Source organism: Telopea speciosissima, chromosome 2 (assembly GCF_018873765.1).
Source record: "Telopea speciosissima isolate NSW1024214 ecotype Mountain lineage chromosome 2, Tspe_v1, whole genome shotgun sequence".
Lineage (NCBI taxonomy): Eukaryota > Viridiplantae > Streptophyta > Magnoliopsida > Proteales > Proteaceae > Telopea > Telopea speciosissima.
In genome coordinates this window covers 77,006,768-77,139,951 of record NC_057917.1, presented here as the reverse complement: position 1 = coordinate 77,139,951, position 133,184 = coordinate 77,006,768, and the positions used below count along the sequence as shown (strand labels likewise).

The window sequence follows — 133,184 nt, the reverse complement described above, 5'->3', positions numbered from 1 at the left end:
CCAATGTGAAACTTATTAAAAAATAAATCCAAACTTGATTTTGGTATTGGAGTTTCATATGCTTCTTAGGGTTTTGAGGGTTTCTAAAAGAAACACACAGCCCCAAATCAACATCCGCACCATATAAGGCACTTTGTCTTCCATGTGATTCTGTAGCATCTCTAGGCCTAGTACCTATAAGTTGAAAAAAAAAAGTGCTACAGTTCTTGAACCCTAAAGGTAATTTTAATGGTGGTTGTGAATTATAATTGTGTTCATACATGATTTCCACCCCCCACATATAGGTTTGAAAGGTTAAAATAAATCCACTAATATCTGCTTATAAACTAAATTAATTAAATAAATGACATAATTTATTAAAGGGTTATGTCTATTCAAACAAAAAATTAGAAGGTCAGAAAATGACATTATTCTAATCAAGAAAACATGTTTAGGTCTTAAAAGGGTATGTGAGTAAAGAATCATTCCATTTGGTCAATATCACTAGAAGAACTCCACCAATCTCCAATCAATTGTGGAGAAGTATGCTATGGGTTCTTGTAGAATGTTAACAACTCAGCTAGGGAGGGTTGTAACTTGGCCTGGCCACTAGTCCACTACATTGTCACTGAAGCTGGTTCAATCGGACCAACTCAAAACCATACAAAAATCTTAGTTTCTAGGAGACAATAAAAAAATGATATAGAAGCACAAAATTCAAAAAAAAAAAAAAGTTATAAAACCTATGTCTTTCCACAGTCCACAAGAAAACCATTAAATTTTAATTATATAAATCCTAACACAAGTGGCCAACACTTCTTGGATTTCTTGGGTCTATATATATGTATTTTGAATGGTTAAGAAAATTTCAAAAAAAAAATCAAGCGTTGAGAGATGAGAACCTGAGGAACACGTATTAGTGTCAGCAATTTCCAAAGCCAAATCTGCCTTATTAGTTGTTGCAAGGTACAAACCCTTCTCTTGCACGAAACCATTTGTAAACGCACGCCTTTGTCCATATCAAATCCCGGAGATAACACGCAAAGAGAGAGCGAGAGAGAGAAAGAGGTTATTCCCTTCTGTGAATTGGGTTAGTGTTTGTTTTATGTGGAAATTATTCTCTTTTGTGAATTGGGTTAGTGTTTGTTTACTTTGAAAAGTGATAAAGAGATGATATAGAATACATTAATTCTTGGAATGTATAAATTAGTGTTTGATTTTAAAACTTTGAATTAAGATTCTACTCCCAAGTCCCAACACGCAATGAAGTTAGGTTTGCTTGAAATACCATTGATTAGTCTCTTTAGTTGAAATAGAAGATTATATTTGATCAAAGAATGAATGTCCACAAATACTCTTTTCAAGCCTTTCAATATTAAACATAAAAAGGGTCTTCTGTTCACTTCCTTCAAGTGGCTGCTGCTTCAGAGAGCAAGTCATGATCTTATTGTTGTGCCACGAAATTTAATTCCACATCGATTGTGCCTTGGCCATCGAATGTCCAAGTGGCGATCAACTTTTACATAATATGATGCATTTTAAAATCGAACATTAACCAAAACAAACAGTATCATGGCATATGGGATCCGACTATGGCACTTCACTCATGACTTAAGGCTTAATGACTTTTCGATATCTAGAAAAGAAGCTTTTCATCCCTTCTAATGGGTTTTCAATTCAAAAGTTGATGATGTGGTATTCCATGAGAAACATAAGATAGCAATAAAAGCCTAACAGAGTAGTTCTTTATGAGACATTAGATTCCGCATATCATTACAAAGGAATAGCACTTTTGGCTCAATCAGGTGAAAGGGAAAAGCATATTGCACAATAAACTTGGTTAGCTGCATTTCTCAAAACAATCTTTGATGCCTTTTGCTTAAACTTGATTGACCATAAGGTCAACAGCAGTCATAAGATCAATGGTTACTGTAACTGGACCATCATTGACTGATTGACATACAAGATCTATAAAGCAAAACCATTAGACAAAAACTTGGATTAGTTAAGACCATTTTCAAACTCTAGGAGATATGGTTGCCTAACTTTTTAAGAAAAATATAGCTCCACTTTGGCAAATTCAAGGCTCAAAGTATATTTATTTTTTTCTTCCAACCTTGTAATTTGTTTAATAACTAAACTAACTGATCAATCAGAGAACCAACTTGCCTTAGTCATAATCAAATACCAAACAAAGTCAGATTTCCGTGCTCTCTACACAATTAGATGAGATTATAGATCCTCTTTCCCGTATGACTTTTGTGCGGCAAAAATGTATATCTGTCTGCTTCATTTGATGCTTAAATACAATTTAGTGTGAACTGAATTTTTATTAAAGACACAGTTTTAAACATAATGGTCCATGCAACCAATATTTAGTGTTAATTGCCAGTGTTTTTGGTTGCTATAAACCTAATAACCAGGTACCCCTTCACTGCCTGTTTCATTTTTTTTTTTTTGAGTCATTTGCCCTGATTTTCATTCAGAAGAGCAGCAACTCAGAGTAAAATCCTCTTTATTGTCTAAAAGTGAGAAGAAGCAGAGGACAAGGGCAAAATTGTCATTTTCTTCCAAAATTAATAGAATTAATACTCAGGGGTACAAAAGTAATTTTTGAAATTCCAGGGGTAGTAGACGTAATAGACTCAAACTACAGGGGTGGTAGACATAAATTTCCCTATTTTAAATGATAAATAACACAATTTAATTAGTACAAATAAGGGAGCCCACCAGAACAAAAATATACAACCAACAGTATACAGTATACAGTATACAACATATGGAAACTAGAAAACCGAACCACCCTAAGGAAAATCTAATTACAGTTCTAGCTCTTGTCTGCAACGGATAGGCAACAGCATAAGCAGTTACCCTTCTGGCCCCTGCTTTTGCCAGTTCATCTGCTGTTCAATTGCTTAACCTCAGGATCCACGTGAAAGATGTGTTCATCAGCGATGCCGAGGACCTAGCTCCCAAATCTTCATAGCTTTCATTTTCTTTCTCATGAATAAAATGGATAGAATCATTTAGATGGAAAGCCAAACATTACCACCTAGTAGAACATAAAATTACAGCATTCACTAAATACAGGGAATATATTCTTTTCATAAAATATAAACCTATTTGGATTTTACAATATGTAGGTGGATGGCTTAACGTGTTAGGTCTAGCTGGACACAGCCTCAGATGGTTTTTTTATCAGATCTTGCAACCCACAGACCATATTGGCAGGGACCGCCACATCTATCATCTTGGGATATGCGAGATTCAAATCTGCGAAAGAAGCATTTATTCTTGTAAGTTGGCAGTTGTACCAAACATTATCTGATTGCAGTCGACAGTAACATACTAACATAAAACCATTTTCATATCAGATTCATACTATCAAAGCTTTTACTTACTTTCCATGATGTTCTTGAATGTTTCCTGCCAGAAATAAATCCATACTTGAAATGATTAGAAGAACAGTTGAAGAATTCAAAGAAAACAGTAAAAAGGGGCAAGCAAAAAGAAAAAGAGTTTTCTACATGAAAATAACAAGAAATAGTTCCCACTATGATTTTATCATTGAAAATCATCCTAGAAAACAAAGGTGGTTTAAATTCGTACTATCATTTTCCCTTTCACAAGTCCATTTGCATCTAGGCAAGAAGATGACCATTCCTCATACAACAAGAGGGGAACCATGAAAAGGAATATCATCCCATTGAAAGAAAGTATTAAAAAAGAAGCCTATACTGATATACAACAACTCAGCCTCATCCCTTCTAAATGGGGTCGGCTACATGGATCCTTGCCCTCCAATCAGCTCTATTCAAGGTCATACTTGATACAAGGTCTAAGCTATGCATGTCTTTCCTCGCTCTAAACTCCTCCACTAGTGTTTTCTGCCAGTCCCAAGCCCGGATAGAGGAGGTTTGGTGTGTCAGGTCGGCAGCCGGCACCCCAAAAAAAAAAAAAACCAACCCTTGCACATGGATTCTACAACCATATATTATATGAAACGTTATACTGATCTATTTATTAAATCAAAACAGGGAAGTAGCCTTCTCTGAGTTAGGGAGATGCTTGAACTTCAATTAATCCACATGCTTTTGAAAAAGATCATACTGACCAATACAGGTAAGGGGATAACAATGGATAATAATATTAGTTGATCCCTCAAATAAATTTAAGCTGTTAAAAAGGAAGGAAAAAGGACAGCAGCACAACAGGGACAGAATATTACCTCATCCTTTGATAGACGAGGATTATAGACCATCTCCTCTCCCACAGTAGAAACCTGGAAGAAAATAACGTGTGGTATAAGTAGCAAATAATTGATATTTGATACTCTTACCTAACATATAATAAATATGAGATTTTCGTTACTGTGAATCCTCTGTAGTCATGAGCAGGATAAACCAACGTATCTTTGGGCAAAGTGAATATCTGAAGTCATCAAAAGAAAGGGTTGGAATGTAAGTGAAACTCTTTCTACTTTTCTTTCATTCATTACTAAAGAATGCACTACACAGCTCATGCCTACCTGTGAATGAACTGAATTGTAGAGCTGGTTTGAGCTTCCACCCTGCACATAAAATGTTGACATTAAACTCAAAACATTTATACCAAGTGTTGGACATATATTACGATGATGATGATTGTAAAAAAGGTATGCCCTTAGTTATAGATTCCAACTCTTAGTCTTTGCTGGATATCAAATATTTTTATATTTTCTGTCAGCTCATAAATGAACTCCTAAGACAATTTAGTTAATCTGTACAATATTCTTCACAAGTAAAATTTCCACAAAATTTTACGTCCAACCAAAGTTGGAAAGTGATCCTCTGTATTCATGCAATGCTCAATTTTCCTGAAGAAAATCCTATTAAGAATAAATCTTTCCATCAAGTATTAGAACATACTTTGAAGATGTAAGACCTACCTGAAAATCTGTCCTCCCACATCCACGTATCATTAAGGCATCGCCAGTGAAAGCCATCCTAGGTTGAGGCTGATCAGGCCCATCACCAGTAACATAAGTAACACAACCAAATGTATGACCTGGTGTAGCACGGACCTGTTGAGAATACATTGTTCATTTATGTTTGTGCATAATTTGTTACCAACACTTGAAAAGAAATCATGGTAACTCGTGTTAATGTGCTATATCACAGTTAAGACCCAAGAATCCATTAGCCATCTCTTATTCTATGTGAGGTGATCATACATGTAACCATATCATGAATTTTGCATATGAATGGGCTATGCATGTAATGATATGTGGGTACCTTAGCTCCCCGGACTATAATGGGACAGTTATAAATGCAATCTTGGTCTGATGATTGGCTGAAATTCCATATCCAATGAAGTAGAAGCCCTTGATCTTCTTCATGGCTTAAAATTGACCAATAGGCAGTTGCTCGGAAGCAAGGTTAGTAACTGAAGGTGATCCTATGAAAGTGTTCAGTAGGGTGTCAGACCAAACATAGGTACTAAAGGATTGTTTATGTTATTAAATATATCGGTTTTGGTCTCCATTGACACTGTTGAATCCCAATACACAGGATAGCATGTGCACAGTTGAATCTATACATAAATCTTTTCTTATTTATGACATAAGACATCAACTTTGCCAATCAAAAGAAATAAAAAAACATAAAGTACTTAAGAAAGATGTTAGTGTGGCTAATTCTCTGTACTGAAAGAAACGGCACACAATGTAGTATCTTACATGGTATGGAAACTTGATCAGCTACAATCCGACCCATTTGTGTACAGGCCTTATTTTGCATAGATTACTAAAGAAATAAACCTTGATATAAACCACATTGAGTTGGATAAAATAAGGTGAGGGCTAAAATAATGTGAACTAATATTGTCAAGAACGCCCTTATCATTATGTCATGATGCTAAACCATCAAAAGGGCCAAGTTTACTTTGTGGAACCAAAGAAGAACTAGAAATCTAGACAAGTCGTAGCTAGCATTCAAGTTCATATCATTATATTAATGAAAACGTAAACCAAAATTATCAGTCTGCATCCCTACCTCCAGAAAAAGATTGCCGAAGTATATTTTATCACCATGTTCAATCAGAAGATCAGCTTTCGAATTGCTTGCTTTTGAAATAATTGATTTCACCCCTGGAGCTTTACCCTGAAAGAAACAATTGAAACAGTTTCACATGCCAAAGGAATGAAAAATAATTACAACTACCATTGTATGGTCTCAGATCCAGAGTTGTCATCGCCCCAAGGTGAGCCACAACAGCAGCCGGATGCCTTGACACCTTGGTTGCCTGGGGGTGGCCAAGGCATGAAGCATGCCATATGTTTTATCCAAGGCCATATTTTTGACATATTTTTCAACATAAATGTAAAGACATACATTATGTAAGATTCCAAAGGTCCAAACTATAGAACACAAGGGGGTAAAAGAGAGATTGCAGAAACATATAGGGGTAAAAATGAGAAAATTTTGAAATTTATAACATGTAGTAGGCAAGGTCATCAGGCTTTTGGTCCAGTCAATATTGGAACATAAGGCAACTGGAGCTTTGGACCTCAAGGGACGGCTAGTTGTGTAGACAATGCATTGACAACTATGATCAGATATAATTACGATTGGCTCTAATGCATATCCCTTAAATAAGTGAAAACAATAATACAAAAGAATTCACTAACCTTGATAAGGCCAGTTCCTGTGACATGATCAGCATGAACATGGGTATTCATAGCATAAATGAGCTTCAATCCCAACTCCTTAACAAGAGTCAGGTCTCTGTCCACTGTTTTGTCTACTGGGTCAATCAACTATAGAAATTTAATTCAGTCAGTATATACTCCACATTTGATCAACGACGAACAGGGTAAAGGTACTCCTCCTCCCCTACCCCCCCCCCCCCACTTCCCGAGATAGGAAATTCAGAAACAATGAGATTCAAGAAGACGCTAACTGAAAATAGAGAAAAGGAAGTACAATATGCATGTGCAGGAATTGATTCACACACCAAAAAAAAAAACTAGAAAAGGAAGGAAGGACTGTCAAGCATAGAAGTCAAGAAACACAAAAAAGCTAGAAGAAGGAGGAAGGACTGTCAAGCATAGAAGTCAAGAAATTCAAAAACAAAGGAATATGAATGTACGAGAAATACATAAAATACAGCTTTCTAAGAATCTTAACCAGACAAACAATGGCTTCTCCTATTTTAATTTCAATGTTGACTCGGTAACTAAATCAAAACGTTGAATCATCAAAGAATGATAAAGGATAAAGGAAAATTCAACAACAGATCGACAAGAATTCATCTACAAGAAGTTCTTAAGAATAAGGAAAGAAAAACATGAATCCAAGGAGTAAGCAGATTTGACTTATTGGGGGAGAAAAGGTAAAATAAGTCATTTCTTTCATTTTTGGAGAAAGTCCAATTACAGTACTACTCTGCAAATCAAACAAATCTACAAAAAATCTTTGCAGCGACTAACGTGAACTTTTGGGGAGAATAGATAACATAAATCCACAAGACTCGGACATCCTAGAAACACAAAAAGGAAAATCATAATAAAAATTCGTGAATGCAAAATCCACAAAGGTAAAGCAAATTTCCCACACATCGAACAATTCAAATCAAATATTGGATCACATAATTCCGGAGTGAAACTAAATACATTTTAAAAAGAAATGCTTTGAACAGAGCTAAAGAAACGAACCCCCAAAAAGAGAAGAGAAGTTCGAGATTTCAAGGTTGAAATCCTCACCAGAGCAGGTTTTTCAGGATGGGCGACATCGGCGAGCAAGTAAGTAAACGTGGAAGATTCCTTCTCAAAGAGCTGACGAAACAAAAGCTTGGAGGATTCAGAGCCAGAGGAGGCGCTGAAACCCCTCACCTGCAATCTCACATTGGTATTCAATTTCTTTGATGCCAATAGAAAAGGAAATGCTGGGTTTTTGATAGATTGAACGAAGAGATTGGGCGGAGATACAGAGAAGAGTCGAAGCATTTCTATATAAAAAATTTGGGAAAATTCAAATAGAGGATGGATGATCGAATGGTCTTCTTCACTGTTCGTTCGCAACTAAAACCAGAATTCTACCCAAAAAAAAACTAAAACCAGAATATCGCCAGTTCTTGTTCTTTGTCTCAATAGCATTGGAGGAAGATTTTAGATTTCTTAATTGCAGTAATTGCTTGCTTCGACGTGTGTTTGCACTTTTTGCTTATCGCTTGTTTCTGGCGCTGGGAACTGGAATGACTAAAATACCCTTGTTATTTTAGGTGTTTGACTTGGGAACCTTGTCATGTTCTTGTATTGAGAAGAGTATAGGAGGGTTTGGATGCCAATGTAGCGCAGTGGTGGGCCCCGGCTAGCCCCTTTGTGCGTCACTGTGGCCCAATTGTGAGTCTCGTAGGAAATTAAAAAAAAAAATTAATCCTTTTTTTAACCTATTTATCAGTTTTTTAAGACAATGATAGCTTCCTAAATCTATTATATATTTTGGATTTTTTTTGGGATTAATATTATATATTTTTGGATCTTGCTCTTATGGTTGGTCACATGTAGATAAGGAGTGGCAATAATTGTATTAAACTAAAATCATAATTAAATTTTCATTATTGTACAACACAGTCAGATTCCATAATAATCCATCTTATGACAAAGGCTACATTTCATGGGAGATGAACAAAATTTTATGGGGAAAGAATGATGTCTGTCACAGGGTCGCATAAAATGACTGTTGTACCCCATAGAAAAGAGAAAATACCTAAGGGTGTGGTGATCATTTTGCATAGTCTTGTGTCTAGGTAGAGCTGTAAATGGATCGGATTTGGCTCGGATAGTGTTATATCCGCATCCGCATTCAATTAGCTATCGGACGGGTTCGGATAGTGCTAAATGGATACGAACATGGATACAAATCGGATATTTTATCTGTTTACATATAAATATAGCTTTTTGGATAACTATAGCCTATCCGTATCCGCATCCGTTTAGCTTTCGGACGGATTCGGATAGTGCTAAACAAATATGGACACGGATACGAAAACGGATTTTGACTATTTATTTACACCCCTATGTCTAGGTGTAGGGCTACATGTTGCACACGATATTTATATAGATTCCATATATAAGGGTAGACATATTATATTTCTTTGTTTTATGTATTGGACTGTCTAAATGATACATCTACTTTCTGTGAATTGTTTGTTATCTTATTATCAAAAGTTCTTTAAATTATAATTTAAAGATAATTTATAAAATAATTTAAAAATAATTTATCATCATATCATTCTTTATAGCTGTTAATGTTTCACGCACTTTTAAAATACAAATGTAATATTACTCTTCCTCAAAGAAAAAGTGTATTATACTAAAGAAACAAAAAAAAAAAAAGTTTCCAATTATTTGATACTAATAAGAGTTACTAAGAAGAAAATCGTTATAAGTGATGTTTGATGTGTCTGGCATATCGTGGGAACTTCCTTTATTTTGGTGATAGAAATTTGCACAAAAAATAAAAAATAGCTGGTTATAGAAATTGTCGCTTTCATGGCACTAAGAAGCAGATTAGACTATAACCATCCAACTGAGCCAAGTGGGTGGTGATCACACACGTTAAGCAAATGAGACAGGAGTGGTGCGTTAATGTCATGGATCCACACAAGTTTGTCATATATAGTAAGCAATTGTCATTTGGTAATGGGTTTTACCGCACCAATTCTGGTGTCAATTAAATAAATTCATTTTATATATTTTAAGGGGAAAAAAAAAGCCATCGGTGTGAAAATCATTATTGTTACACCTGCGCACTGATCATAATTAATTATTATTTCTTCCCGTGACGTGTAGTTCATCACACGTATCTTTGAAATGTTTCACCGCTGGTCAAACCCAGCTACAAAATTATCAATTACGCACATTTTACCTGTGGAGGAAACTATTCGGGTCATGGACAAACCATGACAAGGAAATAATAAGTTCAGCCTTAAGTTTATTTATTTATCCTTTCCTCGATGCCCTCGAAGTGCGGGTCAAGATTTGGACAGCCCGGCTATTTTAGTTGAGTTGGGAATATTCCATTTGTGGGTCCCACTTATTTAAGGGAGCGTGTGATGGGCTTATAATCCCATGGTGGATGGACCCATCCCAAGTGGGTTCTTTTCATTTGAAACCTATGGGCAGGCCCATTTAGTTAAGAAGGCCCATTTGACTCTATTTGACCCATCTAACTTAGAGTATCCATTTAACTTGGGTGACCCATTTAACTTAAACTACCCATTTAGCCTAATGACCCATTTAACTTGGATCCACCCATTTAACTCTTGACCCATTTAACTTAAACTATCCATTTAGCTATTTGACCCATTTAACTTAGAGGATCCAAGGTCCATTTTCTTTAAATAAGACAAAGGGGGAAAGCATTCATTTCATTTCTTCTCCCATCTAACCTAAATCGTGGAGGAGAGAAAGAGGAGAGAAAGGAGAAAGAAGAAAGAAGAAAGAAGGAAGAAGGAAGGAGAGAAGGAGGAAGAAGGGTGGAGAAACTTGGTTGGAGGTTGGAAGAGCACTTCTTGGAGCCTCAACATGGAGCCTTCTATATTGGGGGTAGGTAAGTCATTCAAACCCACATCTCTTCATCTATTTTGATTTTTGAGGTTTGGGAAATGGGAGAAATTCAACCTAGGGTTCTCTTGGAACCCAAGGAATCGATGGAACCTCTAAACCTAGACTATGGTGGAGTTATTTCACTCCATTACAAGCCCTAAGCCTAAGTAATCTCTTTCCATTTAAGAAATTTAAGGTTTCTACCATATTATGTCCTAATTTAGGTTCTCTTTGTTTTCTCTTAAATCCATGGGATTACATGGACCTAATGAGGTCTTAGAACCCTAATGGACCTAGGAGGAAGCTTTCTTGAAGCCTCCCTACCTTTAAACCCCTTGGAAAATGAATCCCTAGTGAGAAACCCTTCAATTTTCGGTTCTGCGGTATGTGGTTTTACACTCGGATTCGGTTTTAAAACCACACCGCAACCGACCTTGACTAAAACTATCCTAAGCCCCTGGTTAGCTAGGATTTACATGTGGTTTCGGACCGCAAGAAACCACCTAAATTACCTTCCCGAGAAGGATTCGTGAAGGTCGGATTTACACTTCGGATTCGATTTTTAAAACCACATCCGCATCCGACCTTGACAAAAATTGTCCCGAGCCCCGTGAAGCTTCGGATTTACACTGGATTCGATTTTAAAACCACATCCGCATCCGACCTTGACTAAAGCTGTCCCGAACCCCGGTTTCCTAGGATTTACATGTGGTTGCGAGAATTTGGGCATGAAACCACACCCGCAACCACTTCACTTCGAAACCTTATACTTAAATGATTAATGGGAGACCTTTTGGGGATCCGTCCCTTTACTTAATTAATCCTGTTTGCACTCTTTATTTAGGTTTAAAGTTTTCATCTTGTGACGTGTTACTTGATTGCGCGACACTCATAACATCGGGACATAACACAAATAGTGAGTGGGTTTGGTTGTTTGGGCTTGATATTATTATTGCATTGTATATTATGTCATCATTATAAATTATTAAGCATGCTTGCGCATATTGCATATTTTTATATGTGAATGTTATGATGTTGATTGGTAATGTTGTACCTTGATGGGTCTCGGTGCGGTGGGTACGGTCAGAACCCCGAACACTATATACATTTATGAAGAAATTATGTTGAATGTCATGTTGAAGCTGTATGTGCTTGCCGTCTTGTAACCGCACTAAACCGGATGAAAAGTTGATGCGCCGGATTACCTCTCGGGACGATAGGACTTGCATGTAGTTGTGGCTAGGATTTTACACCCTTATGCTCGACCCTTACCAACAGGGTTTAGGTGTTGGGTGTCGATATCCGGATTCGTGGAGGTGGGAGAGGCCGATCATGGTAGTATTGGTTATCGTGGGTGCCCGAGTGGTCTTGGAGGCTTCGATCGGCGTAGGTCCCAGGTGACAATTGAGGTTTCATTGTGGCGATAAGTTAAGTGACCCACGAGTGTCTCCGAGTTGTCACGATAGCATATGCCATTGACTTAGTTGTGATGTTAGGTGGAAAATTTACTTAACATATGCATGCATCATTGGACTATGTGAATTGTGTGTTTGTGCATCCCCATCCCCTCACCGCTCAGTGGAGAGCTAACCCCTCGTGTACACAATTTTTAGATTATGATGCAGTGCGGAGGAGGAAGGCGTGTTAGAGGAACATGGCAACGGTGTCCTTGTGACGATTGCGCCTACGGTGTGAGAACTCTAGGGACTTGTTTCCCTTTTGTTTATTTTAGGCGTAGGCCCATGTAAAAACATTTATTGTTATACCCTTGTTAATCATTATTAGATGGTAATGAAAAATGGATTAACTACGGTATTTATCATCTAGGCTTTGATCATCTTGTAATTATTGATTTTATACGCTTAGAAAACTACGATCATTTGGAATGTAATATTTCCCTTTCCGCACTCGATATTATATTGTTTTAATATTAGTTATGACGTATGCGTTGGACACGTGTCGATGATCCTGGCGGCTTAGTAGGATGACAAGCGTTGTCCTAGTCACCCCTTATAATGTATTTTATCCCTTGTTGGGATGGGCGTGACAGTGGTATCGAGCTATGATGCTCGCACCGACCACGATCTCGCGGACTCTTGATTTACTCTCCACAATTAGGTTCTAAACTAAAAATCTTCAAGAACATAAATGATTGTGTGCGAGACATAGGAGAAGACTGATTGTGGTGAAACAAGAACTTAGAAGATAATAGGTAACATGGAACTTAGGACTTGAACCATAATAAAAGCTACAACTATATAATTGCTTTTGAGCCTTAAGTAGGTCATAAATGGGTAACTATATGTTATAATTCATAAACAATAATGAATCAATCATAACCAAGCACAATTATCAACAATGATTTAAATAAGAGAGAATTAAGCAAATACATAGAGATACATATAAGATTAATTACAAATATTCAATTATTCCAAATCTTCTTGGGAGGCAATCATATCCTTCCCATTTCAACATTCATGATTTTATCTATTCCAACAAAAACATACGATTCTATCCCGCTCAATCAAAAGATACTAATCTAAACACCATGATTGTTCCAGATTCTCTGCTTCGGCATAATGTGTCTTTCTCAACTCGAAATGCAAGATCTCATCTGTTCCAACTCAAAACATTTGATTCTGTTCATCTCGGATTAAATATACAAGTCTACCATTTCTAAAGTTCCCAAATTGGTCATCCTAAGATAAGAACTAGAAGAACTGATCCGGGATAACTTCAATTTGTTGAGAGAAAGCGGGCTAGTCATTTGCACCACCGCCACCACCGCGACCAAGAAAGGTGTCGATGTCATCTACCCCTCTCTCGATACCCTCTAGGCGCCAAGTCCGATTGGAGAGTTGCTTCGTGACCTCATCGAAGCCATCCACCACTCGCGTGAGTTCACCGCTGATGGCCATCGAATGTCAATACCTCCCACTTGATTAAGGTATAGGGATTCCTTCTAAGTGAACAATAGGTCCTTGCTCCTCCAATGGACACGTTGATAACGCCTGCCAACCGTCTTAATGAAGGCTATAGGCACCCCCTTGACACATGAAACAACTGATAGTTTTGTGTGTCCAGGTTCTCGGTGTCGATTTGTATAGAATGGTAAATGAGTTGTAGGTAGTATGGTTCGAGAAGGTTGAGAATGTTGGTCCACCCCAATGCCTCGAATCTCTGCCCCACCATGGAAGCTTTGAGATCATCCAACACTACATCCCGCCCTTCCACTATATTTTTTTAAAGCGGAAGTAGTCCTGGTAAAGCTCGGGTCCTCTATCTTTTGAAACCATAGTGGATCTAGGACGGTTGGTGCAACTTGTTCAACGCATGTACGCCGTGCTCATGGGGCCATTAATTGTTTTAACTGCAGGCAAAAGCCAAGATTGATAGCAAATTTGTACCTTGAATGCTAAGGCCTAAGTAGATGATCAATGTAAGGTTGTGAAGTTCAAAACCTAGTCCTTGATTTTCCTTCCAAAGCAAATTAAATTTCAGCAGGATTCTTAGGCTAGAAAATTTTGATTTTATCCAATTGTGATCTAAGAAGTTAGGAAAAAAAAAAGGCATGACCATTATGTGAATGACATGATAAATAATGAAGATTCATGGTCATATTATGCCTAGGACATGATATTTTATACAAAGTAGTAAGTTCAAACAAGAAGTAGACTTGTTCAATCATGGAGCATGCCTTGAGCTTCAAAAAAAAATTCAGATTTTGTGATTGGAAGTTTGAATCTTGAGAAACAAGTAAACTTGGCTTGTGACAACTCAAAGGATGTAAACTAAGCCCTATCTAGTAAGACCGATTCATACATGGCAAAAGAGAAGAGGAAAATTCGAGTAGGTTTTGGTTTTTCCAAAATCCAACCTAAATCCTTGAGTTAGATGCCAAGATTGTATGCAAGCCCTTGTATAGGTTGCTTATGATGAGAAAATGGTTAAGATTAGGTTGTGAGTAACCTACCAAGCAAAAGGAAACAAAAACCCCAAGTTTTATAAACCTGAAATCGATTTTGGGGTTTCTCCTTGAGAGAAATCAATGGGAGAGAGAGAGATCTTACCGAATGCGATTGGATGTTGTTGAGGAGTAATTGGGAGCACTAAAATCCACCGAGGGAAGAGAGAGCAAGAACGATCACGACTTTTGGTTCTTCAAATGTATTAGGATTGTGTTTCAAGGAGGGAAATAAACCCCTAAGTTGCGGGTTTTAAAATTTTAATTTTTGGGCCATGCGGTTTCACCATGATTCAATTTTGTGAAACCCATTGAGAATCCACGAATTTACGAGAACAAAATTGGTTTTGTAAAGCTCGGATTTACATGTGGTTGCAACTTAAAACCACACCTAAAACCGCCAAGCCGAGAAAGGATTTTCTTGCCTGTCTTGATGAACCAACCTATGTTAGGCTTTTATTACCTCTATTTGATGTTTCCATCGCCCCTCTTGTGGCATATCTTACCCGTAACTTAAACTTTATGCTTGACAAATAAAAGTATAGAAATGAAATATATACAAGATGTGAAAATGGTATTGTGACAAGATCATATAAGGAAAATGAGACATGATAACCATAGGAAGATGTTTGGAGTGAAGAGAAATGAATAAGATCAATGCACATGTAAAATTCATGTGACATTCCTAATGTGTGGATGTGAATAATGAGATCAATGTGAACAACATGTACTTTTGGCTACTTACATTCCAACCAATGCCAACCAAGCAAATTGTTGGATGAAAATACCTCAACAAGAGACAAGAATTATTTATTTGAGGAAAAGAGGAAAGATTTTAAGGATTTTATCAACAATCATGTGTACAAGAGAATATGCTTGAAGATAAGACAATGTGATAATTTTCTATGAGAATTTTATGGCATGTAAAAGAATTAGATTTGAACTTGGAGAGTTTTCCCAAAATCTGTGAATTGAGGACTTTACTACAACCAAAACTTGAACATAATCCAAGTAAAATTCAACTATATATGATAAACCTAGCAACAATCTCTAAAATACTTGCAAAGACTTGAAATTTATAAAAGGTGCAATAATCAAACAAGGATCCAACAACTTAGTGCCATCGATCAAATAGGACTTGATTACACCCAAAAACCCTAGTTTCGCCAATCAATTTTGGTATGGATTTGGTGTACATGGCTATGGGATTACAAGCAAAATCAAGACATGATCACAACTTAAGATGATTCATCCCAAATCTAAGAAAAGAGAAAGTAGAAATGGAAAGAAAGCCATATCTTGAACAAGTGAGAGTTAAACCTTGAGGCTTAAGATTACAAGAAAACCACTCGAGGGAAGCTTGAGCGGAAGTCCTGTAGAGCTTTTTCTCCTGCTGGTTATGTTCCTTTCTTTGGAGCCAAAAGTGAGTTTTAAAACTCGCGGCTCTGTTATGTTAAATTTACGCAAATGAGCGAGCGAGCGAATCCACTTATCGTGAATCCGCCGCATAAAACTTGAAATTATCATTATAAATCGTGCGGATCAACGAACGGATCCACACTCATGCATCCGTCCGTAAATCCGTTTGACTTAAACCCTCTCGGCCATTGAGACTTTTGAGATTGGACAAGCGAGCGGATTCGCATTCCACATCCGCCCGTTAGTCCACTCTCCCTATTTTCGCGGAGGGGCCATGAATGCACCGAGTCTGCGCGTCGCTCGTGAGTCCACCCGATTTCTTTTAGGATTTTTAGCTGGTTTTGGAGACCTTTGACTACACTTATATGTGATGATTATGTGCCTATACCCTAGATCGGACACCCGTTGTGTGACCCATTTGTGGGAACCACCTAAGTCTAGTCAATACCTTGAATTGAAAGAGGTTAGGACTTGTACCCGATTGGGCGGCTAATAAAAAGTAGCGAGCATTGGTAACATTGTGACTCCTCTCTTACATAAAGGAAGAAGAGTTACCTTTGAGGATGAAGACCTTGATCCTATGAATTTAAGGACCCAAACCTTATGGGTAGGTACTAAGAAAGGAAAGTAATAGGCTGGTTTGGGCTGGTCTATGTGATTGAGCCATGAAGGTCACGTGTATTTGGAAGTCATTCATAACACCTCAAGCTAGTGACGACTCTATTTGAACTTTACTTGGTTTATCCAAACCTTGTTTAGACTCATAGAGAAAGTCCTACACGTGATTTGACTTTCCAAAAAAAAAAAAAAAAGACTTAGTGAACTGCACTGAGAACTTCTTGTTCTTGTGGATTGACCTAGATGATGAGATATGTCCATAGGGATTTGAATGTAATTATTGAATCTATGCCTACATATTGGTGTGACAAATATATATAGATATCCCTTAGAACCCTGGACTTGTGTGACTAGAGTGATTCTCTGGTACTACAAGTATGACTTACCTCGACCTTGCTGTGAAACTAGTTGGAGCCCTGACCTTGGTTGACCAAACCTTAGGGAAATGAATAATGAATTTAATGATCGAGTAGGTTAAATTATTGAGACATGCTTGAAGAGTTGACTTGGACCAAAACTAGTAAAGGTTGTTGGTTCTCGAAAGAGGACTGATGTGGACTCTTTCCTGTGGGATAACTGTAGTAGGTTTAAAGGTTGTGAAAGCTAAAACTGAAGGATGTAACAAAACCTTCTCCAACGACAGATATGAATGGGGTAATGGATCACCAAATGCGTTCCCTCCGTACTGGGAGTGAACAATAGGAGATTCCATCAATATTCCAAATCATTCTAAAGTTGGGTTAGGTAATGAGACAACCGGATGTGAAAGCCTTGAGAATGTGAACCCTATGTTGGGGCATGGAAGGGTTAAGTCCTGTAACCCAAGAATGACCAGGAGTAGTGAAGGCTAGAATGGTATCACCGATCTGGAAGATTTAGGGAACTCTGTTCCTTGAGACTTAACTTAGTAGTTGGAACCCTGTTTTTCTAGGGTTATTGTGAACCACACCCCGTGGTAATGTGACCTGTAAGGAAAAGAGAATTGTGGAACTGACTTGTTGTGCCACGTAGGCACTGCCTCATCTTGACCCGACCTTTGACTTAGTTCAAGATGTGGGTGACTTGGGATGTTGTTATCCAACGCCCTTCTCACTAAGACCCTAGTTGCCTCAAATTTCGGGGACGAAATTTCTTGTAAAGGTGGGGAGGATGTTACACCCGCACCGGATCATAATTAATTATTATTTCTTCCCGTGACGTGTGGTTATCAACGCCACGTATCTTTGGTGAGTGTTCTCACGGTGGTCAAACCCGACTACAAAATTATTGACCACAGTGCGGTTTTACCTATGGAGGAACTATTCGGGGTCATGGGGGACAAACCATGACAAGGAAATAGTAAGTTCTAGCCCTTAAGTTTATTTATTTATCCTTTCCCTCGATGCCCTCGAAGTGCGGGTCAAGATTTGGACAGCCCGGGCTATTTTAGTTGAGTTGGGAATATTCCATTTGTGGGTCCCACTTATTTAAGGGAGCGTGTGATGGGCTTATAATCCCATGGTGGATGGACCCATCCCCAAGTGGGTTCTTTTCTATTTGAAACCTATGGGCAGGCCCATTTAGTTAAGAGGCCCATTTGACTCTATTTGACCCATCTAACTTAGAGTACCCATTTAACTTGGGTGACCCATTTAACTTAAACTACCCATTTAGCCTAATGACCCATTTAACTTGGATCCACCCATTTAACTCTTGACCCATTTAACTTAAACTATCCATTTAGCTATTTGACCCATTTAACTTAGAGGATCCAAGGTCCATTTTCTTTAAATAAGACAAAGGGGGGGGGGAAAGCATTCATTTCATTTCTTCTCCCATCTAACCTAAATCGTGGAGGAGAGAAAGAGGAGAGAAAGGAGAAAGAAGAAAGAAGAAAGAAGGAAGAAGGAAGGAGAGAAGGAGGAAGAAGGGTGGAGAAACTTGGTTGGAGGTTGGAAGAGCACTTCTTGGAGCCTCAACATGGAGCCTTCTATATTGGGGGTAGGTAAGTCATTCAAACCCACATCTCTTCATCTATTTTGATTTTTGAGGTTTGGGAAATGGGAGAAATTCAACCTAGGGTTCTCTTGGAACCCAAGGAATCGATGGAACCTCTAAACCTAGACTATGGTGGAGTTATTTCACTCCATTACAAGCCCTAAGCCTAAGTAATCTCTTTCCATTTAAGAAATTTAAGGTTTCTACCATATTATGTCCTAATTTAGGTTCTCTTTGTTTTCTCTTAAATCCATGGGATTACATGGACCTAATGAGGTCTTAGAACCCTAATGGACCTAGGAGGAAGCTTTCTTGAAGCCTCCCTACCTTTAAACCCCTTGGAAAATGAATCCCTAGTGAGAAACCCTTCAATTTTCGGTTCTGCGGGTATGTGGTTTTACACTCGGATTCGATTTTCAAACCACACCGCAACCGACCTTGACTAAAACTATCCTAAGCCCCTGGTTAGCTAGGATTTACATGTGGTTTCGGACTGCAAGAAACCACCCAAATTACCTTCCCGAGAAGGATTACGTGAAGGTCGGATTTACACTCGGATTCGATTTTCGAAACCACATCCGCATCCGACCTTGACAAAAATTGTCCCGAGCCCCTGTGAAGCTCGGATTTACACTCGGATTCGTTTTCGAAACCACATCCGCATCCGACCTTGACTAAAACGTCCGAACCCCGGTTTCCTAGGATTTACATGTGGTTGCGAATTTGGGCATGAAACCACACCGCAACCACTTCACTCGAAACCTTATACTTAAATGATTAATGGGAGACCTTTTGGGGATCCGTCCCTTTACTTAATTAATCCTGTTTGCACTCTTTATTTAGGTTTAAAGTTTTCATCTTGTGACGTGTTACTTGATTGCGGCGACACTCATAACATCGGGACATAACACAAATAGTGAGTGGGTTTGGTTGTTTGGGCTTGATATTATTATTGCATTGTATATTATGTCATCATTATAAATTATTAAGCATGCTTGCGCATATTGCATATTTTTATATGTGAATGTTATGATGTTGATTGGTAATGTTGTACCTTGATGGGTCTCGGTGCGTGGGTACGGTCCGTTAACCCGAACACTATATACATTTATGAAGAAATTATGTTGAATGTCATGTTGAATCAGTATGTGCCGTCTTGTGCTAAGGGCACTAAACCGGATGAAAAGTTGATGCGCCCCTCTCGGGCGATAGGACTTGCATGTAGCTGTGGCTAGGATTTTACACCCTTATGCTACGACCCTTACCAACAGGGGTTTAGGTGTTGGGTAATCGGTATACCGGATTCGTGGAGGTGGGAGAGGCCGATCATGGTAGTATTGGTTATCGGGTGCCTTGAGTGGTCTTGGAGGCTTCGATCGGCGTAGGTCCCAGGTGACAATTGAGGTTTCATTGTGGCGATAAGTTAAGTGACCCACAGTGTCTCCCGAGTTGTCACGATAGCATATGCCATTGACTTAGTTGTGATGTTAGGTGGAAAATTTACTTAACATATGCATGCATCATTGGACTATGTGAATTGTGTGTTTGTGCATCCCCATCCCCTCACTGGCTCGGTGGAGAGCTAACCCCTCGTGTACACAATTTTTAGATTATGATGCGGTGCGGAGGAGCCAAGTCGTGTTAGAGGAACATGGCAACGGGTGTCCTTGTGACGATTGCGCCTACGGGCCGTGAGAACTCTAGGGACTTGTTTCCCTTTTGTTTATTTTAGGGCGTAGGCCCATGTAAAAACATTTACTGTTATACCCTTGTTAATCATTATTAGATGGTAATGAAAAATGGATTAACTACAGTATTTATCATCTAGGCTTTGATCATCTTGTAATTATTGATTTTATACGCTTCCGCAAAACTACTGATCATTTGGAATGTAATATTTCCCTTTCCGCACTCTGATATTATATTGTTTTAATATTAGTTATGACTGTGCGTTGGGACACTGTGTCAGTGATCCTGGCAGCTTAGTAGGATGACAAGCGTTGTCCTAGTCACCCCTTATAATGTATTTTATCCCTTGTTGGGATGGGGGCGTGACAATTATTACACTATTGGTGTAGGAAATCTTTTCCTTTATGTTAAAAGTGTTGTACCCAGGAAACCGAAATTTTATTAATGAATAAGAGATCGTTGTTTGGTCGTGTAGCGTCTATATTAGTGCAGGGATCAATGAAAGCACACATAGGAGCATCTATATAAATGTGATTTTTTATTTCATGGGACCAGGGTAGTATTTTTTGCACAATTTTATCCTATGTCTAGGCACAAGAGCCACACGACCAAGTAACATTCTTTATCACTTTATTAATATATCACAAAAACAAACAAAAAGAATGGTGGAAGACAGAAACCAGCTTAAACCGATCCCCAATAATAGCTTTAAGGGGCAATTACTGTCACTTCCTTATTCTCAACCTATATTTACTCAAAGTCCCCCACCCAAAACTTCTTTTTTGATTCCCAAAAAAATACAATTTCCACATCCTCTTCGCTATTGGTATTTTAAAATCCCTAAATACCCTTGATACCCTACCTCTCCTACCTTCCAGCAGCCCACGGCTGTTCTACCAAAGCATCCCCAACCCTACCGTCTGCATCTCACCTCACCCCTCCCATGCCTTTCACAACCCCGCCCCACCCCTATGGGATCATTTCAGATGAATTTTGTCTTTAAATAGGAGAAAGAACACTACCTGGTGGTGGCCGCTGCACGTAGACATAGGGGGCACAAAATGAATGCCCTACCCCCATGTAAAGGTGGAAGTCCCATCGCATGTGATGCTTTGTGTGCATGCTCCTTACTTAGGGGCCACACGACAAGGTAGCGTTCTCTTGCCTCCCTATAATTAACGACCACCACTTTCTATAAGGCTATGTTTGGTTATCAAGAAAAAAAAAATAACTCAAAACTTTTTGAATTTGAGGAGAGAGATAGACAAATAAATTAATCATTGTGTCATCGTAGCTTTTGTCTAATAAATTTTTTTTTTCTTGACAACCAAACATAGTCTAATATAAATTGGGTTTGATGAGAAATTGGTGGCACAATCTTTTGACAATCGTCACAACATTACCTTAAGACACCACTTCATCAAGCCTAGTGAAGGGTATTAAGAAATGGATCAGATCAGCCGATACCGATTCTCCCCGCTCTTGTATGGAAAAACCCTAGATACTCAAATATGCCGATTCTGAATCAGGATTTGGATTGGAATCTGCATCCGAAGTCAGATCAAAATCTACCGGAACCGATCCGAGTCCCGATTCCGGATTTTTAAACCATGGCCACATGACAATACGTGAGTGGGAGTTGGGACCACATTCACTCATTCAGTCTCCCAATTCACTATGCATAGGAGGACACCCTTACATTAATGTACGCTCTTTAAATACTTACGCATTGACGGACGTACAAATCTTGGCAGATCAACCTAAGAACAAAACAAGAAACACCGTACCTGGAACATGCAAAATTCGCTAAAACCATTACTATAATGCTCAGGAAATTAAAATTTGGAACACATTCACACCATCCACCAAGCCTTCACATGTTTACATTTTAACAATAGGCTTGCGAAGATATCTATATTTTATGGACTAAGTTTCCCTCCTCTCATAGATGACAGTTCACCCATCATCTTAGGAATCATATCTCATGCAAACCCCTTCTAGGGTTTTAGTATGTTCCAAAATACCATCCTAATACCTTTTTCCGCCCTCTCCCATCCCGTGGTGAATGGAAGGAAAACTCAATGCATATTTTATACTAGTTTCTTTAGGTTCTCTTCGGTTGGATTTGGATTTCTAACTGAGATTGGTTTCTTAAATCAGTCAATAAATGGATTTTTGGTCAAGAAATCAAAATTGTTTGGTTGCATAAACGAAATCCACTTTGGAGTTAGAATGGGATGAACAACAAAGGGAAGTGGAGGAAGAAGAACCTTAAGGGGAAGGCCTGCGGCGAAATGAGCCCATCCGCCGATCTCCTTGTGCTCTCCGCAATCTGTGAAGGGCTGAAGAGAGGGCATGCAGGGTGGGGAAGGGGTTGTGTGAGAGAGAGAGAGAGAGAAAAAAAAAAATTTATACCAAACACCCCAAAATTTTTGAAATCATCCCAAGAATGTGAAAGCAAAACCCAACCAAAGAGAACCTTTAAGTGGGATCCTATACTATATACCTATGATATGCCTATCTCCTTCCCTTCCCAGACTCTTTAGTATAAACCCATCCTCTATTTGAGGTTTTTGTACTTATAGATCTAACTATTTAAGGTAAATAGATCATCAATTTCATCATAGATCAAGTCAGCTACATGAGAAGAATAACAAATATGAAAAATGTTTAAAAGAGGATACAAAGTTATCCAATTTCTAGTCAAACTTTATAAAAACAATCTTTATTCTTTGATACCCAAATCATGAAATCACCAACCAAACCTATTAGCTTGCATTTAAGATCACAAGAAGGAACCATATGCTTTGGCAACCACAAAAACTAGAGCTTTAGCAAACTTCTCTGAGATCTTGCTCAAGAGACACACAGCTTACACATGAACAGCGCATCGAGGTAGAAGGCTATCAGGCCGGTCTTGATGAAGATTACGTAGTTGGATATAGCTTCTGTAGGTCATCACCAAATCTTGGAGCAGAGATAGACTAATACCCCGATGCGGTGTTATATGAATCGACTGCGTGGTCTTGAGCAAGATCTTCCATGAAATCTCCCTCATAAGCTGCACCGTACCTCCCTTACTAGTTCAGCTCCTTTTATTTTGTGAGACCTGCAAAAGCAAAAAAACCAAATATGTTAAAGTGAAGGAGAAGAAGAAGATCGAAGAGCTTAGCTTTAGTATCATAAGAAGAAACCAAAAAAATTAAAGGCAATATTTAACACAGTGAATAAGGTGAATTGTTCAGTTACATTTATAGAAGAAGCACCTGAGCACGGATAGATGATCCATGTTTGGTCCTGCCAAAGCGGTAAACTACCCTATTTTTACTAGGTTTCTCACTTTGTTATCCAATCTAATCTACCCCCTCCTCCAAAGAAATAAAAAATTCATGTGGGTAATTGTTGGTGAAGCTTGATCTCAGTCCAGAAAGTGTTGTGGTGCTCTTTCGATGGGTCGTTTTGCCTTTGAAATGCACATAATAAATGGCCTAAAAGTGCATACATAAGCGCTGAAGGGACTGTTTTTTAATAGAACTCGTCGAAATCTTCGATTTGATATGTATTTTGCCCTATTTTTCGTTCAAATCTCAAACCAAATCAGGTGGGTCTCAAGGGGTAATTTTGTACTTTCTAGGTTAATGTTTTCATATATATTGTAGATATCTTTGAGAGATGTGAGAAAAATGATTTATAAAATCTTGTCTTGCGAATTTGATTTCTCTTTTTATTTTTTCATTTTTCTTATGCAAAATCACTATTCTGCCACGTTGTTTTTTCTAACAATAATTTGGTTTCGTTTTCATGAAAAATCTCCTTCAATTCATGGTGTAGAGTGAAAGGTTAGATGTGTAAAATGTGGTAGCATTTCTTCAAAGTCCCAATAAAAAAAGGTAAGAATCAAGTTGGTTATTAAATTTCTGGTGAGTTGCTTGCAATATTGTATCATCTTCTAAAATAATTTCTCTTTCGACCTTTTCTGTTTCAAGTTTGAACTTTAAATTGTGGGAAGAAGGGACAGGTAAGTAACCTAAAAATGGGGTACTAACTGGGTGTGGAGTGACAGACTCTGGTTTTGGAATTTCTATACAAAGATAGCTGATTTAACACCCCAAATGTGTTGCTGGCATCAGTCTTCACTGTAATAGCCAAGCATGGCAAAAGGAGAAGGGTAGGTCGCAGCTCTTTCCAAGGCAAACTTACCTTTCACTATGACCATTCAAATCTCCCATGATTATGACAAAAGATTCCTAGTTCGGCAAAAAGGTAAGGGTTTTCGAGGTGGCCGGGTTCCTCTAGATATTTTTCGATCATGGATCGTGTCCTTGTACAAGTAACGTTCAATGTCCTTTGGGCTAGTCACATGGAATCCGCTCTTCCCATGAGTCTCACTATGAATTTCATGTGATTTTTTAACCTCATATTTTTCTAGCACAATTAAAAATCCTTTTTCTTTTTAAGATAACAAAATTTTCTAAATTCTTTCACTATTTGCCATTTGGCAATCCATGTGAGGGAGAACCTCACAAATTTCTGTATACTTCAAAATTTTATATTACAAATATATGTTATGGTATCCATATGATTCATTGTGGTTTTGAATGTTGATGACTCATTGTTACTTGCAATAATATGATTGATATTCAAATGCATCGTTTGTGTAATTGCGGCATTTGTAGTAAGAAACCATCGGGTTGTTTCTATGTGGGATATTTGCATAGAGGAACAGATGCACAAGGGACAGCTGGTATTCTCCGACGGGGGACTCTCCGATGCTTAAATCAGGTTTCTTTGTAATAGATAATCCAAGAAAATTGAGAGTAGTCCAAAGATCCCCCAACCTTAGATCATACCTTGGTATTTATAGGATGTCCTCGTGGGTTGAAGTAGTTATGGAGAGTTCCGGTTTGACAAGTGTTCTATCTCGGTACAAATCCATAGTTGTTATTTTTTCCCCTCTACCCAAAAAAAAATCTCTATTATTACAAAGAAACAAAAAAGGTTTTCTTACGAAAGGATAATGCTTTACTATTTGTCACATGACACTATATGGGTTAGTCCTATCGAGGACCAAACAAGAATGTCATTGGTATAATTTCAACTTAAAACCAGTAGAGGAAGTAACTAAAATTACAAAAGATACTATTTTGTATTTTACATTCATCTCCATTTTATGGCATTTTGATAATTTTACTAAAACGTTGAATAAGAGTTTGAGTAACTTTTGTTGTTTACTTTGGATTAAAATTTGGCCATCAAGATATATGTAAGATCCACCATCACATAAACAAACCCATGTACTGCCAAGTGACAAATAGTGAAGCGTTATACCTCACTAAACATAGAAACACCTAAAAAGACCCAAATAGATTCTAAATCCAACAATAATTGTACGATGATGGTTGGTGATGGTCATCGACTTTTTCATTTTAGACCAAGTTTTCCTATACTTCTTCTTCCACCCATGGCCCTCGTTGCAATTGTACAATGTTAGTCAAGATGGAAAAGGCATTTCTTGTTTTTTTGGTAATAGGAAGAGGCATTTCATGCCTTGAAGAAATAGAGGAATTAAAAATGCTTGTAGATTATTGTTGTTTCCTTCGATGTGGGTAAATGAAAACTTTCTCCTTTTGTTCCGGGCCAAAACCTTCAGTTTTTCTCCCCGTTTAGAGATATCCTTTTAGTCCGGAGGTAATGTTTCCATTTAATGACAATCTCAAGTGGGGGAGAGGGTAAGGGTGTCAAAGGTGAAACATATAATAATAATAAGGATTTTTTTAAATGCCCCCTGAAAAAGGCCAAACTTACAAATGCCCCCTTGAACTTTCACTAATCCTAATTTTTCTCTTGTTTTTCAAACTAAGTACCACTATAGTCCCTCTCGTTAGTCAGAGACGTTATGTTATAATGGATCCTAATTTTTGAACATTGTTGGACCATTCTGCCCCTTGATAAGGTAAAATGACAAAAATGTTTTTACTTGAAAAAAAAAAAAAAAAACCCATCTTCCCCAAACCTCTGCAATTTTTCTTTTTTTCAAACCCTAAACGATTTTTAGAGGAAGATTGAACTCCTTCGATCAAGGAAACCAATTTCAAACACTCAATGAATCATCCAATTACTTGGGTAACGCACAACTTTGTGGATCACTGTTTTCAAACAAATGCCCCAGGGATGATGATGGTTGTAAAACACCCCACATTGGCAAGGTTTCTAATGGCGGCAACGAGGATGAAGAAGAAAAGATATGGATCTACTGTGGCATGGCATTGGGTTTCATTGTGTCCTCATCTTTTTCTTATCGTTTGTCTAAACCCTTCATTTCAAGGATTTTGATGTCACCCCTTTCTCTGTCTCTCTCGCCCTATAGGTCTCGTTTGGCGATAATGGAAGCATCTCGGCCTTAAAATTCTGATCTCCTAAGGTTCGTTTCTTCTTCCTTTCTCTGTAATTCTGTTTTGGTGCAAAGAAATCACTGTAAATTTCTTCGATGTTTTTGTTTTTGTAACTTGTCAATTCATTTTCTTTTTTTTTTATAGTTTTGTATCCTTCATCTATAGATCAACGGTTCTTGGTTCTTGCATGTTTGTTTTTATCATTTGAACTTCATCCCTTCTTTGATATTTGTTTTTTTCCTTTTTCAAATTTCCATTCAGTTTTTAGTTTTCTCGTGTGCATCAATTGCATGATTTAGTTTTATTATTGTTGTTTTTTTAGTTGTATTTTGTTGAATTGATAGCTTTTGAAAGGATTTGCAAGAAAAATAAGGAATTTGGAGCATTTGATTAGGGGTTTTGTTTGAGAGATCCGACTGGAGTGAGAGGGAGAAAATGTCGAGCAATGGGAACATACATTGGTGCCACAGATGCAGGCGGCCTGTGCAACTTTGAGGGCGAGATGCAGTGTGCCCTTATTGTGAAGGTGGCTTTGTGCAAGAGCTTGATGGGATTGGTCCTTTTGATTTCCTTGGATTGGATGATGATGATCATGACCACAAATTTGGGATATGGAGGCTTTTTCTGTTCTTCCTCTAAAAATCGTTTAGGGTTTGAAAAAAATGAAAAAATTGCAGAGATTTGGAGAAGATGGGTTGGATTTTTTTTTTCAGGTGAGGACATTTTTGTCATTTTACATTATCAAGGGGCAGAATGGTCCAATAATATTCAAAAACTGCGATCCGTTATAAAATAACGTCTTTGACTTACGGGAGAGACTATAGTGGTACTTAGTTTGGAAAGCAAGGGTGCAATTGGAATTAATGAAAGTTCAGGGGGAATTCGTAAGTTTGACTTTTTAGAGGGGCAGTTGAAAAAATCCCTAATAATAATAAAATTCAAACTTACTATTTAAAATTGAATCGAATCAAACAAAACTAATCGTTTTGGTTTTGACTATAATCTTCAATTTGGTTCGGTGGTTGTAAACTGAAAAAATCAGTTCCCACAGATTAAAAATCGATAAATCGATTAAAAGCGTTACCGATAAATCATAAATTAATAAACCGAAAAAAAAGCCAAACCAAACCTTGTTTGGACTTTGGACCAATACAAAATAATTACAGCTGTTAAACTCTTCGATTTCGAGAATTTAAATTTGATAATGTGTTTGTATGGTGTTGAACATGTTAATTTTAGTTTAACCTTTTAAAGCATATATAAATGATTCTGTACATTTCTTCTTCCTCAATGCTATTATATAACTTATGGAACTAGACTCAAACTGAATCTAAATAATCAAAACCAGACAACATTCGGTTCCAAATAGTATTTGGTTCGATTTCAATTTATCGTAGATTGAATCAAAACTAAACCGTTTGACTAGAATCGAACCGATAAACACCATTAAGTGAGAGGGGTTGAGTTTGAGGTCATGGGAAAAGAAAGCTTTTCTTTGTACCCAATAATAATAAAGGAGAAAGAATGCCACCCGGTTGCGCCAAACACGTCGCCCTTGCGTCCTATCATAGGGGCACTGGAAATGACTGCCACACCTGTGGTCATTTCTAGGGTTCCAAGGGATACAATGGTCCTTTTGCATGCCCCTATATTAAGGCACAGAGGCAGCATATGCTACGCGACTGGGTGACATTCTCTTTCCCTAATAATAATTATTTTAAGAAACATAATTCCTCATCCATCATAGGAACCTTTCTTATATGTCTTGCCACATGGATAGATGATTTTTTATTATTTTGATGGTTGGATAATGGATATAGATGCCATGATCTAGATCAACCATATGTTAAATTTTTAAATTTGATTCAATTAAATATCTTCATATGTACTTATATGCATTCCATATAATATCTTCAAATGCATTGGCATGCGTTCTTTAAGACCCCCTAGTGGCTAGAGCCTTGTGCATTAGGTATAACTTTTTTTTATTGTCGTACATTCCAAATGAATTAATAAAATTCAATAAATTGACATGTGAACAAAAGACCTAAGTCGTAATGTAACAATGAGAGGTAACCTTCTCCCGTTTCATATAAAGCAATGATTTTTCTTGACCATAAAAATATAAAGTAATGGAAAGTTTATATTTTTTCCTGGTAAAAAAGTAATGAAAACTTGAGATCGACGATATGATCATCAAACGGTCCAGACCTAGGGACCAGGATATTTTCAAAGGAAGATAAGGAGTCATCAGCATAAATCCATATCTCGCCGCGTATACATCTAAATATTCCTCTCGCCTCTTACATTTTTTAGGTGGAGGGTTTGAAAGCCTCTGACCTCTCGGTCTTCTCTCCTCCCTTTGCCGACACGTAGATTATATGTCAAACCGACACGGCAATCGATCCGTTGGTCAAACGAATCATGGAAATTAGATTTTGAAACAGTCACCCAATGCTTACAAGGTACATCGCCCTCCACATCGGCAAATCCTCTGCAATCTGCATCTCACTCGGTGCGGCTTTCCTTTCACGTCTCCGACAACTGAAAAACTACAGAATCTTCGACAGAAACCGGTCAGAAAACCTTATCCTTAATTCAACATTTGTATTGTGGTTGATTGGAAATAGAGTAGAAGAATAAATGATGAATTTTGAATTTGCAGATACGTGAGACCTCTGCTTTGACGCATTGATTGCATAATTTCACTTTCAGTTTGAAGGGAGTATGAGTTTTGGTGTTTTAGGTTTTCTGACACTTCAATTGATGAATCAGAAGGCTTCGACGTTCCATTTCTGCTTGATTGGAAATAGAGTAGACGAATAAGTATGGGTTTACGTCTTTTGTTTGCTTACTGTTTGATTTGATGGAAGTCTTGTTCTGTATCTCTTGGATTCTCGTTTTGGTATTTTTTTTTTCCATCACCCGATTTTTTACCGTTAAGTTTTGAAATTGATGGATTTGTAACCCAGTGAAGGTGAAACGAAAGGAGGAATCTATAGGTATATGCGTGATTTCATTGAGAATCAATCTTTTTGAAAGTTTTGAACGATAGTTGTACACAGGGAAATGGAAGTTCTGAGATTTAAGTAGTTCATGACTCTGTGTTGTGAGATGTTTGTGATTCAATTCTGTTAAGTTTGTGGAAGGGGAAGTTGTAACTTGTCAGTTTTTATGGAGTGTTACTATAATTAATGGGGTCTGTGCTTCGACAGAAGGGATGGATATAACGGAGGTCTCTATGATACATCATGTCGCCATTGTGTTCGTGGTGCTTTGGTTCTTGTCTTCGTTCAGTTGGTGTCATCCTGTCTTTTACTTCATATGTTTGATCTATCTCTATCAGGTATTTCTATTGCCCCTTCATGTTTGAATGTTTCTTTTTTTCTCTGGGTAAATCACCATGTTTTGAATGTTTCAGCTCCATCTACTTTGTTCAATGGTGATTCTTTAATTAAGCAGGAAACTAAATTAAAATTTCGCTCCTGAATCTGGCATTTAATTGAGATGGGTCACATCATGTTTCCTCATAATATGCCTCTATGTCTCCTACTTCCCAATCTGAGCTTTTGTTTCTCTTCTGAAAGGTTCACGAGCGTTATACTCTGAGGCTGCGGAGGAAATTACAATTCGAGGAAAAAAAGCAAGCAAATCAGAGAAGGGTATTTTCATCTTGCTAGTATGGTTGTAGTTGTTACGTTTGTGCTTCCAGTTTTCCAGTGTCAATTTATGAACAAATGAGGACTTTTAATGCTGTGGCATCAAATTGCCTGATTAAGTTTTTCTGGGTCTTTCAGGTACTTTCTGATGCAGAGACAGTGCGGTGGTTGAACCATGCAGTAGAGAAAATCTGGCCAATATGCATGGAGCAGATTGCATCACAGAAACTCCTTCTTCCTCTTATACCTTGGTTCTTGGAGAAGTACAAACCTTGGACTGCTGTATGAATTTACTTTCTGAGTATTTGTAATCCAGAGATCATCCTAAGATGTACTTTCTTGCTGCATTGATCTGCTTCGAATCCCATTACCAATAATATTTAATATGGAGAGTATAACCATTGTAGCCAAATCTTTTTTATCGTGGCCCTGATCTGTGCTGTTTGGGGTTAAGTTGTGACTGACTATGTAGCAGTTCGGTTACCACGGACTCTGTATTAAGATGTCAGTGTAAAATTTGATTGATGTTTTCATTGTGGTCCATTGAGAAATTAATTTCGTTTACATTCTATTATATATGCAGAAGAAAGCAGTGGTTCAGCACCTGTACTTGGGAAGGACCCCACCAATTTTCACAGATATTAGGGTTCTTCGCCAATGTGCTGATGATGATCACTTGGTATAAGTCACTGTTCCTACCATTCAAGCAGATCTATGTTGCTCTGGGCTTTTATTTATTTATGTTTAAATTTTATTTTTTTTGGGGGGGGGGGGGGTGAGGGTTAATATTTCCTATTTTTTGTAATGGAAAGTTTACAATTAAGTGAATGCAGGTTCTGGAGTTGGGAATGAATTTTCTCTCTGGGGATGATATGAGTGGGATACTTGCTGTGAAGCTGAGGAAAAGGCTAGGATTTGGCATTTGGGCTAAGTTGCATGTGACGGGCATGCATGTCGAAGGAAAGGTAAAAAACTGATGGTTTTTAACTTTTGAAGTTACTTTGATTTGATTGGACGTCAAGCTTTCATTTTGAAAGGATTATTTTACCGCTCATTGATGATAATTTATGTAATAATGTGATGGAAATTACACAAATTTGGTGAGAAGTGTTTCATTGAAACAGTAAACAAGCATCCAACTGATAGAAATCAGCACACCATGAGGGGGAAAAGAGATGAAAAGAACAAATAGACAAAAACAGTATGGAATCCCTACTTGGGCATCTAATAAGTTTCAAACTTACAGTGGAATGTGAACAGGAGGCTTCTTAACTTTCTTTTCTTCATTTTTTTGTTGGTACTTACATCTTTCTCCCCACCCCTTAACCCTCCCATGGGATATGGTGAGGGCAAGATTGGATCCCAGGACCTGGCAGCAACACGCCATGGCCTTTACCATCTGAAACAGCTGCAACTGCAACTTCAAAGCTTCTTACCCTCTGCAAGTAAAGAACTTACAAAAGACAATTATGCCTAGCCAGGTTCTGGGAAATGGCACAAAATTTTAATGAGGGTTTTCTGCTATTAAGAGATTTGAATCAGTCTGTCTTTTCTGTAGAGTAAGTTTTTCAAAAGGATGAATGAATGAAATATGGGGTATTTCAGCTGTATATTAGTTGTACTGGACACCTTCATTTACATCAGGTTTTCTGTAGATTAGGTTTTTCAATAGGTTTTCTCAGTGGTTGATCTCTCAAGCTTAATTTGATGCTTCAAAATTTTAAGAATATTCAATTTGTGGTCATTCTGGAAAAGTTGAAATGTAATTACTAACTCTTTTTTTTTTTTTTTTTGGGGGGGGGGGGGAAGGGGATGTTCTGATGATATGAATTGATACGTGAGGCAATGAATGGTTTGGATTTTAGAAGCAGATCTTTTACTGAATTTAATAATGAAACTTGTAGAAGCATATGAAGATACAATTTGAATTAATCTCTCTCACTATTTTTTGTGTGTCTAGTATCATGATAAGTTTTTTTTCCCTCTCTTTTCTAGGTCTTGGTTGGTGTGAGGTTCCTCCGTGAGTGGCCTTTTCTTGGACGTTTGCGGGTGTGCTTTGTTGAGCCACCTTATTTCCAGATGACGGTAAAACCCATCTTCAATCATGGACTTGATGTCACAGAACTTCCAGGGATAGCAGGATGGCTTGTAAGCATTTATGCCATGTTTCATGGACTACATGGTTACATCTTTTTTGTTTCTTTTCCGAGGAATTTGACCATTTGCATAATGTTTCTTTTGATCAGGATAATCTTCTTGCTGTTGCTTTTGAACAGACACTTGTTGAGGTTAGTTCTGCATTAGCTGTTGATAAGTTGTTACCTCTGTCAATTTTTTGTTTTTTGCTTTTTTGTTTTTCCCTCCTTGCTTTAGTTGCTTTAGGATGCACTAGTAATTTTCAAATTTCAAAATTTCATTTTTAATTATTTGTTCTTACTTGAACTTTTTTTAACTTTTCAGCCCAATATGCTGGTTGTTGATGTGGAAAAATTTGTTTCAGAACCAACAGGTAACTGTGACAAAAATAACTATCAGGTTTAGAGCTTAACAGCTGGAAGTGTGGTGTCATTTTGATGGGAAGTGATGAAACTATATTTATAAACCAATACTGTCAGCTAATTGTTTGGTTGGTACCAGTCCCATAGAGTTTGTTAGTCTTCCCAAGAATTTCATGACGTGTCTCTAGTCATGTAACCACTCATTTCTCTGTACAACTCTGCTAATTTTGGAACTTTCGCAAGCACCACGGAGTATATTGCATTTTACCTTTTTATTAACAAGCAGCATTTCCTTTTCCTTCCTTTTCCGAACATATTTCAGGATTCTACACCAAACAGATTCCCTTTTACGGAGTACAATTATGCTTGTAATAAAGGGTTTAAATTCATAAAGCAAACCTTTCCAGAATCAGAAGGGATCTGTCCTTTGTAAGTGGTAAAATGAGGATGGAGAGCTGAAGCTTTGGTTAGATAATGAGGATGGCGATGATTTTGTTGGTTTGGGTTGAGGAAAAAACTGTTGAGTAGTTAAGGGAGTGGGGAAAAAGAGAGAGCAGATAAATGAACGAAAGAAAGAATGAATCAAAGAAAATGAAGTGGAGGGTTTTCTCAAGAATACGCTTGAAGGAGGAGAAGTAGGTTAATAGGTTTCCCCACTTAGAACTTTTTTTTTTATAGTACCACTTTAAAAAAAAAAAAAAAGGCTCTAGAAATTTAGTTGGCAATGGTTTTGTTGAGTTGTTTTAAGTCAAGAATCAAACTGGAAGAAGAAGGTTGTTACAATAGAAGAATATCTTACGAAGTTTTTAAACTTTTTTATTTCTTTTATTGATGACATGGTTGTAATGAGTGAGAATGTGAGATCAGATAGGAGCTCATCCAAGTTGGATCGAAATGGAGGTATGCTTTTGAACTAGACGATTTTAAGATAAGCCAGTCTTAAGAAAGATGAAAATTTCAATAGAAGTTTTGGGGTTGAAAAGGGGGTATTCATGATTAGTGGTGAAGAGATATGCCCCTAAATATTCTTTTGTTTTCTTGAATCGTTTGTGAGGGAGAAATTTCATAGAATGTTCATTGAATTGGACTGCAGTTAATGAAAGTGGAAACATGATTCTCGAGTGCTATCTGGTTGATGATATAGCATTCAATTCCAGGGGAGATTTTATAAGATGGTTATGAATACCTGCATGCTTTATGGAGCAGAATACTGAAAAGTGAAGAAACAAAAACACGCATAGGTGAGTTAGCTGAGATGAGAATGTTCAGATGAGTGAGTGGCTATATTATGAATGGTATAATTAGGAATGATTGCATTCATGGGAATTATGGGTAGCCCCAATAGGTGATATGTTCAAAGAAATTGGTTATAATTGTTTGGATAATGTGAGATGAAGACTAAGAATTGCAATAGACAGTAATTATGGGTTGCAAGTTGTGGAGGCTGTAAATAGATTAGGAGATAACCAAGGACTTCGGTTGAGACTTGAAGAAAGCCACAAGGGGTGATGGTTTGGCCATGTGCAATGAAGACTGACAACTGTGAATAGTGAGGAACTAAAAGGTGCTACTTGAAGAATCTAGAGGACAAGGGTAGGACACAGAAGGACATGTGTCAAGCCATGTGAAAAATCACAATGACTTCTGATAAACAATAGTACAGTAGATGGACTGGAATTTCTGAGCAGGATTTGATCGCTGACGCAAAGCAGACAAATAGAATGAGGATTGTTGGCTTCAGTTCAGTTATGCTTTGTAGAAAGTTCTACTACAATGCTATAGGATTTGGATGATTCTGCTTTGCAGAAATGTTACTGAGTTCATCTCAACATTAAAAGGCACCTCAGAAAGGAATTAGATCAGCTTCTGACTATGAAGAGGAACCAGTAACAGAGCCATACCACACACACAATTCACAAAAGTTATGAACTTATGATTGTGTTGGATACACACTGTTCATGCCTCTAAACATCCTTTTGTGCATGGAAAGTATTTTTACATGCCTAACAGGTGTTTTGATATGTGGCTAGTTGGCTGGCTGATGCGTGCAGAATCTGCAGATATCCCATACAAAAGGAGTTACGATGCTAATGTTTGATTGATATAATTTTCACCGGGGCAAAGGCCAGGAAAACCTGGGACCCCTTGTAGATTAATTATGGAATAAGTAAAATTTTAAATAAAGTTTGTAGTAATGTTCATATTGAATGATATGCATGTGACTGGTATCCGTACTAATATATTAAGCGAAGTGGTATCCAACTTACATTTTCCCCAGAAAACAGTCCTTATAGAATCTTAAATATCATTATTGTTCTGGAAAGATCTCCTTTACATAAAATTCAAAAACCTAAACCCTAAATACGATTCTTTTGAAACACTGTTTATGAAATAGCCATGTCGGCCGAAAAGAAAAGTATTGCAAATAAAAGGTCTGGACCCCATAAAACACTCAAGTTACCCTAGACCACCAAAAGGGTCCTACACTTTGAAAGAGCGCCCAAAGTAGAAAGGGATCATATTATGTGCCCAGTTTATGGGAAAATAACACATGAATCATAGAGCCAAATATCCTTGGCCAAATAAGAACCAATCAACCCATAAAACAGTGATGGGCCAAACTGGATATATCCTTAAAATGGGATATAAGGTGAGCTTTAGATATAACCCATTCTCTTAAATGAAAGAAAGGATTGATTGGGGAGAAGGGCGGGGGAAGAAATACCACCCTCAAGGTAGTCTGGGCCGGTCTCCTTACATGAATGCCCACAGACACACCCGTGCCTGTACTGGCACTTAACCTTATCCTTATGCTTGAATATTTTGATATCAATTGCTTGCTTGGTTGTTCTACATATTTTCATCAGTGGGGCTTCCTCTCATCAATTTGTGTTATTGGAAACTAATTAAATAATTCTTAGGGCAAGGAGACAATAGCATTTTCCTTGCAGTCATCCATCTTGCTGTATTCTATAATTCTACATCTAGTTCTCCATATTGTTAGATTGCAGAACTAGTGTAGTTCATATGTCTGTGCTACTACTTTCCAAATTCTTCAATGAGTTGAGTTTTATCTGGTAATACAAACTACTGTATTACTACTTCTATCTTTTCATCTTTGTGAGACCAATATTTAATTCCCTTCATTAAAACCTTCTAGATTAACGTAAGAGATTGTCTTGCCAGTAAATTTTCATAAACCCTAGCCTTGGAAGTTTTCTGTTTCGTCTGCTTAGGGAAAAGGTTTTACTGGAAGGCAGTAGAGGAAGTAATCTACTTGACGGACCACCTAGTTTTGCCACGTAATGGTCGTAAGGGTGCTGTGGCAATGCCAAGTGTTGGGTACATAAGGGTGCCTGGATTGCCCACGTGTCCAATTTTCAAATCCAGTCATTTATGGTCACATGAATTGGTATTTTCCCTTGTATTTTCAACTGTCCATTTCTTTTCAGTTCTTTTTAAAATTTTTATTTTTCAACTGAATTTTTAAAGCTTCATTTTGTCACTCAAGCCAACCCCTTTTGGGTTGAAGACATGTGAGTAGGGGATCTTGTTTCTAGTTTTTCACAAATTGTTGGCCCCATCAAACCTGTGAAGTTTCTCCTAGTTGGGCCATCCAAGAAACCTCTCGTAATTTTGTGATGCAGAACTAAAGTCCTACATCCGCAACCCACCATCATTCTTCTCCTAACCTTCTACATCCCAACCTTAACAATCCCCCCTTTTATTTTTCACTTTTCCAACATAAAAAACCTGACCAGACATAACCAGCCATCCACGAAACCTGAGAGTTCTGCATCACCCATATTCCTCTCTTCAAAAACCCAGAAAACCTAACCCTAACCTGCTGCCCATTCAAGTTTACATAGTTCCCTCCATCAAAACATCTCAGGACCTTCACTGATAAACTCCCCTACATCAACTTGACATAACCCACACATCAAACCCTAACCCTAATTTCACCAAAAACACCTATCTTAGCCTAGCCGATTTAGTGTTCATAGCAGATCCTGGTTTACTGGCTTCTAGTTGGTCTCCTACCAATCTAGAACTACATTATTATGTCACACTTGGATAGACAGCATCAGTTGTATGGACTATGGACAAGGCAAAATTTGCTTTATATAAGTCTTAAGATGTTTTCAAAAACCCTAATGCTTTTTTCTTTCATTTTACCAGTCCTATTTCTCTTGGTTTAGTTTGATTGATTTCTCTAAACACAATGACCAATTTTTTTATTTAGATATAGTTTTCAACTTTCTTAATTCATTTGGTTTGACCTTTTTTTTGGGTAGTTATCGATGTAAGAACGGAAGGTGACATTTCCCAAAATCACAAGATAAATCTAAGCCATCCATTTTTATGATTTTTTTAATCTAAATTGTGTATTTCTGCTCAAAGTTGGTACAGTGTACAGTAATGTCTCGAGTGTTGGTATACATGCATGGATATACACAGTATGCATGTCGATACAAAAGGGGGTATTTGATTGAATTAGACTCATTTGTCACGTGGCTAATCTAGACCATGTCCTCTCTATACAACTGTTGGAATGGACACATCATCTGTCTACATGGCAGAATAGATGCTTTGTGATGTTTAGAGAAATAACAGACCTTGTGATGGTAATAATTCGCCTTTTTTATATAATTATTTGGTGAAATTTTTTTTAATATTTATGCTTGTACTGCACCATAACTAAGTCTTGTTGGATTGGTTAGAACTTACAGCTTTAGGAACTCTCTAGTGTATAATTTCCTAGATCACATGGTATCATGCTCCAACCATGCAATATTGACTAACCCATTGGACATTATTGACTTGTCATCACGACAACCTAGTTGCCTATGAGATGGAATTTTTAATCCGTGAAGCTAACTGCTAACTAGGTTGTCCATTTTTCAAGACCCAGTTAAATCTTGAAGGATAACAATATGACCTAGGCGCCTCCTCATGTTTTTGTCTAAGCTATCACCTCCATCAATAATATATTTCTTTGTATGATGAGTGTCTGTGTGGGGGTGAAGTGTTTTCTGTTATCTTTTGTTGCTTGCTGCTTGTACAGAATAAAGGTGCCAATTATTCATGATCTGTTGTTGCCTCAAATTTTTTCAGAAAGTTGGTTCACTGTGGATGAGAAAGATCCCATTGCGTATGCTAGAGTAGAAATTGTGGAAGCAGCAGACATGAAACCATCAGATCCAAATGGTTAGTTACACTAAGCTATGGATACTCAATATCCAATATGTTATTACTCTAACCTCATATAGTTCTCTGATGGATTTTGACTGGATCTTTTTTGTAGGATTGGCTGATCCTTATGTTAAGGGACAGCTTGGCCCTTACAGATTTCAAACAAAGATTCAAAAGAAAACTCTGACTCCAATATGGCAAGAGGAATTCAAAATCCCCATATGTACATGGGAGTCGCCAAATATACTAAATCTTGAAGTTCGTGACAAGGACCACTTCCTTGATGATACCCTTGGGTTTGTGTCTCAACCCCGACCTCTAACCCCTTCAATAATAATTTACTGGTTTTAAGTGAAATGTTATGTGCAATACACTTCTCTTAATATCATCCTCTGCCCCTTAGAGGGGGGAAAAAACCAAGAGTTTACTATTGTCATTTTTCTTCCCAGAAAGGGGGGGGGGGGGAGAGTAAGGGTGTACCCACAATATTGTCTTAGATTGATATATTCAAGTGTACTTAAAGGTTCCTGCTATCAACAGAGACTGTTCTGTGAACATCAGTGACCTAAGGGACAGGCAAAGGCATGACATGTGGCTGCCTCTTAAGAACATTAAAATGGGTAGATTGCATCTGGTCGTTACTGTGGTTGATATCAATGGGAAGGTACATATTTTGTCTCTTACCTGAAATGAAAATTTTAGTTTAGAGTTTTCCCTGAATTCAAGGCAAATTTCTACAGGGAGAAGACTGTTTTGGCCTTGAGGAACCGTTAAACAAGGAAGAAAATAAAAGCTTTGCTGCAGCTGAAACTACTCAAAAAGGTTCTGAATCAAATGGATCATCTGAACAGTCTCCAAAATTTGCAGATAAATTTGAACCCATCAACTTTGAAGGGCAACAACAGACTGGAGTATGGATCCATCACCCAGGAAGTGATGTCTCACAAACTTGGGAACCTAGAAAAGGGAAGAGTAGGCACTTTGAGACCCAAATACAAAGGGAGGATAATGATACCATAGGTAGTGCCAATTCAGCAGCAGCAGTGTCCAACAAATATGACAGTAGCAGCAGTGATGGAAATCTAGCGGAAAGTAGACCAAAACCGCTGAAGATGGTTCAAAAGGGCCTACAGAAACTCAGTTTGTTTTTTCACAGGAGCCCTAGAAGGGAGGAGCTTAACAACACAAGCGAGGTTTTTCACTCACCACATGTCAACCTTCTGGCAGTCAATGAGAAGACGACTGGTGTGAAACTTATTGTGGACGATAATGTTACTATTCCAGCTACTGTCAAAGACCCAAGAGCAGAAAAGGGGAGCTCAAGTCCTGATGGAAGTTTATCTGAAAGCCCAGGAAAGGGCAACATGAAAGGGATGGCAAAGAGCGTTCTCAAGCATGCTGGAAAGTCTGCTCATGGGCTAAAGCAATCACTATCAAGGAAATTATCGAAAAAATGCAAAGGGGATCCAAGATCAGTGTCGACAGAGACTGATACCCAAGGATCTAAAGGGGAATTACGCTCATTGTTGACTGAGAGGGGCACTATTTTAGAATCAGACTCCTCTGATGAGGTATCTACTACCTCTACAAGGGATTACAGTCAGACCCCTAGATTTGATGGGATCCCCGTTGATTCAACTTTCATATTGGAACATGGCAGGGAACCTCTGGATTTGAAGGATCAAAATGCCCAGGTGGGCCATTGCAGCTCCCCAACAAACTCTGTTACTGTCGTGGAGGTTTTTCACAATGATGAAGGAAGGACTTCTCTTGATGGAACAAGATGCTCTGATATGCATGATGGAAGAGTAGTTGAAGAATCCTTGAACCCCAAACCCTCTCAAGCTAACTAGGAAGCAAAGTAAGTCACAGAATTTTTTGGTGATCCACAGTACTCTCCGATGGTCTTCCATTATGGATGAATACTAATATACCATTTCAGTTTTCAGAATCAGCTTGCCTGATGAAGTAATTGTCATATACTTCAGGATTTGTAGGAATGATCATAATCGCCTTCTTGTAAGAATCATCTGTAAAATAGTATCTTTATTTTATTTTATTTTCGGGCAGGCAAATTGCGAGCCTCTTCTGTAAGAATTTTTTGTTTTTTCTTTTGATTTTTGAGAAGTGAAATCATATGATTGCAAGTGTTTCCAACTTATTTTCTTAACAGTATAGCCCTCAAACATGAACTAGTTTATGTTCTTACTAGTAATCTCTAATTCCAGTTTCCAGATTGTACATGAAACGTAACTTGGCAACCTTTCTTTATTCAACCCAGTATATAATTCGAGTACAGTTTTTGTTGCTTGATACTGGGACTCAGTTTCGAGGACCAGATCGGAGTAACTACCTTCACACCAAAATTCCTGTGCGGTTTGATGGAGGCTTATGTGCTCTCTCCCATTTGCGAACGAATTGTCCCTGTGACTCCTCCCTGTAACTCGTGCAATTGAGTGATTCCCCATCCCAGGAAACAATTTAGTTGTCAATCACCCAAGTGAGACTCCTTCGTTAATTCATGGCAGATAAATCACATCAGGGAAGCAACATTCCAGATTTAACTACTCATAAATAACTTGACAGTAAGAGAGGCAGATGTTTCTGTTCTTCCCAGGAAATATACTCTCAATGATCTTCCTCCACAACCCCATCTTCGGGATAAATCCCTGATGTATCATCTGCCTCAAAACCACATCAACATCTTCCAATAAGTTTTCCTCACAGAGGCCCTGAATCACTAACTTGTAAGAAAGAAAACTCGGGAGCCGACCCTCATTAAGCATCACTTCAATGAAACGCTTAGCCTCAACAAATTTCTCAGAATCAAGTAAACCATACAAGACAGTTTGATATGATCCAGAATTCGGGTAACAACCCTTAAACTTCATTTTCTCCAGAAGCTCCATTCCTTCGCTCACTCTCCCCTGCTTACACAACCCTGAGATCAGTACATTGAACGAAATCGTATCAGGAAAGCAACCCTCTCTCTCCATCCTCTCAAAAAACTCAAACGCTTCATCAACTCTACCATGCTCACAGAGGCTATGCATCAAAGTCGAGTAGGTCTTCACGGTAGGCCTGCAACCCTGTTTGGGAAATTCATCGAGCAATGCGAAGGCAGAATCCAACTTGTCACAGTCACACAAACCTTTGATCAGAATGTTGAGGCAACAAGCGTCGATTGTCACACCCAATCTAGGGGCACCCAAGTAAACTTCATGAATCACATCGAACTGTTTGGCTGAAACAAGCATGTTAAGAACGAAATTGAAGGTCCTGACTTCAGGCCAGCAATTGAACTCTGGCATACTGAAGAGAGTCTGAATCGCTTTATCGATATAACCGGCCATGTTTCCGTATATTTTGATCACACCAAAGAAGAAATCATCGGAGAGCCTACAACCCCTTTCTCTTTTAATCCTCTTAAACACTTCTTCGATGGCATCAAATTTCTTGGCTTGGGCGAGCTTCTCAATCACAAGGGTGAAAAGTGCTTCATTGGGTTTGTAATCCTTGCGTTTGGATACTCTCTCCAAGACATTAAGAATCAATTCAGAATCCCTAAGGGGCTTGAAAATTTTTAAGACTTCATTGGGTGCTAACCAGTCTTTATGATTCAAGCGATCCAACACTTTCATCTGATCAATAGTTGCAGTAGCAGAATGATAAGAAGAAAGATTACAGCTTGATAACCTGATAATACCCAGATCGACCAAAAAAGTTAAACGGAAGATTGATTTGGGTATCTTATACCGACTGCGAGAAACCAATCTATGGGCCATTTTTGGATTCAGTGGTGATGAAAGCAAAGTACCAAGGAATTGCTCTAAATTCTGGCAAAGTATTCTGAACAATCGACCTCCTCTCTCTAGACTAACTTCTTTGCTGGAGAATAGGGACTGAATCTAACGTTAAAATCGTCTGACCCTTGGGCTTGGATACCGACAATTCAAGAATTCAAAATCCCTTCTTCTATTCAGCTTGAGTTCCCATTCCATTTTATTTGTGCAAAAATCCTCTTCAAAGCTGGACGCACTAGACGGTTAGCGCTGGCCTTGGGGTATGTGCCAACTTGCCCAGCCGTCCGATGCACATTGGACTTGTTTTTTTTATTTTTATTTTTTTATCCTTTAGTATTAGTATGGATATGTAAAGTCTCTAGATGAAGCAGAAGGGCCATTGAACAAGGACTACATGAAGCGGGAGGATAGGGCATCAAATACATATAGAAGTAGGGCTAACGAATACCATGATCACTTGGTCATAATGGAGCAATTTTACCGTTGCATGCACCAAGATTCACCTTTGAAAAATTGATTATTACATAATTAGATTTTTATTCCACACCAAAGAATACCACGACATTTGAGGAAGATTCGTTCGGATATTATCCCAAGCAGATTTACCAGAGAAGCTTAGACTAAATCTTCCCATAAATCTCATCTCTGCGCTTTAAAGCAATAATTAGCATGAACAGCTGACAAAAAGAATTTTTCACCCACCACATCAAATAACAAATTAACATAACTGTTGGTCCGAGGGTAATACCACATATGATGTAGTGTTTGTAGTTTGTAAGTTTCCTTAATGGATGTGGTGTGGTTAGTTTTATTTTCCTACAAATATAATTATAGGGGAAATTTTGGTTATAAATGTAATATTTTTTTCAATAAACTTATTTATGATGGAATTTTTTTAACTGTCAGTAGAATTAGCAGACTAATGTCTTTTTAGCGATGGAAAATGTTGAATTTTTATGTGACCACTATGCCGGTTTTTAGGGACAGACATTTTCGTCTTTATAGCTCAACATTGCATGTTTTTATTGTCACGGAAGATATTGTCTGTTACACTTAAAATTAGTCTCAACAAAAGCCAATTTCCATCATAAATGATTATGGTGGTGGATCCCCATTTGATAGATGAGCGACAAATCTCAATCCGTCGCTAATAATTTGTTGCGATGGAAGGAGATTTTTTCTTGTTTGTTGTACTGATTATGTCCCAATTTTGGGGACAAAGTTTCATGATACCCTATGTGGTTGTGAAATTTGAAAATCAAAGTTAGCCATGTGGTTTGAAAAATTCTTAAACAAAAAAATAACGGATGGTTGAAAATGCAAGGTAAATGAGCCAACCATTAGAAAATTTACCAAGATGTTATTACCTTGATAAGATACATGTGAATACTAAAAGGCATGCATTTACTATGAGCAAAATCATCATACATTGTTGGCTTGATATATGTCACTCATTGCCCTTGAATATTTACAATACAATATTAGTTTTTCAGTTTTTCTGTCTTCACTTCCAAAAAGAATTACCATGATGAAACTTCAAATGATAAGACTAAGGCATTGGAGAAAACCAATTAGAGAAGGGGAAATTTCAATCACAAACTTTGCACCACTAGAGTAGATCTGACAGTTTGATTCATTCCTTAATCAATAAAGCCAAAGCTAAACTTCTTGTTCGTTCATCCAAACATATTGCTTTGGTTCCAATCTCGCCTGGTTCCATGAATCCCTCACCCATTTCAGAACTACTCTAGTGGTGCAAAGTTTGATACTCTTTGCTTAATCAACCTTCAAATTTACAAGAGATAACTCAGTCATAGTAATGGCGGTGAGGGAAGATGGAGATTTAGGGGAAGAGAAAGAGAAACGAAAGGTTTTGAGGAGAGAAAGATGGATTTTGAATGAAGACGGGTCGGATTTCGTCAAACGAGAGGGGGAAGAGAAAAAGATGGATTAAAATTTTTGACCGTTGGATGTTTTAAGAGACATGTGTATTGATCTTAAAGGGTTTTTATCTGCTCTATTATTGACACACTCCATTTTGCTCCATTTACCTCTTTGATGGTTGACATCTGGCATACTCAAATCCTACGGTCAGATTTGAATTATGGCATTCACCCACCAACCCTAATCGAACCTGAGTTATCTATTATCTCTCCTCTCTCACTCATCCCCTTTGCGCAACTCCACCTGCAACACTGCCCCCTTCGATCCTCCCACCTCCGTCATTTTCTTCAAATCGGACTGATTTCTACCAAATCCATTCACTTAATCTTCGAACACTTTCCTTGACGCCCCCTCTTCCTCTCTCTCCCCTTCATCTAAGACCTTTACCTTCTCCGATCTATTTTCTCTACTATCTCTTCTCTTTCCTCCCCGCTTCGCTGCTTGATCGCCGCAATTCCGTCATAAGGAAACTGCACTCTACTCTTCATTGACGGGCAGAGATTCTTGAATTTTTTGATTAATAAAATATAGTGAATAAAGAAATTTTGGTAAGTTTATCAAAATAAAAAGACTGCAAATCCTTAAAATTTTTTGTAGAACGGAACCTGATTTGGAATTTACTTTGGAAATGAAGGAAACAAAATTCGGCAAGCCATGGTGTTTGTTACTTAAGTCACAGCCAAAAGAGCACCACAACAGTAGCATTTCCTATTTCAGAAAGACACACCCAGAAAAAAATAAATAAATAAAAAAGACATTAACGGTTGGGCGTAGTTGCAGGGATTGCGACAGTTGGAGCAAAAAGAGTATCGGGGCTGAGGTTGCTCATTGTTGAGAATTAAGTCATACACCATGAGCTTCTCTTCCTTAAAATAGCATATGCCTTAAGCTCAACCACATTCACGTGCTTGATTCTCCCAACCCATTTGCTGCTCAAATTCCCGCTTCCCCCACAGTAATTTCCTTTAATGTCTTCACCACCACTGGGGTTGCATCCTCCAGAATCGCCTTATATGCTGTCCTGAACAGCCCCTTCCCTAGCACCTGGGCGGAATCCCTCAACAAATCCTCCAAGTCAAATGCCACTCCCAGAGAAAACCAACCAGTTATTCTCGTCTTGGCTTCCTGGAACTGCTTTTTTCGGTTACCTTTCATTATTCTGCACCACCGCCATTCTTTTGCGAGAAGCAAGCAATCAGTATTAAAGCAATAACCACAAACCCCAGAACGCAAACGCTTATTATATACCCAGTAACGCTAATTCATTGAGCTTAACACTACTTGGAGACGGTTGAGGAGCAGGTGGGCGGGTCTTCGCCTTTGAGCTTCTCTCCTTCGTTAATGAGAGAGATAGAGAGGAGAAGAAGAAGAAGCAGAGATCTTTGGTCAAACGAATAAGCGCAAAATGGGGGCTAGCAACTGGCTGCTCTTCTTCTTCTTTGTTCTTTGCCTAGGGTTTCAAATGGGAAAGGGCGGAGGTGGGAGGATGGAAGGTGGCAGTGTTGCAGATGGATTTATAGAGAGAGAGTGGGTAACTCAGGTTAAATTAGGGTTGGGTGGGTTAATGTCAAAACTCAAATCTAACGATAGATTTGAGCATGCCATGCCATGTGTCAACTATCTAAGGGGTAAATGGAACAAAATGAAGCGTGTCAATAATGGAGCAGATAAAAATCGAATCTTAAGGTGGTGCTAGACCGCCCAGCCATGCTAGATCCATTTGAACCCATCAGGATTCATCGAATTATTTCTTTTATTTTCTGAATTCTTAAAGCATGATTGCAAATGACAATTGTCATGTAATAGCATTATAGAACTAAAAAGAAGGCCAGATGTGTAAGGGAAAAATGAATATTGGTTAATTCTGACATTTTGTAATTATTAAATATAATAAAATTGCCACGTGGCTAGTATACTTGACTTAACATCAATTTTATGATGTTGGAGGAACCCTAATGCAGATCCGGCCAACTCAACCCAATCCAATTCTGCTAACCAAAGTCAAACCGGGTTCACATGGTCCTACCGAATTAAACCACGTTTAGGAAAGCTCTAGGTTATATATAGAGCTTCAAAGATCAAATTTGCTGACAAGCGATGTGCGTGAAACAATTTGATCCGGTTTGAAGGTTACAGCCCTGTTGGCTGATGGTGGCCCCGATAAAATTAGTCCGGGCCAAAGTTGTCCTGTGATAACACAGCCCAAAAAGGATGGAAATCTCATCATACCTATGGTGATCCATCGTGAAATAATTACGTATCAAATTACAATAGCCGCTATTTTCAGTATTTCGGTATTTCCCTCCTTTTCTATTTTCCGGACATCCCTTGCTCACTATATGTTTGACAAAACGTTTTGCAACTTTGAATGAAGAAAGTGTGGCCTTTGCTAAGAAGCATCCGAAGCAGCTTCATCACTTCTCAGACCCGAACTCACACAAAGGTTCTTTTAGGTCTTGGCCCAATTTTAGTCTTCCTTACATTTGATTTCTCCATTGACATCTTTACTAAGTTTCTGTGCAGATGGATCATTTGGAGCATTACAGTTACAATCCAACCCTGCGTTGGAACCCACAGGTTGAAGAGTACTTCATCAAAGCATATGGAGCTGACCATTTTTCTCGAATCTCCAAAGCCCTAACGTATGCGAATCACTCACTTTTTTAGTTTTTGATTGTGTAATTTCTGCAACCTATGGCTCCAAATGCTCCTTGTGTTTCCTAATTCAGTTTATAGAGCTTCTCTGCAAGTCCATGGTAGTGCATAAAAGAAAACGAGGAAAACTACATTTTTTTAATTCCACGAATGGTAGCGGCCGAGCGACCAATTGGCCACTCGTAGAAATTGGTGTAATTATTGGCGGAAGTGTTTAGATACGTTAAAGGCATTTACCCACCCCCCCCCCCAAAAAAAAAAAAAAAAAAAGGTCAAAGGCAGTGGCAGACTGGGGAAAAGGAAATATTGATATAGAAACGATTTAATAAGCATATGCGATCCCACTTGAAGCTGTTCGATTCAGAGAATTCACTGGTAGCTATTTGGTGGCACCTGACTTTGTATTGACATGAATACTTTGTGCAAAACTTATGCTATCATATGGTTTATTTGTGCCGCTCTGGACGTTTGGATTATCCTGATTCTGATTACATGTGATTCCGCTTTTAATTGTTAAATTAATTTTTTTTAGGTTGGAGGGGGTTGGGTTTGAAATGCTATTTGACATCTGAAACCAATTAGGCTTGCTAGTCTATTCACACTCATTTTTTTTCCAAGTATGGGGCATCAAATTAAGGTTAATGACCTTTTTGGTTTAGTTGTTCAAAAAAGAAATATATTTTTTTTCCCCCATGCATGAGTATTTGTCTTGAACAACTGACATGGGAATGGTGAAGGAAGCCCCGATTGGTAGAAAAAAAACCCACAACACTTTGGGGTTATCTTGCCCTTGGAAGAAGAAGTAGAAAGAGGATAAATATAGTGATATTTTGATTCTTTGTGGTTAAATGAGAGAGAAAATAAAATATCTTTCTTTGTCTTTACAATAAAAAGTTAGCAATAGGAGAAATTAGCTGTGACACGTCTGACATCTAAAAACTTCTTATGAGAATGCATTAGCATTTCATGGTAGGCTTGAAGTGAGTTCCTCATGATGTCAGTGAAAAGCTGACTTTTGTTCATGATTATCACTAATTTGGGTTGTCTAGAAAGTAATCTATGTGTCTGAACTATTTTAAGAGGAGAGATGACTGCAGAAGTTATATACAAGTCCTCTTTAATAGAAGGCAGAAAAAAGGGGATAAAACTGAGGGTTGCTGAGGAAGTTAATCTTAGAAGTTTCGGAAGCAATAGACTGTGTTTGGGAAACCCTTTTTTTGTGAGTGGGTGGGTGCATCAATGGGTGAATAAATAGTGACTCTTACTCAGGCATCCATGTTTGTGATATTTCCTTAAAATAGAAATGAAAACTTTGAAATCTTTTGTCACATAGAGTTTTTATTTTTTATTATTCAAGGAACCTCAGCATCTTTAAATAAAGATTCCAGGTTTTCTGTTTTGATAGTGCAGCAGATAGTTTCTGTTTGGTGCTGATTCTGACATATGGAAGCTTAGTCTGCTGTCTAAAAAGTACCCACATGGTGATCCTTTTTTCCTTTTTTTTTTTGTGGGGGGGGGGGGGGGAGTAAGTTGCAAATAGGTGCTCTTTTTTCGTAAGAAAAAGGGTAACTGTTTTCTTATTTTTCACATTCTTTATAATAGTCTTCCTGCACCAGCTTCAGAAATAGACAGAAGAGAACCTGTTGCTGCGGAAAGTTGAAGACTGAATCATGAGTAGTCAATAATGTAACGCCCCAAGAAAATGGCATAGTATCAGCCCGCCTGGGAGATCGGTTTGGTGTCCCCACCAAGAGACGACTTAGTACCAGGGGGTTTGGGAGATCGGTGAGGGGGTGCAAACTTGGTCCGACATCGGCTAGGGAGGGAGTTCCTGAGCTATTGATAAAGAATAGCTTCCTCTAATTGGTATGACACGTTTTATAGCCGTGAGACCCATTGGGCCAAAGTGGAAATATCATGCCAAGAGAAGGGCTAGGTCTTTACAAATAAACTTAAGGGATTTGATTTATTAGAAAACATGGAAGAGAAGTACCTAGTTGGTTGAAATCTGAGTAAGATCTTGACCATGAGTCATTTAGATGTAACACAATAAAAAATTGTCCCTAAAATAATAGGGACAACACAAGATCCGATAAGGGGAAAAAAAAGAAAAGAGAAAATATAAAAAAAGAAGATAACTTACTTATAATAATGTGTTGCGTGGAAATTAAAGGAATAAGTAAGAGATAAGGATTGCTCACCATAAACAGTTGTGGGGCTTGACCATCAAATCTCAGTAGTAGAGAATCATTGTCTTACCCATAAATTGAAAAAAAACTTCAAATTACATGTATATTTATGGGCCATAACTATGCTACATTCTGATTTCTACTCTTACTCAAAAGACTATTTACCTATAAGTTTGAGGCAAAAAGAGCTTTGAGAGTATAGCTTAACTTTTTTCCTGTTTCTCACTCTCTCCTCTCTTTTTGCTGTTGTACTTGATTTATTGTCTTTCCTTATAATTGTTAATGTATCGAGTCATGCTATTAAAGTTTGTAGACTTGAATGTATCATTGTCTAATGAAAAATATATAAGATCTTTCTCAGCAGTTACAGTATTTCTACTATATCCATGGGTCTCTACAAGTCAAAAGTCACTGACGATTTTTGAACTACCCCATAATGTGTAAGAATCTCCCCTCAAGTTCGGTTTGGCATATCCGACCTGAGTGATAAAGGACTCTAGTTTTGGTTTCCACTTAGAGCCCAAGCTTAGTTCATCTTGATTGGGCTTTACCCAAGCCAATTGTTGAATATACTGCTTGACCATTTGGGGTTATTCCTCAGGCTTGGGATGACATCTCTTAACTGGGTAAAAAATGGGCTTTGGTGTTTCCCAATCCCCTTCCAACTTTGAAATTGGATCTTGCGATCCATACCCAGGTGGCTAAGTGATGCAATAGCACTCGACTGGCCGGACCAGCATGACCGGGCTTGGAAACCCAAACCCAGACAGAACTGGCCCAACTTGTGTTTTTGGTTTAATGAGGGCTGGTAGTACTTTAGTTTGTCTTTATGTGTTTTTATCATATTTTGTTTTGAGTTGGATACGTAGGATTAGGAGATAGAGTTTGATTGCAAGTTAGTTTCAGTTTTAGAGTCTAGTTAGGACTCTTTGTTTTTCTCTTTACAGACTTGCATGTAACCAATGAATAGGACAGATTTGAAATGCAGCAGTGCTGGGTTGCTCAACATGAGTGTGTGATTATGTGATTTCCTCTCTCCCCTGCAACTTTGAGATTCCATCTCAGATTTCTCCCCTTTGTCTAACTGGCCCTCCCCACTAAGTCAATGATTCCTCCATATTAGTAATGATATGGTTCTAGGTGATAAGGCAGAGTTGTTGTTGTTGTATTATATGGTTCTAAGTGATACAAAAAGCTTTAATACATAGTATATACTTTCAAAAAACATTGCTCTCCTCTAAAATTAAAGAAAAAGGAAGTCTTAATTTTCCTTTCTATTTTGCCTCATTTTTTATTTTATTTTTTAACTTTATAATATGTTAGGCACCCGTCTTGCTACTCTTGTATTCGCGTAAATACTCTCAAGTCTTCAAGTGATGCCATAATTCTGAAGCTATTGGAAACCCTAGAAGAAAAGGGCCTTAACTGTGCTACTGATGGCAAAAGCATAAACACAAGTAATGCCTCTGCTGATGTTGATACGAGCCAGAAGCAAGGAAGCTTTTCAAAGGAAATTCATCATTTTTCAGACCAACATTTTTCAACAAGGATGAGAGTATTTGGAGATGGGGATGCTTTGCACAAAATGGCAATTTTTAAGTGTCAGATACCCGGATTAGACAATGTTGTGTTTGTTAAAGGTTCAGGACCCCACACAATTCAATATGGTGATGCATCGAACAAACCTCTGAAGGAAGTCATTGTGAGCCGCAAATGTGCTGAGGCAGTTCTCCGAGGTGCTCAGGTACGGTGGTTACCGTAGTTTGTTAATAATAGCTCCATAAGATTTCCCCCCATTTTGCTAACCACATAATTTCTGTAAGCTATCTGGGATGGACATTTTCATAAGAACAAGTATTTTTCTCAGTTGAAAGGATCGCTCGAAAGTCTTCCATTCTATAATGTATTTATGCTAGTATATGGAAATCAAATCCTCTCTTGTGCTTTGGTATGTAATTATACAAAAGTGTACGTCTGCAATATTCCTGTTGTCTTTTTAATGCTATTGGCCTTTCTTTCAGAAAGAATTACTTATTCTTTGTGCCTTCACTGGCTTGAATTGTACTGTGCATGAATTGTTGTGTGGTCCGTGGATCATTAAATATCATAGTTATCAAGGCGGGAAGGCGGCCATGGTGTTTTAGATGGTCAAAATTCAAGGGGACACCGCCATGGCGCCCAAGGCATCCAAGGCGACCAAGGAGCCTGGACACCATGGCGACGCCTTGATAACTATGTTAAATATTGAATAGCTATGATTCAGATGTTTTGCCATACGCTTTTGGACTAGCTTCTTTACTCGCACTTGTCCACGGTATGAGAACCCTTGCCTATTTGTCACCGAATCCGGGTACCGACGCGGTGTGTCGTATACAGGGGACATCCTCAAAGGCTTCCCTGGCTGCCCGCTTGTCTTTCCTTTTCTGTATCCTGACCCTCAGCATTGTTGCCATGGCCACTTTATCTCACTTGGTACATTAGTGCAGCCCGTGACATTTCTGTCACCACTAGCAAGATTCCACTTAAGTCTACTGGCCCCACCTCCCCCAATTTTTTTCTTACAGTAATTGCACTGAGACTTCTTTTTGTTGTCCGAAAGGGGTATCCCATGCCTCCATGCAATGCCCTGCCTTTCCCAGCCATTATGCACTAATTGGTACACTATTGCAACAATAACACAAAGATAATTAACATGTTGACGTCAAATAAGGCTCCTAAAACTGCAACAAAGCTTATTCTAAATTTCCCTATTTCTTTTTCAAAGATTTGTTGCGGATAAATCATTTTTAACAGAAAATTCATAAATAATTCAACAACCTAAAAAATAATCCGACTTCGTGAAGTTGTAGATTGGGCCTTTCTATCATAAAAAAAATTGAAACACAACTACCATGTCTACATACTAATTCTTCCAAAAATTAGATTTGGGGGAAAAATGGTTACTGTCAAGCTCCAATGACGCAAATGCACGCTGTGGAAGTGTTGAATGCGTATGAAAATGCAAAAGACTGGTGATCAATGAAGTGATTTGGGAAAAAAATCGAAGTTCCTCGCAAGATCTTGATTCTAGGAGTCGAAACTGGCGAAACTTGGTGCTCTCGGTCAAAACCTAAGACAGGTTTCGATGGGGATGGGGGATTTTAAGTGCCTGGTTCATCCAGTTTCGGTCGAAGCTGTTCGAAACCAGTTCAGCATACGAAATATGGTCGAAACTGGTTGAAACCTGGTAAGATCCAGTATCGACACAAGGTTTTGTCTTGGAAAATGTTGAAACCAAGTATCTCGGTCGAAACTGCATGTTTCAACCGAGATTTAGAACCATGCTATAAAGTAATCATAACTAAAGCATGAAACTAAAGAAAGAAAAGAAAATACAACTCTCCAAATCGTGGGAGAGGTTTTATTGAGTTCTAATTTATCTAAAACACTTAAAACAAGATAGTTGAGTTCTCTTTAAGTGGAACTCTAATACAACTAAACAAATAAATAATTTAAAAAGAAATGAAATACTTATTCCAACGATTCTGGTTTTTTTGGGAGAACCAGAAAACACTTTGGCTGAACCAAGACTGGCTCTAACTGAGTCAACCCAGAACCGCAAGGCTGAATGGAACTGAGTCAGCTTGTTTCTCCTTCTTTGGTACTTTTTTGGGTACCTATCTTGATGCTCTTGAGGTTGATGTGCATCAGTGAGTCATATAACCATAAACCATTCTTTTTATTTTTTTGAAATTCTTAGAAACTGAACTTTCTGTCTATCGGTGATGTCATTTCCAATTCCTCATTTGATGATTTATTATTATTATTATTATTATCATTATGAATTTCCAGCCTCATTTGATGATTTATTATTATTATTATCATTATGAATTTCCAGTATTCTCTAATACTTTTCTTTGATATAATTTTGGTAGACCAATGGAATAATGCTGACAAGGCATTCTTTTCCTCAATTTGCTCTGGGATTTTCCTTCAGGTATTTGTTCCTGGTGCATTAGCTTGTAGTGCTCATGTTGAGAAAGGAGACACGGTTGCAGTTTCAGTTGTGGTGGAGCAGCCCAGCATTGATGGTAGATGGGGTGTTGGTATGACACGAGGAACTGTTCTACAGGGACTCGAGACAGGCAAGTAGTACAGTTTTTGATGGATATCAGACCATTTTGTGATTCAGTTCTTCCTCTGGAAAGAGCTGATACCTCTTTACTTACATATTATTGATGCAATTATTTTTAGATCAGCATTCAACCTATTGCTTTTTCCGACTGAAAGTCATAATTGTCATAATGAGTCTATTATCTGTTTGAAGGAGCTTAGCAACTCATGCATCAACTTATTAATAACTTGAGATTAACTTTCATGTGCTTTTCTAGAAGAAGAGCATTGTATATTGCAGAAAATTTGGCTCCTTGCAGTATAATGACCATGTTAGACTTCAATGACAAATTTTATCCTACATGAATGACAATAGTGTTCATTACTCTGTGATTAGGTAGATGCTTTTGAGGTTTGCTCCATTCTACATGAGATAAGAGTGCAGTGTAGTATGGTATACAATAACAATTGTGATGTAGATCGAAATATGAAGAAAAAAGACCAAACACTGTTCACGGTACTGTTCATGTGAACAGTGTCACAGCCCATATTTGCCTTGTGTGGGGATGCTTTTTAGAAGATTTTGTGGGAATTGTTGTATGTTCTGCCTTAGACATCAGCCAAAACCTTAACTTGTTCAACTGACCAAGTTTTGTTTATACACGATCCTTTTGTTATGCTCTATGCATTGCACTAGTTCTATGTGCTTTACTAATCATTAGAAACCAAAAAACCTAATCTGTGACAACTTCTGCTGGCTGCCTGAATATATTACCTTAAGACTTCTTGGATGCCTTGTTCTGATGTATGTTACGTTGCAGATCCTCTTTATTTTGAAAGAAATGGTCTGTATATTGGTCAAGGAACCGCAATGATGTCAAGGGCTGGGATCTTCCGTGCTTCAGAAGGAACAGCGGTGGAAATGACAAATAGAGTATTTAGCCTCCCCTCCTTCAATGGTATATTTCTTTTGTTTGCAGAACTCAAAGTTGCTAATTATATGCTTTTTCCCCTTAGTTTCCTGACTGTTGTTTGCTTGAGTGCGTAACTAGTTCCTTTAGTTCTTTCATAACTATTTATAGTAGTTATAACTGACTTAGATGTAGTCCAACATTTATTGTTTTGTTTTCCTATGTCAATTTTGATCTTGAAAGTGGTGGTATTTTTGGTGGGATGTTTTGATTGACAGGAAAGCTATCAAATTGGGTAAATATTTTTATAAATAAAAGGAAGGTTATGCATGAACCACTCAAGACTTAAAAGGTATTAGAAGTATGTCAATATATAATGTAGTCCTAGATTGGTAGGAGACCAACTAGGAGCCAGTAAACCAGAATCTATTATGAACAGGTAAATCTGCTAGGTCAAAATAGGTTTTTTGGTGAAATTTGGGGCTAGGGTTTGGATAGATTATTCCTAGTGTAGGGAATGAAATTCGATTCAGGTATGGTGTGTTTCTGATGGTTGGAGTGGTCTGTGAAGAATTTGGGTAATGGGATGATCTCTAGAAATAGGTGGGATGTTGTGGTTTGAATGGAGTAATGGGAAAACAGCTTGGTTCGAGTATTCCAATTGGGCAGGAGAATAATCGATTCAATTATGTGAAGGCGTTGTTAGCTGAATGGTTTGTTAAGAATTTTGGGAGATGGGATGGGTTAAAGAAATGGGTGGCAAAATTAGGATTTTGGGGTGGTTTGGAGGATTAGGAGAAGAATGGGTATCCTCAAGTTTCTCAGCTTTTAAAAGAGCATTCCCTTCTATATTTCTGCAGTTCCAATCCTTTCCTCAATAGTCATGTCACTATGAGCTTTCCCTGGTTGATTAAGAACGCCTTGGGGATGTAGAGGATTAGGAGAAGAAGATTGGGGATGGGGATGATTCCAAACTTGTAGTTGCAAACAGTTATTGGCAGCAGCTTGTTGATGGAGGAACTTGAATAAAAATTGAATCTTTGACTGAAACTAGAAAGTAAAACACTAGGACTTGAAGAGAATCACCCAGGCTTCACACCGCAAGGTGTTGATTGGATCAAATACCAATCCTACCAATGAACCACCTGGGCTTCACACCGCAAGGTGTCGATTGGATCAAACACCAATCCCACCAGCGTTGATCAAACACAAGACAAATCTTCAATGGAAGAGAGCAGCAAAAAGCATTTTCATTATCAAAATTTGTATTCAATGTTTGCCCCCCTTACAATCTTATATAGAAGATTGAAAAATAGACTCCTACACTAAAAAGGAAAGGCCTAACCCAATCCTCAAGCTATTAGGTAACTTAAATTGACTAGGAAACTGAAAGACTCAAAACAAAGTCCTATTCCATTAAAAGAAAACTACTAAAATCACTTAAATTTAACCATTGGTTGAACCGGTTCAATTTATGAACAAAAACACCAAAATAAAACTATGGAACTAAAACCATTGTTCGAGAACTCGTTTCGTTTCGGTATTTCGGGTTGACCGACATATCCGAAATATTCGAAATTTCGGATATTTCGGTCGAAATACTGTATTTTTCTGGTATGTTTTGGTAGGTCATTTCGGTGGGTTTTAGGCCAAGTTAAGGCTTGAAACTTCATGGAAACCCTATTTTAAGCTATATAAACACATTTAGCTGTTCAAATTGCAAAAATAGTCACCCAAAATGGTGTTTTCAACACCGTGAAGTTGTAGATCGGCTTCCGGTGTCTAACATATATTTATTTCATTACAAACAAACATATTGATCATGCATTTCCCTAAAAAAAACCAATTTTGAGAATATGGTTTTACCTGGAATAGTGGAAAGGCTTCACAGATGTGCTAAGAAGTTTGAATCTTGTGTTCTCCAAGTGGTTCCGGCGTAGATGCGGTAAGGATTCAAATGGGAAGTGGAAGAATGGAGAAGAAATGAGCAAAAACCAAGCAAAAACCAAAACACCAGAGCTGTTTTGAAGTCTCGTTTTGACCGAGACTGACGAAATGTGGTCTTTTATATAATGGGGTTTGACGAAAAATTCGAAATCTCGTGAATCCAAAATCTCAAGATATCACAAAATTTCGAGAATTTCGCTTGAGATATTGTATTTTTTCGATTCGAAGTAGCATTTCGTTTCGAGCAGCTCGAAATATCCGAAATCTCGATCAAGATTTCGCGAGATTTTGAACTATGACTAAAACAACTAATCCCGCATGCAACCTAATTACCCATATTTTAGGCCCATAAAAGTGGCCTATTACATAGAAAACCCATGGGATTAAAGGCCCAACATGTATATAACCTAACCCTAGAGTTATTCGTAATAAAAGAAGCCCAGTTTGGTGATAAATCTGCATCAATATAACTAGAAAAGATTTCTTCCAACCAATTGCCAGGATTCTTTGTACTAAATGACTCCACTACTCTCGGAGACGCTAATGAGATCCTTTATATTGCAATCTATATCCTTTCAATCCTGGTTCACAGATGACTGCAGTCTGCCATGGATTCAAAGAAAAGTGAAGTTTGTGGATTCAAGTTCAGCTCAAATCGCAAGGACGTGTTTGGTTCACTAAACCAAGTGGTGTTTGCGTTGATATTGGTGAGTCCATTAGTGGTGCACCAATGGATTCGTTGTCTTTACAAATTAACTGTTTGGTTCGTATGAGTCTGTTAGCTGAATCTGCTTGAAAAACTGTTTGGTTACCCTGAGTCAGTCAGTTGGATTCAACTTGAATCTGTATGAAAAACTGTTTGGTTAAACATACAAAAAGCCAAATTGTAAGACAACTGATGATGACTGAACAAAGATCAAATGATATGAAACCCTCCAAATTTCTTCCTTGATCTTAGAAACACAAACAAATTAGATGGTTTGAAGAAAACAGAAGAGCTGAAAAGTGAAACGTAGTAAGGAAACACAGATTATCCAAACCTTAGGAAAACCAAGTTTCGGAATTCCAGTGGAGATGTCCTCGTGAAAGCCAGATTTCTTAAATCAAAGTTCAAGAAGAGAAGAATAAAGTGAAAACCCTCTTTCAACTTCCTAAAACCTGAAATGGAAACAATATAGTTACCAATTATTTCCAAAAACCATCCATAATTTTTGAAACCTTAAGTATATAGAATGAGATATATATATATATATATATGTATATACTTACCTGCTTTGCACTTGCAGATCTGAAGGGGAGTTGCAGAGGGTTTCCATTGCTCTAGTAGAATTTGACGAATGGCTCGAGGGTTGATTGAGAGCAGCTCGATTAAGTTGAATCTTTGTTGATTCACCAATAAAATTTGTATTTATAGTAGGGTAAACTTTTGGTAAATTGATCTGGGATTCACCTAGATAGGTGAAACCCAGATAGATCTAAATTTACATAGTAATGGTGAATCAGGCGGTGATGTTGAATCTGAACCGAAGCTGCATTAATTTGAACCAAACAGTTTTTAAAATTAAGATTCACTTTTCCACTGATACACCATTGCTTGGTTTAGTGAACCAAACTTGTCCTAAAGCTTCTCTATAAATAAGGGGTGCGGATGAAGGCAGAAACAAGTAAATAAATAGATAGCAAGAAACAAGTAAAGGACTATCATTTGTTCTACCAATTCAGTAAGACATTTTTCAGTCAATCCTTGTTACAGTAGGAATTATAATCTTAGAATTCTACATAAAGGACTGCACACACATCAGTTTCTTATTGCATGAATCGAAATTTGAAGCTAATAAGTGTCATCCAATTGGTTTCTGTTGGGAGTGACCCAAAATGCCCTGCCCAGATCCCGGCTCGGGCGAGGGAGCGATGCGCGCTGGCTGGTGTGCAATAAGGAATTAAAGTTGCACCTCCTCTCACAAGGCGTCTTTTGGGGGATTGACAAGCGCTTAATCTCACAGTTTCCTACTACTTTGTGGATTTCTGAAGCCCTTGCTCTGTAGTCTGTTCTAAGTTCTTCTATGGGTTTCTGATATGTAATAACCTGTTACATGATCAGTCATCTTTACCTATTCTAATTTCATTCGACCACTGTTCCTCGCCATAATAATGCAATTATGCATAGGAATTAAGATTTATTTTAGTTCAAATTTGTAATTTTTTTTTAATTCCTGATAGAGTGCTACGTAGAGTAGTAGAGTATTATTCAGTTTAAGTCCCAGATAGAGTTAAACTCTATTTAGTTTCAAAATAGAAATAGGATTTTTTTTTTTTCCTTTTAAAAGGGCATGTACTCTCATCGATGGAAGATAGAGTAGATTTTGGAAAAATTGATTGAAGTTTGTTTAATGGTGCTGCCAAGAGCTGTGGTGCGCAGATTTGTTCTTTCTCCCCAGTTCTCTCTCATCTCACCTTCTTTGATTTCCTCTTCTCCCCTGCTCTGTTCTAACGTGATTTACAGCACCAAACATTGGCTTCATTCTCTACTGACACTCTTCAGATCAGTTTGAGATTTTAAGGGGTCTTTCCTGTGATAGAAATGACACACCCTACAGAGATTCAAATCGATATTTGGTCTTTGCTGGGAGTTTTAACCAGAACTTCAAATCTGGTTTGTACTTGCCGCTAAACCTTGTTGCAGCCCTTTTGTTGGACCTTGAAGTTGTTGGAAAACTTCTGTTGTTTGGTGGCTTTCATAGGGTTGGCAGATATCAACCTGGTCCAAGAGCTTCGGGTCCACTCGAGCACACATGGAGGAGTTCTCTCCTTCGAACTGCTGCTGTTTCCTCCCATAGTTGCATCTGAAGGTTGAAGACAACCAGAAATAGATCGTGGGTTGTTTAAACCCTTATTTCTGTTTTTTTTTTCCATAGGTACCCTTCTCCTTCTTTAGTAATTATATCTTGTCCTTTACTTTAACTTCATTCCAATTCTATCCTTACCCTATAATTCAAATCCCATTTGCGATTTAATTCTTGTTACTACAAAATAGTCTTTTAAGTTCTGTTTAATTACATCCCTGCCACTCCCCCTTGACAACTTCAGTTTATTACAAAATTGCCATTGTTTCCTTGTAACTTGGGTAATTGGTACCTGGGTGGGCTCATAGGCAATCCAATACGGGTTAACTCGATCGGGATTGCATTACATAAGTTCTAGCCTGTTGCTTTCTTTAAACCCAAAGTCCACTAATGGGATTAAGAAGGACCGATTCAAATTTTGGAGCAGTGGTTTCTACTTTTATGAGTGGCAGTTCTATGTGAGAGTGCTCCTAATTATGGAATTACATGCTAGAGTAATACCTCTTGCAGTGATGCTGACACTAAGCTTTGATTAAAAAAGGTATTTTAGCTTTTAATATGTCTTTGATGGTCTGTTTATTGGTTGTAAAAAACCAAGGTTAAAAATTTCGGATTTGGACCCCTGCTGAAACCAAATTTTTTGGCGAAATGGCCAAAATCCCACTGAAATTTTGTCTCATTTGGTGTAATTACAGAAATGGCCATTTCAGTGCCCAAAAGGTGGAATTTTGCCCTGAAACTTCAGGGAGGACCTATTAAGCATGATTGCACATGTTTGGATAATTAGATTAGGGGGAAAAAAACCCAAACTGGTAGTTTGGCTTCAGACCTTAGGTTTCTAGTGTACAGCGTAGCCTTTGGATACTTTTCATTTTATAACATATTCTACATATAATTTAGTTCTAGAATACAGTACATTCAATAAAAACAATTGAAATATGCATTAGGAATGAAGAACCAAAAAATTGGAAAACATTCCACAATTAACAAAATGTGAAATCATTTAACATTGCACCATTGTCAAAAGGTGTAATCATAGATCGGCTAACACAGTGAGGTTTGTTAAATGGTTCAAGCAAGTCAACACTGTCTAACATATATTAAATTGAGCCCTAACCAATAAATGTTGACCCTACATACACCAAAACATTTTGATTTCCATTGAAATTTCGAACTGTGAAACTTCCTTTTGGATTAAGAAATATCATATTTTAGATGTGAAGGTGACTTTACGACATCATTGCAAGGTTAGGGAAGTCATAGTGATGGTGTTGGGATACTGTGGTAAGGGTATAATGGGAAGGAGTATGTAATAGTGTCAAATGGGATTATATGTTAGAATGTAAGGGTACACTTGTAATTTGGTTTTTAGTATCAATAACCTAGATTGGAGAGATATTGATCACTTTCTAACTCATTCTTCCATACTTCTTTCTCCTTCGTTTCTTTCTCTTCCTCTTCTTCTTTTTCTCTCATTTTCCTTGCTCAATTTGCCACTAAAATTGGTATCAGAGCAAGGAACAGGTTTGAGAGTCGAGTTACGAAGATAATCCTGTTGACCCTTTATCACCTTGGAACTCTAGAGTAATAAAGGGTCCAGGGAAGAGACCACCATGTGAGCAAGTGATTCATGACTCAAAGATTGTAATAAGAAGAGTTATTGTGACATTTTGAAGTGCTGAGTTCAAATCACGAAGAACAGAGCCAGAACAGCTTTACCGCCAACCTTGGAAACAAGTTCCTCCTTCTCTCTTACCTGATCTCAGTTGGAGATGGTACCTCGACCATTTGAGTCGCCCTAGAGTCCCATGTCAAGGACTTTTGCTCTTAGATGGTGATATCAAACCTATTTGTCGCAACTCAAATTTCTGTGAGATGTTTTGTTGCCAAACTTGTAGATATTCTGCTGTTCTCTTGATCTAAGCAGTTTATCGTGATTATTTGCTGAACCATGATATGCGAAGATTGAAGGATGTATTAGATTCTGTTTCCACCTTGAAGTGCTTGCTTGGTCAGAAATTTTCTATGTTCGTGGTATGCTTTGTCAATTGAAACTAAGTATTCTGTTGTTCGGAAGAAGATTGGGTAGAGTGTGAATGCTCCACCTGGTTAGGGTATCCAACCAGCTCCCCATTTGTATTTGTGAACCATTTCTGAGCCTCTGAGATCAGTGAACCAATGGATTCTTCAACTGGTGGTACAAGTGACCAATGCACTAAATTTCTTCGAAATTTATCTGTTTCGCTGGCTGTTGAAACGAAACAGTCTGTGATACATAAAAATGTCAAGATTTCGGTCTGTTATATCGTTTTTGCCGATATTTTGGTCAAAACTGTTCAAACCCCATATTATAAATCCCACATTTCGCATTGTGCACTTCGTTTAGTTTCGACTCAAAACTTTGGAAAATACAGCTTGTGCTTTCTCGGCCAAAGCATATCCAGACAAGGTTGGAATAGTTGTCAAGGCGCCTAGGCGAACCAAGGCGATTGAGGGGAAAAAAAAAACCAAGGCAACACCAACAAGGCAACATCAGAAAACAAGACGAGAGAAAGGTGCCTAGACGCCTAGGCGTCGCCTTGACAACTATGATGCAATATGATATAATTATGCTAGTAATGACCTAATATGAGAAAACTGACATATAATAGACAAAGCATAGGATATAACATAAGCATATTCATCAAAAAACAAAACAATAAACATAAACAAACATAAATGCGTGAAGTATCAACAAGGCGTGCTGTCACCTTGGACCCAAGAAAGAGCCTGGACGCCTAGGCACGCCTAGACAACAATGTATCAAAGAACTTGTAGGAAAGTTAATTTACCTTTCTCTTACTCGTCCAGATATTGCGTATACTGTTGGAGTGGTTAGCCAGTTTATGCATGGTCCTAGAACTTGTCATATGGAAGCTATATATATCGTATTCTCAAGTACCTGAAATCCAGCCCAAAAAAGGGATTGTTGTACATGAAGCATAATCACCTGAGAGTTGAAGCTTATACTAATGCTGGTTGGGATGGTTTTGTGACTGATAGGAGGTCTACATTAGGTTACTCCACCTTTGTAGGTGAGAACATGGTTACAAGGAGAAGCAAGAAACAATATGTTGTTGCAAGATCAAGTGCAGAAGTAGAATTAAGAGCCATGACACACACAGTCTGTAAATTTCTATTGTTGAACGAGTCAGTTCAAGAGTTGGGATTGAAATTAATAGTTCCATGAGACTGTATTGTGACAACATGGCTGCCATCAGTATTGCCCACTATCCTGTGCAACATGATCACACAAAACATGTTGAGGTGGATTGTCATGAGAAGATCAATTCCCAATGTATCTGCACACCTTTTGTGAAAACAGGAGATCAGTTGACTGATATGTTAACCAAAGGGATCAATGCTCCACAGTTTCATACCCTCTTAAGCAAGCTGGGCATGTATGATATCTACTCCCAGGCTTGAGGGAAGTGTTGGAATACTGTTGTAAGAGTATAGTGGGAAATAGTATATAATAGTGTCATATGGCATTATATCTCAGAATGTAAGGGCATTCTTTTAATTTGGTTTTTAAGTATCAATAACATAGAGTGGAGAGGTGTTGATCACTCTCCTATTCGTTTTCCCCTACTTCTTCTCCTCCTCTCTTTTTACTTCCTGGGTTCAGCCTACAATGAACTGGTGGCAAGGTGGAATAGTTCTGGACATCATCTGGATTTTCTACGCTGAAAGACATGGGAGAAAGCAATCTTTACCTTGAAAGGTTTGTTCTCCAACAACCGTTCAGTAATTAGTCCATCTTTATTGTAAATTTATATCCAGATTTTCGGAAAGAATATTGTTAACTAAGATAGCAGTTGAGGTTGTGATTGACCTATCTTGTCAGGACCACCAGCATAGAACACATAAAAGACTATAATGTGAAGGCATGTGGGCACAAATGATTCCTGAAAACTTTCTAACTAATTATGATACGTAACAAATGTAGATTAGTAGACAGCTATCTTTTCTCATTACATTTACCTCACCAATGTAATATTTCTTGTATACTTTCCCCTACTCATCACCAAGGTTGACTTTTGTCTTAGGCTGTTTTGATTTGTTATGATTTGTTTTTGAATGTCAAAATTAGGTTTGGCATGTTCTTTTTTATTTATACTTTTTGGTTTTTAATTGATGGCAAGGAGAATATTTTATTCAATAATGTAAAAAAATACGGTACATTAGGAGGGATCATTCCCAATTACAGTAGTTTGTTCTATGCACAATAGGTATCATTCTTACAAAAGATGCAAATTTGTACTTTATTCATTCTCCTTTTGTTCTTTCTCATTTCCAATGCTATTTCAAAAACCGAGTTGACAGTCTTGCGTTTGCTTGGTACTGTTTTTTAAGTTGCCACATCTGTTTTAAAGTTGAAATATTTGATGCTTTCATGTCTTTACTTTTCTCCGCTTCATATTATATTTTGAAGTTTGTTCCTATGAGTTTCCATATGAAAATTTGCATGGTGTAAAATGTGAGTGCTATCTTGATCTTGATTCATTTCAGATGTGCTTGAGGGGGAAATATTTCTTCAAAACTTGCCCAGCATTATCACTGCTCATGCTTTAGGTATGTATTGCTGCATGATGTTTGTTCTTCTACTGGAGTCCCATATTGTTCCCTATGTATTGCCCTCATCCAGAATTTCTTGGAACAGTTTCTGGAGAATGTTCCTTGGTTTTGCTACTCACCTTTATGCAGGTGTTTTCCCCTGCTTTTTTGCTCTCAAATTTGGAGAAAATCAATATATTGGTGTGAAATTTAGAAAGGAGCTAATTAAAATAATTAAATAGAAGTGTGAATGCCTTTGCGGGATATAAATCCATTTTGTATCTGGTTACCTGATCCATCCTTGTCCAATGAAGTTGGATTTAGGACAGTTTTGTTCCCAGAGAGGTCAGCCAGCTCTTGACTGTAGGAATAATTGTTAACTGAGTTATGCTTAAGACTCTTGTTCAAGTGCTTCAACTGCAATATCTATCAATCTGTATTTATTACTCTGTGTGGGTGTCTGTCTGTTTTGATGATGATTTCTTTTTCCGTTTTGTACATTAGTCTAAAAGTAAATTAATTAATATTTAAGATACAAATGCTAAGAAGTATCCTCTCATCGTTAACTTGGAAAGGCCTAGAACAACCAAGTGCCTATCATCTTTTTCATTTTGAACTCTTAGCGACACCTTTGGAAACTCTAACACTATCTCTAGGTCTAAGACAACTTGACATAGTGATGAGGGCATTTTTCCAACACAATCTGGTCAAACCCTCAAGGTATACCAAAGAAGGAGAAGACCACACCAGCAGGAATGACATATCAGCACTGCCACATCAGCATCTTATGCCACATCAACATCTTGCCATGTCAGCACTTTATGCCACATCAGCATCATTAGTAGAATAGTCTTTAATTCTATTTTATTTTTATATAGACATGTGTTGTTAAGTTTATTTTAAATTTTAAATTAAAACTGGGTTTTTTTTTGTTGGAAGTTACAATCTAGGTCAGTTGTAACTTTCGCCTTCCCCTTCACGAATTTGGGTCTACTATCCAAATCTGGATAGCAGCCTTGTTTCCCTCCCCCACACATGTAACCACCTTCCCCCCCCCCCCCCTTTGTTTAAATATGTAATAGATTGCCTGAATTGTGGTAGGGAATTGAAAATAAAAAGTGCAGAAATATTTGGAATCTTCTTCTTTCTTTGAGTAAGTCTCTATCTCTCTCTTTCCTTCTTCTTTCTCTTCTTCTTCCTCTTCTTCTGTCTTGGTATCATCTTCCATCCTTTCCATTAATTCTTCTTTCTCATATCCTCAATACAATGTTTAAATCACATGCCTTGCAATCCCTATCCATGTTTCCTGTTTTGCTACTGTTATAGTGTAACAAGTCATGCCAATATGCAAAAAAAAAAGAAATCTGTTAACAGTCTGATTAAATTAAAGTAATCTACATTCAATTTAACACTGTTTTCGCATACTAGTTGGTGGATTAGTACTTGTTAACGCACGTATTTTTTTTTAAGAACTTTGAAAGTTCCTGCATAGATCTTACATGAGGCTGTTTATTACTAACACCAAATTCATGTTGCCTAATTGTGGACTAATCCATAAAGACTCAGTGCTGGTTTGCCTGTCCTCAGAAATTAGAGCCTTTCTTTTAGTTTCACGTTTGTATGGGTTTGGGCCCAGTGGTAGTTGAGAGACATGATTTTCGGGTTGGGGTAAGGTGGCACGTCCCCCCCTTGTATTCTTTTTCACATTGATTTGATTTTAATAAAACTCTAGGGGCTGGCCTAGGTCCCAGATAATATCCGGGTTAAAAAAAAAAAAAATTTCCTGTCTGAATCAGTGAATCTTGGACTTGGAGACTTGGAGACTTGGAGTATGATGCCTAGTTGGCTAGTTGCATTTAAAGATACCAATGGCTAATCGTTTGTTTGTTAAGAGTAATAAAATTCCCCTCGCTGTGCGTATTGGTGCTCCCCTAATTCTTTGAATATAGTCATTGCTTATTTAGTTTATTTCTTTGAACTTCCAGAGTAAAGGCTTTTAGCACTTTTTTACCTTCTGATTTTTAATAATGTATTGTTTGGTCTGTTTAATTTTTTACTTGGTCCTAATTTCATTCTTTATTTGTAGATCCTCAATCAGGAGAGCGTATATTGGACATGTGTGCTGCTCCTGGAGGGAAAACAACTGCAATTGCTATCCTTATGAAGGATGAAGGAGAGGTTGTTGCAGTTGATAGATCTCACAATAAGGTGCACATCATAACGGAAACTTGATCATGAAATTCTCATTTATTAATTATTTGCTTCAGTTTCCTAGATTCCTTGCCATGTCAGATGAATCAAATATCTGATCATCTGAATTAGGTAAAGGACATGTTTGGATGTTCAAGGGCAGGTTTTTGATAAATTAAACCATGTCTCTACATTAATGGATGCAACTGTGCAAACCTTTAATAGTAGGGTTCCTACCTGAAATCTCACTTGCATCCTTATAGCTAGTGACCAAACTTTCCTAAATAACAAAATACTAGTCCTGGACATGCTAAAGTCCAGATTTAGGGAATCCAATATCAAAAATAAAAAATTAAATCCTTTGACTGGTTAACATATAAAAACAAGATAAACATATTCTTTCAAATTCCAAAAGCCTGGTCCCACTTGCAGAAGTAACAAATAACCTTTGGGTTTCAAGGTCTTCAATTATCTCTTCTAATCCTTCAAAAATGCATGCAGGTACTGCACTTTACTGGTATGACCTTTGTGCATTATTCTTCCACATTCTAACCCTTGTGTAATGACGTGTTCTTCCACATTCTAAGTTTCTAATCCTTGTGTAATGACGTTTGTACTCGAACTCCACAAGAAGTTGATGCATGTTTGGAGACTGAGACCTTAATGCCCTTGGATTACACTGGTACAAGGACCTCAATTATTTCCATTCTTCTGACTCGAAATCTTCTAATTTCTTCATCAGTTCACTAGGAGAAGCAGGGATTGAATAGTCAGTTATTTATGCATTACATGCTACCAATTTCAACCATAACCATCACCGTTCAACAAATGAGAGAAAAGGGCACTGAATCCTTATTGTAGGGATCATAGTTGTCAAGGCGTTGCCTAGGCGTCAAGGCTCTTTCTTGGGTCCAAGGCGACAACGTGCTTTGTTGACACTTCACAAGTTTACGTTGATTGATGTTTATTGCTTTGTTTTTCGTTGAATATGCTTATATTATTGTTTATTGTATGTTGAATCTCTCATATTTGGTCATTACCAGCATAATTATATCATATTACATTGGAATGACGTCTATATTGCATATAAGCATAATTATATAAATTATCATTGCTATTGCATGCCTAGGGCACCTAGGCAATGCTGAGGCAGGTGTCTTGTCGCCTAGGCACCCCTCCAACGCATTGGGTCGCCTTGACAATTATGGTAGGGACTAGGGAAGAGATTATTGGAGAATAATTAGTGCCACTAGAAAATCGGATTTTATTGTTAGTTTAATTTGTACAAGTAGAACATGAATGGAAAGCATTGTACCATCCAATTTTTACCCTTTTTTTTTTTTTGGATAAAAAAAGTTTCAATGAAAATTATTTTGGTTTGTTTCATAGATGAATCACCACCATGTGACTGAAAGAGGGAGGGCAGTGGTGGGAGATGCAGAGAAGACAAGGTCTTCTAATAGGCACACTAAGTTATCTATTGTTTTTGTCAATTTGTTATGTTTTAGGCTTCCCCCCCCCCCCCCCTCTTATTCCTTTCTTCCTTGTTGGAAAAAGGTGAGGCTAAACATTTACCTTTTAAAAGTTAAAAGGAGAACTTCTGGCTCATATTTTTTGAGCTGATGAATATCACAGCAGCAAACTATAAAGAACTGGTCATTTTGGTCCAGGAAATAGGCTTAAGGTCAACAAAACTACAAAAGTACGTGCTATGTGATGCAGATCCAAGCATCCACAAGCTGAAGAAGCTGCCCTAATCATAGGGCCATAGTTAGGAGCCGTAGTTTATTTCCATACTTAGTTTATTTCAGTCTTAGTTATTTCCCATACTTAATTTTTTTTTTAGTTTAATTGTAAACTTAAATTGAACCGGTTCAGACCATGGTTCAATTTAAGTGATTAATTCCTATTGGCTATTAGGTGCTTATTTCCCATTGGTAGTTTAGGAATCTTTTAAGTTTTATCTTTTAAATTAAGTTTCCCACCCCCTCCATGATTTTAGAAGGGGAGTGATTTAGACTTGTAATAGGATTTGGGCCTTAGGCCTCTTATTAATAATAAATCGTGGGAGGCTCTCCCACACAATAGTCAGATTTAAAAATTAAAAAAAACTCTTTTGTTTGCTGCTGCCATTGGCCCATTGCTGCTGCTGTTTAGCTCTATGTGAGTGTGCCTTGTGAGTAATATCAAGGTAAAGGGATTGGTGGACTCTGATCGACTCCTTGCATCTTGTAGATCGGGAGGTCTTACTTCTAGTTCGTCGAAGCTGCTGCCATTGAAGGACCTGCATATTCCAGTAAGTGCTTTACTGTTTTAGTACTAAACCTTCTTCTTCTAATCCTCTAAACCTAGTCCATCAATTCCCAATCTCATCCCCTCCATTAATTCCAATCGATCCATTCAAACCCTAACCTCCATGATTCTGCCCAGCCCAATTCCACCCCCAAGCTCATTCAAACTTTAACCACGGCCCCCTCTCACCCTCCTCTACACTTGACCTAACTTGCAGCCCCATTCCATCATTTAAACCCTAATCCCCCTCACCTCCCTAGAACAATCCAACCATCAGAATTCTCTCAAACTTCAGCCGAACCACCTTACTACTGCCCCTAGTACTCGACCTTAAGCTCTCAGCCAAACTCCAACTCTAAACCTTAAAACTCACCACTCTCCTCTTTCTCAAAACCCGAAACCCTAACCCTAATTTTCTGAATTTCAATTCCTCACTCAAACCTTATCAATCCTACATCATTAGACTCCTAAAAACCTGCCTAGTTTATTCGAATAAGATTCAACCCTTTTACCCTAAACCTAACCCTAATTCTGCCCTAATTCCCCTATTTTGCCCCCATTGGCCAGCTATTTAGGAAGGTCCTGGTTATTGGCTCCTAGTAGACCTATCCTCTATCTAGGACTACATTACTATGTGTTTTAGAAGGCAAGATAGAATTTATTATGTGTGCCATTTTCTTCCTTTTGATCTCTATAAAGAAAGATCCGCTTCCATTTCAAAGGTTATTATGTGAGATGAAGCTAGTTAATGTGAAATTCAAATGCATAAACCTTTTTTTCTCTGGTTTCTTTTGTTGTATTTGCTTTTTCTTATAGATTATGATATTTTTTTTGTTGCATTTTTCTTTTTCTTAAAGGTTTGATCTACTTCTATTCATCTTCTTGGGTGATGGATATTCTTTTTTTTTTGGATGAATTAGGTGATGGATATTCAGAAGTTGGCTGCTGAGATGGGGTTGACTTGCATAACTACGTATAAGCTTGATGCCCTTAAAGCAGTTTCTTGTACAAACCAGTCAGTTGATTTTGCCACTCAAAATTGTAATGAAGAAAAACAAAAGGCAGATGTTGCAAGTTTAAGTTCACTTGAATATCCAATGGAAGATGTACCATCAGTTACTCTGGAAGGTGTCAATGGTTGTTTGACTCATGAGGAAAATGGTATGTAAAGCCTCTGATGCAATCTCTTTGTTATTGATGCTATCATTTTTTCCGGATAAGGGGGAAGCCTAGAAGCTATACACTAAAACCATGCTTTAGTGTTCCAAAAATGTAACAAAAATTCTGATTTTTCTTTTGAGCCACCACAATACACTAAAAAGTAAAAACCATTAGCATCAACATACATACTGTTGAGAAATGCTATCAAATATGTTTTACACCCCAATAATTCTTAGATTAGTTGAATGACTTAGGCACGGACTTAGTTTTCAGGTATTGAGTCAGTGAAATAGTCATTGGTAACCATTCAAGTTTGTTTGTGTTCTTACAAATTACTGTAAGGGGCAGAAATCATGATTCTGTACTTATCAGGGCTGGTTGACTATGTCACCTGCTTCATATTCAGATGTAGTGTTGTTCTGAAATCTAATTATTTCTGAACTTATAGAGGGGTTCTGATCAAGCTTATTACTTCTTATTGACTATGTTTCATTCCTAGAAGGGTTTTATGATAATTAACTCAACATTTCAGCTACCAATAAAAAAACAAATCAAGGAATTTACCATAGCAAAGCTGACATCAGGAAGAATGCTCGTAGACTGAGAAATGGACTTGGGAGAAGTCATTGCAAGGGTGATAGGGTTGACAATTCAAAAGGCTTCCCTCCTAATAGTTTTGATCGGATCCTTCTTGATGCTCCCTGTTCCGCCCTTGGTTTAAGGCCTCGACTATTTGCTGGTCAGGTGAGACTTACTGACAAATTTTCATCACCTTTGTTTTCTCATTATATTCAGTGTTCTTCATGATTGGGTTCAAATAGATGCTTTGAGTTTTATACTACTGAAACTTCAAGAGAAAAAGATGGAGTGTATACTATTCACTAAAGAGGGGTAATGGCCCAAGATTCAAGTTTGCAATAGATGATGCTCCTCACAGAAAGGGCTCATGTGATGTGGTACCCAAAAAGAAAACTATGCTAGCACACACTGTGTGTTAGCAGCCATTAGGTCTTAATGCTTGAGTGATTAATGAGATCACCAAGCTCCTTATTTTTAAAAAAAGAGGAGAGAACAAAAATTACAATAATGCCCCCCTCATAACCGACTCTAATTAATGAGTCGGCTATGGGGGAAAAAAACCCCAAACTGCCCTTGCGGTTACATAACTCAACAGTATATGTATATAGAAAACCTGGTACAATAGTGTAAACGAATGTTGACTATTTTTGGACTGTAAAAAACAGATTAAATCACAGGTGTGCTTCTCCTTAAGTTCATGACCATATTTGTATAGAACAGCTGGGGAGAAAGGCATTATTAAGGCCCAGATGAAGCTGTGATTGCGAGGCTTGACAAAATGAGCAGGTTTAGAGTCCAGTAAGACAGGTTAAAGTCTAGTTGATTGCCTTGTGTTATGGATCGAAATTTTTTCTTTTTCAGTGAATATCCAATAATCCAAAAAAAAAAAAAAAAAAAAGAGTTGATGTATGGGCTATAATAAGTTTCTTTATTTTCATTTGTTTGGTTTGGTTGGGCAGAACTACGATTTGATTTTATTCCAAAAGTATCATTATGATATATCATTTGGGTTGTGCTCATGATGATTCCAAGTGTTTACTTATTAAGTGGTTTGGTTTTTAGTTGTTAATTGTGTTTCCTAGTAAATGAACTACCAATGCATGAAGAATGGCAGCCTGGCATCACTGTTCATTGGCCTTCTTTTTAATCCTTTTCATCATTTGCCTTAGTTTTTCTGTACCTCAACTTATCCCTTATTCGATGTCGGCTGTCCACTACTATTCTGAACCTGGAACTTGTCCGTTTTGAAACCTAACTTAAGCATTTCAAACCTGGAATATTAACTTTTCTCTTGTTTCTGAATGCCCATTGATTTCTAATCTCAATTCAATCATCCCAACCCTAAATTTTCGGTTTCCTTCAAAAGGGCATACTCACTGAACGAGGTCCTGCCACTGTGGGTTCTGGGGAGGGTCATATGTACGCAGCCTTATGCCCTAAATTCTCTGTCCTTCAATTTAATTTATTATGTCTGGTGACTTTTTGTGTAGTTCAGTCTTCCTACTGCCTAAGCATACATTCTATGGGATGTGGTTGATATGGCTATCTCAGTCTTGTTCTGCAGTCATAAAAAATTCCAGTGAAATGGGCTTTGGTGCTCATATGAATGTGGTCGCTGAACTTGCGGAGCCTGCATTCCTCACCTATCAGTGTGGGTCTTTGCCACGCCTGATCCCCTGAAAAGAACCTATCAAGATTGCCTTTGTTAAAGATTACTTCCATGAGGGGGAGTAATGTAGGACAAATCTAGGTTAGATTAAGTCCCAAATAACTCAGGAATACTAAGCAGTCAGCTTAAAAACAACCCCCAACAGCAGGGTGACCAGGAGCCGAAATTCAGAAATAAGGCCTAGGTTAATTAACCAAGTTAAGCCACTCAATGGGGATAATATCAGAATCGAGTGAGTCTTAGGATAACCAGCAAGTGCTCCAAAGGGAATTGAAATCGGGTGGCTAGATCACAAGTTATCAGCAGGAACCCAAATTAGAAAGTGACAGGAACTTATCTGTAGAAGTCAATCCAGCCAGTAGAAGAGACCCAAATTCAGATCGAGTAGTGCTTGTACGGAGAGTTATCTCTGCAGAAAATCCCAGTCTGTTCTGATGGTGTGATTGTGAGATCCAGAGGTTGATCCCAAAATAGTAGGTTAATGGTGCAGGCTAAATTCAGCCAGTGGAATGGAGTGAAGGGGGATCGAGTGGGTGAAAGGTGAGATGGAATGGTGGTAAAAAACCCAACAGGGTTTGGTGGAGGGGTACGGAGTTATCACAGCAGAGCCGCAGGGCATTCAAAGTCTCCCTTCGAGTTGATGCAGTAGAACAGGGCTGATCTCGATTGAGGCTTGATTCTGATTTTTCAGAGGTCTTCACAGCACTTGCAGCAGTCTCAGGGAAGCAGCAGGTTAAGGGAATCGAGCAAGGTAGGGAGAGAAGGGAAAAGAAGATAGAAGAAGAAGAAAGTGGGGGTAAGGGATGGCCTTCTCAGCCTGGGTCTCTCACCCACAGCTGTCTCAGCTGTTGAACATAGGAGGAAACTCCCATAACCGATGGCTAATATGGCCTGAGATTCTTTTTTCTAAAACTTAACTTTTCATTAAGAGATGATGCCTATTAATAGCTTAGGCAAGCTTACAATGAAATAAAAACTTAGTAAATAGCAACTACTAAATTCTAACGAAATTGAAGTTACTAAAATAGAAAATACTTGGCTTTATAAATCAGCCACAAATTAGAAGCTAACACAAATTAGAAACTACTAAGTGCACTCAAATCCAGTTGACTAGTCAAAGGACGATCTAACAAAAATCGTGGAGCTTCTTCTTTCAAGGCTGTGGAGCATCTTTGACTGGTCAAGGAGGGTACTTAGCACCATCGTGGGGTGTATTAACCCCTGCCTTTTCTGGCTCGAGTTGGCCCTGCTGGGCTGGCTCGAGCTGGTCCACTCCTGGCCCAACTAGGGGCCTGGTTCTTTGCCTTTTATGTTGGCCAGATTCTACATGAGGGAGTGTCCCTGTTGAGTAGTAATCGTTGGGTTATATTGAGTGGTAGTTGAGTTGTTATTGTATTTACTTTCATTGTAATTAGATTTTGGCTTTTAGTAGGTTTCCTACTATGAGTTAATTACTTGCATAAGATATAAGTGATGGGGTTAGACCACGATAGTATTATTCTGAATTCTATCGTGTCCTAGGATTCTCTCCCCTTTTCTCCATGTTCTCTGGCCTTCTTCACAGGTCGTGGTTGTTAAGATCAAGTTTTGTCACATGGTATCAAAGCGATGAAGAAGGGGAATATATATATATATATATAAAATAATCTCCAACTACAGGTTAGTTCCTACCACAACCCTCCTCTCCTTACTCTATTCCTTATTTTCTTCCTCCTTCGTTTTCATCTGTTCCCTGTGATTTTCTTACTGCTCCTTTACTTTACAGTGACTTGTGCTACTGTTCATCTAAACAAAATCAGCTATGGTCTCAACACCCTTTGAGTTTTTTCACCTTCAAAGGTTCCCGCTTTGAGTTATTGACATGAACTCAAGTCTGGTTCTGTAGTTTCTGTCTGTTTTGATTTTAGTAAATTTTTATTATTTCTGGTTGTTTGTTTTGGGTTGTAGTCAGTTAGGTTTCAAAGAATTGTGAGCTGGCACCTTCTAAAATTTCAAATCCAATGGTGTTCATACGAGAGAGTTGTCTCAATTGAAGTATCTGCAGGTTCTACCGCCCCTTGCTGTGAGTTGTCACATGATTGAAGAAGATGGGTTATGGATCTCTCGTCTTGCTTCTTTTCCTCCCGAGAATTTGTGTCTTTATTGCTCATCCAAGGGCGTCTTATACTCTTGAATATCAGCCCTTCAAGCTCCTCTATTGTAAGAAATTCAAATTGTTTCAGGTCTGAGACTGCAAACTTCTCCTGGTAGCAATAACAGAGCTTGGGTTGTGTTCCTTCCTCTCTGATTGAACTATTTCTTGTGTGGACTAGTAGAACTCCTCAATCTCGACCCCTCCCTGCAATTTGTGGTCTGTTGGAGTTTTCCCATGAGAGAGATACCATCACACATCTTCCTTCTGTTCCTACCCTGTTTTCTTGGTCAAAGGTTGAAGACAATCTTCATGGTGGGTTGGTCTAAACCCTTTCCCCTTTCTTCATTTATTCCTTAGTTTGACCTTATTTTATTTTCCTTCTTAGTTTGTCGTCTATTTTTATATCTTAATTTCCATTCTGTCCCTCCCTACTCTTATGTCTCACTAGTCCTTCAAGACTATGTTATATTTTACTAAATTGCCACCCCTAGTGTAACCTTCAGCATATTTACTGAATTGCCATTATTTCTCATATTAGAGTTATTTAATCCTTGAGTGAGCCCATAACTGATCCCAAGGCAAGGTTTCGAACAAGGATTGGCTGGATTGCATCAATTGTAGGTAATCAGTCACCAGATGTTGCCCTGGACTCTTTATCTACTTTGATCTGATCCGTTGTTGCTATTGATGCTATTGCGTCTGCTCTTGATGGGATTTACTGTTATTTTGTGATGCTGGTTAAGCTGCCATATGGTGATGGGTTATCCTATGGTGTTCTCCCTTGCATTATGTGTCCGTGTGTAATGCTACATGTGCAGGGGAGATTGGAGTTATCATATGATATTTGAAGATTACTATTATTATCTGTTCATGTCATTTGCTCTAGTCATTAACAACATATTTTCTTATGAAGATGGTTAGTTGTGGTTTCCAGCAACCTTTGCTGTGTTATGTGGTTCCCAACCACCTTATGTTGTTATCAGTGGTTCTTTGTGAAGATAACTACTTGCCTTTCCTTAAGAAGGGGTTATGATGTTGCTGTTGCTGCTATGATATTTTCTCTTGCGGTTGATATTCTCTACCGCTTATTTTGCTTGTTGCTGTCTGGATTTATTCAACTCGAAGGTTTTTCCTCTACTGCAGTGCTGATCATTGAAGTGCTTATGATTGTATTGTGACTGGAAGGTGGTGTTGCTGACTACTGGCTTTTCTACATATGGTTATCTGCTCAACTTGGGTTTTGCTGGTTATGTTTTTCTTTGTTGTTCCAAGTTGAAGCATAGGATATATATGCTCCAGCTTTAGGGGAAGTGTTAAAGATTACTACCATGAGGGGGTATCCCTGTTGAGTAGTAATTGTTGGGTTATGTTGAGTGTTAGTTGAGTTGCAGTTATAGTTTCCTTTTACTTCTTTACTTTCTTTTAGTTATTTATTTTCATTGTAACTAGACTTGCTTTTAGTAGGTTTCCTTTTTTTTTTTTAAACTTCTAGTAGGTTTCCTTCTAAGAGTCAATTACTTGAATATGATACAAGTGATGGGGCTAGACTAGTATTCTGAATTCTATTGTGGCCTAGGATTCTCTCCCTTTTTTCCATCGTGTTCTCTGGCCTTCTCTTTTCTTTCTTCTTCTTTTTCTTCACAGGTCCTGGTTGTTAAGATCAAGTTTTGTCACAGCCTTAATAAAATCCCCACCAGATCTTGACTCCGCCTAGTTCACGTTTGTCGTCTCATGGCATCCCATTCTTCATCTGCAATTTGCTTAAGTTGTACCTTGTTCTTTAGCACAACCATCAATGCTAAAAAACAGGAGGATTGTATCTTGGTTGATAGGTTTATCTTCCAGATTCCGCAAAACAATATGGCTATTTAGGTAGTGTGGTTGGGTTTTCCATGACTGAGGTACTGAGAGTTTAGTTGGTCAGATTTGAGATCTCTTATTGAATCGTTTTAGAATAATTTTAGGAGCTTGGCTGGGGTTTTTGTTGAACTTCCTGTGACATCCACTGCTGGCATTTCCACATTCCTGTTCCTGCAGCATAGAACAATGTACAAGCAAGCTAAAATTCCATGGAGGCTCCCATGATTCTTAGCCATTGGGACATTTCTCTGTTTTAGATATTGGATTCAAAAGCCTTTGTTTATCAGTGCTCTCTCTCTCTCTCTCTCTCTCTCACACTCACACACACACACACACACACACACACTACACAGGTTATTAATTTTTTCTTTATTTTTTATTACAATCTGTGGGTGTGGGGTAGCGAAGGTGAAAACAGGCTTGGGCATAGTCCATAGTGGTGGGACAGGGGACCATCAATGGAGTAAAGCACATTGGAGATGACAGCTGCTTACCAGCAAAGCCTCTTACCTGATATGTCAGCAGAACGTGGCTGCTGTGGCAACAAAAATGACATTAAGAAGGTAGTGGCGGCGAGATGATGGGGATGTCCTTATAGAATTGCAATGAGAATGTAACTTGGTGGTGACATGAGGAGTAGAGACCATCTGAAGTTGCTGTTGAACATCTGCATTTTGACCAACACAAACTGTCAGTTTCGAAGGCTCCTCTGCTGTTGCTTTTGAGATTGGATAAATTTTGAATGATATCAAAGTCCATCACTTGAATTCCACCATAACTTCTCTGGTCCAAGACGGCAAGATGGGCACTGAAACCTGTCTACCTACGTCCAGCGTAGGGTGGGAAAGTTTTGTATAGTTTGGTAATAATTGACAAAAGAGCATGCATCGGTTGGTTTGAAATAGGTTATTTATTTCCATAACTCCATCCATCATCATGTATAATCTGGTAGTTTTCCCTATTAAAAATCAGAGAGAGATAAAAGGGGTTTTTTTTTTTGGTATTATTAGTTCAAGGGGAAAGTTTTCCTTCACCACCCGGTGAAGGAAAAGGACAGCCATAGCTGTCAATGTCTGCCCCCACCCCCACTACAGTACAGGGTCAAAAATACCCATGCACTGTAGGGGATCCCCTATAGAGGTCATCCGAACCCCTCGGTCAAGGAATTCACCCTTGACTGTGGGTGTGGAAAAATTCGGTCCTTATTTCAAATATTAATATTTATGATTATACTTATTGTTCTACTCATTTGATATTAATTTTAATTTTGCTGGTCTTAGGCACCTGTTTCTTGCATCTGGTTTTATGTTTCCTCTGGAAGTTAAATTAAGATTGATTATTACGTTATGCAGGAAACAATAGTATCTTTAAGAAACCATGGGAGGTATCAAAGAAGGATGTTTGACCAAGCAGTGAAGCTAGTTCGACCAGGTGGAGTCATTGTGTACTCCACGTAAGTATGCATTAGAGGTTGCTTCTTTGTTGTTATTCTTCAGACCATTCCCTGCGTTTAACAAAATCTCATACAAAATGAGTTCAATATGATTGGGAAATTATAATCCTCTCTCACTATAATAAAGTAATGTATTAACAATCATGTTTCCAGGATCAATTTCAGGAGTTGATAAGGATTGCGGGCCTTTATATTTCATGTTTGTCATGTGGTGTTAAGAATCTTTGTTTTCATTTAGTGGCAAGTATAGTTTTCATTAATTGTAGTGGACTTCCCTGATAGCTAATTGATAAATTTATTAAGAACCTCAGGAGGTGATACTCAACTTCTGGGAAGACAGGACAGGTTCACCAAGAATAAAGGTAGGACTAATGGGAAGTATATCTCTATGAACCACCCTTATAAACATAATGAACGAAATTGTATGCCCCCAACACATCCAAGCAACTCATTACAAAAGCATGGAAACACCAAATGGAAAAGCATAAATAGCACACTGCCAAAGGGCATACCCAGTGCACGAGGCTCCCGCCACTGCGGGATCTGTGGAGGGTCATAATGTACGCATCCTTACCCCTGCTTTCGCAGAGATGCACAACCATATATTTAATTATTATATATTAAACATGTAGAATCCATATAGAAAATTTCAATATATAGATAAATATAAAAATATATCAATAATTTATTAAATGTAGAATCAATATTTAATAATTATATATATGTCATTTAATTGTCAGGAATTGATTAATAATTTCTTATTCTCTGAAAATATTCATTAAATATATGAATTAAGTATTTAAATGATACTAATTGGATAATATCAGATTTGAATTCAAATATCCAAATCCTTTTTTTTTTTTTATTTTTGAATGCTTGGAAGTCGGAATCCTTAGCTGATTCAATGAAGATACTTGACTAAAATATCCATTGGATATCAAATCAATCTCAGATAGTGGATGAGACCTGAGGGTACACAATTCAGATTGTGAAATATCCAACACACTGTAGTCACAAAATTAACTAATGTATCAAGAATTGTGAATTTGGTTACTTTTACATCTCTGGCTAGGAAACAGCAGTTATTTTTGTGACTAAATTTTGTGTTGTATATAGTAAACAATTTTGGTTGCATTATTGAACAGTTAAAAGTTTTCCAAGGGACAGTAAGGTTGTCCTTGCTTATTGGCCAAGTATCCAGTTTGAGGCAGAAGGATTATATGGGGTATGGTGGCCCGTGCCATAACTTGGGGTGTTTGGTATCTGGAGAGGAAGGAAGAGAACTTTTGACGGCACAACTTGTTCGATACCAAGGTTATCTGTTGTATTTGATTTGATCGAAGGGTTGGTAAAAGTAGGAATTGGTAAATGTTAATAGATCATCTTTGGATTCTAGTAAACTTTTCAACATTGGGAGAATTAACATCTATTTTCTGTATGCTTGTGTACTTTTTTTCTGGGTATCTTCCTTTAGTCTTGATCTGTAGTTGTTATTTTGGAAGCGAATTAATGTTCACATTTGTATATTGTACTTTTTGAACATTAGAACTGAATTTTTTGTTCCTATAATAAAATATTGGAAAATCCTTGTTTGATAAGGGATAAACTTCAAATATGGTGAAGCTGTATTATATTTCTTGCTTCTGTAATTGTTGTTTAATTATTTTCTCTAATCTCTCTTTTGGTTGTGGTTATGAACTTCAGCGGGAATATGATTACATAATATTTTTGCAAAAATATTAGTTATGGTTTATTAAGTTTGTTTTGAACCTTTATAAATTTAAAGTGGAGAATGTTAACTTTGCATTGAAAGTTTTAGTTTCACTAGTTCACTTTGTGATAACTCCTGCTGAATAGGTCAACTTTATATACAGGTGAGTGGTTGTTTGAGTCTGATTTTGTCTTTTGTTCCTCTTTGTGTGGTTTCCTTTCAGCTTGATTAGGCTGTAGGTTAGTCTGTTGTTTTGTTGTGGAACTTTCTCCTTGTATTCTTCCTTGTTCTTCCCCTTCTTTTTCTTGGGGGAGAGTTTCTCTGTGCTTCGTTAATATATTTTCATTCATCCAAAAAATAAAATAACTCCTGCTGAATTTTTTATTGCCCTAAACCTTTCTCTTTCATCTAGATATTATGAACAGAATTAGGATGGATTTTGAACTAAAAATTTCTTATGCTTCTAGATGTACAATAAACCCTGGAGAGAATGAAGCACTAGTTCGTTATGCTTTGGATAGATACAAATTCCTCTCCCTAGCTCCACAGGTGAGTGCTCACAACCAATTTACTTAGTTTCTCGAATGCTTTAACATTATTTAGACCTCCAATATATCATTGCCCAATATTACAATTTGACTAGTCATTATTTCTTCCTTCGCAATAAAGCAGCCCTAAATTCTGTAATGTGGGTTACCAACCCATTTTACTGCTAGTAAAGCTTCCATCACAATCATTTAAAGATAAACTTTAATTGGGCTAAGGAAAATATGAGGTGATCTCATTAAAGAGAACATTCAAGGGTACATCTAGTCTTTTTCACATCATAGCATAAACACCCGGACTGAGCATTTCCATGAAAGACACAAGTGGTTGCCTTGGGGGACAATTTCTCTCTTAACTGCACAGGAATATGAATAGAACACGTGCATCCAAAACTCACACTTAAAGGTGCTGCCCCAATAAGAAGTTCGTGAGGTGCCGGTGCAGCTTCTTCCCCATATATATACATAGCTAGGCACAATGGTGTACAATCCGGTCAAAATCTTCAGTTCTTAAAGTTTTTTTTTTTTGGGGTAAATAAATAATTCATTACCAAAACCCCGAAAGGGGAGGAGAGGAAAGGAAGGGGGAAGCTATACAAAGCCTGAAGCCCTAGAGAGGAGGGGCAGGAGGCTGAAAAAGAGAAATCGCTAAATCCCCATATACATAGCTAGACACAAAGGTGTACAATCCGATCAAAATCTTCAGTTCTTTAAGGGTTTTTTTTTTTTGGTGAATAAATAATTCATTACCAAAACCCTGGAAGGGGAGGAGAGGAAATGGGGGGGGGGGGGAGAGGGAAGCTATACAAAGCTTGAAGCCCTAGAGAGGAGGGCAGGAGGCTGAAAAAGAGAAATCGGTAAATCCCAGGAGATGTCTGTTCCTTGGGGAATCAATAAGTGAACCATGGGGGAGAAAATGAAGTCTAGAGCTAACATCAAAGAAGATGGCTTTCCAAATAATGTCAAGAAAACGGGAATTGGAGGTCCATCTTCGAAGATTCCGCTCCATCCAAATATGCAAGATAACAGTCCCAAACACAAGCTTGGTTGTGGTATCACAAATAGTGCTGCCAGAAAAAGTCACGTCCAACCAAAGTCACTCTCGAGCAAAGGGTAAAGGTCTCCTACTGCGGGGCCAGATGGAAGCTAAGGCTCTTTTCCAAATAGAAGACGCTAAGGGGTAAGAAAAGAAAACGTGATCAATGTCCTCTTAACCATTCCAACAAAGGATACAGGGGGGAGACAGGTAAGTGCCGGTGGCGGAGAAAGTATTGGGTGCGCAGGCAATGATTAATAGCTCTCCAAACATTAAAGCTATGGCGGGGGATGTGAACTTTGAACCAAACCAGCTTATGACAAGGAACAGTTGGGGCATGATGCCATACAAAATCCAAAGCAGAACTGGAACTGTAAAGTCTATTAGGGGAGGGGGGCCATGAGACCTTGTCCAAGTGAGAGTGGCGGGGGGGGGGGGGGGGGAGAGAGGCCCAGGCCTGGGTGAGATAGTGGGGGAAAGGGGAGGGAGGGGACCAAGAGCCATGGGAGATGATGGTGGAGAGTAGGGAAAATTTGGGGATACCAGAGGAATAAACCGAACAGGCACCTATGGTTGTGTAGAGGTTCTTTAAATTCATTCACTGTAGATTCTCATACTTGCTCTAGTGGATGGCAAATGCCAACCGAGAGGGGAGAACGGATGGTTCAAGAATCTACCGGTTCTGAGCAGACTCGTGGTAATGAAATTGGATTATTGTAGATTAAGAGGAGCCATTTTAGGAAATGACTTAACTTAAAAGGCAAATGCCGCCCCAGCTCGACTCGAGACCAATACTCCTTTCAACTCATACAAATAGCAGCACTGAGTGGCCGAAGATTGATTGAAAAGGCAGTCCAACCACAGGCGTGGCAAGAGAGCACATTCAACTCACGAACAATGAACAAGTGAAGGACCGATCCTTTTGCGAACTGGGATCATTGGATCGCCGGTAGCCTCCCAAGTGCTCAGGTTTTTCACGGATTTCTTCCTGGAACTGTTGATCCCTTCCGCACCCCCAAAGAAAGACTAACTGAATTTCACAAATGGATCGCTCATCTCTCTGTCCCAGGCTTGAGTCCTTTTATCCCTGAACACCATTTCTTTGTCTAGGCCTGAAACTTTCAAAGCTATTACACAAAGTTTAAGTTTTCCCCCAGCTTGCATTTTCAGTGTGGGTTTCCAAATTCATTAAGTTACTGGGGTTGATGACATAGTAATAAGATAGGTGGTTTGGTGTGAAGTGAGCTTGGCTGCCCCAAGCGGTGGATTCTCCCGCTGGTCAACGAATGGAATTGCACTTGGTCTGCATCCTAACTCGAGGAAGGGTTTGCTCGTGCTTCTATCTTCGGTATAGCAAAAATATCAGAGTCTCTTAGCATTCATTTACCAAAGTGTTTCCAATGTTTGAAACCCTTGTTTGTCCTGATTCAGACCCAAGTAGGAATAATGGGTAGCTTTCAATTTGCATCCTCTCTGGAAACAGCCTCTTTGCGAAGCAGGGGAAGGCTGTGTACGTTATGACCCTCCCCAGAACCCGCAGTGGTGGGAGCCTCGTGCACTGGATATGCCCTTTTTTCAATTTGCATCCTTACAAAGCTGCTGGACCCTGGTGAGAGGGAAAAAGATTAAATCTCTCCTAGAAAATAGGATATGAAGAGAGGAAAAGAAACGTGTGAACTTTCTATCATGGGGGATGAGACAGAATGAAACTTTACCGTAAGAGAGAAAGGAGAGGGAGAGAGCTAGCTGGGGGGGGGGGGAGGAGAAGAGAAACTCATCAGCCATAAATGACAACAACCAGATCAATCAAATTTATTCCATTAAAAACATCTTAAATCATGGAGGGGGGGGGGGAATTGGTTACATATATATATCGAAACCTAAGAACAGGAATAGACTCCACTAAGGATTCTTAACATTCTCTACTCTAAATTAAAAAAAGAAGAGCGTACCCAGTGCACGAGGCTCCCACCACTGTGGGGTCTGGGGTGGGTCATATTGTACACAGCCTTACCCATGCTTTCAAAGAGAGGCTGTTTCGAGACTCAAATCCGTGACCGTACGATTGGACCAAGGCCCGTCCTCTATTCTCTTACTCTATATGAGCAACTAAAATTAATAAAATTCTTACTAGCCTATAACTAACAATAGGGATCTTGTATAGCTAAGATAAACTTGGACTCTAGACATGGGACCCATTAATAAAGTAAATAAGTTTCCCGCACCCCTTAAGCTCCCACCTTTGGGCTTTATATTTCATCCCAGTGCAATAATAAAACCCAAAAATTAAGGCCCAACCTAAACCTATTTCTGGCCCAAGTTTAAACCGGATCTGCATTAATGTTGGTGGTCATAAAATCAATTGGTACTGTCTGATTTCAACCTTAATACAGTGGTTTCTCTTTTTCATCTGTTGTTGTGTCCATATGCTCAGAATCAATATGCATTAAACAAAACACAGATAAATGTTGATATAAATATTTTGGTGTTGATGTTCTGGCTATGAAGAATATTGAAGACAGGGATATTTGTAGCTGTCCTTTAGTGTGTGTTTGGTGTTTTTTGAGCCTTACTGCATAATTATCACACATTCATTTAATGCTTATGTTACAATTGGGCACTTCTGGTTCTATCTTATTACGTGCTTGATCTGAGGTCTTCTAATTGCTTACCAAAGGAAGCATAATTAGAATTTCTTTTATTGATAGTAAATAATTTGCAGATATTGAGCATTACTGTCTTTCAAAGTTCTGACCGCATATTTATGATGCATCCAGAACCCAAGAATTGGAGGACCTGGCCTTGTTGGTCGCTTTGAATATTTTGATGGAAAAGTTGAGTAAGTTCTTGTCTCCAATCAAATGCCTGGTCTATTGGAAAGGGAGATTTTGTTTATCTATCATGCAACTGATGTTGAGTAAGAAACTGTTTTGCCGAATTCTTTATAGCATCCTATCATGAATTCTTCTGCATTTTAATTAAGTTTTCTGCTGTAGCCTATTTCTTATGGAATACAAAGGCATTATCCAATCATCCATGTGGCTATTTATTTAATTTTTTTATCATTATTTTGGCTACCATTTATAAATTGTTCAACAGATTGGTTTGTGTCCAACTGTGGTTTCAAATTTTTATTACATTTACATTTAACACTTCAACATGGAGCTAAGTTATATTTGATGCATGGGAACATGAAGTGCTCATTTGGTTTCAATTCTAACTCTCAATTCTCTCCTCCCAGATTTAGAATTGATGTCGTGATGTAAATTTTTTGGCTCTAATACTGGTGGCTCCAATTCTTTGAATTAGGCCAGAATTGAAAATTAGTCTGAACTCTCCAATTCTAAGGCACACAAGCAATTCTGGTAATTCTTGCCAACTCTACGTTAATGCTTTGAAGACCATGCATTGCATGCGTTTTATTGGCGCATGCTTGTCATTTCGTGGTTAAAGCATAAGAAACAGGAGCAGATGGGAGAAGGGGGGGGGTTGATGTAGATCAAAGGAGGAAGATGAGAACAAAAGTCCAACCCTTAAGCCACATGAGACAGCAAGTCTTTAGGCCCCAAAGGGCCAGCCATGAAGCCCCTCCAGCCCACCAGTTTGAATCACTTGAGTTTTCGTACTAGACCCAATTGATGGACCAGGTTTGGGCCCATTAAGAACCTCTCCTTATGTCTTGTGTAGGAGGCTACTAGAAGATCTTTAGTTATTAATTTCTATTTCTATTTTCAGTTGTTTAATGTAAACAGGATCCACTACATGTGGATGTTTTATTTAGAAGTTTCTATTTCTTACCTTCCTTTTAGGAGTAGGAGATTGATTTTTATATTTGTAAGAGCCTTTAATTCTCATCAATGATTTGATAAATGAAAGAAAAATTTGGTTTAAAACCATGGCTGTGAGATGCAGTGAAGTGAGGTGAGAGGCCTTGGTCATACCCCCCCCCCCCATCTTCTTCTCCATCGAGTTCCTTTGTTTCTAATTTACTGTTCTGCAATATATCCAATATTTGAGAGGTATCGAAGGACCGTTATACTACATTGTTGCTGCTGAACATTGGAAGATTTGTGCCATTGCTCCATCGAGTTCTGGTTGAAGACTCAGGATCACACCCTGCAGCTCTATTGCTTCAAGCCCCTGAATCTCCAGATCAGATCATCAGATCTGCCATATTTTAACAGTGTATTACCCTCCTAAGACCCTTTCCTCGATGGTGGTTTCGGCCCCTTCCAATGGCTGATGTGGTATGCTGCGAGTTGCTATTTTGAATCCTACTTTCTAATTCTGAGTTCCCCTGATAACTCTTAATCCAGTCATCAGAATAGGCTGGTATTTTAAGGAGTTAAACCATTCTTAGAGTCCTAACCTAGACTGGGAGGGTTTCCACATCTAAGGACCCTAGTTACTAAATCTGGAAACCAGTTGGTTTCTGGTTGTTCAGCCTATTCCCTCTTCTGCGATAGACCAGAAGCTGGTTCTGTTGGTCTTTTCTGTGGACCAATTGTTATTGGCAGTACATTTACTAGGCCTGGTGGTTAACGTAAGTATCAAAGACCCTACTGTTGGCAAGATTACAATCCTGTTTTACTTTTCTGTTTCTGGTTTACATGCTGTAACCTTCTGATATCAATATAGAGTGATCCTATTGTGGGATTGGTTCTTAGTTTGTGAGCTGGTTCTACATTAGGGTTTGTCATCAATCAAAGGAGAGGAGAAGAATTGGTGACGTAAGCTTCCAAACACAATTCTCCAATTCTTAGAATTGAAGTCAGAATTCCAATTCTGGGAGTTGGCAGAATTGAGAATTAGAATTGGATCCAAATGTGCCCGGAGATAGAGTGTATGAGCACAATATTTTCTGATAAGTAATGATGTCATTATATGGTTTTATTTTATTTTTTTTAATTTTCATTTTAGTCTTTAGAGGGGTATTTTGAACATAGAAGCAACTATAACACCAGGCTTTTCAATATGAAACCCACGAAAAGAGAAGAAAAGCACAAAAGGCTCAGACAACATAAGATATATTGCTAGAAAACACGAACTGAGTATGATGCCCCCTTTTGGGTTCTATTTATCAACCTGAAATCTATCAAAAGTTCCTACTCTAAACTTGAATAACCCAAAAGACAATAATTTGACTTTGATTACACTCAGAACAATGGCCTAAATTCCCCTATTTTCATTAGGAAAAGTTCGGAAATAAGAAGAAAAAAGGACCGAACTTGCAGGTGGTGGAACTCGTAGTTGGACTTGGACTTGCTGCTTGTTATTCAATCTGGGAAGTCTTAGACTTCGATTCTGACATGGATTAAAAAAACGTCCTTGGGGATGTAAACGTTGACATTGTTAGCTTCAAATCTAACCAAGGGAAGTATGCTTTGAAGGTCACAGTTGGTTCAGCTGGTGAAGCCTGGGCTGTCACTGCCCAGACCTAGATTGAGTTCCGGCATCTTGCTTGATATCTGCTTCCCTTCTCTCATCATGTACTGCATGATATGTGCCTCCTGTCCACACTTGCACTGTGGCACTTGTATTATGTATACCAATTTCCAGAAGAAAAAAAATCCGTGAGAAAGGGAAGTATTCTTCACAAACATGGTTCACTGAACCCCAAAGACACCCATTGGTGTATGCATTATTCTCTCCCTCAATTCTCTTTGTTTTTTCCTTGCAAACCATATTAAATGATACCAAGTTTTGTTAATTGCTGCATCAATGTTTGGATCAGAATTTTAGCTTTGAAACAAGGTAGGTATGGGAGTCATGACTCTGGCAGGATGGATTGATAATTGTGAAACTTGATGGCCCTTTAATTAGTTGCCTATATGGTATGAGGTTGGAGCACTTAGCCGTTTGCCCTCAACTTTTAAGAAGTCAAAAAAAAAGGAAACTAGAAACAAGAAAAATCACCATCTAGAAATAAATAGGTCAAATTAGGCCAAATTTCTGCCTACTTTGACAAACAAAAACTGGGACACTGCTTGGATCTTGTCACTATTATCTGCTTCTCTCCCTCTCTTGTATAAGCTAAATTTTTTGTATGGATGATCTTGATAGTTTAATTGTGTTCAATCTTCAGTACTGAAGGACAAGATTCTCCTGTTGTTAACAGGTGTCCTTTGTTAATTGTTATAATAGGGAGTGCTATTGGAATGTGTTCATTATGTGACACATGCACAGTCCTCTTTTGCAGTTGGCTCTAGTTCCAGTTCCAGTACAGGGCTTGCTTCCATTTTAAAATTGGATATCTGCTCTGTTTCTTTTTCTCTGGGTTCAACGAACGTTTCCAAACAAATTAGATCCTGTTCTGATTTATTTCTCCAAAGATACAAATCTTGGGGCGTTATTTTCACAGCATGGGTCAGTGCACCACGGATTTAAGATCTACAAAAACTACAGTTCACAAATTTGAAAAAATCAAGCTTAGTCCCACTGCCATCACTTGACTGTTGACTATTAGCATACCCTTTTCTTGAACATCTGGGATAGTTTATTTTTTGGTTGTTATGCATCTAGTGTAGTTATTTTTTTGGTTGTTATTCTAGGGTAGGCAAAAAATGTACCTAGAACATTATATGGTAATTTCGTTGGCATGTTTTTGGTTAATTTCTTTGACGATTATTTAATTTCTACTTGCAATGAAAAGAAACATTCTTACATCACTGGAGCAGCCCAGAAATCCTTGCATTCCTTTCCTTGTGTAATGCAAAAAGAAATACTTCCTGCTGGTTGTCTCCTCTATGACTTTTTTTTTTGCAAGACTGTTTTACCCAGTTTTCTGTCTTACAATTTCCCATATTTTCTTCTTTGTAAGTAGTATTGACTTGATTAACTTTGATGTATGGTTTCAGAGAATGGTTAAGACCTGGTGAGGAAGAACTGGTTCAGAAGTTTGATCCATCATCTCTACTTGATACGATTGGTTTCTTCATTGCCAAATTTAATGTTGGCCAATGCATTCCTGACTTATGCTGAGGATATCCATTAATGCATCGCAATATCATAAATGATGGTAGGCGTTCGTCACCTTCACACAGAATAACTGATAATTTGGAATTGTTTAATTTGGTCAAAGAAGGCTCGGGTTGTCAGGAACCTGTGCAGGGCAGAGTGCGGTCAAAACGGTCATTGATCCAAAGAAATGTTTCCAAGAGCTCCATTCTCTATTTTGGCTACAAGAGATTGGCAAAAATATTTGTTTTGCACTGTACAATCAATTTTTACAGGGCACTATGGCAGGTTCAAAAAATTTGATGTCAATTGGTTGAACTGAGAAATAAGAACTGAGAAGAACACATTGCCTGATGGTATCCTTTTTGCCCTCCCCCCCATCGAAGATTCTTCTCGACATGTTGGATTTTTTCCAGGTTTCCTGTATGGGGTCCTCCCATTCTGTAATCCATTTATGATAGACCAATATGTAATAACAAAAACACTTTTATGTTTTCCTGTATTGTCATGTTTCGCAGATTCTGTAGCATTGTTGTGGCTTTTTGGAATTCTATTTACATTGAATGTTGGATACGTTTTACTACCTTTCCATGAACCAATCGATATTGCTCTAAATTCACCAACGCTAGTAAACCCATCGATACGTTGAGTACTACCTTTCCATGACTCTTTAACACTTGAGTTGCATCTGGTTGCAAGCAAAGAGAAAGAAAGGGAACTGAAATTTGGATTTAGAAAGAAAATGAAACTTCTATGATCATTGCTTTATGTGGTTGTTAATCTATTTACGTGTAGAATCTTGAAAGGCAGTGTGGTACTTACGCCTAGATAGAGGGGCATAAAATGACCACTCCACCCCCATGAAAAGTGGAAATCTCACCCATGTTGATGTTTTAGGCACATGCTTCCATTGGCCACGTGCTAGTGCAGGGGCCACACTGCCTTTTGAGGGAACCCTCTCCCATAAATTTGTTATCATATTTATTAATTGGACTAGGATTCTCGTAAAATGTACTCTACGGTTTTCTCCCTTCCCCTCTTATTGAGTATTTTATTCATCTTTTGAGGAGAGAAAAAATACCCCGTAGAGCCATTGCGGGGTGTGGGGAGGGTCACATTAGTTCAATGAGATCTCCAAATAAATAATACAGAACTCCAAAATCTTGCTTTGGAAATGGTAACAGGATTCAGATTAGTTGTTTCGGGGGAAAGAAAAAGAAGAATGAAAAAAGGGGAGTCCCATATTTGATAATCTTTTTACTATCTAGACCTAAAAGATGACCAGAAGTACCTTATTTAAAATAAAAAAAAAGAGGGGAGGGAGGGGGGATGAATGTAAAGCTTGATATATAAGATTCTCAAATGGCTAAAAGCTCCATTGAAAAGGGGGAATTCTTATCTCAATTTTGAACAAAGCCAAAAGAAAAAGATAAATCCTAAATTGTCAGAGATACCCATTTAATTAACTATCAATTTAGCAGAAAATTTAACATAGTTTCTTCTTTTTTTCCTTTCTTCCTAGCAAGCCCTACCCTACTTGCAACCCCCAGAATCGTACGTTTATTGCCAGAGGCAACTGTATGGTTGTTGCTCTTCCAGGGAAACTCCATACAAATCCATCATACCACCACCACCACCACCACCAACAAGCTCATCACTTGGCAACTTCATTTCCATATCATCAAGCGAATAATCAAACTCATGGGTAGGCAAAGAATGTGATCCCGAAACCTCGTAGAGATCTTCTTCTAATCCAAAATCTTGTAGTGAAGCTCCATCCTTGCAATTGCCTTTCATGTTGGGATCAATCTCTGCTTCTAGAGATTGGATTATACATTGTAACCTTTCTACCTCTTTCACATCCTCCAGTACTTGTGATGGTTCTTCTAGTAAGGACATGAGTAGAGTTGAATCAATCCCAGGAATCTGCAGGATTCCTTCAGGATTGAATTCCCTGCAGCTCTCATGATGAGAAGATGACACAGTGGCATCCATTTTGTTAATATGAAGATGGAGAGAATAAGAAGAAAAGGGAGGGTTTAGGTGAAGATCGAGGTACTCCTAATTAATGCAGTACTGACTACTGAGAGATAATCACTACTAGGGTGTTAAAGGATTTAAATAGAGGAGAGGAGATGAGATAATCAATGAATGAGGCTCTTGGGAGAGCAATAAAATCTAGACAATCACCTGACAGTCCTATATATGCATCAGATTTTTTGTTTGGGAGATTCAAAAGCATTGGTGGAGGGGAGGCTTCCACCCCACCAATAACTTTCTCCACCACCAAACAAACAAATTAAAGGCTAGTAGTAGAGTAGTAGTAGTAGTACAAATAGTACTTGAAGATTCTGAATTAAAGTGAAAAAGAGAGAATTGAATTGAAGAACCAATTAATTATAATGGGGGTGAGGTCATGGATCAAGCAAGCATGAGGTATCTAATAATTAAACTAAGGAGAAGGAGGAGGAGGAGCTATCAGCTACGTATGTCGATGGAATCACGCATCACACATTGCGCCGAGTCCAGCATAGCATCCAGTCAATGCTATGGACTCGACTCGACCGGAGAATGTGGAAAATGGACGAGGAACGTGTGAACTCCATTATTAAAAGGTGTAGAAAGGTGTGGACTTCATGAAGATGCGTTATTCCCAAGGGGATTACTTAGAATTTAGAATTTAGAACTAATTAAAGATGACCTTTTATCTTTGGATCTGATGAAACACGCATAACCATAACCATTAGGCCTGAAAAGTGAAAGGGAGGAGGTTTGGTGTGTGTGGGCCACACACTGTGTCGCGTTATAGAAGAGCCCCACACGGGGATTAGAAGGAGTTTGAAGATAAGGGAGTTGAGTTCCTCTCCAAGTATGGGTTGGGTGAAGCTGGGGGTGTCAATCGGTCGATCTCAATCAATTATAGTTGGATATATTCGGTTTTCACCATTTTAGGATTCAACATCGTGACCAACATGTTTAAGTAATCCGACCTCATATGTTGAGCATGGTCCTATTTATAAATAGTTGATCGATTACTAATTTATAATCGGGCTTATGCCCTCATCGGATCCCCGTCAAACTCTAACTCAACTCACTTGGCCTCAGCTAGGATGCTTGAATCAGCACTAATATGGGAGGAGTAACACATCTTTAAAATGTCATTTCAAATTTGATCAATGAAGTTGCAATGGAAGAAAATGTGATCTCTACACTCGCTACCCACCCAACAGAACTTTCTGTTGAAACACCCATATCAATTACTTGATACTTAATTATAACTAAAAAAAAAATTAGTTGATATTTTTTAACTTAAGTAGCACTTTGTAAGAAACTAAGCACAGACAATACCATATGCATTATAAGGCATATTTGTGTATGAAAATGAAAATAAAAATTTAAGTTGTATATTACATCCACATTATTCCATATTGCCTTTTTTTTTATTTATTTTATATGTTTACAGTGTACGCACTTTCTCTATTTTTCCATTAGTACTATAGATATTTTATCACTAATACCTTTTAAGACCCGCACCACTCTGTATCCTCGTATTCACATTGGAGATGAATAGAATATGACATTTCATATGTTCCAAACGAATATGACATTTCACATGTTCCATACACTTCACATCTAAGAGGAATACCTTTTCATAAAGGCAAACATTTAACCAATCATATACTTTATAAGTAGTTTTTTTTAGTATAGGTGTTGCATCAGGAAGCCTCCGCCCGATCTGCTTATGGATGAGCTTGCAAAAAATCGGGTTAGCAAAGGAGAGTCGGTGTGGCTCCGATCGAGGACTCTCTGATGCCTAAGTTAGGTCTCCGTTTAAGCAGCATTTCAACATAGTGAAAAGTGAGTCCCATTTAAGTTTCATACCTGGGTATTTATAGGGCAATCCCAAGCGGTTGTGGGGAGAGTTCTCGTATGGAAGGAGTCCGTTTTAGGTAAGAGATCTCTCGGTGGAGCTATAGTTGGGAGAGGACTCTTCGTTTGATAAGAGTCTTTATTTGAGTGTGATACGATTCTGTAGATGGATAACGGTCAGATCCGGTTGACTCAGCTTATCCCGAGAATGTCGGGATGCACTCATGTGGCCCCGCGATTTGCTCGAGTTATAGTTATCACTTTGGTTTTATGGTTCGGTGGGGATATCCAACCATTCAGTCTTCGTGTAGATGAGCCAACACTAGATGTCTCGTCCTAGCAGCCGAGCTTACCAGGTGACGACCCCACATGTACTTCTTCATCTGTCCGGTTCGACCGTTCTAGGACGACGCAAGATCAAGTCCAACCGGGTTCTTCTGTTTGGCCTTGGGCCTGCCATGTGTTGTTCTCTGATTCATGGTAGTTTTTATGGCTATCAATAGGAAAGATGCATTATTTTTAACCTCTCATCCTTTAACCTCACAACCCCCTCCTTAGTGAAGCATGAAAGAGTCAATCTTGTGACCTCCTGGGATCTCTACTACTAGCTGGTAGGGTTGTCAATTGGTCAGCCTGAACCTGCCCTAGCCCGTCCTAATTAAGCTCGGATAGGGTTTGAGCTGAGATCTTCAACCCGTAGGGCAGGTCTGCACTGGGATTTTCAAACTTGAGGTCGAGCTGGGCCAGGGTTGGGCTAAGGTCTTGGGCTGAACCCAGCTCAGCCCGACCGACCCTATGTAGAAATGCATGGTTTGGATTTTTACTAGGTGTCATATTGTATACCTTGATTAAATCAGTCTCCTTCGGTTTATCAGCATGCATTCCCATGTATTTTCATGTATGTCCACAATATTCTAATGTGTATTATGTATACTATCATAGTCCTTAACTTTCATTCCTCGATCTATTTCACCACTTGGCAAACTCTATTTGGATTGAAATATTACATATTAGCAGTGGACCTCGAAGTCTACATATTCACAAAATTTGGACCAGTCTAATTTACCAAGTGGTAGATATTTAGAGTGCAAAGAAAGGCCGAAACATCTTCGGAAACATTCATTTCTTTAATATCAGTGTTGCTTCTCGTCTGCCATGCCTTTTGGTGGAAGAAGAAGGAGAAGAAGAAGCTACCAAGGAAGTGGTAAGGCAACTCAGAGTGAACATCCACTAGAATGGTTGTGTTTAAGTAGAACAACATGGGTGCCATGCTAGCTATTACCAGACAATTATGGGAACTGCTATTGTATAGAAGGTAAGGCAATAATGGAGCCATTAATTAGTTCCCACTTGTCTAGCACTAAAAGGGCAAAAACCCACAAAAGTGAAATTAAAGTGAAAGGGACAGACCATGAAGAGGCAATTTAATTAGTGGAACACATTGGATGAAGTTAATTAGGGTTATGGGGTCAAACATGTTTTATGACAATGTCCACTACAGATTTGTGATCATATCAACTAAAACTACTAGTCTATTGTTTTGGAGTGTTTGAGCATTTTGAGTGAAGGTCAACCAATGGCATGGGAAGCATTTTTGAGAAATTGAAATTAGTGGTTAGTAAATGAGTTAAAGGTGTTGGAGGTCAGCATCAAGTTAAGAATATTTGTGGATCTGAGTCAGTCTGAACAAGTCCTTGAGAATCAATGGAGCATGCATTTCACATTATGGGATTCTAAGTTAAGTCATTATCAATAATGGAATGGGCAAAAACACAAAGTGGAAATCTTATTGATTTAAGAACATATCCTTATAGAGAGTCTCAATCATGTCCAATGTGAAGTTCATGAAACTCATGTCCAGTAGATAGCAAATGATGATTCCAAGGAAAATGAGACATTGTATACAGTGGGTAGGACTTAGGAGTGGGAAACTGAAAAAAGCCTTCCTCATGGAGATTTATCCTGCTTTGTTTGGTTGCAAGGGGAATGGGAAAACAAATCCAAATTATTGTATATTTGATTATTTAATTTTATTTTTAGTTTGTATCCAATTCCTTTTGGTTTGAGGATGAGCTTCAAGCTCAATAACAGGCAATTAGGCAGTTGGGCTCTAGCGTAAGTCTAGAGAAGGTCACTGGTTCGACCCTCTTACCCCCCCTCTTCCACCTTCTTGATATATAGTAGTAGCAGTAGTAGCAGTAATGATTACAAAAATTTCTTTTTTAGGTTTGAAAATTTTCACTTCTCTTCCCTATAATTTCCTTTGCAACCAAACGTAGTCCCGAGGATTTAAAACTCGGGATCCAGGTTTGAAATTAGGGATGCAAGTTTGGCCAAGCCCGTCATGAGCCTGATAGTGCCTAGTTTGGATTTTTTAACCCATGGGTTGGGCCGTGGTTGATATTTCTGGGGCCAAGCTATGCTCCTGAACCATACCTTGGTCCAATCTACGTGCAGAAAAGCCCATCTAGGATAAGACAAGCTTGGGTTGGCTCAGACTAGCCGGGTCAAGCTTGCACCCCTAATTTCTAGTTAGGGAGGCTAATGTTATTGCCCATTGGGTATCCCTTTAGTCTGAAAGGCCCTTTGCCTTTTAAGAATAAGGGAAAAACGAACGTTACCTCATCACGTGGTCTTGTGCTTTGACACAGAAACAAGTGAAATTACCACCTCATCTTCCATGAAATCAAATATCTCACTCATGTTGATGCCTTTAGCGTGTTCTCATTGGCCCTTGTGCTGGTATAAGGCCTACACGATCAGACAGCGACCTCTTGCCCTGGACACAAACCCTAATACATCTACTCCATTATTATTTTTTTTTTTAAATGTTGTCTATAATTATTCATAAGATGTAAAATCTCCAACCGTCTATCAATTGGATACATAAGTTGTAAAAGGGTAACGTGTCAGAGTCAAACATCATTTTGCAACCCACATAATCCAATCACTTTGTGGAGCTGATTATTTTCCTATAAATCACATCCATAAGAAAAATGTAGAAAAGTTAAATAGTCAATGCCCATAGTTTTCTCTCCACCAACACCAACTAATCTAGAAGGCGGCTGGCTGCTCAGGCTTCTTTTAAACGTTTTGAAGCCTTCACCATTCACCAACAAGCGTTTTTCATGGAAAAGAGAGATAATTATCCATTTGTTAAATCAAATGGTTTGAAAGAATCTTTAGATGAACTTAATTGTCCAGAGTCCAGGTACCTTAGGGCTATGTTTGGATTTCAAGAAGTGAAAAGGAAATTTTGAATTTAAAAAACAGAGATATGTATAAATCAATTATTATTTTACCATGATTTTTGTCTCATTATGTTTATTCTTGTTTTGACATACAAATACAGCTTTGTCAAATTCAAGAATTAATGATATCTTTTTCTCCTAGAGATTGAAGGAACCTAAGAAAAAATAGGAGAAAAGTTTTTTTTGGGAGGGGGGTAGGGGGAGGGGGGAGTATACTACTCACACCCAAACACAGAGGGAGGCGAAATGACTGCCCCACCCCAAGAAAGGCGAAAATCTCACCCCATGATGCCAATGCAAATGATCTCATTGGCACGTTCCCCCAAAGAGAATGCCGACCATATTTATGTAGAAGTTTAGGCCAAAAAGATCCTGTGCAGCACCTTGCTCGGGCTACACGTGCAACGTCGGACACAACGAGACATGAAAGGATCGCCTCACCCCTGCTTGGGCAAGGTGCTCGGGCAGGGGTAAGGTGGTTTCTTCACGCCTCACTGTGTCTAGCGTAGCACGTACAGCCCAGGCAGAATGTTGCACAAGAGCCTAATCCAAATTTAGGAGTCCAAATCTACTTCCCACTTGAAGAATGTGAAGACAGATCTGAATCCTCCATGGGGCATGGGTTTCCTCTACTCCCCATGTGGGTAGCTGATCCCAACCCGAAGTTTAGAAGACCTCTCATTTTTTTAAGTGACAATGACTCGTACTCGGTGAGTACTATGTACTACAGTTGGCTACGGTTTTTTTATTTTTCTTTCGTTGAGAAAAAGAAAGAAATATATTATAAATTGTAAATGTCTACATTGTCCCTAGATATTATAAAGTTTTTTTTTTTGCTCTCATGGGCCTACGACCTAATTGCTGAACAGCCATTGTCTTGTTAGATGGATCCAACTTTCACGTGAATGCTTCTAATTGGGCCAAACACCTACTACCACCACTCTTTGGTTTCTTTAATTAACAAAAAACCCAGGGCTCGTTACTGAGTTCACTTTTACTGATTCAACAAGTTTCAAAAAGAAGGAATAAGAAGGTCTTTTTTTCAAAGTAAACCATATATAGTACCAAAAATAGAAAATAAAATTACAATAATATAAATTTGTAAGAGAAGCACTGATTAATTAAACTATTAATCCCATTACATATCTACAGCCATCCAACGGCTATATATAACTCCGATGTGTCCCCACAAGGTTCTTTTTTCCCAAAAAGGAGCACGTGGCAGCATCCTAATCGTACATCACAGAATCATAAGTTTCCTGCCATAAAGAGCTATACGCATGCTCTTCTACGGGAGCTGTATAGTATAACTGAGAATAATCTCTTACTTCTTCTCCAAACTCATTAACCATATCACCAGAAAGGTGATCATAAGCACACGTGTCCATATACCAGTTCCCCATTTCATCACTAGTAAGGGACGAAGAAGTAATTTCCATGTCAAGCCAATCAAACCCATCATCCATTAATACAAAATCCTCGGAATTGCCTTGATGAACATCCAACTCAGGTAAGATTGCCGGCCCGGCTGCCGGTGTACGACCAAACGTCACGTTCGGTTCAATCTCGGCCTCTAGAGACCGCATTACGTAACCTAATCTTTCATCCTCTGGCTCCTCCACTTGTGATGATTCTTCTAATAAGGATTTAAGAAAAGCTTCATCGATATTGAAACCTGGCCCCATAGCTTCAAACCCAGAAACGAAATTCTCTGAAGAAGAAAATGCAGAAGCCATGAGAGTAGTAGTAAGAGAAAGAAGAAAGGAAGAACAAAGAAGAGAAATATGTAAAGGGCTAAGCCACAATGAGGTAGCAGAAGAGGTAGAAGGGTTTAAATAGGGAGATCCATCCACTGTGTTACAAAGGATAACTTGAGCCCACCTCAACCCGACAATCATGTGCACCTAATATTCTTTAGAGGAAAAAAAAAAATCCACAAACCCAACCAGAATGGACCCCAATTGTGATATCAACAGAGATAACTTAGAAATGGAGAGGAGAGAAACTTCTTCTGGTCCACTTGTCTGGTCTCCAAATGTTAAAAAGGCCAAAAAAAATCTGTATTAGGTCTACATGTGATAGAGTGAAGGCAACCAAAGTTAAAAAAGGGCCCATTTATGGAGTGGAGAGAGAGAGAGAGGCGAAAGGAAGATTGTTAAGGAGAAGTGGAGAACCAACCACCACAAGCTTAGGTGCACATGGAGGCAACATATCGTGTTGGGTGGGCTTTAAATCTCTCAATCCTTGATCTGAGGTGGGTGGAGAATCCATACGCATGTGATGTGTTCGTAGAAATGCACCAACAAAAGCCCATTTTGACTTTATTCCTCTATAATATATTACCAATCTTTTATTTCCTAAAGCATTCTTCCTAATCTTCCTCTCCCCCCCCCCCCCCTAGCCTTTTCTTTACTATAAAAATTTCTAAAATCTAGAGATACTTCTCCTTAATTTTATACTACTTAAAGTAAGAAGATTCATGTTATTAATGTCAAATACTTGAGACATGCAATGTTTCTTGATTAATTAATGTGGATAAAGTGGTTGTATATTAAGTACACTAAAGGCTCAACCCCCACCCCCCCCCCCCAAAAAAAAAAAAAAGTTTTCAAGAAAAGTGTATTGTGATGTTTAGAGTTGTACAGACAGCTCCACCTAAATTAAGCAGAGTCTGCCAATAAATTTTAAGGATTAAATCAAAACTTTGTCTCCATTAAGCAAAAGATTTCTTTTTAAATGATGATTAAGCTATGGTCTGTGACTCTGTGGTGGGTGAAGTTGTTTCTTCTTGTTCATTCCATGAAATAAGGTTAGGTGTCGGGTGAATCTACTAAAAATCTTTTAACTTTTTTTTAAAACTTTTACAAATTGCTTTTACCTTGGATCTTTACAGTTTCCCTTGCCTTCCCTACTTTCCAATACTATTTCAATGTTGCTTGCTTCCTACTGCATGTGTCACGTTTGGTACCTTTTGTGGTGTCAATGGGTTGGATGATGGAAGGTCTAGTGGTTCAATATGTAATAAATGCTTCCTCTATCCTACCCAACACTGCCAATATAGATATCATCTTTTTGGGTAAGTCCTACCTCACAACCCCTAACTCTAGGATGAGGGTTCTATGGCCAATATGACATGTTCTGTTTAGGACCTCACATTGCTTGTTCTGGATTTCTTACCTTGTACGTTTTAGATAACATAACCCAAGTAATCCTCTTTGGGTCTTTCACAATGGATATAAAAAGGTAATCTGTTTAGAGTAGTAGAATACATTTTTTTGACATTTCTATAATAGATACCAGTACTTAGACTTTAATAGAATTAGTAGTAGATGTAATATTATGAGGGTGGACCTTGGTACAACGGTTAAATTGTTTCATTGTGATCAAGTGGTCATGGGTTCGAGTCTCTGAAAACAATCTCTTTGTAAAGTAAGGATAAGGCTGCGGTTATTATGATCCTTTCCAGATTACATTTAGTAATGGATTCTAATTATAATTACAAGACATAACCAACCCAAGAATTGTAATTGATCAAGATCATGACCCAACCAACCAGCCACCTAATGGTTTGGTCAAATGAATGGTTGTCAATATAGATGAGACTATAACACAAAAGGACAGTCGATCATGAGTCTGTCTCATGATCCCCTCGTCCATAGGTTAGATAAAAGTAGGGATACCTGTAATGGAGTCTAATTAATGAAGTGATCTGATTATTGGTTGGGTCCAGTTCTGCCGACTCCTTTAATTAAGTGACCTTTTAAAAATATCTTTTACCCTTTGTTTATCCCAAACCTATATATTAAACAACCATGAATGGGTTTTAATTATTTTACACGGCAATTAGGTAACTAGGGCTCAATCTATAGGTTCTATTTGGTTGTAAGGAAAAGTAAAACGAAGGGAAGTGAAATTTTCATACTTTAAAAAAAAAAAAAAAATTTGTAATCATTTTCTCGCGTGACAATATCATTAACTCCAAATCACTCCTTATTTGGTTATTAAATTCAATTTTACTATGCATTCAATTTTCTTTGGTTTAAAATGTAAAATGTATCATTACTAGATATGATAAGAAATTTAAGTAGTTTATACATTCATATTAGGATAATGATTACAAAAGTTTCTTTTTTAGGTTTAAAAATTTTTCATTCCTCTCCCTTTAATTTCCTTGCAACCAAACGGAGTCATAAGGATTTCTTGTTTCATAAGATACATTAATTAATATGTTTACCCAGAATTGGCTGTCCTTTTCCATCTTGTACAATTGGGACAGTATGGGTGAAGTCCCAATCATGGAACTAAATCTCGATCGAAATTGATGGAAATTTTCTAATTATACAAAATCTAGGATCGAAATGGGTTCGACCCTAGGTTTCAACCCAACAGTCCAGTATTAAAAACCTCAGAAACAAGATTCAACTCATCTCAATTTTGGGCCTGATTGAAATTGAGTTGAAATCAAAATTTAGAACCTTGATCCCAATTAACTAATACCCAATAAAAAAAAATTGGACTTCCACAGTTCCACACATGCTTTGTGACATTTAAACTCTTCTATCTAACCCTGAAGCTTCTTTTTACCTGATTTAACTGGTTAAATTTTGGTTTGAGGTTGACCCAGATGCCTTGATAAATCGAACATCAGGTTGGTAGTCCTGTGGTGATTATGTAGAAATCTTCATAGGCCAAGGGTCGATCGGTCAGTATTAATCCTGACAACCAATTAGATGGTAAAGAAATGAACCAGTCAATATATAGCTGGCCATGTATGCTTTTGCCAATTCTAATTTTGGCCCAGTAATGAGAACTGGAATTGTACCCAAACATGACTAGTTGGTTCTCAAGTAGAGATCCATTTCCATTCTAGCTCTTCCATATTGACTTAGCTAGAACCTGATGGTAGATATTGGCTTGTGTACCCATAATACAAGTAATAAATGGGTAATTGGGTTCAAATTTAGAATATAGCTTTGAACACCCTTCCCCAACCCCTCACAATAAGTCCTATTCGACATAACTCATTCTGAAATCTCTAGATTCCTCAAGAACCCAACTAACAATTGTTGAAAAACTAATCAATAGATAAGAGAGGAGGAGGGGTGATGGGTCATAATCCCAACACCAACATAAACAGGCAAGATATTTCTAATGATCATGTTGGGTGTTCTTTCCTCTATTGCCCTTCTCTTTCATCCTCGATTATTAAATGCATTCTCAATACTCCAAGTTGCCACGGACCTTTACACCACAGGATGACTCATCATCCTCATCAAGCTCCCATGTCCCCTGCTCCTAACAAGAGAGTGAGAGATCCAACGCATTTAATACATATATATATATATATAAAAAACTACTCTATTGGTACGTTTTATTTCAAAAGAGAGGATTTTGAATCCCAAGAGAAGGACTGAGGGTGACACTTCGCTATGAAACCATATCCAAAAGTAGGTTTCCATGATTGAAATGTAAAGCAAAGACTACAGAGGAGGGTTCGTATTATAATATCTTACCCAGTAACACAAAAGTAGCTTGGTCAAGTTTGTTAATTATTAAACCAAAAAAAAAAAAAAAAAAGTTTGTTAATTATATTATATTCTCATATACTTAAACAATTACGATAAAATTAATATAAATAAAGGGAAAAAGTTTTCTGTCTGGGAATGTGACCTATGCTGGCACTCCAATGAGGCTATCTCTCTTCTTCCCATGTGAAAAGACACCTTTGCCTCCTTATTTTAATGAGGAGAGACATGGACACATGAGAGTGTGGCCTACTACCGAAAAAGATCCAGAACTTCTACGGCTTAGGCATAGCAGCGATCTTTCCGGTACTGGAATATATCATTGACACCTGTAAAGTGTGGCATCTAACAGTACATTTTAAACTTTTTTGAATTATTGAGTTTAAATGGTTTTAGAAAAACAAACCAAATCAACCCAAAACAAAACCGTTTTTTCCAACCGGACCACTCTAAAACCTAAACCTAAACCAAAGTAAAACGATTTCACAGCTTTCCTCCCTTTTTTTTTCAAAATCAAAACGTAAAAACCTAAAACGTCTTCTTCCTCCTCCGTTGCCACCCCATCGTCCTCCTCACCTCATTTGGTCTGTCGAAGGGCGGCATCTATTTACCGGTGATGTGGGTAAAGAGAAGGTCACCATTTTGTTTGTGCTTTAAAAAATTGAACGGCTCAGATTTTATTTCAGAAAATCAATAACTGAGATTGATGGAGCACTGTCATCATTGTTTTATAATGGCTGCTACCGCTCGCCCTAAAGTATCAGGAGGTGTTTATGTAGTGAGATAATAAATATATGGAGCATGCATGAGACTGAGTGCTGGTCTCATGGTCCTACTTAAAAGAGACCCAACACATTATTAGGTTCTGTTTCAGTATAAGGCTATGGAATGCCCTTAAATATTGGTCCGACCATTACCAACAGAAAATCATATTGTCCCTGGCCACTTTTAAATTAATTGAATAGATTCTTCTTATTTGTTATTATTGGTGTGAGATATGTGTGAGAGAGATTGATGGATCAAAATTTCAGTAAAGAAGGTGCAACATTGTTATCCTTGGTAACCCTTAATTGCCCATAATTTAGATGGTCATTAAACATCCGGTCCACCTGATATTTGGTTTATGAAATCTTGATGGAGATTAATTAAATCAGTTTTTGTTTGGATTCTCTAATTAACCTTGAGAAAAGTGGTAAAAGTAAACCTCAGAAGAGACTCCCCCAAATGTTGAGCTAGTTGAGTTAAGTTAATAAATGGATTCCAAATGCCATCACATAATTGATGCATGGATTTGGATTTGGATTTGCCACAAATATAATTTAAGGCAAACATGGATGGTCAATTGGCTTATATTATAGATGGTCTTATACTCATCTCAATGGTCAAGCTTCAATTTTCAACTCTAACTAAAGTAAGAAAAGGGTATTCGGTTCTTCTCCAACCGTGGTGGGAGTCGGAGGATCCAACCCAGCAAAAACGGGGGCATTTGGATCATTTTACAGGCGAACCCCACTATGAAATGACCAAAGAGAGCCAGGTCCAAGAAAAAGCCTCAAAAGTAGAGTGAGTTTAAAGTGACAAAAAACATGCCACCATACTCTTCTATGCCACTAAAATGATAATTTGTTTTAGTGATGTGAAAGTTTGAATATACTTTGTAACCACTTCTTTGCTTGTGTGATGCTCAATTTTTTGTAGTTCTATGACAAAAAGGGCACCGACGTTCATTAATGTATTTCATGTGGCAAGGGTGGCAAGAGATGGTAGCTTGGATTTTGGAGGGATATGGGTATTATCCAATATGTGGACCTTATAGGTAGTGGCTGCTACGTACCTCTATTAATATTTGATGTGATACTTGGGTATTTTTTTGAGAGTTCCCTGTCTTAAGTGGATCCAGCTCCTCTTCAGAGAGGTCAGCACACAGGGTATGCCTAGGGGCATCCAAGGATGGGACTGTATTGCACATATCTCGGTGCACGCCTAGAGATGTGTGCAGCACAGCCCAACAACTAAATGCTCCCTAGGCATGGTGGGCTTCTGGGAGACGAGCGCAACTCGTCCTAAGTTTGCTCATTGAAATCTTAAATTTGTTGTGAATCTCATTGACCCTAATATTAGGGAATGGAAAGCTGACTTCTTATTGGACTTCAATTTTCCCATTTGATTTTACTTTTGAGGTGGCAAAATTCCAATGAGCTCCACTACTATTGATGATTATTGGGTTTGAATTTTTTATAAGAAGGTGCCTTTTCGGTGAAGAGAGCTTACTATGTCTTTATGTCTTTAAATCATGCTCTCCTCCTCCTCCTTTTAGATCAACCATGCCAAACCCTCACTCATTCTTTACTTGAAAATCTATTTGGAATATAGATCTACCCTCTCTTGCCCCCCAAAAAAATTTTGAGTCTCATGATATTTTGGTTGTTAAATCCAACTCGGTCAAGAGGAATCAAATCTCTGACCCTTCTTGTCCATGTTGCAATAAACTTAAACAAATGTTGTATATGCCCATTTATCCTGCAATCATGTTAAGCTAGTATGGTTAGGTAATTTGGATCCTCTACTGCTGAGCTGTCCAGACAAGGTGTTGCGTGCAATGTTCGCCTTACCCCTGCCCAAATGGCTTGCCCGAATGGGGGTAAGGCGGTCTTTGAGCACAGCACCGTGTCTGGACAGCACGGTCCTACCGGGCAACTCGACAATAGAGGATCTGGTTAGGACCCCCTTTCTTCCTACGACCCTCTGTGTAATATATTTACTTTGTAGAGTTGATTAAGTCTTGGTTTGAGGTATCCGGTTTCTATAAAAGAGATTGTAGAAAGCTAGCTGATCCAATTTAATGTTATTCTCTCTTGAGAGATCTGGCGCACAAGAAATTAGAAAGCTTTTAAAAATGTTTCAACTAATCCAAATGAAACTTTATTTATTGCTACTAGGATGGCGCAGGATGACTTAGCGGCTGCCTTCAATAACAAGTCTTTTTTTCCATCAACAATCCCTCTTAGAGAATCTCTTTTTGGATTACTATACAAGATTATATGCTAAACAGGCTCACAATTACAGTTGGATTCAAGGTTAAGTTGAATCCACGAATTACCTATGCTTACCTTGGTGGGACTTCGGAGAAAGCAAAGAGGATGGGGAAGGGATTACATCTCTTCCCTCTGTTTCTATGAGGGGTTGAAGCCACTACAAATTACCTATTCGAGAGGTTAAGCTTGCCCCTATGTGTCTATCTCTCTCTTCCCGCCCCTCCTCTCCTTTTAAAATGACTCCCTTACCCCTCAAAGGGAGGAAGAGAGAGATAAACATATAGGGTGGTAGCTTATAGTACCGCAACGCACAAGGGTGTAGGCTGCGCCCAGACACATAGAGCAGGGTGGGGTGCTCAATTCACCCACCCCCATGTGTCTAGGCACAGCCTACACCCCAGTGCGGAGAACATTTTCCCATATCTTTATTTGGATGAAATTGGGAAAACTCCAACATAGTTAGCCATGTTTAGCCCAGCCCATTCAATAACTAGTACCTAACTTTGGCCATGTATTAGTCAGGCTGATTCAGGTCATAATTTTCTTCGACCTGAATTTGGGAGTTCAAAATTGTTGACAATTACTTAGATAGGTTGCTCTTTGGATTGATCGCTTGTCAAGTATTTGTCAACTATATGATAAGGCTATATACAATAAATTCTTTCTTTTGTATTTATATTGATATATATATATATATATATATATTTGGAGAAAGAACGTTAATCGGTGCTGTGCCTCGATGTATGCATGTGAAATGACGTACCCCTTGAAAAGGTGGAAAGGACCAGGGTGTGCCGATCATTTCATGTGTGGCTGTGCTTGGGCTCAAGATAATTGGGCTAATCTACCTTTAAATGGGCTAATTGACTAATTGGTCCTTAAATAGGTCATAAACGGTGCTTAAATGCACTATAATCAAGCTAAATGGGCTTAAACTGGCTAATCGATCGAGCTATAAACGGTCAGATATCAGTCGGTGGTTGAGCTCAACATGTTTAGTAATCGGTCGGGCCAATCTCAAGCTTCAACTGGTCAATTCAGGTCCGGCCTACCTGTGCGAGTCAACTTTTAACACCCCTAATTCAGGTGATGCACAGGGTGGGATACTACTGTACACACGCTGGGAAACTTTGGTTTGTTGAGTAGACCAAGCCCAATATTTGTTCTAATCGAGGCATAGCATCTGAGAAAATAATGGGCCTAAAATATGGGCCACGTTTGAGTTTGGTCTGGGCTCAACACTAGTTTATCCTGATCAAATGTCCATAATTCCCGTATTTTTAAGATCCGATTCCTCTACTTCCGCCTGCCCGGTATTGTCGAACACCCCCACACACAAGCAAGGGGAAAAATACCGCCATACCCCCTCTCAGGTAAAGCACTTGGGCATGGATAAGGCGGTACATTCCACCTTACTTGTATGTGGGGCACAGACGGCAGTAAGGGTAGGCGGAAGTAGAGGAATCCGATGCATATTTTAATAGCCTTGACAATGTTACACTGGTCCACAAATAATATCTATTCTTTTTATTTAAATGGGCTGAGATAACCAATTTTATCCTGTGTTTGGTCAGGATGCTAGAATTGGTTATGAGAGCCCATTTCATCATTAAAATAACAAAATTCCAAAAATAATTAGGCAACATCATATATATAGATCGATCAATGATAGGTGGTTGTTCCGATCCTTTCTTTATTGAGAACATCAATTTGTCTTCTTAGGTGACACGAATTATCTGAGTTTGTTGCAATAGATAGAGTTTGCTCTTTGTTGTTTAGAGATTGGTATTGACCAAGTCTTTGTCTTATCCATGTTTTTTTTATGAAATAAAAACTTCATTAATTAAAAAGGTATTCACAATTTCACATACATTATCTTCTATGCCCGTAGTTCTCTGTTCGGCCACAATGACCATCGTACCCCTGTTCAAATATTCTGTCCGGGTGGGATCCATCCAAGATCTTTAGTTCAGCGTACCCCTGAAGTATTCTTTCCAACTCGGATTCTTGTGATGATCCACACCACCATTATTCATAGCTACCATAATAACTATGAATTAGAAAGAAAAATTGAGCACCACCCACCCATGCCAGAAGCTGGATCAAAGCTGCCATCACAAATGATGAGATGCTCCATCCCCTCAGTTAACTTGTGGTAGTCTACTAGGGATACCAGGATGAGTGAGTTTGATCGACAACCTGGTAAAGAGGATAATCTAAAAGATGGATGTCTAATACCCACTTATAAATAGATTGAACACAAGGTATCGAATTTGGCTTTACATTTCAGACATGCATCATGGGAGTGAGCTACTATCCGTACATATCCACCTTTTCCTCATTTGTAATTAAATATTGGGAGAAAGAACGTCACCCGGTCATGCCAGACACGTCACCCTTAGTCATTTCCGAGATTCCATAGAGGTGTGGCGGTTATTTTGCATGCCCTAGGGGCGGTGTGTGCACACTACACAACCGGATGACATTCTCATTCCCTTAAGTAACATCTGTGGATACCTTTGTTTACCATTTGATATACGTAGGTGATTACTTTGCATCACTATAGGTGATATAACCAACCTATCGTTACTATCTAATTAACAAAAACCCATATTTCCAAGGGATCGTGATCCTCTGCTGCCGGGTAAGTATGTGGCTGACATGCGGCCTCACACAAGTAGGGTGAAAGGATAATCCCACCCACTGCCTGAACACCCTATCAAGGTGGGATCCACCCCCTGCCTGTGTGAGCCCCCCGGCTGCATGGCTGCCCGACAGCAGAGGATCCAAATCATAGTTTAAAGCTTTTGACAAATGGCAGCACAGCATCCCTCCAATACAGAAATGGCTATTGCCAACCTTGCTCCTGTTTTTTTCGGGGGCGATAAAGCTGTTGCCAGCCGTGCAGTGTTGCCCGTCTCAATGCTTCCAGCCTCCCCATCACGTTCTCTTTTTTGATAAATCACCATCACATGTCACAACAACCGAATCGTTATCCTCTCCTGTTAGTAACACATCGTGCAGCACCGCAAAAACCATGTGGCATAGCGGACCCCCACATGGTGCATATGGCCTCTATAACCATTGCACGATGCGTTATAGCACCATGCTGTTACAACCCTCATATAACGATTTCTCTTTTTTAAAACCAGGACAAAATAAAAAAACAACTCTCAACTGGATCACGGACTATCACAATAAATAAACTACAACCAATCTGTTGTTTATTTCCCACCGTAACAACCACCATCTTTCATTACCCCGCCACCCATCAACGCATCACAACCCCACAAAAAGAATCTATACACAACTTGTCCCCACTCCGATTGAAGCAAAACTAAAAGGGAATCTTCGTTACTCTACCGTTTCTTTTGTTTTTTTTTTTTTGGGTAATATATAAGACACGGAATTAAGTGAAGTAAGGGTAGCGCGAGCACCTCCTAGTAAGGTAAACCAGGCAATCATCCTTAGGGCAGATGGTGGGGACATACATGATGTCATCGCAGCCGTCTGTTAGGTGTCTCTTGAAGTCGATTAGCGACGTGAACATAGCAATGAATAGAACCAGATGATTGATCGCATACCTCTGCCCCACGCACTGGTGGGCCCCAGCACCAAAAGCAAGGAAATTCTTCTTGTACAACTGGTCTTCCTTCCGATCCTTCGAGAACCTGTCCGGGTCGAACCGTTCCGGTTCAGTGAACCCTTGGAACGAAGACTCGAAGACAGAAGGAAACACAATCGCTCCTTTCGGAATCGTGTAAGTATCCGTCAACGGAAAATCCTCTGCAGCAATGTGAGGTACAAGAGTCGCCGGAGTTCGAAACCTCACAATCTCACGCGCCACTGCCTCTGTATACTTCATCTCTCTCAATTGCTTCGCAGTGATGAGCGCGTCAGATTCAGGCGACCAAATTGTAGAGACCTCTTCTCTAACCTTCTGCAACACTTCAGGGTGTGAATGCAAGAGTGTCACAGCCCATAACAGAGACGACGTCGAAGCGTCTTGCGCTGCGAAGAGGAAGTCGAAGAGATGGCCACCGATCTCGATATCGTCGGAATACGGCGCCTTTTCCCCAGATTCCGCCGCTGCATTGATCTCCTTCACAGTTTCCTGCATCCAGAAATCAACCAAACACGAGGGTTCTTCTCCGTTCATCATCTTCGCTTTGCTCTGACCCGCACAAACAGCTAGAGATTCACAAAGCCTATTGACGGCGAACCTCGCTTTACGGAACCCAAATCCAGGGAGATCGATCGGCAGTTTCATCAAGCCCACATTAAACAGATTGTAATCTCTATTGAAATCCTCCCGAGCTTTCCCACTCAAGTAAGGCCCAACGAAGACAGTTTGAGAGGTTTCGAGATTCATGTCACGACAGAGAAGACGAAGAGCGATGGGCATAGAGGGATTACTGGAACAGAGAGATTCCCAGCGTTTCAGGTGTTCGAGAATGATATTTTGCTGCAAGTTGATGTAAATAGAGAGGGCTTTGACGGTAAAATTAGGGGCAATCCGACGGCGAAGATCTTTGTGATCCTGACCCATCATGTAGATGAGATTGTGTTCACCAAAAAGCTTTTTACCGAATGGGTGGCCGATGAGATGGAAGGCATCATAGCGAACATTGGCGAAGATCTTGTGAGAAAGTTCAGAGCTTCGGATGAAGACGATGAAGCTCCCAATGATATAGTTGGCGGAGACGCCCAAAGGGGTGGATTTAGCTAAGGAAGATTGAAGATCCCAGAACTTGGTTGGGTTGCGCACCATAGAGATTGCGTTACCCAGAAAAGGAAACACAAGAGGAGGACCAGGGAGACTTCCCTTCTTCCTGTGGTAACTAATTTGCTCTAAAAGTATCAGAAATGCAATGAAGGTGATCAGATAAGGAGTTGCAGGTGCCAATGTGCTCCATATCGACTCCATGGCTAAAGAAGGATAGAAGCGAAGGTGGGTTTGGACCGAAGTGTGAAATTATGGGGAAATGTAAGAAGCGATGATGTCAAGTCTGGAACAATGGAGTGTTTAAAGGAGAAGCAAACAGAAGTAAGACTGGAAACCGGAAAATAAAACCTGGTAGATTCATTAGGCAAGTAGCAGTAGATTCTAGTAGATGCCACAACTGAGAGAGAGAGAGAGTATACTATTACCACAGGAATCCTTGCAAGCGGGAAAACAAGAAGGAAGTGACTGAGAAGAGGAGATTTAAAGGGGAAGATGAAGAGGGAGGGAGGTGGGTTAGAGACCAGCCAGTTCACCTGAGTTGGTTAACCAATGGATGACGTGGCAAATTAAACACATTTTGAAAAGGATAAAGTAGAGCCCACCGAAAAAGATGAAGATTTTAATCTGAGGGTTATTATTTGATTTTGATTGTGGATTACGATTGCGCATGTGTGGTTATTCTTCTGATCAGATGGTGTCGCGTGGAAAGGAACAGTGGAATTGGGATTTTTTTGGAATTTAAAAAAACGAAAAGGATATTAGGATTCGAGTTTGTGGGTTTTGTGTTGTTCATCGTTGTCATCGACTTGGCGGGAAAAATCATCTGCTGGTGATTGTCACTGTTGTCGTTGATTAGTTTGCTCTGTCAAGAATCAAGATTGTTGTTTTCCGAAAATACCCTTACTTTTGAATTAAAATTCCTGTCGGAGTCTTCTTGACAGTGACATCGTAATTCACATAAATAGCGTTCTTCTGGTGCTGCTGGCCTGGTCTTCCCCATACATCCACATTCAGCAAACCAGTGTGCTTCTTCTGGTATTTGACTCTTTTTAGTGGGGGTTTTTTTTTTTTTGCACTTTTCTTGTAGTCTCTCTCTCTCTCTCTCTCTCTCTCTCTCTCTTTATTTATGTTGGGAATTGGGGACACCAGGTAGTGTTTCAGCCTTTCAGGTGTAGGTCTTACAAACCCTAGATGGCTAGATGAGAGCGACTAGTTATCTTTCTAGCCAGTCCAGGGCTTTGTTTTAGTAATCGCTCGGCCGATATCGTTCGGATATTGATCTGAATTGGTCCGTATCGGTATGGATCCATAACTATCTCATATACAGTCATTTAAATCAATTATTGTGTTATCATAATTTTTTATCTTAGGGGTGTTGTTCTCTATGGCGCAGTGCAGACTGCACCCAGGCACATGAGACTGGTACAATGACCATCCTGTCCCTCTGAGTGGCAATCCCATGTGTCTGGCGTAGCCTACTCTGCGGCACAGAGAACATTATTATGCTTTTCTTTTTTTTTATTTTCTCAACATCCAAACATAACCTTGGATAGTACACCCAAATCTATTCCATCGATTCAATTTTTGATATACATTTTTTTTTTTAATATAAGTAGACATATATGAGTTAAAGTTATTGGGTTTGGATTTGGCCGTTTAACTTTCAATTTGTTTTGGTTTCTATATACAATGGGTTTTTTTAGAGACTGACCAGAATCGGAGATTGTGGGCATACTTCAGGGGTTGTGGAGAGCAAAGGAAAAAAGGTTGGACAACTCTAACAATTTAGATAGACCATCAACAAGTAATTCATTGGCTAACTCAAGTGAAGGATAGGCATGGGAGGTGTTTATGTTATGTGTCGTATGTACTCAAATATTTTGATTTAAATTATGTAAGCAATTGTAAGTAGTTAGTATAGCCTATGTAACTATGTAAGTGGTGAAGTAGACTTGACGTCGAGATAGGAGTTAATAAAAGTTAACAGAGTAACAGGAGTAGGATAGAGTCGTGGAGGAGAGGATGGAACTATTTTGTAACTAATTTGCATCCTATTTAATAGGACTTTGTATGAAGCAAAGTAAACTTTTGAATCCTTAAAATTTCTCTTAAGTGAGACAAGGTACGCTTCCACATCCAAACTAGATGTCCGATTTCATCGATAAAGCCAAAATCCTATCCTATGTGCTCTCTCTCTCTCTCTCTCTCTCTCTCTTATTATATCTCTTTTTTTTATATTTTCTCTTTCGGTTATTTTCTTTTCCTATTATAATAAAATAATAATTATTATTATTATTACATCTAAGCTCAATCCATTCAGGTGCTTTCCTCTATTCTCATCTCCCCCCCCCCCCTTTTTAATTCAATGGAGTAGAGTCCCCACAGTCCACATTATTCACTTTGAAGAAAAAAAAACACTCATTTTATGAAAATGGTATCAATACTCCAACTTCCCAGTTATTCTAAATTATTTTTTAAGTTTCTTTTATTTTCAATACAGGTTCCTAGTTTATTTTAGTGTGATGATGGATAAAATGGGAAACAATCAAATTTCATGCATATTAGGTTCTATTAAAATGAGGAAGTAGAATATGCTTACATTCTACATTTTCTTAGCCACTTCTCTCTTGCTCCAGCACTTGCTTAATTTCATCTTTGCATTGTGGTTAATTTGAGCATTCAGTTCTAAATTACTCTCAAATATGTTAGAGGGATCATTCAACCAAGCTTTAATTGGAAGAATAATTTTGGTTGTGTTAAGATGGTAATTAAAATTGTGAGCAGGTGGACCATGTCTCTCTTTGTTCTTCTTCTCCTTATCCTGTACTGGTTCTATAACTTTCTTAGAGATCACTTTTCCATTAGAATGTTGATGGCGTGGGGGGAGGGGGGGACCTTGAAGCTGACCAAGAAAATAATTTATATTTATCTTCCTTTTCTTTCTCTTTGGTGGTATTTTGTGATATGTAGAATCTGCAACCTGCTCAGCTTTATGGTTCTTATACTTTTAACTTTTGGTCTTTTTTTTTTGTTTTTTTGGCAAGAGGTTCTCGCCCATGCCTTTCCTGATTCTCTCTTTAGTGTTGTGGTTCTTCTGTTTGATTTATACATGCTTTCATAGGACCAAGTGTCTCTCCACCCACCGTTAGTGAAATTCCATTCACCAAGGGGCGGGAGAGGGCGGGAAAGGATATTGGGAGGGTATTTTAGAACATACAAAAACTCTAGGATGGGTTTGTGAATCATAGAATGATGGGTGAACTGTCCTGCTATGCGTGGAGGGAAACATGGTCCTTAGGTCGAATATAATCTATGTAATGAGATGCAACTTCTAAAAAATGTTTTCAAAGTTGACCTTTTCTTAATTAGTTGGATGACTCAAAATCATTTCTAAAAGTCCAATAAATTATGAATCATGTGATTGTGATACCCTAACAAATTTGAGATGTATTTAATCACAATAAAGCCTAATTAGCCTTCCCAGTATATCAAATTCAAGGGGGCCACCCAGAAAGTTTGGCTATATAGTCCACCCACAAAACCTTTAAAATTTGTTTAAACTGAAGAAAATTAATCAAATAGATCATGAGTACCTCCAACTCAACTAATCTTTGTATCTTCTTGGGATGATTACATGAATATTCTTCCAACCCATTGTACTCAATATTAATAGGAATAGACAAACTAGTAATCTCAACTAAATCTTGAGTGTGGCACAGTAATCTACTCTATTGCTCCAATCTGCATTGATAGATGAGAACAGATTAAAAAAAGGCAATTAGCATAATAAAATACACAGAAAGGGAATCCTCATCTACCCACTTAGCCCCATAAAACAAAAGAAGTAGTTGATTCAAATAATTTGTACTTTGTAGTACTTGACAGTCAAGAACATTCTTCAGAAGAGGGACAGACAAAGTGATGAAGTTATAGTCAATTAATTCACAAATTCACTTGCAGGATTGAAAGTCATAACAGGAATCGCACTGTTATGTGTAAAGACATGATTCCACATCCTCTAATTTACGAAGTAAACTTAACCAACGAAAATTTTCCACGTAAAATTTTACGCCGAAACAAACAGAGCCTAAAAGAACAATTCCTCAGCTTCCAATTACGTGGATAATTCCTCGTCTGAAACAACATTTGACTCAACTTCCAATCCCATAACCAAAAAAATTATCTACTAGCCATGTTTTGTATATGTGAATGCCGTGCGACTCCAAGAATTTTGGAAGCTGAACAAGCTCAACTCTTACAAAAAAATGGACCGAAAACAAGTCGGATGTGGCCGTTTCCAGCCCTAGTTGCCATTTATCTCTCTTTTTCTTTTCCCCTCATCATGTAGTTGAAAATTTCCTGAGCATTAGTTAAGCATCTACAGCTTGTATACCTTTCTTGATACATTGGAGTAATACTTTTCCCTAGGGGAGTGATTTTTTACGTCTACTTACAATCAATTTACGATATAATCTTAACGATCCAGTTTTTATGCATGGCTGTGTATGTAAATGGCCATGCCTTACCGTCGTTGGACGGGGTGGGGGCAAAAGTGTAATTTTTCATCCCATCCAACAGTGAAGGCAAAATTGTATACGTTCATGGCCAAACATAAAACCTATTGCCTAATCTTCACATGTCACGTTACAAAGGTTGGTGGGTCTAAACTGCGCAAGAAAATATGAACTGGGGCAGAAGTTGGGCATTAATCTGTGTCCTATTGATAACAGCAGAGATAAATATATAGTTGTAATAAATATCACATAGATCTCATGAACCGAAGCAGTAATAGACGTAAGAGACACAAAGGTAGGAGTAGATCCACAATACCTCATCACTGCGCTTTATGTGTTCTTCCCTCTTTTAGCAAAATGAGAAATCCTCGTATGGGAACTGCTCTCATAGAAAGAGCTCCAATTAACCACTAGATTGCAATAAGTGCACTTGTGGGCTCCCAACATTCTTAAACATGAAGAGATCGCTGTTTGGTTGTGTAGCCCATGCACCAATGTGGGAGCCAATGAGAACATGAACAGGGGCATTTGTCTGGATAAGATTTTTTATTTCACTGGAGACTAAATGGTCATTTCGGGCAATCCTGTATCTGGGTGCAGGAACCATGCCCAAGCAGGTTTCTTTTTCCCCTTCTTAAAATCCACCTGTCTGGGTGCAGTAACCCCACGTCCAAGCAGCTTTCTTTTTCTCTTTACTAAAATCCAGCTTCAGTGTAGGGGGACTAAAGGTATGAGAGCCCCCCCTCCCCTTCCAAGGAAAATTATTGCACTAGCGATTTTCAGTGCATCCATGCCTGGGAGGACCTGGGTCTCCCTCCACACAAGAATTTCATCCGGTGTGGGTGTGGGTGTGGGTGAGTTATGTGTGGCTACATGTTTGTGTGTGTGTGTGTATGAGAGAGAGAGAGAGATTTACAATGCAAAATAAAGGTTAGTGACATTTATGCTGAAACTAGACCCACGTACCCAGCCAACATGGCTAAGGCACACGATATGAAATAAGCCATTGTAACAATAAATTGTTCTCTAATTCCACATAGCTCAAGGTGGTGATGCAGGGGCGCCATCCTGAACAAGCGGCAGCCAACTCCATATAAGCGTTTGGTCATCTTGAAGTGGGATACCTGATTCATATTACAAAATTTTCAATTCAAGAAAAGGTGACTACAAGAAAGTAAAGCACAAGAACAGCTGCAACTGAATTCAAGAAATGTAAAGCTTTCACAATTGATCAAACTCTATACCTCTCTATCTCCTAACAAATAGCCATCTTGATAAAGGATTGACGGAAAAAAAAATAGCACCAGGAAAGTAATGTAGAGTATACTCTGCTTTTTCTGTGGAGGCACAACCATTCAAGATCACATGAGGGCAACGTTAAGATGAATGGCCAGCATACCCACAGAATCTTAGAAGATTATATTTTGCTAGAAGTCTCCACAGCCATTTAAGAAAGAATCCCCTAAACAGGCACAACTAGTTTTGCCATGTCGGAGAGAGATGTAGCAAATATGACCGTTGGGAATTTGGGGAAGGGTCTGAATTAGCCACATGTAAAAATTTCAGCTTAAAATTCAATCACTTACCATCCCATATATCTCCATGCACACCCCCCCAGTGTAGTCCCAAAATTTTCGAACTCTTTTTTCTTCCACATGGCAAACTCAGATTTGTTTGAAATTTGACATGTCATCAGCCCCATCTGACCTGCCATGTGGCAGCTTTAGGATCCCATTAAGAAGATTCTTTCATCAACACACATCCTATATTTTATGTTCAAAAACAACAATGTATTCCATACAACGTGCATATGGATACAAAATAACTATTCAAGTGTCTTATTTAGGGGCCGTAAGCTCTTACGGAAGTTTGTGTTCAGATTACAAGATACCTACTGACATTATAATTCAAGGCCAAACCCAACCTAGTATGATCCAACCCTGGAATTTCATACTTGCTAAAGGACGTAAAAATATAATTCATATGTTTCTTCACAAGAGCCTGAATTTGGATCTTATAAAGTAATTAATTTTTTACTAACAGAATACCGTATTTCAAGTTGAATCTGTCATAGCGCCATCCAACCCTGGAATTTCTACTCCTCTATCCTGCAAAAATAGTCCTCAACTCCTCATTTCCATTTTCAGATGTCCCAACATGTTTGTCCATCTTACGAAAGAGTCAACATTTTATCAATTTTACAATTTTAGCCCTTCCATTCCTTACAAAATCTCAATGCAATCAAGGATATTTAAATCTAAGAGATTTAGTCTGTCCTAACGCCATCCAACCCTTGAATTTCTACTTCCTCTATCCCACAAAAATAGTCCTCATTCCCATTTTCAGATGTCCCAACATGTTTGTCCATCTTACGAGAGAGTCAATAACTTCTTATCAATTTTACAATTGTAGCCCTTCCATTGATTACAAAATCTCAATGCAATCAACTCCCAAACTACTGATCATATGACTTCAGAAACAGAGATTATCAAATGGCAGACCTACAATATAACTGAAACAGAAAGATTATCAAATGGCATACCTGCAATATGACTGATAATGCTTCCAGTACAAAGATTCCAGATGAAATAAATAATGGGAAGAACATTCCTGTGCAAGTTGCCATTGCCGCTAATGCTCCACCTAATGCCAATGATCCAACATCACCCATAAATACAGATGCCTTGTATCGATTGTGAATGAGAAAACCAACACAGGCTCCTGCCATGGATGCTCCAAATATAGAAATATCTGCTTCAGAAAGTTCAGAAAAAGTAAGTGTAAAACACATGTGCAGAAAAAAACACATGCTTGAATCTCTCTCTTTATTGGCTAGGTAATGAGTCCTGACACAAATTTTTCTAAAAACAAAACTATAAAATGCAGTAACCAAAATAACATTATTATTGATGCAGAAATAGAATAGCATTGTTATTGATGCAGATCAATAAGCCCTAACTTATCAGCGCAGGAGGAAGAAGAAACAGGCTGAACCTTAAGCCTGCGGTTCTGGTTAAACCAGATTCTGGTCTGGTGTAAACCAACCTTGGTTCAGCCTTAGTTTACAACTAGAATGGGTCGAGGGGTCCTCTTTAAGTCATAATTTAATTTTTTATGGTTTCTACAAGGCTGGATACTAGCTACTAATTCCAGGCCTGTAGCAGTTTCTATTCTGTTACGTTTCTAGATGGTTTCTATTTTGAAGACGCTTAGGTTGTAAGAAATATCTAGCCCACGCATGGGGTTTCCTACCTCTATTGTTTATTTTCTAATAGTTATAAATAAGAGGCAGAGCAGTCTTCCTCCCCCATTATTTGACATTCAATACAGCCTATGCTTGTTTATTTTCTAGGGAGTTATTGCTGAAGAAATAGTTATTAGGGAGTAGATACTGCTGGGAAAGTAGTTATTAGGAAGTTATTTCCTTCTTTTTTGCATTTTGGGGGTTTAAAAAAACTATTTGGAGATGAAGCAAGGAAAGAAGGGAATGAATGAAAGCATGAGTGATTCTATAAAATTTTTGGAGTGGATCCAAGATGGTGTGAAGCCAAGATGATCTTCTTCTTCTTCTTCTATTCACTCCTCTCTCCCAGCCTCCATTTCTTAAGAACCTTCCATTTGTTCTTTCAACTACAGCAGCTTGTAAATCATACACTTTGGCTGGAATAGGACTGGTTTGTGGTTTGATGTGGATTCCCAAACCTGTCCTACATCAACCCGTCATTCTAAGATACAAGTAGATCAACACCACAAGTGAAATCCAAACAAGTTCGCATTTTCAAGGTTCAAGTTATAGCACATGCAAATCGCAATTAATATATTTTAAGTTCAAGGAGAAATTCACACTTAACCAGAACATATTGGAAGCACGGCAATCGACATGCCTATAAAAGCCAAAGCAGCTGTTCCTCCAGCAAGACCATCAAGACCATCTGTTAAGTTAACTCCATTCCCCATTGAAACAAAACAGAATGAAGTCAAAAAGGGATACAATTTTCCCAGATAAATGAGGCCCAATGGCGCAGGGAGAGGTACCAACATTTTCCTATATCACAGTAAAAGAAAAGGTATAAATTATGCACCAGACATTTTAAAACACTTATTGCATGAACAGTTGGTAAAAAAAAATCATGCACCACACATTTTCTAATGGTTGAATAATATGCACATAGATCAAACTTTTGCCATGGAAATGAAAGTTTGTAAATTTTTGCCATGTTATTTAGCTGTAAGAGGAAGGAGCACCACTTCTATACGTATGATGCTCTCACGGATTCAAAAGTTAGGATTTTGTCAATATACCATGTCCCCAAATAACAGTTGGTTGGAAAAACTATAAGATGAATATATTTGCAAAAGAAGAACTACTCTATTGTTTAAAAGAACAAGACTTGAAATAAAAGTACAATGTTGAGAACCACCCTTCCCATCTCTACAATTTATGGTTCAATTAATTTGAATATAAAATTATATGGTGTCTATTAAATTTCCATTTGGAACATCATGTTCTTCTGACGGATGACCATGAAATAGTCCCCAAAGTCTTTACATTCATAATGGAAAAATTAAAAGACTATTTTTTTTTTCTTGAAATACTTTTTGACAAGAATAGACATGTGTGCGTTACCATCACATAAATCTCGATCAGATTAGTTACAAGAAGGTATACATGCTGTAAGGTGATGATATATGCGTCGAGTCCAACCAAAACCAAAACCATATCCCAACAGCTACCTGTCAAGTACATCCATTTAGAATATATTACAAAATTGGAAGAGATTATCCATTGGAAATTTAAAACTGAATGAAACCAAGGGATTGGAGAACAGACAAGCAAGCAACATAAAGAAATTTTACCTCCAAAAAAACTTTCAGCCATGCAGGTAATCCATAATTATGATTTTTAATGAAACTTGAGATGTCATCAAGTAGCCCAATTACAGCAAATGCTATAGTGGCTGCTGCTGCTCCAGAAACTTCAACAGAAGTTGAACCAACTACAGCTCTGGCAACAGATATACCAACTGGAACAAAAAACAGTCCACCCATCGTTGGGGTTCTCCTCTTTTTAATGGAATGCATAACAGGCCCTTCTTTTCTAAAGATGTGATGAATCTTCAAACTATTAAGCAATGGGACAAATAAATACCCTGAAAATGATGTTACAATTGCAGATATAAAAAATGGTCGTGTCAAGAAAAATGTTTCCAAGGGCAGTCTGACGATCCGCCATGAACACCAGTCCACAAATAAAAGAAGCATAACCAAGAAGGCTACCAATCCCATTGTAATAAAAACTCCAGGTTGGATCCTGCCAAAAGTATAGAAAAATGTTCAAATCAACATATGAATTACCCCACAAAGGAATGACAATTAACCTATAGTGCTCTATTGTAAATTATAGAAAAACAACCAAGATTTCCCTACTTTTTCTGATAGAAAATACATCATGTGAGAGAGTATTACTGAAGCCGATTCTATGCATGTCCTCATTCATCAATAATAGCCCACTGCTAGAATGGTAAGAAAGTGTTGATTCTATGAGCATGCTGAATTTTGGGTTTTGTTTTTATTTAACATATGAAGCAGTAGTTGGAGCGGTGCAGTCCACCTTATCTCCATTTCAGAGCTTATAATCATATCGTTCATTCTTCATTCATTAAAAGGTGTTATTTCGTCACAAAGAAAAAAGGAAAAGAAGAAGAATATCATTTGGTGATTTGATTCATCAATCTACTTTCATGGTTCAAAAACTCATCTTGAACAGCCACCTCGACCAGGTCGAGTTTGATCTCGAAGGGACAATGTACTTTTTTTTTTTGTTTCGGAACTATGTTTCGGTGGGCTAATGGCCACAATTGGCTCCGAAACTTTAAGGGAAGCTTGTTTTAGTCTTAATAAACATATTTAAAGCTTCAAATTGGAAGAAGAAAAAAAACAACCAATTTGATGTTTTGGATTTGCACCCTTGGTTGGCAGTAAAGGCCGAACCCTTAATCCAATATTGCCTATTCTACACATTGTTTGAATGATATGAGACATAAATGGCAAGTAAAACAAGTAAATTATGCAGTAATGGATGAAGACACATAATATTGAATAATTATTTAAGAAATAGTTAAAGACTTAAAGTTTCTACTACAGTACTACAAACAACAATATACAGTGAAGTGTTCACAATGCATATTACATAGACACCCAACCCAAGTACAATGAATAATATATAGTTTACAATGCATATTACATAGTCCCAAGTCCCAACAATACAATACTATGACTCTAGGAGTACTGAGGAGGTCGAGATTCTCGAAATATTCGAGATTTCACCGAGATTTTTCAAAATATTCGAAATCTCGATCAAGTTTTTCGAAACATTGCATTTTTTTTATTTCCCATGCTATCTCGTCTCAACCAGGTCGAGTTTTCCAAGATCTCGTCAGATCTCAACGAGTTTTAGAACTATGTCTACTTTTTATTTAAAAGGTGTGTTTTGTTTCCACTTTGTGAATTTTTTTTTTCTATTTATATTTTTGCTTTTTCCGATGGATAAGTAAAACTCATTAAGGTTTCAGATCAGCTTCCCAATCGGCAAAGGGGAAGGGAAGGAAAGTTCTAACTTCCCAATTCATTATTTCATGCAGGCCATGTATCTAATGTTTAAGGAACAATTTTCCGCCTTTTTCTTTCATCCGTAAGTGATTTTTTACAGAGGAGTTTACTAAATCTAATGGACTCCAACTTGGAAATATGAATATTTTTCTTGTGTTATGTTTTTCAAACATACGGCAAAAAAAAAAAACAATTCAATCAAAAGATTACAATTCTCAGAATGACAGAAGGGATGTCTTTACCTGTACACCCTGCGTCTTTTCTGAAGCACACCAAGTCGGTCAGCAGTCACAGCTATACTTCCATCAGATGTGTCTAAATGCTCTAAATGGTCCCTGGCGTTAGGTAAGTCAACATCCCTAGAAGGGTTTACCAAAAATTGTGTTATTTCTATATCACTATCTTCACCTTCACTTGATGATAGTACGTAAGAATCTATCTCCGAAATCTCCTCACTTTCCCCTAGTCCCCACTCATCAAGAGAAGAAATACCCACTGAATCCTAAAACAAAAAATCAAAAAACATGAGAATTAATATTAGAAGACCCCTTTCTAAACTGAGACAAAGCCCTCAAAATGCAACTACTAAATAACAGAATCACAAACAAGTCAGTTCAGGTAATAGAATTAGGTTTTTTGTTTTTTTTTTAACAGATGATACTAAGCTAAAGTTAAAATTTGTATTTACTTTGTATTACGATTTTATTGCGGAGTCACTAGGTATAACTACAAATATTCTAATCAATAAAATTGTATACAAAACTACAAATTGTTGAGCATGTATGAAACTCTATAATGTGCATCAGTGAAGCGTCTAATACAGTAACGAAACCAAACTGCTAACTACATCTTCTTATGAGCTCAGAAATACCTCATCCATGGTCCCAATGCGAAACAAGTTGCGCCGCAATGTAGTTGATCGACGCCATGGAACATTAGATTCAGATAACTAAAAATAAACCAGAAAGAAAAAATATATATATATTTAAAAACATAAGCAAAAAATATATATATATTTAAAAACATAAGCAGACATGAAAAATGCTCGAACGAGATAAACAAAACATATCGTCATAAAGAAACTGAAAGGAGGAGGAAAAAAGAAGAAGTTACCTTAAGACTATAAACGAGTCGGCGATTACAAAATGGTGAAGCGATGGGGATCAGTGTTGTTCTGCGATTGGACTCTGATCGTTTTAGGGTTTGGAAAAGCCCCCAACGAGTGAGTGGAAGATCTGCTGAGTGAGAAAGCATGACTAAACCGGAAAGGCGGAGGAGGAGGAGAGAGAGGTAAAGGAGGTCGACATTTATATTGTTGCATTGGTTCTTCCGTCCGCCCTCTATATATCAATAAGGAAATTCGGGCAGTTCGGTTGGTTAGGTATATTCGAAGCAGGAGGCGAGGGAACCTTTTTTTCCCACAGGACTAAACATGACCGGTTTTAACAGTTTCAGGCTTTAAAGGGTGTTTAAGCCTTTAACCTATTGGAATCAGCCGTGTGGCAGTCTCTGTATGATAACGACCCTTTTTTTTTTTTTTTTTGAAACAATAACGACCGTTATAACAATTGACAACGGCGTTTAACGATAAGTTAGGACTACGAAATAGGAATAGCTGTTCCTTTTGAATTTATAAAGTCGAATTCATTCTATTTCCCTTTAAAAGATTACTAATTTTCTTTACTTTTTCGAGGAATCCCTCATCAATGGTTGTGAAATTGTGAATGATTGATTTTTCTTTGGTTCCAACGGAGCAAATTAGAAAAATGAGAAATAAAATCATCTGATTTGATTCGTTTTTAATGGTACACTTGAATCAACCAAAAGCCACTAAACCACTGCCCTTCTTTTGCAATCTTACCATTAGATATCATTCTTGGAAAGATTTGAGAGAGAACACCTTCTCAAATTCTAAGGCCCCAATTTCTCCTCACCTAGGTGAAAAGAGAATCTCCATTTAAAAGTATTTTTGTCTCTGCACAATAAAGACTAGAATTTTAAAAAAAAAAAAAAAATCGCATGACCAGTGGTAAAAAGATTTTTTCTTATCCACATTTGAATGAAAACTTAGGTATAAGAAAAAGATTCTTGAAAATATTTTTCTCACAGAAGAAGTGAGAGATATAACAATGTGAAGAAAATTTTTTTTAACATCCTAGGATGATCCACGTCTAAAATCTTTTAGCATCTTTTATTTAATTAGTATGTTATTATAGACGCAAAATCTATTTTCAAAATGCATATCAAAGCCAGCTTCAGTTTTCAAATTCAAAAACATACGTTCAACAAAAGTAAAATGTTTTAAATCTGTAACGCTTTGATTAGTAAGATGCCCCCTATGCTCTGAACATTCCATACATTATATTCTGGTTAGCTATACATTTTTTAACAAAAGCTACCTTCTTAGAAGCCACCCAAAAGCTTATCAAAACATGCTCAAACACTTTTAAAAACTAGAATGAGGCATCAACATCAATTTGGCTCTCCTCCTGAGGGAGGAGGGGGGAGATGGAGGGTCCCAGCAAAACAATGAGAGTTTTGATCATTTCACAGGTAAGACCCAGGTGGGCCTCCTTGTTCAATGAACATACCCAACACCAACCCCCCCACCCCCCCCTTTTTGCTGGGCTGGACACTCCCGCCACGACTGGAGGAGAGCCAGATCCGCATCAGCAGTCTATTAATTCCAATCCAATTACGATTTTTATTTTTTAGGAAGTAGGGAGCTTTGTATTAATATAGTTTTAAGGAAAATTTACATACGAGACATCATTCCGTATTAACTTGGAAAGTGCCTCTGGGAGACTATGTACACACAAGTTGAGCTCTTGATGGGAGTGAAACAACCAGCATCTGACAAGACTGACTTGCTAAATCAGTCTCAGTCAGACAGGTTTGTGGACAAGACTGACTTGCTAAAGTGCATTGCCACATAACAGATATTGTGGCCCAACCTCACCAGCTTTGCTGAGATCAACGGTCTTATTAATCCTCATTTTAATCATTATTTGGTCTTGATTAAAATTTCATGCTTTAATTTTACCAATCTTTAAACTGTAATGGATTCCGCTATGATGCTGTAAAGATCCTGGGGACATCTAGTGATCCAAACCAAACTTATGTATTCTGCAGATAAAAACACAGAATCCACAGTGAACCAACACTCTTTCGCATAACGCCTAAATCTTGAAGATGTCCACAACCCTTCAAGCTGAATTTTGATTAGAGACAGGAGGCCGACCACGACCCATTGCAAATCCCCTAGTTCCATCAGGCATTCTTGGCCCTGGAGGTGGCTTTGAACCTTCAACACCAGGAGCACGGTGCACAGTTCCATGGCCTAGAAAGAACGAAGGAACAATTCCAGATTAACAAGGCAAAAAATTAGTATTTAAAAAGAAATATTCCTTGAAGCTTCCTTCTTGGTAGACAAAGCAAATTTGGATGCGTCTTTCATTCCAAAGCATAACTTGTGTCACCATAATGAATAATCGTGAGAATATAAAAAATAAAAAGGTTAGAACAAAACAAAGAAAGTAGTTGACAGACTACCTTGACCATTATGGTTATGCTGTTTGTGGCCCTTTGATCGACCTCTGTTTTGATTTCTCCATCCAGTTCTCTCACTTCGCAAGTGCCCCTCTTCCTGTATAAAAAAGCAAAGCAGCAAAAGCCAACACAATAACTAGAAGGATACCACTCACATCATAATCTTGCAGTACATGAAAGCTTTTGATAAATTTAGTTCTTCATTTCTTTTAATTTTTTCAAAAAATAGGAAAGAGATTGTCCAGTTGGGGCTTTTGGTTCTCTTTAACCTTGAAGGAGTTGCCAACAACCTAATCATCCATTTTCCCTCAAGATCAAGAACCTCACACAACTATGAGACCCCAAAAACCTCAGAGCTCACATTATGAGACCATTCCAATGTGGTATATTTGCCAGGTTCAAACTCTGTTTTTAATGCTATCAGAGAATGATGAGATTTTGAATATTATGCCAAAATACTGAACAAAAGATGTCATTTTTTAATGGATATTCATAACAATCCCTTGTTTTCTCTTCATCAATTCCGAGAGTTGTGTCGCAGTACTTGAGCTTAAAACAGCTGTATTTTATGACCCCGTCAACACAAAATTTGTCACAGCTATGACTTCAAGATTTGTGTGCATTCTCTCTATTTCCTTTTTCACCTTTACAGGTGATTTGGATTTCAAGATGAAGAAAAAAAAATTCATTAAGATAATATTAGAACAGCTGACCTCTTGTTCAGGTGTTTCATCATGGTGATTGGTTGATTTCAAGGATTCATCATCCCCTGCTGGATCAGATATTGGAGCATTTCTACTCTTCTCAGAAGCTTTACCACCTTTTTTGCTCGGCCCAGACTTGCCCTGAAAACAATAATCAGTAAATTGAAGCAACACATTTCGACCGCCAGGGAGAAAGTAAACATAAATGATTACCATTCTCTTGAGAAGAAGCTTAACACGCATACCAGTTCTCCAATTGTTCTCATCATTTAAAGTGGCAACCTGTGGCAATAACCCGAAATCTAGGATAAACAGCTAGTAGATCTATTTAATCATCTACACATTATAAGCAGAAGGCACAAGAAAATAAGGGGCAGAGTTTGATGCTCACAGCTCTGTCAGCACCCTCCATTGTCTCATATTCTACAAGAGCATGTATCTACAAACACAGGCCTCAGGATGGATGAGGTTGCAAAAAAGACAAAGATAAATGAATAATTACAGCAAAAAAGACTAAGAAAATCATGACAAGCATGAGAAAAGACACCTCAAGCCAGTATATAAACAAATATCCATACCTTTCCGCTAATCAACTTTTTTGCCTTACTGATCTTTGTTGGATCCTCTGCGCCATGTGGGTCATGGACAGAAATATTCTTTATACTGAAAATTTTCAGAAAACATACAGAGACATTTAGCATTTTCATCCACGGAAAATAAATGTGAGTACATGAGATTATGACAAAGGCATACTTGCCGGCAGCCCCAAAGATTCTCTTGATACTCTCTATTGAAAAATTCTCCGGCAGATTCTCTACCAAAACAGTGCGTGACTAGAATTCACAAATTAGTTACAAGAATAATTCTTCAACAATAAGAGATTACAAGAACAAGAACTAGAATTGAATGTCCATGAGACAGATACCTTTGCATCCTGCACCTCAAAAACTGGCAGCGTATGTTTTCTCTTCACCTTCTTCCCATCTGAACTTAAGACCTATAGTGGAGGTAAATGAATTTATGAGTTCTGTCATTCAATTGCATAAGAAAATATCTTTCAGAACCTCAAGAAGATGGAATAATGTACTGGGGAAAAAAAGTAAGAAAACAGAATCTAAGATTCTAAACATCACTTCAGAGAAAAGGTTCTGCATACACTAGGTTCAGAAGAAAGAATAAGGTCAAACAGAAGGGGGGGAAGGGCTGAGAGGGATTACAAGTTGCGTTGATTCCTGGAGTGCATCCACTATCAATGAATTATCTCGAACAAGCTTTTTCATTTTCCTAAAGGATGCAATAAGAGCCACAGGAACTGCAAAAAGCTAAACATCATTAATTTTAAGGATCACTTCAACAATTGAATAAGACATCCATGACAAGATTTTCATTCTCTCCAAACAGAAATTTGAGGAAAATCTAGTTAGAATTAGAAGTTCTGACTCAGTGGATTCGCATCATCTATTTTAACCCCAGAACATGAAACATGATTGATAAAATCACATATCACTACCATGTACAATATAACCACTGCTCGAGATTTGTGCATTTGCATTCATGCTAAATAAATTAGAAAATTATCTTGGCCAAGCAAACCGTGATATCATGGCAACTTAGGAATATCCAGTTTTAAAATGAACAAGGAGAATCTTCTATAGCAACCTCCAGATAGAGAGAAAAAGTCACTTGAAATAATAGTATGTTCATATAATCATGATCTACAAATATTGCAATTTTTAAGGGGAAAAAGGGGAAGCAAAACGATTGCAATCATAGTATGAAAAAGTATCACAACTATATACATCTCCATCTGTACAATAAGTAATACTGTCTACAAAAATTACAGAGATATGCACGAACTTCCATAACAAAAGCATGCTCTTAAAACAAAATCACATAATTGAGAACTCGAAGTTAATAACCATAAATCATAAACATCTTCATCCCCCAATATTTTTTTTTTTGCATAGTATAGCGCATTATGAGTTTCTAGAATCACTTGAATACTATACTGACAATTTTTCACTGAATACCTAGATTGGTATGCCTATGCATAACGATATACTATGTAAAATACTCAATTCTATTACACCTATTAAAATTTTCATAAACGAAGGAAAAAAGACAGGAAAAATGTAAAGCTAGCTTTCATTCATTGTAAAGCTTCTCATAATCAAAAGAAAAATCAGAAGAAAAAAAATAATAAAACTGGGAAATGATTGAGTGATACTCACCATCTTCCCTGAAATAGTGCTTGGATATTGGGAGGGATTTGAAACCCACCTAAGAAAAAGAGACTACTATTTAGGAAAACCAATTCGGTTTTATGCCAGGAAGATACTCGATGCAAGCAATTTTCTTACTTAGGAGACTCATGGAAAGATATAGAGAAAGCAAGAAGGATCTCCATATGGTCTTTATAGACCTAGAAAAAGCCTACGGCAGAGTCCCTAGAGAGCTAATCTAGAATATCTTACAGAAGCAAAGGGTGCCATTTAAATACGTAGACAAAATTAAAGATATGTATGCTGATGTGGTGACTAACGTTAGAACAGTGGTGGGCCAAGGCAGTAAATTCCCAATCTCAATTGGGACACGCCAAGGATCAGCCTTAAGCCCTTATATGTTAGTACTTATCACAGACGACCTAACTAGAGACATACAAGATGAGGTCCCATGGTGTATGATCTTTGCAGATGATATTGTTTCGGTAGACAAGACAAAAGCAAGGATTAACACCAAAGTGGAACTATGGAGATCAACCTTGGAATCAAAAGGTCTGAAGATAAGTAGAACTAAGATCAAATATATGGTGTGCAACTTTAGCAACTCTGGGATGGATAATGAGGTGGTGGATATTGGTGAGTAGGAGAGATCCCACAAAACGATCACTTTAGAAATCTGGGATCAAACGAAAATAAGGATGGCGACGTAGAAGACGACGTTACCCAAAGGATTAAGATAGGGTGGATGAAGTGGTTTGCTTTGACCTGAGTTCTGTGCAATCGGCGTATCCCTTTAAAATTTAAAAGGAAAATTTTATAGGACTATCATTAGACCAGCTATGATGTATGGTGCGGAATGCTGGGCTGTGAAGAAGTGTCATGTAAATAAACTTGGTGTTTCAAAGACAAGGATGCTAAGATGGATGTGGGAAAACTAAGAAGGACAAAGAAAGGAATGACCATATGAGAGTTGGGTTGGGAGTAGCTCCAATCCATGATAAACTTAAAGAGAGTCATTTGAGGTGGCAAGGCCATGTTCAACGGAGGCCTTCAAATGCCCCAGTCCGAAGGAGCAACCTGATTCAGATTGAGGGAACCAAAAGAGCCAAGGGCAGGCCTAAGATAACCATAGGCGAAATGGTGAAGAAAAACATGCTTAGCTTAGGCCTTGTTCCTGGAATGACTTCTAATAGAGCCAAGTAGAGAGCAAAGATCCTTATGGCCGACCCCATTTAGTTGGACTTTGATGTTGTGATGATGTTGTTGTAATAAACTCCAATTTGGCGGCCTGGATGTTGAGCAGTTAGGAAGCAGTATCTAGCTAGGAAGGGTCGATCCCCTAGAGTTTGTGACGCTGTTTTGTGCACCTCCCCTTTACTTTTATATTAATCTTCTGTCTCTACTGGATCCATGTAGCCGACCCCATTAAGTTGGGATAAGGCTGAGGAGTTGTTTTTTTTCTTTTCTTTTCTCTTAGGGGGTGTCTGTAGCTTTGGCTAATTTTTTTTTCCTACATATCTTGTATTTCATCTCAGTAGCATTACAAATATATCTGTTAAAGCTAATATAATAAGAAAACAAACAAGCTGCAAATCACCAAAACCCCAGACTTGAGGCCACTAGTTGCCCAATTTATCTTTCTCAAAAAACAAATGATATAAGTTCCATAGATTCATTACAACTCCAAGCTCATCCCTCACTTCATCCAACCTAATTTTCCAGTTCTCAGCATTCCAGCAAATAGATTTTCAACTATCCAGATAATGAGAATTCAGAAGTCTAAACATCAAGGTAACAGTTCTTGCTTTATGGATAAAACTTTACACAGAGGAAACAGGATTAGACAGAATAGAATATCCATTCAATGAATGATGAGAATTCCTTGTCTATATATAACAGGTACTCATGTCATGATCAGCATCTATCAGCTGTTACAACCTAAGCATAAGCCAAGCTCTAAAAGTAGCAATTTCAATGCCCCCCTCCCCCTTTAATCCCACCGAAGTTGGAGTATCTCACGCTTCAAAGAATGCTGAGTCATTGTACAGGGGGGTAATCTCCCATTGCCTACCTTCATGGTTATTCTTGGTTTAGTTTGGTGTAAATTTTGAGTTGTTTGAAGTTTATCCAATTATCCTTCAACAATACCAAAATGTTTGGATACCAGCCTTCTAGACCATTTTGGAAAGTTATGGCTAGTCAACTGAAATAGTGGTAAGTTGTAATAGAATTTTTATTTTTGAAAGCTTAAGCCCCTAAGTAGTCATAGTCATTTTTTTCTTTGTAATGAAATGAACCTTGAGGCAGAAAATGAGTATTAGTGTTGTTGAAAACTAGGGGTATTTTAGTCTTATATTTTGGGTTTTGGGGGTTTTCTGTTATTTTACATCAGTTCTGTCCTTAGTTTGTAAGCTTGTAATAAATAAGGGGTTAGGGGTAATTTCATATATCCCTAACCACCTTGCTTTCTATTTTGTCTAAATTAATTATATATTGAGAGACTGCCTGCGTGAAGGTATTCTAATTTACCTATCGCAGGCTGCTCTCCTTCTCTCTTGCGGCAACTTCTTCTCCCTCTCTTTCTTCTTCTTCTTTCATCTTTCTTCCTTCATCCCTGATGTGATTAGTTTAATTCTGATTTGCAACAAATGTAAAATATTGATATTTGATATAGGGATGGCAACAATTAAATATCCAATATTACCGAAAATAAAATTAAACACTCAACCCTAAGTCAAACCCACTATCAATGGAAACAATAAAGTTAATCCACACCTATCACTCAGATATGAAAATGAAACTAAAATCTATCCACACCCAAAACACATGATATAATCTTCAAAAAAATCATAATTTAACTTGGAGAAAAAATATTTGTATGTAAAATAATTTGGCCATTGAAAAACATATCCAATTACACAAATTGGCAAAAGAAGAAACCTAAAGCAAAGGATGGAATACAGAAAAGAGTGTCCCAGTTCACGAGGCTCCAGCACCTGCAGGGCCTAGGAGGGGCAAATGTACGCAGCCTTACCCCCTGCCTTTGCAGGAGAGGATATTCCAAGGTTTTGGTGAAACCCAGTGGAGAAACCAAAGACTAGTTGGATGGGAAGAAAATAAAAACTATCAAGGTAAAATCCAGAATACCAATCCATCAGGATCCAGCCATGCAAACCTAACCCAACCTATGCAGAAGCAAAAGTTGTCATCCATATCTTAATTAAGAAAGTTAGGTTGGATTAATCTTTGGTGTTGATGGGCCACCTTTTGGACAGTATTGCCATCCATCTCACAAGACAGGCAACAAAAATGGTCTGGTAATAAGAACTAAAATTCATAGCAAAATATCATGAAAATTAATTGAATAATTAATGCATGCAAAATTGTGAGTTAAAGAAAGAAAAAAAAAAAGGAATACAATGCATGAACCATGTGCGGAGAAAGAATCAGTCAGCAGTTGGTTGCATAGTCATTCAGACTTATCCCAATATCTCGGCACAACAGCTACAGTTGGCTGCACCAGGAGATACATCTAGATAAGGCAACCTGTCATAAGTACCTGCTTTAGTTCATCATCTTCTTCAACTCTATAATTGTCTACCAAGTGTAAAATCCATGACAAACAAAGTAGTTGGTACCAGAAATGCTCAAACATAATTCCTTCTTTTTTTTTAGGAAAAAAAAAAAATCCTCGCTTGGCAAGACTAAAGAGTCTCTAGTCCAATACCAAGTTTTGCCATGTGAAAGGGCTGTGGATGTCTAGGAACTGGTATAGATTGGCTACATCCCAAATTTTGTACTCTAAATTCAATCATAAACCCTCCCATGTATTGTCATCTTACCTTGTATTTTCAGCCGTCTATTTCTTTTAGAAAAACTTCATTTTTTCACTGAATATTCAAAGATTTATTTTGACACTTGGCCAACTCCGTTTTGGCTAAAACTTGAAAAGTGAGCAAGGTTCGAAAACTCATTTCATTTCGCCATTTCGGTACTAAGATGAGAAAAATACCAAAATTTTGGCAAAATCTCTCCAAAACAGTGTATTTTTTTCCCATGAGTTTCGCTTGGCCATTTCAAGGGGCAAACGGCCAAAACGAGTGAAATGCCGAAACAAAATGACTGAAATTTTGACCAAATAGTGCATTTTCTAGAGCGAAATACCGAAATGACATGACCAAACTTTAGGCAAAACAAAGATTATTTCGTTTTGCCTCCTGTTTCATCTTGGACATGTCGAAATTACTGAATTTGAGAAAAGGCCTATGGGGTCCAGACCTGTCCACAAAATTTCATCTCAATCCAATCCGCCACATGGTAAATATTGGTGCCGGATAGACCCCAAAAAAAAAAAAAAATCCCCTATTTTTTTGGGCAATCAAAAGTATTTTTCATTGATGCGTGAAAATAAGAAACACATGCAGCAAAATCAAAATGGTTATACAAAAAAGGTTAGGTCTACAAATAAACAGAACATGTATCTGGTTATCTGAGATCATATCTCCAGCGTCATTCATTGACACAGAGATCTTAAATATTAAAGGAGAGGACAGACTCAGATGAGTAAGGCAGTATCATATGCTGCCACATGAGCTACCAGCAGCAGTAAACTGGGCAACAATCACTGGCATGATCTGTAACATGGGCTCTTCATGGTCCTCAATCCAGTCAAAGGTTTGCAAGCAGACAATTTCTGTAAAGCATGCATGTTAACTTGAAGTTTTCTGAGAGAAAGCTGGTTTTTGAAAAACTAACCTTAGGAAGACAAAACCAAATTGAAGACAACTGAAAGAAAAATAACAAAGTAGAAAATGCCACCAACCAAATACAACAAACATACCAACCAACGCACCACATATCAGCAGTGTTCAAAAAGCACTCATACTTGATTGGAAAAGCAACTGTATCATCTGCACTAGAATTAAAATATCCAGGAGTCTAGATCCTGTAGGACTGCTTATTTTAGAATCTAAACACTTTAAATGTACATAAACCAGCTAGGAGAAAAAGTGTTGTTCGGAAACCTTACAATTAAACAAAGACAATCATTCAAAGTTTCAAGTAAGTCCTTTTCAGTCCAGAACTCTAACATCAACTTTCATAATGATGGTAAATCTCTGAATATGAAACATTGCCTATTGGAGTTCGAATATTAACACCTTGTATACATGTATTCCACCATAAATGAATTCATACCATAACACGAGGTCTGAATATCAGTAACTTCATTGAGCAATATTTTTTTATTTGTAAAAGATATATATTATCACAATCCGTGAATCAAGGGCATGAAAAATTCACATGACATACCAAAACCTTCTTTATCCTTCTTTACATGGCTCATCAGAAACTTATCTGTGGAAAGATTCTCATCACTAAAATAGTATTCCACCTGCATAAAGATCAAATGCTTCAGAATATGATCCTTGCAAAAGGTCTTAAGAAGCAGAAAGTTAAAAATAGAGGAGCAAGAGAACCCCAATCTACTTCATTCATATACCTCGAGAAAGACCCAAAAATTTGATACTTGCTAGACTACTGCCAAAATTATTCTAATATAAAGCGATTGAGTGAAAATGAAACAGAGACAATGTTCGTCTGGAACAGATAATCTGTACTACTGCAACTAGCTATAGTAACTAGATAGAAAAGTGTTGTTGCTAAGAAGGAGAGGAATGAAAATACTCTAAAATCATAGTTCCACTAAACTAGACTCGACTCAACTCAATTAGGTCTTCTCCCAGCTAGTATAATTTTATCAGGTAGCTTATTTAGATCAGAAAATGTTTCAAAATTAGCCAACTATCATCCACTACAATGTCTTACTATCACCTAAATTTGCAATTTTTTATGACAAACTACTCCTAGAATTCGCCATCATGGAATGCAGAGAATTACTAAGTCAATGAGCAGTACGTGGAAGAAATCCCACTGTCTAGATCACTAGGTTGTCGGCCCCATTAAAAGGAGAATATATCTCTCATCTACTTTATTATCTTCGAAAAAAAAAATTCAGGATCGTAACATTCTAATGTAATATAGCTTCTTTGATTTGTTCTCAAAAGATGAAGACTTTAACATTTACTTATGAAACTTCCCCCTAACCAAGTAGGGAACCGATATATGAAAACAAATAGAAGGAAATTTAAAAATAAATAAATAAATAAGACAAAAGGGAATCGAGAAGTAGCTACTTGCAGAAATACCAAGTTTTATGAACCAACAAAATTTACATTAACAAAGAAAGAAAGCCCTGTATAATCACTCTACAAGCCAAGTAATATACCAGCATATAGCTCGAGGGTCAAACAGATTAACCGTTTAAGAATCCATCACATTTTGAGATACTGTGAAACATCATGCAGCTACAGGAATAAAGCATTAAGACCTGAGACTACTTCGGCGATCCATGATCAAATGAATCAATAAAACCAGATGCAAGAAGAAAAACTCGCCTGTTTTATGATCTTGTCTTTGAGGTCGTCGGTGAGAACGACAGGTTCGTTGGATGAGGAAGAAGGAGCAGCGATATCAAACGACTGCTCAGGTTCTTGAAACCCTAGATCGTCCGGAGAACCAATGGCCATGAGTTCAGAATCAGGAGGAGTAAGGGATGTGATGAAGCTAACCTCTTCTTCCCCTTCCATTTTGAACTTAAATCTTAAAGAGTAAAGGGGGATGGAAGAGGAGGTGGAGCTGAAGCAAGTGATCGTAAGAACGCTCCCGCGCTTTTACTCTTCTCCTGCTCACTCTCGTCGGTCCCCGTAGAGATCCTATATATAGGCCATTAAGCCTGGCCAGCTCAGACCCACGTGGTAACCGCACGTGCTTACAGGAAGTTTTGAAATGTGAGAAATTTCCCGGGTCGTGTGACCTAGGATTTATAAAAGCCATGAGAAGCAACTAAAGTTTTCTCCTAAGGGCATTTATCCCAAAAAAAAGAAAAAAAAAAATTTCCTTAAGCTATGGTGAATAGAAATCCATTTATCAGGTTTTTTTTTGGTTTTCTGATTTTAATTGGGTTTGTCAATTGGTTTGTGTTTAACAGTTTCTAAAAAAGTAAAACCAATCCCAAATCAATTCGATCGGTTAGTTTCAATAAGTTCAATCAGTCTGTTCTCATTTTAGACGTCTCTAATATTCATTTCTATAATCTTCCATATGGAAGTCTTGATGTTGTCACCCAATAGAGGATGAGTTTTTCATATTTTAATAAAAAAAAAGTTTTCTAAATTAACTAGAAAATGATGATGACAAATGTATAGACAACGATCCAAGCTATCAATACCAAAAAAGAAAAGAGTTACAATCATTTATTATATATAAGAGTTTTGTTATTAATTATTATATATATTATTATTATTATTATTAGGGAAAAAGTTCAGGGAGTGTGGTTTATACCAGCACTCTTATGAGTCTATCTCTCTCCTCTTCATGTGAAAAGACATTTCTATCCTCTTGTTTTAATGAAGAGAGATAGACACATGGGAGTGTTGGCGTAGGTTACAATCCCATACAGAAAACTGCTTCCCTTATAAAAACCAAACTCTTGATCAAGAAGATGGGCAACGATCAAAGCTATAAGATCCCAACACCCCCATTGAGTTTGGAGCCATTAAATATGCTATATAGTCAGGCTTTGAAATTTCACTTTTCGAAAATTGTAAATCGATAAACTTTGGGAAACTTAGCATCAATCAAGAGAACTACACTTGTTCCAACGCAAAATTGGTTAAAGTAGGTCAATGGAATCTTTCACAAAGGATAAAGAGAACTGCTTTGGTCAAATTGCATTTTATTAGGAGCATCACTTGCGCATAATAAGGATATGGGCAATTATTCACCCAAAAAAAATTAGATATGGGCAATTGATTCTGTGGGGTCCACAAATGGCTCCCACAATTGTACAATGGTGGACCCCATCGATTTTGGAGGTAGGATTCCGTGCACTAGGGGACACTCTTAAAGCAGCATTAAACCTAGGGAAATCCAAAAAATAATGGAAAATTTCATGGACACCCCCTATAAGTTTATCGAATATAATGGACATCTCAAAAATTATTAAAATATCATAGACATCCCTTATAGTATGACTTTATTTCGACTTAATCCATTCCGTTAGGTCTGTGTAGTTAGGTCGCTCTTAACTCTTTTATAATAGTGAAATTACCCTTACTACAAGATGAACTTCTCCTAAGGGTAAAACCAAAGTATAAACCATCCTCTTCATCGTCTTCGTAGGTCTAAAAGCAAAAGAAGGAAGAATAGGGAAGTGGACTGCTCTGCAATGTGCCATTTTTACTTCGATTTCCATGCTCTGAAGGCGGCAGAAGCAACAACAAGAAGACCGATATATTTTTCCCTCTTCAATCTGTCCTATTTGTTTCTTCTACATCAAGAAATTCTAATATCTATGATTTTGAAAATGTATGAAATCTCAGACATAATCGATGAAATCCATAAGACATTCAAGCTTCAATCTGTCCTATTCGTTTCAACATATTTGTTATCCACATATAACATTCATAAGAGGTAATTTTCACCTTGGGACAACATTTTATTTTGATTGGAAATAGGAAAAGAGATTTTAGAGTTTTCATCAGTTAAATGCTAGGACAACATTTATACTGTTGAAA

General features: G+C 38.1%; 7 protein-coding genes across 17 annotated transcripts; 2 read left to right on the top strand and 5 right to left on the bottom strand.

Annotated features, from left to right (window-relative positions):
* Positions 1 to 2,763: 2,763 nt before the first annotated feature.
* Positions 2,764 to 7,965, bottom strand: LOC122652877 (persulfide dioxygenase ETHE1 homolog, mitochondrial). Of its 4 annotated transcripts, XM_043846756.1 has the most exons (10): positions 7,721 to 7,965; positions 6,647 to 6,775; positions 6,012 to 6,119; positions 4,907 to 5,041; positions 4,508 to 4,549; positions 4,351 to 4,410; positions 4,208 to 4,261; positions 3,381 to 3,405; positions 3,137 to 3,252; positions 2,764 to 2,965 (listed from the first exon to the last, which is right to left on the bottom strand). In XM_043846756.1, the coding sequence occupies exons 1-9, from the start codon at positions 7,961 to 7,963 to the stop codon at positions 3,146 to 3,148; spliced, it is 903 nt and encodes a 300-aa protein (XP_043702691.1). In that variant the 5' UTR covers positions 7,964 to 7,965; the 3' UTR covers positions 2,764 to 2,965; positions 3,137 to 3,145. The 4 variants fall into 4 exon arrangements, with proteins under 4 accessions (XP_043702691.1, XP_043702689.1, XP_043702692.1 ...); XM_043846754.1 differs by lacking the exon at positions 2,764 to 2,965 and having other exon boundaries at positions 2,984 to 3,252; XM_043846757.1 differs by lacking the exons at positions 2,764 to 2,965; positions 4,351 to 4,410 and having other exon boundaries at positions 2,984 to 3,252.
* A 21,198-nt stretch (positions 7,966 to 29,163) lies between these two features.
* Positions 29,164 to 40,127, top strand: LOC122650006 (C2 domain-containing protein At1g53590-like). Of its 5 annotated transcripts, none has more exons than XM_043843293.1 (14): positions 29,164 to 29,202; positions 29,373 to 29,445; positions 29,838 to 29,972; positions 30,214 to 30,288; positions 30,424 to 30,567; positions 30,869 to 30,964; positions 31,119 to 31,250; positions 32,281 to 32,433; positions 32,532 to 32,573; positions 32,746 to 32,794; positions 37,899 to 37,991; positions 38,089 to 38,272; positions 38,517 to 38,640; positions 38,717 to 40,127. In XM_043843293.1, exons 3-14 carry the CDS (start codon positions 29,847 to 29,849, stop codon positions 39,827 to 39,829), a joined length of 2,331 nt encoding a protein of 776 aa, XP_043699228.1. In that variant the 5' UTR covers positions 29,164 to 29,202; positions 29,373 to 29,445; positions 29,838 to 29,846; the 3' UTR covers positions 39,830 to 40,127. The 5 variants fall into 5 exon arrangements, with proteins under 5 accessions (XP_043699228.1, XP_043699226.1, XP_043699227.1 ...); XM_043843292.1 differs by lacking the exon at positions 29,164 to 29,202 and adding an exon at positions 29,571 to 29,628 and having other exon boundaries at positions 29,304 to 29,452; positions 29,842 to 29,972; XM_043843290.1 differs by lacking the exon at positions 29,164 to 29,202 and adding an exon at positions 29,571 to 29,628 and having other exon boundaries at positions 29,304 to 29,452; positions 29,825 to 29,972.
* A 311-nt stretch (positions 40,128 to 40,438) lies between these two features.
* On the bottom strand, positions 40,439 to 41,789 carry LOC122650008 (pentatricopeptide repeat-containing protein At3g14580, mitochondrial). Its single transcript, XM_043843297.1, has one exon. It carries the CDS (start codon positions 41,759 to 41,761, stop codon positions 40,541 to 40,543), a length of 1,221 nt encoding a protein of 406 aa, XP_043699232.1. The 5' UTR covers positions 41,762 to 41,789; the 3' UTR covers positions 40,439 to 40,540.
* Positions 41,790 to 46,016: 4,227 nt separating this feature from the next.
* On the top strand, positions 46,017 to 86,835 carry LOC122650007 (rRNA (cytosine-C(5))-methyltransferase NOP2C). Of its 3 annotated transcripts, XM_043843295.1 has the most exons (13): positions 46,021 to 46,166; positions 46,247 to 46,365; positions 49,891 to 50,311; positions 52,544 to 52,691; positions 53,481 to 53,618; positions 62,912 to 62,974; positions 65,043 to 65,164; positions 68,359 to 68,599; positions 69,132 to 69,343; positions 76,194 to 76,294; positions 78,473 to 78,554; positions 82,364 to 82,425; positions 86,444 to 86,835. In XM_043843295.1, exons 1-13 carry the CDS (start codon positions 46,092 to 46,094, stop codon positions 86,565 to 86,567), a joined length of 1,908 nt encoding a protein of 635 aa, XP_043699230.1. In that variant the 5' UTR covers positions 46,021 to 46,091; the 3' UTR covers positions 86,568 to 86,835. The 3 variants fall into 3 exon arrangements, 2 of the variants coding, with proteins under 2 accessions (XP_043699231.1, XP_043699230.1); XR_006331358.1 differs by lacking the exon at positions 86,444 to 86,835 and having other exon boundaries at positions 46,017 to 46,166; positions 78,454 to 78,554; positions 82,364 to 82,378; XM_043843296.1 differs by lacking the exon at positions 53,481 to 53,618 and having other exon boundaries at positions 46,019 to 46,166.
* An 18,798-nt stretch (positions 86,836 to 105,633) lies between these two features.
* On the bottom strand, positions 105,634 to 107,210 carry LOC122650136 (cytochrome P450 710A11-like). The gene has a single exon (XM_043843451.1). The coding sequence runs from the start codon at positions 107,149 to 107,151 to the stop codon at positions 105,634 to 105,636; it is 1,518 nt and encodes a 505-aa protein (XP_043699386.1). The 5' UTR covers positions 107,152 to 107,210.
* Positions 107,211 to 112,379: 5,169 nt separating this feature from the next.
* On the bottom strand, positions 112,380 to 119,488 carry LOC122649522 (phospho-N-acetylmuramoyl-pentapeptide-transferase homolog). Of its 2 annotated transcripts, XM_043842708.1 has the most exons (9): positions 119,187 to 119,488; positions 118,945 to 119,022; positions 118,482 to 118,575; positions 118,316 to 118,388; positions 116,322 to 116,775; positions 116,134 to 116,198; positions 115,316 to 115,509; positions 114,007 to 114,215; positions 112,380 to 112,588 (listed from the first exon to the last, which is right to left on the bottom strand). In XM_043842708.1, the coding sequence occupies exons 1-9, from the start codon at positions 119,325 to 119,327 to the stop codon at positions 112,406 to 112,408; spliced, it is 1,491 nt and encodes a 496-aa protein (XP_043698643.1). In that variant the 5' UTR covers positions 119,328 to 119,488; the 3' UTR covers positions 112,380 to 112,405. The 2 variants fall into 2 exon arrangements, with proteins under 2 accessions (XP_043698643.1, XP_043698642.1); XM_043842707.1 differs by having other exon boundaries at positions 118,316 to 118,575.
* Positions 119,489 to 121,177: 1,689 nt separating this feature from the next.
* LOC122653157 (la-related protein 6A) lies at positions 121,178 to 131,306 on the bottom strand. The gene is made up of 11 exons (XM_043847099.1): positions 131,004 to 131,306; positions 129,859 to 129,940; positions 123,544 to 123,638; positions 123,252 to 123,323; positions 123,080 to 123,159; positions 122,905 to 122,989; positions 122,718 to 122,765; positions 122,540 to 122,608; positions 122,336 to 122,467; positions 121,626 to 121,719; positions 121,178 to 121,413 (listed from the first exon to the last, which is right to left on the bottom strand). The coding sequence occupies exons 1-11, from the start codon at positions 131,193 to 131,195 to the stop codon at positions 121,280 to 121,282; spliced, it is 1,083 nt and encodes a 360-aa protein (XP_043703034.1). The 5' UTR covers positions 131,196 to 131,306; the 3' UTR covers positions 121,178 to 121,279.
* Between the last annotated feature and the right edge of the window lie 1,878 nt (positions 131,307 to 133,184).

Bases quoted from the DNA above. Each gene is read 5' to 3' on its own strand.
- LOC122650007 (XM_043843295.1), top strand. From the start codon at position 46,092: ATGAAGAAAGTGTGGCCTTTGCTAAGAAGCATCCGAAGCAGCTTCATC. The intron at 50,312-52,543 runs GTACGGTGGTTA...ATTTTCCTTCAG, and splicing joins CAGTTCTCCGAGGTGCTCAG to GTATTTGTTCCTGGTGCATT. The intron at 69,344-76,193 runs GTGAGACTTACT...TACGTTATGCAG, and splicing joins CTCGACTATTTGCTGGTCAG to GAAACAATAGTATCTTTAAG.
- LOC122650136 (XM_043843451.1), bottom strand. From the start codon at position 107,151: ATGGAGTCGATATGGAGCACATTGGCACCTGCAACTCCTTATCTGATC.
- LOC122650008 (XM_043843297.1), bottom strand. From the start codon at position 41,761: ATGGCCCATAGATTGGTTTCTCGCAGTCGGTATAAGATACCCAAATCA.
- LOC122649522 (XM_043842707.1), bottom strand. From the start codon at position 119,327: ATGCTTTCTCACTCAGCAGATCTTCCACTCACTCGTTGGGGGCTTTTC. The intron at 115,510-116,133 runs GTATACCTTCTT...ACTGTGATATAG, and splicing joins ATATCATCACCTTACAGCAT to GAAAATGTTGGTACCTCTCC. The intron at 112,589-114,006 runs GTATGCCATTTG...AATATGAATCAG, and splicing joins CATTATCAGTCATATTGCAG to GTATCCCACTTCAAGATGAC.
- LOC122653157 (XM_043847099.1), bottom strand. From the start codon at position 131,195: ATGGAAGGGGAAGAAGAGGTTAGCTTCATCACATCCCTTACTCCTCCT. The intron at 129,941-131,003 runs GCGAGTTTTTCT...ATCTTTATGCAG, and splicing joins AAGACAAGATCATAAAACAG to GTGGAATACTATTTTAGTGA. The intron at 122,609-122,717 runs GTGAGCATCAAA...TTATTGCCACAG, and splicing joins TGGAGGGTGCTGACAGAGCT to GTTGCCACTTTAAATGATGA.
- LOC122650006 (XM_043843293.1), top strand. From the start codon at position 29,847: ATGGATATAACGGAGGTCTCTATGATACATCATGTCGCCATTGTGTTC. The intron at 37,992-38,088 runs GTTAGTTACACT...TCTTTTTTGTAG, and splicing joins GAAACCATCAGATCCAAATG to GATTGGCTGATCCTTATGTT. The intron at 38,641-38,716 runs GTACATATTTTG...AAATTTCTACAG, and splicing joins TGGTTGATATCAATGGGAAG to GGAGAAGACTGTTTTGGCCT.
- LOC122652877 (XM_043846756.1), bottom strand. From the start codon at position 7,963: ATGCTTCGACTCTTCTCTGTATCTCCGCCCAATCTCTTCGTTCAATCT. The intron at 4,550-4,906 runs GTAGGTCTTACA...TTTTATGTGCAG, and splicing joins GTGGGAGGACAGATTTTCAG to GGTGGAAGCTCAAACCAGCT. The intron at 4,262-4,350 runs GTAACGAAAATC...ATTTTCTTCCAG, and splicing joins ATGACTACAGAGGATTCACA to GTTTCTACTGTGGGAGAGGA.